This window comes from Artemia franciscana, chromosome 5 (genome assembly GCF_032884065.1).
Source record: "Artemia franciscana chromosome 5, ASM3288406v1, whole genome shotgun sequence".
NCBI lineage: Eukaryota > Metazoa > Arthropoda > Branchiopoda > Anostraca > Artemiidae > Artemia > Artemia franciscana.
The window spans coordinates 3,516,703-3,632,377 of NC_088867.1; the positions used below are offsets into that span (position 1 = coordinate 3,516,703).

The 115,675-nt window shown below is 35.4% G+C and overlaps 2 protein-coding genes and 1 long non-coding RNA gene across 3 annotated transcripts; 1 reads left to right on the top strand and 2 right to left on the bottom strand.

Moving 5' to 3' along the window:
* Positions 1-6,491: 6,491 nt before the first annotated feature.
* Positions 6,492-43,930, bottom strand: LOC136026886 (uncharacterized). Its single transcript, XM_065703693.1, has 7 exons — positions 43,791-43,930; positions 39,396-39,512; positions 35,688-35,821; positions 33,923-34,181; positions 21,147-21,331; positions 10,489-10,559; positions 6,492-7,128 (listed from the first exon to the last, which is right to left on the bottom strand). The coding sequence occupies exons 1-7, from the start codon at positions 43,855-43,857 to the stop codon at positions 6,981-6,983; spliced, it is 981 nt and encodes a 326-aa protein (XP_065559765.1). The 5' UTR covers positions 43,858-43,930; the 3' UTR covers positions 6,492-6,980.
* A 12,470-nt stretch (positions 43,931-56,400) lies between these two features.
* On the bottom strand, positions 56,401-96,701 carry LOC136026888 (uncharacterized). Its single transcript, XR_010617435.1, has 4 exons — positions 96,630-96,701; positions 70,572-70,658; positions 63,447-63,489; positions 56,401-56,679 (listed from the first exon to the last, which is right to left on the bottom strand). It is a non-coding gene; the product is annotated as an uncharacterized LOC136026888 (long non-coding RNA).
* LOC136026887 (growth/differentiation factor 6-A-like) lies at positions 62,159-72,685 on the top strand. Its single transcript, XM_065703694.1, has 5 exons — positions 62,159-62,307; positions 65,245-65,377; positions 67,096-67,205; positions 70,239-70,573; positions 71,569-72,685. Exons 1-5 carry the CDS (start codon positions 62,200-62,202, stop codon positions 71,792-71,794), a joined length of 912 nt encoding a protein of 303 aa, XP_065559766.1. The 5' UTR covers positions 62,159-62,199; the 3' UTR covers positions 71,795-72,685.
* Positions 96,702-115,675: the final 18,974 nt, after the last annotated feature.

Genomic DNA, 115,675 nt, shown 5'->3' on the forward strand with positions numbered 1-115,675 from the left:
AAACTATGAGAAAGCCATTTAGCCAAAAAATAAAAATATACAAATTTCGTTTCAATTATTCACCTGCGGAGAGCCGAAATCAAAACATGCATTGATTCAAAAACGTTCAGAAATTAAATAAAAAACAAGTTTTTTTTAACGGAAAGTAAGGAGCAATATTAAAGCTTAAAACGAACAGAAATTACTTCGTATATGAAAGGGGCTGCTTCCTCCTCAACGCCCCGCTCCTTACGCTAAAGTTTTTTACTGTTTTAACAAGAAGAGTTAAGAGAAAGAGTCAAACTTTAGCGTAAAGAGCGGGGTGTTGATGAGGAAGCAGCCCCTTTCGTATACGAAGTAATTTTAAAACTTTAAAATTACTTAGAATTTACTTAAAATTTAAAATTACTGCGACATTAAAACTTAAAACAAACAGAAATTACTCCGTCTTTGAAAGGGGCTTTTCCTCCTCAACGTCCCGCTCTTTACGCTAAAGTTTGACTCTTTCTTTTAACTCTACTTCTTAAAACAGTAAAAAACTTGAGCGTAAAGAGCGGGACGTTGAGGAGTAAAAGCCCCTTTCGTATACGAAGTAATTTCTGTTTGTTTGAAGTTTTAATATCGCTCCTTACTTTCCGTTAAAAAAGCTTGTTTTTTATTTAATTTTTAAAGGACTGGCAACCAAGTTGAAGTTTGCCAACGCCAGGAACGTGTTTTTGGTAGAGACATCGTCCCACTTTAGTTTTTTTTTAAATATATTTCAATAAGGTCAAAAAGGTCATGAAATTCGATGAAAACCAGAGTTTATCAGCAGTCTTGGTCGAAAGATAATTATCAGCTCCATTCCAATGACAAAAAAGCTTTCATTGTGTATTGGCTAAAATTCAGAGAGAATATACATCTGTCTTAACTGGTTTCTAAAAACTCAGTTTTGGATAAATAAAACCTGCCTTAATAAATTTTTTTAAGTTTACTGTTATCATAATCAGCCTTTTTATTAATTACCGTGCATTAATTCTATCGCATTGCCAATGCAATTTCAATGAAAATCATACCATCAGATTTAGTATATCAGAGAACCTTACTGTAGGGGTTTCAAGCTCCTACATACAAAATGTGGAATTATGCATTTTTTTTGCCAGAAGAATGCTCACTCATACGCGTTTATTTTTTATTTTTTTCTGAGTGGCATTCGTATATAACCAGTGATCCTAGAGGGTCGGGAGAGGGCGCTTTTTGATCTGAAATCAAAAGTCTCAGTGCCGTTTTTAAGTGACCAATAATACTAGAGGGCACCTAGCCCTCCTTCCACGCTCCTTTTTCTACAAAGTCCCCAGATTAAAATTTGAGATAGCCATTTTTTTCAGTATGGTCGAAAGATCCAGTAACTATGTCTTTGAGGATGACTCTACCCCCCCCCCCCCCCCGCGGTCCCCAGGGAAGGGCTTCAAGATCTGAAATTTGTCCAGGATATAGTAGATTATTGGTTGGAAGTATGCGATATTCTTCGGGAGGAAGGATTTTTCTTGTTGGGTGATTCCGTGGTAGGATCTTTCTATTGAGGAATTTTCGTGGGGGAAGGGAATTTTCCGTTGAGGGGGACTCAGATTTCCTGGTATTTTAAGAAAACGACCAGAAATCACATGCAGTGCAATAGCGATGCCTAAGTAAAGAGGGATGTGGGCACAATGTGTTTTTTTTTACCAGGGCACTTGTATCGAAGGAGCTGTCGTAGAAACTTCAATAAAGACTTATTCGATTGAAAATTGAAAGGACTAGTGGCGTTTTTTTGTAGTCGAAAGACATTGGAGGGCAGCTAGACCCCCAACAACACCCACCATTTCCCCAACATATTCAATCAACATTTTGAGATAGCCATTTTGTTCAACGTAATTAAAAGATTCAAAAACTAAGTCTTCGAGAATAAACCCCCCCCCCCAAGCTCTCAGGGCAAGGGTTGTAAGTTATGCCCTGGAGGAATTCAAGGTCTATATTAAAAGGGTGATCGTATAAACTTTGGAGGTGGTTCATTAGATTGCTAGTCAGAAGTTTTAGTGCCTTTTTTGAGATTCAGAGTGATCAGAGGGTGGGTCCCCCACAAACCTCCTAATTTCCCGCAATGCATCTGATCAAAATTTTGAGGTGGTCATTTGTTGTCGTAGAAACTTCGAAAAGGGCTGATTTGATTGACAATTGAAAGGTCTAATACCCATTTTAATAGTCAAAAGTGATTGGAGGGCAACTAATCCCCTCCCAAGCCCACCATTTCCCCAAACAAATCTTATCAAAATTCTTAGATATCCATTTCATTCAACGTAATTAAAAGGTCCAGAAATTAAGTCTTTGAGGATGACAACTCCTCCAAAGCCCTCAGGGTAAAGGCTATAAGTTATACCCTAGGGGCGTATAAGGTATGTATCGAAAGGGTGATCTTAGAATCTTTGGAATGGGCTCATTTGATTTCAGATGTCTTAGGGCCCTGTTTAAGATTCAGAGTTATCAGAGGGTGGACACCCCCCCCATCTCGTATTTTCCCGAAATACGTCTGATAGAAATTTTGAGATGACCATATGTTGTCGTAGAAACTTCGGAAAGAGCTAATTTGTTTGGAGATTGAAAGAGCTAGTGCTCTTTCTAAGCATCGAAAGTGATTGGATGGCAACTAACCCCCCTCCCATTCCCATAATTTCCTGCAAAACATCCAATAAATTTTTTTAGATAACCATTTTTGTTCAACATAGTTCCAGAGACAAAGGTCCGGAGATTATGTTCTTGAGGCTGAAAACCCCCTGCAGCCCTCAGGGCAAGAGCTGTAAGTAATGAACTCGGGGCATGTAAGGTATCAAACAGTTTGTGGTAACGATCGTGGTAACTAACTGTAGTAAGGAGCGACCTAGCTCAATAGGAACCGACACTCTTAAAAAACGGAATTTTAATACTAATAGTTACATCGAAAGAATTGCATTTGTATGCTGATTTCAAAAATATAAGTTTCATCAAGCTAGCTCTTACCCATCCAAAGTTACGATCCTGAGAAAATCTGCATTATTTTAGAAAATAGGAGAGAAAACCCCCTAAGAGTCATTGAACCTTAACAAAAATCCCCCCCATCAGACTCAGCGTATCAGAGAACCCTATTATAGAAGTTTCAAACTCCTATCTACAAAAACGTGGAATCTTTTATTTTTTGCCAGAAGACAAATCACGGATGTGTGTTGACTTGTTTTTTTTTTTTTTGTTATTTTTCCCCCAGGGGTGATCATATCGACCCAGTGGTCCCACAATATTGCAAGAGGGCTCATTTTAACAGAAATTAAAGGTTCTAGTATCCTTTTTAAGTGACTAAAAATATTAGAGGGCAAAAGGACCCCATCCCACGCTCATTTTTTCCCAAAGTCACCGGATCAGAATTCCTAAGAGAACCTAATAATAATGTCTTTCGAGACAAATTAATCCCTCAGAGTCCCCGGGGGAGGGGCTGTAAGTTAGAAACTTTGACCATTGGTTACATATAGTTAGGTTTAATGGAAAGTGTACAGACGTTTTCAGGGGGACGTTTTCGTTGTTTTTTGGGGGGAGGGGTTGGTGGAGGGGCTTACGTTAGAGGATCTTTTCATGGAGGAATTTATCGTGAGGGAAGAGAATTTCCGTTAAGGGGCTACAGGATTTTCTAGCATTATTTAAAAAAAATGAGAAAGTAAATAAATAAAAAAATTCAGGTTGAAGTAAGGAGCAGGATTAAAACCTAGAAAGAAAAGAAATTATTACGTAAACAATGGGGCTCATTTCCTCCACAATGCCTCTCTCTTTACACTAACGTATTTTTAGTAATTTCAAATATTTATTCTACGGGCTTTGTGATTCAGGGGTCATTCTTAAAGACATGGACAAAATTAAAGACAAAATTCAAGCTTTAGTGTAAAGAGCGAGGTATTTACGAGAGGGCAAACCCCCTCATATACGTAATAAAAATACACAAATATAGAAGTTTGCTACGTAATTTAATTCGTAAGTTACGTATATTTATTACTAATAAAAACGTTACGTGCGAGGATCTTTCCGTGGAAGAATTTATCATGAGGGAAGAGAATTTCCATGAAGGGGGCACAGGATTTTCTAGCATTATAAAAAAAATTAACTGGAAGTAATGAGCAGCATTAAAACTTAAAACGAAAATTGAATATTAAGGATATAAGGGGGTTCGTCTCCTCCACAATACCTTGCTCTTTACGCTAGTAATTTCATATATTTTTTCTACGGCCTTTGTGATTAAGGGGTCATTCTTAAAGATTTGGGACAACATTCAAACTTTGGTGTAAAGAGCGAGGTATGGAAGAGGGGGCAAACCCCCTCATATACATAATAAAAATGCACAAATATAGAAGTTCGTTACGTAAGTTAATTCGTAAGGTACGTATGTTTATTACTAACAAAAACGTCCGTAAAAAATAAAAGAAATTTAGTCGCATTTTTAAGCAACCAAAAATTGGAGGTTAACTAGGCCTCCTCCCCCATCCCTTTTTTATCAAGACCATCTGATCAAAACTATTAGAAAGCCATTTAGCAAAAAAAAATAATATGTAAATTTCGTTTTATTATTCATGTGCGGTGAGCCAAAATCAAAACATGCATTAATTCAAAAACGTTCAGAAATTAAATAATAAAAAAACAAGGTTTTTCACTGTAAGTAAGGAGCGACAATATAACTTAAAACGAACAGAAATTATTCCGTTTATGAAAGGGGCCTCCCCTCCTCAACACCTCGCTCTTTACGCTAAAGTTTTTTTTTATTCTTTGAAAAAGTAGAGTCGTGACAAAGAGTCAAACTTTAGCGTAAACAGCGGGGCGTTGAGAAGGGAACAACCCCTTTCATATTCGGAATAATTTCTGTTCGTAATAAGTTTAATGTCGCCCCTTACTTGCAGTTCAAAGAACTTGTTTTTTTATTATTTAACAGCCTTCAATAGTAGATGTTTTAATCAAAACCAAAATACCACCATAATGTCTATTATTTCTTTATACATTATGCACGATCTATATATATATATATATATATATATATATATATATATATATATATATATATATATATATATATATATATATATATATATATATATATATATATATATATATATATATATATATATATATATATATATATATATATATGTGTGTGTGTGTGTGTGTGTGTGTGTGTGTTAGTGTCTGTTTCTCTTCTTTTGAAACCTGTTCAAATTCTTTGCATTCAGCGAAGGAATCATTTTTCATTGACACAGAGTTATTGATTGGGCCGGTTATATAATTAATCTTGTCTATCTTCATATAATTCTTGGCTCAATGGTTTCCCCATTCCTGTGCAATGACGACAAAATGGATGTCACGAAAATATTAATAAGTTTGACTTTTTGATTCAACTGTCTATGCTGAACTAATAAAAGACCAATAGAAAGAGAACTTTGGAGCCAGAGAGACAAATTGAGCGAGAAACTTTTTATCTTGTTCATAAAATTGCAATATGCAGAGAAGTTTTAAATTAACACCCATAAATTACGTGTTTTCTAAATGATGTTTGTATCTAGGTGAAACTGGTATTCTACGGCTTTTTGACCTTCTGGTTACACCATTCATGGGATTGTGGGTATGTGGGTATGGGAGGTGGGTGAGGTGTAAAAAATGAGGATTTGAACAAATTGGGATGGAGGAGGAGTATAGGCAGCTGTGCTGGCCTTAGTGGTTTGGTGCTGCTAATCAGCACTAGCATTACGAATAGGCTCAAGCTCTTTTTTCAACACTGCAGGATAGGTCAGCTGGCATGGGCGTATCCAGGTATTTTTTTAAGGGGGAGGGGTATTTTTTCCGTGAGGCATTCTAGAAGCCAAATATAAGAAACATATTAAAAAATTTATATGGATTTTTGTTATGTTTTTACGAGTAGGGCCAAAATATAGAGGGCTCTGACCTGGTGACTTTTCCACCCCCTGGATACGGTCTTGCACTTTGGACATCCGTATTGCATACCTTTTAGTTGTCTGTGATTAAGACCAACTGCTTTGTATAAGAAGTACTCTTAATACTATGAGCAATGAGAAGCTGTTTAGAAAAGCTGCCGTTAAGGAGATAAATTATTCCTTCAATTTTTTTTGTCTCTTCAAAAAAAATTTCATACTACTACGAAATTATTGAAATGATATGTTACTGCAATATCAGGTCAAATAGGGGCGAAATACTTGCAAACACTCACTCCCTCTTTCATCCTGTTCAAAGCAACTACTCCTCGTACCTTAATTATTCCGCCTGATACTTCTCCAAAGTATAAATGTAACTCCACACATATGCGTTGCACAGCAATAGAAACAATGTGGAACGTGAAATAATAGATGTTAAATTCCTAAAAAAAATTTAAAAATTAAAGGTTTTAACCATAGTTTTACTTTTTCTTTCTAAGGATTTGTAACTTAAAAAGTCGTTAGAATTCAAAAATATTATTGCTGCCGTTTGAGTAAACTATACATTTTAATAATATTTTATATAATTGACACCTTTTAACAAAATAAAGAAATTAAGGCAGTATATCATTTCGTTAAATCACATTATATAACTTCGGTGATGTTTCGTCAAATTCTATGTTAAATACACTGATTGTTTCATCTGATCACATTCTTGTGATGCTGCTGAATTCTGTTCACAAATGTTTACACAATTTGTCAAATAATCTTTAGCAATGACAGCTTCTTCACAACAGCATGACAGCTTCTTCACAACAACGGCTGGCTTCAATCATATTTAAAAAGCTATATCATAAATAGCCCTTTCAAATGCAGTGCCTTGTTGTCAATAACCACTTTGGATCTGCCAGCTCAATACTTTGGAATTGCCATATTGTGGGCAGTATTTAAAAATTGAATTTTACGAAAGCAGCTATTACAAGTTACTTTTTCAAAAAAATTAACCAATTACATTGAAAAAGCAATATCACAAATCACACAATATCACAAATGTTATTTGCAACTACAGTGTCTTATTGCTAAAACACTTCTGGAATTTCCATGTTTATCCATATAATAGTGAGTTTTGAAAGATGTAGGCTGACAGCCAGTAGGTCGGTGAGTAAGGGACGATAGACATCTCTTAGGGTTCTCAGGATCCCTGTAAAAGAATATATCAATCAAACAATTTATTTAATCAATAGATTAAGTAAAAGACACTTGAACATAGTCTCCCCCGTAATGCTCTAGGGCCAGGAATAAAACAGGGTAGAAACAAAAATGAAACAAATACATAAAAAATTAAAAAAAGAAAAAAACATATAAAAAAAAGCATTGGTGGTTATCTATTAGCCTGTACACACTCGAGAATTTGGATCTACAGGTACGAGGTGGAAACAACTGAGATGTTTGAGAGATAGATAGAATATATATAATTGGGCTGTATATTTGCAAACTAGGGGGTGGTAATTGTAACGAGGTTGCATGCAAAATGTAACCTAAACTAACTAAATATTTATTAAAATATAGCTACAATATAGTTTTTCACTGAGCCGAAGCTAATTTTTTCCATATACAGAGACCAATAAACCATAAATTTGTCTGATTTTCAACAGATAAGTACCCAAAAAATTCCAAAGATTCCCAAATTTAAGAGACTCAGCAAAAGAGAAGAAAAAATGTACAATCATCTACCCCAGAAAACCCCCAAACCATATACCAGGCAAAGTATTACCGCGTGAATTAAAGTTTTTTTTTTCAAATTGCATATTTGAAACCAAACCACAAGAGATGCTGTACACAAGTCAAGCACCCCTCAAAACAAAAATCTCTAACACGGCCCAGAGTCATAAGTACTAGTACTAAAAGAAATACTACTAGTGTAGTTAGCTGTATTGTTATATTTATTTTACAATAACCCAAAATTGAAATCAGGCACGTACAACATTTGTATATAGAGGGTGGGCGATTAAGTAAAAAAAAAAGACCAACTATACAAAAAAAAAGTAAAATATCCGGATGTGTGAGGCTTGGACGAGTCCAAAATGCCCCATCCACCCTTGTAGACATGGCTGGTCAGAGCCTTATCATAGTTAGTGAATTATACTAAATTTTGCAACAACTAATGATCAACTTAAAAAAATTATAATATTTTAATAAATAAAGGAATAACGTTAAACTAAGAAAAAGCTGAAATTACCTTGTAGGCTATAGGAAGTTTGAGGAGAAACAAACCGAAATTATTTTGAATAAGAGGAAGGCTATTGGCAACCTTGACTCCGTCTCTATTGCTCAGGCAGTATGGAATTAATTTTGCTACTACAAATGACTGACTTACTGCTGCTAACTTTAAATAGTGCCGTCATTTTACTCAAAGGTTACAAAATCAACAAACAACAGTCGCAAAAACAATAATTGTAGCAATTATATTTGTGGTATTCTATTAAGTCTTACAACCTTAAACGTACCTCTGGAACATTAAATGAACTTTAAACTAGATTTTTAGCTCTTGATTTTAATCAATTTCTGATTGATTTAACCGAATTTAGAAGAAAAAGTTAAGGCTTAGTAACAAATTACGCAACGGAGACTTTACTGAATTTGCTACTGAAAGTTACTATTAGCACGAGTTACTCCTTATTTATAGTTTGTTACCACGAACTTTCTGATTATCAAAGAGTCTGATGGAATTAACCTGTTTATGTCAAAAATTTTGAAAATCCTTTTTAAATTGCTTCAAAGCTGGCGACAAAGTTGTTTTCTTCTTTTTCAGACCTGGAAATATATACTCAAGCATACACCGTACATCTCAGACAAGATTTCTGGTACCAAGTAAGGAAATTCAGCCCTTTACTTTGCCATGTAGTTGAGATCTTATTTTGGGTGGTTCCCAAAATCACCACGATCTTTTTGCCCACGAAAAATGCCAACAATTCAAAATGCCCACGACTCTGAATGCCCACGATTGGAAAAATTTTAGGTTTCGGTCCTTAATTGGGGATGAGGCGAGGGGTTGCTCACTCCCAAAACCCTCTATACCGGGTGCAAGTTTGCGTTCAAGTAAAGAAGCAATGTCGTATAAAACTGTGCCGACACAGAAAGTAACACCAGGAGATAAAAATCCAACAGTTAACTTGCATCATGAAGGTAAGAATGATTCTTTGATTAAAAATAATAGTTTTAGAATTGGTGTTTGGGATTCAACTAGTCTGTTCAGAATCCGGCAAAGTTAAAAATGTTAAAAATTTCACATTCAAATTTTATGTTTAATCTCCAGCTCACAAGTGCATTTTTTATGACACTTGCAGCTTGCGTGCCGTTTACCAATCGCTTTTCTGTCTGTCTGTTGGTCGGTCGGGAGATCCACTGTTCTCGAGTTAGGGTACTTCCAGAAGTACTGGGACGATGAAACTTGGCGGGCATATCAGGTACCCAACCAAACTACCTAGAAATAGTCACTCCCTCGATCCGACCGCCGTGGGGGAGTAGAGGGATGGGGAATCTCTACAACTTTCAAACGGCTGATCAGATCTTAATGAAATTTAATATTTGGAAAGATCTCGTGTCTCAGACGTTACATTTCAAGCCCGGAATGCATCCGACAAACTTTGGGGGGAGATTGGGGGATCCAGGAATCATGTGACATGTTGAAAGGGAACTTCCAGAAATGCTAGGACGATGAAACTTGGCAGACACATCTGGGACCTTACCAAACTAACCTAGAAATAGTGACTTCCCCAATCTGACCACCGTGGGGGGAGTGAAGGGATGGGATATTGGAATCTTGAGGCGACTAAACTTTCGAATGGGTGATTGGATCTTAATGAAACCTTATATTTGGAAAGATCTCGTGTCTCAGACGTTACACTTCAAGCCTAGAATTGATCCGATGACTTTGGGGGGATTTGGGGGACAGCCTCAAGAAAGCGCAGCACCTTAGCGGCATATAGCCGTGACGTAATAGGCCACACATGTTTCTCGTAAATCTTTAACCAGGCATTCTGGTACTCGTCTTCTACTCCTCCCATCCCTCTCATCCCGAGGGGTTGCTTACTCTCCGGCACCCGGTGTACACTCATTCCCGGTACCCTCCCGGCACCTCCCGTCACCCACCCGGTACCTCCTGGCACCTTACACTTTTGTCAGTTTTTACCCTTTCGAGGATGAAATGGCACCCTCTCGGCACCCTCCCAGCGCCTCCTGGCACCGGTACCCGGTTTACACGGTTTTGGGGAGTGAGCAACCCCTCGTTTCGTCCCCAATTAAGGACTGAAACCTAAAGTTTATCCAATCGTGGGTATTTTGAGTCGTGGGCATTTTGAGTCGTGGGCATTTTGAGCCGTGGGCATTTTGAGTTGTTGGCATTTTTCGTGGGCATTTTGTGTCGTGGGCATTGTGTCGTGGGCATTGTGATCGGGGGCATTTTGAGTGTTAGCCCTTATTTTCTTTATTTGGATATAAAATAAAACATCTCCTTTATTCCTCCTAATTAATTAACTATATTAAAGGAGATCTTGCTTACCTAAGCACACATTTCTTCACTTTGTGACTGGGTAAATTACATGGCCCAACACATATACCGATATCAATGGTCTGAAAATAGGATAATTAGTTTTTGTAAATGTTAGTCCTATGTAAACCTTCATAGAATACTTGTTTAAACAGAGCTACTTATTATAACTTGAAAAACGTCAAACTAAAGCAAAACGGAGAGGTGATTGTCCTACATTGTGTATGAAAATGTTTGAAAGCGTGCTTTGTTTCAAAAAGCTTATTTTTATGACGTGCTTTGTAAGCGAGTCACATTATCTTTTGAATGTACGTCATAAATTGAACCCAAATAGCCCCGTCTTTTTAATGCTTTGTTGTATTCAAACCGTTGTTGCTATGGTTGAGGTTTCTTTATTTACAGACCGAAAAGTAATTTTCACGAAATAAAGACACTGCACTTATGAAACAAGAGCCAAGAGCTCATATGGCACTTGTGACGGAGTCGGAACTTAAAATTAGACTCGGTATTGGAGCTATCAACTTTGCGGCTCGTCCAGAAGCACTGAACTCGCTAAAACACTGGAAATCCCCCCCTTCCCCAAAGAGATCAAATCCTGTCCGGCTATGTCAATCACGTATCTAAAACTTGTGCTTATTCTTCTCATCAGGTTTCATCCCGATCTCCTCAATCTAAGCGTTTTCCAAGATTTCCGGTTTCTAAGATTTCTGCTTCCCCCCTTCATCCCCAATATCCCCAGATCCGATCCAAATTGAAAATGGAGCGTCTAAGACATGAGATTTTTCTATATATCAAGTTTCATTAAGATCCAATCACCCATTCGTACAATAAACATGCATCAATTTTCACGATTTTCCCCATCCTCTAGCCCCCCCCCCAACAGATGGTCAAATTTGGAAACAACTTAAGGTCCCTGACACGCCTACCAATTTTCATCCTTCTAGCACGTCCAGAAACACCGAACTTGCTAAAGCATTGGGTATTCCCCCAACTCCCCAAAGAGAGCGGGAACGGGCCGGATATTTAAATCACGTATCTAGGACTCGTGCTTATTCCTCCCACCAAGTTTCATCCCAATCTCTTCACTCTAAGCTTTTGTCAAGATTTCTGGTTTCCCACTTCAATTCCCCCCAATGTCACCAGATCCGGTTGGAATTTAAAATAAGAGCTCTGAGACACGAGGTCCTTCTAAATATCAAAATTTATTAAGATTGTTTCACCTGTTCGTTTGCTAAAAATCCTCATTTTTCTAATTTTTCCGAATTGACTGTCCCTCCACTCCCCCCCAGATGGTTGAATCGGGGAAGCGACTATTTCTTATTTAATCAGATCCGGTACCTGATACGCCTGCCAACTTTCAGCAATTGCTATATTGATCAAGTATCTACTTTCAGATCTTCTTCATTGAAAAATTGAAATCGTCCAGGATTCGAACCCAGGAGCCCTCTCATGTAAAATGAGAATCATACCACTAGACTAACTAGACACACATAAGAACAACAAACATTTGTTTTATCTGAAATGAAAATTCTTCTGAACTATCATGTTTGATTCCCCCCCCCCCAGATAGTCAAATCTGGCAAGTGACTATTTCTAATTTAATCTGTTTTAGCCATGATACGCCCACCAACCTTCATCGTCCTAGCTTATTTGGAAGTGCCCGAACTAGCAAAACCAGGACCGACAGACAGACCAACAGACCGACGGAGAGAAATCGCCATCGCTATATGTCACTTGGTAAATACCAAGTGCCATAAAACTGAGAATTTCGCTAAATTGCTCCATAAGATACTAGCCAGTTTCGTCAACTCTAATATAATAACAACTAATAAAAAAAACAAGAAAAAAAAACGGAACAAAAAAGCTAAACATCAAAAAGACTTACTCGACAGTATTATTTCCACATTACAACCCTGCTACTACCCCCTATCACCCTAATTCATTCCTCTCTGCCTCCCCACTTCCTTACTCTCACCCTACCCACGCTCACCCTATCATAACATACTGTCCAAAACACCATTCAAAACTAGCCTTCTTCCAGCTTCCTACCAATAAAAAAAAATTTACCTTTCATTTAATAAATTATATTTTCTCTTTTCTTAAAAACAAAAAGATGTTCAGATTCCCTGGTGCTCACAGACACCGAATTCCATTCAGAAAAGAGAAGACGCTGTAATCAAAATCTGGTCCATGTGCTGCTCCTACGCTCAACCACCAAATTATCCCTAAACCTAGTCTCATAATCACGAGTACCACCACCCTTAGCAGGAAAAACACTCAAGGCTATATTATTTGTAAACTGCAAGGAAAAAAAACCCACGGCTTCATAATCATGTAATTCACCAACATTAAGCGAAGAACTAAAATAAGCATTTGTATCCTTCACTTCTTTAACTGATTTATCTATTATCCTTACTGCTGTGTTTTGCACGATTTGTATTCTTTTGAAGTTACCGTAAAAATTCCTGTTCCAGATGAGACAGCCATTAAAAAAAAACGGGGAATCATAGTCTCGTATGTCAAAAGTAAAATTTGTTCTTGCAAGTTTTGTTTTCATTCCAGCTCCTCTGGCAACTTTAGAAGTATCCCAATGGTGCCTCCGTGACGGATTAGAATCAGTGAAAAACCCTAAGTATCGCATTTAATTCACTGAGTGCACAGGCTTTCCAGATAGCATAACAAGACCAGCAACATCAATAAGCATTCCTGCTCTGTCGAAAATCATGAGGAAGATCCTATTCACGTCGATACAAAGTAACGTAAGGTTCAGAAGAACTTCTCAAAGCTTCATTTGCTTTTTTTACAAGCTCATCAATAGACCTTGAGTATATTATTCATATTGTTTCGTCAGCAAAGGGCAGTGACACAGACATCTTCAAGATAAGATCTCTTTGTGTCGACATAGCAAATACAGCAAAGGACCTAGAACAGACCCCTGCAAACGAAATGGAACATTTTAATGGGTACAAGGGTAAAACAAAATTAATACTACCTGCATGGATCGTCCATGAAGGTAATTTTGGAACCACTGAAATGGGATACCGCTAATTGACAAACCCTTCCATGAAGGTAACTTTCAAGCCACTGTAATGGGGGTACCGCCAATTCACAAACACTTAAGGACACTCAATACCATACATGGCATTTTGCGAGTCTCGGTGTCGAATGGCGGTCTTAAAGACAAAGGACCCATGAGTTATTTCCTCAGAATACCCAGGGAGTTTCCGAACGAACTTCGGTAAAAATTGATAGGGAAACTTAGATATCTCAACCTTCGAAAAGCTGACGAGAAGCTAGTTGAAACGCAGGAAATCTATAATCTCTTACTTATCATTTAAAAAAATGTTGTCTAGTCAATTTATGCCCAGCGTAAACTATGTGAATCCTGTGTCTGCAAGTATTTGAATCAAATCAGTTAGCACAACAGGAAAATTCTAAAGCTGTCAAATTATTCAATGATACTTCTTTGGAGCTGATTTTTTATGCTTTCCAAGCTGGTATACTAGAATGTTTTTAGGGACTACCTTTTCATGAAAGGAAGGGGTTTAGAAGAAGTAGGTTTCTTGATTGATGCTCTCACAATCAATCGGATGCTGCAAGGCCTGGGTTGTTGAGTGGTCGCTAAGGAACTCAATTGGGGCTCAGACTGTCTAATTTTAAACCAGAAAGTAGAACGAAAAATGTTCGCGTTATACTAATTTTTCACAAATTACTTGTTGTTGATGGTTTTAAGACTCGTATTAAAGAATATTAAGAGTTAAAATAAGACCTGTTTTTTTACTCTAATTAAGTGCCAGTTGTTTTGAAAAGAATGTAGAAGAACAAAAGGGATACTTGTAAAAAAAATATTCTGACTAAATACTTTTCGTTTTTAATACTGACTAAAAATTCCACACAGAAACACCAGTCTGGTGAAATTTAACTTTTTATTGTTTTTCTGGATCCTAGCACACAAAACAACCAATCAGGATTTAAAAAGGCCGGACAAGCATGACATGACAGATGTACACCAATAGAGGTAAAGCACATTTCTTACCACGGGATAATAAGAAATTTGTCTTTGGTTTTCTCTGTAAGAACATTTTTTCAGGCATTTAAGACACAGCTAAAACGATCGATGATATCAAAATCACCATCTCTCAATTATTTTGAGTGAAAAAATATACAAAATCTTTTTGGAGAAAATAATAAACTTCCCAATATCTTAAGAGTCCAACATTATAGAAGGAAATGAATTAAACGGCCGGTGCTTATTTGAGGGTTAAATAAAAAGACAAGTTTCTTAACTGCAAGTAAGGAGCGACATTAAAACTTAAAATAAACAGAAATGGTTCCGTATATGAAAGGGGTTGTCCCCTCTTCAACGCCCCGCTCTTTACGCTAAAGTTTTAAACTCTACTTTTTAAACCAAAGAAAGACTTTAGCGTAAAGAGCGAGGCGTTGAGGATGGGATAACCCCTTTCATACACGGATTAATTTCTGTTCGTTTTAAGTTTTAATATCACTCCTTACTTGCAGTTAAAAAACTTGTTTTTTTTTTATTTAATTTCTGAACGTTTGTAATTAATACATGTTTTGATTTTGGCTCACCGCACATGAATAGTTAAAACAAAATTTGTATATTAATTTTTTTCGCTAAATGGGTTTCTCATAGTTTTGATCGGACTATTTTGGTTACTAAGGGGTGGGAGAGGAGGCCTAGTTACAGTCCAATTTTTGGCTACTTAAAACGGCCAATAGTTTTTTTAATTTTTTACGAATGTTTTTATTAGTAATAAATATACGTAACTGATGAATTAACTTACGTAAGGAAGTTCTATATTTGCATATATTTATTACGTGTATGAGGGGGTTCCCCCCTCGTCAAATCTCGATCTTTACATTAAAGCTTCAATTTGGGACCAAATCTTTGAGAATGACCCCTGAATTATGAAGGCCGTGGAATAAATAGTTGAAATTGCTAAAAAATACTTTAGCGTAAAGGGTGAGGTATTATGGAGAAGACGAAACCCATTATATACGTAACAATTTTTGTTTGTTTTAGGTTCTAATGCTGTTCCTTACTTCCGTCTGAAAACACTTTTTTTTTCTCTCATTGTTTTTTTTTCAATAATGCTAGAAAATGTTGCGACCCCTTCATTGAGATTTTCTTTCCTCGTGATAAATTCCTCCGTGGAAAGATCCTCCCGCGTAACCCCCTCCCCTGACCCCCCTTTAACGTGAAAAAGTCCCCCTGAACACGTCTGTTCACGTCCCAATAACTATTACTATATGTAAAAAAAAATGGTCAAAGTCTGTAACTTGCAGCCCTTCCCCTGGGGACTGTGGGGGATTAAATCGTCCTGAAAGACATAACTATTAGTTTTTTTGACTATGCTGAACAAAATGGCGGTCTCAAAATTCTTATCCAGTGCCTTTGGGAAAAAATGAGTGTGGGGGGGAGGCCTAGGTGCCCTGCAGTTTTTTGGTCAGTTAAAAAGAGCACTAGAACTTTTAATTTCTGTTAAAATGAGCTCTCTCGCGACATTCTAGGACCACTGGGTCGATACGATTACCTCTGGGGAAAAGAAAAAAATATAAAAAAAAACAAATAAACCCGCATCCGTGATCTGTCTTCTGGGAAAAATACAAAATTCAACATTCTTGTAGATAAGAGCTTGAAAGTTCTACAATAGGGTTCTCTGATACACTGAATCTGACGGTGTTATTTTTGTTCAGATTCTTCGACTTTTATGGGGTATTTCCTCCTATTTTCTAAAATATGGAAAATTTTCTCAGGCTTGTAACTTTTGATGCATATTTAGAATCAGCGTAAAAATGCAATTCTTTTTATGTAACTATTGGTAACAAAGTTCCATCTTTTAGAGTTTCGGTTACTATTGAGCTGGGTCGGTCCTTACTACAGTTTGTTACCACGAACTGTTTGATTTGGCTTGAATTCTTTCTTTCTTCAAGGATTGTCACATAACAACTTCTGAACTGTAAAACAGGTGCTTAACATGAGCGTTAAAAAAAATGAAAATGTCCCATAGCACTATTTGAGTTGCTGCAGTTGAGATTTTGCCTAAATGCTCTTTTTTACACCAAACTAAAATAAGAACTTACACTATTTAAAATTTGTAGTCAAAAATAATTTAATTAGCAGAATTTACAAGAAAGTTAACGTAACTAGATATTTACAGCTAACAAGACATTGGCAAGTGAGATATTTACAAATAAAAAAGAGACGAAAATTTGTATATACAACAAAAAACAATGTAAACCGAAACAATGAAAAAATATAAAAAGAAGGAGATCCGGTGGCAAATAAGACAGAAATGGCATAGATTAGTAAGTTACAAAAAAAATTCAAACGACACGCAATACATTTTTATAACGAATTTCTTCCACAAAAGAATGAATCTCTTTGGTTACCTTTTTATGGCACTTGGTATTAACCAAGTGACATATAGCAATCGCAAATTCTGTCGGTCTGTCTGTCGGTTCCGGTTTTGCTACTTTACACACTTCCAGGTAAGCTAGGACGATGAAATTTGGCAGGCATATCGGGGATCAGACCAGATTAAATTAAAAATAGTCATTTTACCGATTTGACCATCTGAGGGGGGAGTGGGGGGCCGGTTAATTCGAAAAGATAGAAAAAATAAAGTATTTTAAATTACGAATGATTGAGCACATCTTCATGAAATTTTATGTTTGGAGGGATATCGTGTCTCAGAGCTGTTATCTAATTCCGACCGGATCAGGTGACATTGGAGGGGAGTTGGGAGGGGGAACCTAAAATCTTGGAAAACAGTTAGAGGGGAGGGATCGGGATGAAACATGGTGGAAAAAATAAGCACAAATCCTAGATACATGATTGACATAACCAGAACAGATCCGCTATCTTTGGGGTAGTTGGGGGGGGGGGTTAATTCTGAAAAGTTAGAATAAAATGAGGTATTTTTAACTTACGAACTGGTGATTGGATCTCAATGAAATTTGATGTTTAGAAAGACCTCGTAACTCAGATCTCTTATTTTAAATCTCAACCGGATCCAGCGTCATTGGGGGAGGGGGTAGTTGGGGGGGACCGGAAATCTTAGAAAATACTTAAAGCGGAGAGATCAGGATGAAACTAGATGGGGAGAATAAAAAATCTGTCTAACATACATGACTGACATAACCGGACCGGATTTGCTCTCTTTAGGGGAGTGGGGGAGGGGTAATTTGGAATAATGAGGTATTTGTAACTTACGAACGGGTGACCAGAAATTAATGAAATTTGATATTTAGAAGGATCTTGTGCTTTAAAGCTCTAATTTTAAATTACGACGAGATCCTGCGACATTGGGGGGAGTTGGAAGGTGAATCAGAAATTCTTGGAAAACGTGAAAATTGAGGTATTTTTATCTTACAAATAGGTGATCGGATCTTAATGAAACTTGATATATATATAGAAGAACATTATGTCTCAGATGCTCCATTTTTTACTCGTATTGGATCCGGGGACATAGGAGGCTGGAGGAGGGAAACAGAAATCTTGGAAAACGCTTAGAGTGGTGAGATCGGGGTGAAACTTGATGGGAAGAATAAGCACAAGTTCTAGATACGTAATTGAAATAATTGGAACGGATCCGTTCTCTTTGGAGGAGCTGTAGGATGTTAATTTGGAAAAATTAGAAAAATTGAGGTATTTTTAACTTAAGAACGGTTGACCGGATCTTAGTGAAATTTGACATTTAGAAGGAGTTCATGTCTCAGAGCTCTTATTTCCAATCTCGACCAGATTTGTTGACATTGGGGGGAGATGGAGGGGGAAATCGGAAATCTTGGAAAACACTTAGAGTGAAGGAATCGGGATGAAGCTTGGTGGATAGAATAAGCAAATGTCGTTGATACGTGATTGACGTAACCATACATGATTCACTCTATTTGGGGGGTTTATGGGGAGGGGTTCAGTGATTTGGCGAGTTTGGTGCTTCTGGACGTGCTAGGACGAAGAGAATTGGTAAGCGTGTCAGGGAGCTGCACACTTTGACTTGATAAAGTCGTTTTCCCAGATTCGACCGCCTGGCGGGCTAAAGGGAGGGAAAAAATTAGAAAAAAAATTAGGTATTTATAACTTACGAGTGGGTAATCGGATCTTAATGAATTATTATATTTAAAAGGACATCGTGACTCAGAGCTCTTATTTTAAATCCTGACCGGCATTAAGCCTCTGATTTCCCTTTTAAATCAATCTAATTCATTCCTAGAATTTTATTAGAGCTCATACCATATCAGCTCTTGGCTCTTAGTTCGTCTTGCCTCGTCAAAAGTGTCATATAAGCTCTAAGTTCTTGTTAGAATAGAGTAGTCTTGTTAGTATAAGGTGGAAGCTAAGCTTGCAAATTGCCACGGCGGTGGTGGCGTTGCAAGCAAGGATGCTCCCCCCTTCCGTCCCTAGGCAGTAGAGCAAACCCGCCAGCACACCTCATAGTGGTGAGAGGGTGTAAACGTCACCTAGCTTCACGTCAAGCGAAGTGATATCCAACGTGCTCCAGGTGACCCGTAGGACTGGGGCCCCTGCGGTTAATCATACCCAAGAAACATCCAGAATTATGTTGAATATGTCTAATATGAGAGCAAATTTGGCTACGGCATTTCAGGCATTAAGCGATGCGTTGAGGCTGGCGACCTCGTCGAAAAGTGAGCAAGCTACCATACTATCAAGGAGACAAGGCCTGAATATCGGCTGCTTGAACCTCTGTTCCATCAAATGTTCACTAACGCAAGTCTTCGTAGCTGAAGAATTTTATTTATATAACCTGGACATACTCTGTGTTTCAAAGACAAGATTAAATGGTTGATGTAAGGGGTAAAGTCCCATTGTGTGAAAAGCCTGGTGTACAAGTTAAATCACTGTGGCACTTTGGCTCTCATATTGATTCTAATCTTTTGTGGAAGCATTATAGCGACAAAATTTCCGCCATAATTGCACGAGGTGTTGGCATTTTCAGAGCACTCAAGGATATTTTGCCGGAACTTACTCTTTGCACGATATATTTGTAATAATCTACCCGTATATATCATACAAGTATGGGCAAATTGTACTAAATAAAGCAGCAGCAACAATTTTGAAGTACGTAAACATGTTAAAGACACCAGTGCACACTTTAAGTCTCTAAGGCTACTCAATGCTGGACAGATAAGGGACGATCATGCGGCGATGTTTGTGGTTAATTATGTGCATAACCTGGAATATATGCATATTCCCTGGAATTATGTGCATATTCCCGGAAAATTTTAAGGAGTTTTACCGTTTCGGAAGTTCTACTCATGAGCATGATACAAGAAGATGCGATAACTTGGCTGTCGATATTGAAAATAGTGTAAGATCTGGTTTTACTTTGAAGTATCTTGGCTCTTCTTCAATGTAGTCACTTCCTTTTAGTGTTAGGATGGCTGAACACCTCCCAAAGTTTAAAAAAGATTAAAAGAGCATTTATTGTGGATTTTTTTTCTTACTTTTTAGTTTTTTTGAGGAGGGTTGTGTGAGTGGCTTATAGGGATGGATAGAGGAGCAAGTTGAAGGGGTTGGGTGGATGGAATTGTATTTGGATAGTGGTTGTTACCCTGGGGGTGCTTATGAGAAGGTGATTGTCTTTTTTTCATAATCATTTTAATTAGTCTAGGGTGCTTCTAGGAATGTTTACGTAGATTGTTATTATTATTAATTTAGGATGCCATTAGGAGTTTTTGTGCAGTTAATGCCTACGGGTTAGAAAAATTTACATTTTTCCCCAGCGTAGTGATTTATACCTGTAATAGTTTATGTTTTTGTTTATTATGTAAATAAAAGTCAAGTTAAAATTGGAAAAAAAATAAATTAAAGTAAAATGGTAAACACGGGAGAATAGGATGAGCGTGATGACCCCCTCCTCTCCCACCAAAATAGAGAGGCAGACAGAAAGTGAGAGAAAAAGAGAAAGAAAGAGAGAGAGAGAGAAAAGAAGAGAGAGAGAAAAGGTATTCCTTTTCTCATTAAAGAGAATTTATTTTTATTAATTCTATTCTTTTACTCAGTTTATATGAAATCGATAAAAATAAAACCAGACTGATCAAACGATAAAAAGTACGAATATATAAAAAGCGTGCTAGCCAATTAAGAAATAGAAGAAGAAATAATACAGCTGGAATAGGAAGAAAAATAAACAAAAGTGGAATAAACGTGAAAACGTAAACAGGTGAGATTAGGGTGAACGTGACACTTTCTCACCATTAAAAAATCTACAGAAGGTGAGAGAGAGAGAGAGAGATAGAGAGAGAGAAAGAGAAAGAGAGAGAGAGAGAGAGAGAGAGAGAGAGCTGTTCTATAAAGGCTATTTAGGATACGATTAACCTTAAAGATACTGACAAGTAATTAACTTGTTAGCCCCATTCCGCTCAAATGTTCCATCCCACCCCACCTGCCCCTAAAAAATAAAAGCATTCGTAGGCCCCTAAATTTTTAGTTTGTAATTTTCTCGGTCAATTCATGTGAGCTCAAGAAACTGCAATTAAATTTTGTAATCTAATAGAAATAATTTGCCATTTTTTACTTGAAATAATAAAAATACAAAATTACTACCTCAATCTCTAATGTAGAACAAGCTTATTCTCAGTCAGCTTGGTTTAACAAAACCACATCTTTTACAAGTTTTACTTACCTGAAGTTCGGGCTTCACTTTGTCGCTTTCAATATCTACATCAGTGTAATCATATATATTCTCAAGCTTAGAAGCTCTGTAGCACGAAGGTCTACAGCCACATTCTTCGATGACCTCAACACACTGGATACCATTTGGTCCTTCTATCGAAAGGGTTGTGTTTTTTGTTGGAACACACGTAGAATCTATGAAAGAAATCTATGAAACACACTATCGAAAGGGTTATGTTTTTTGTTTTGTTTGGTGGTGGTTTTTAAATTATCTTTGCTTTTTAAATTTTATTCGAAAGTGCCCTTTTTGACTATCCTTTATTAAGAGTATAAACACAGAAAAAGTTTTTGAACAATGTAATTCTTTGAGACACAATGAGAAAAATTACTAGAATTTCTGTTCAGTGTTTAAAAATATTTTTCTAGCATTGTGCTTTATATAACTAAACTCGAATGAACTTTGCCGGTGCTTACAATCATTCCAACAATTTTGAAATTTTGTTGGATTTTCCAACTATATTGGGAAAAATGCAGTATCCAAAACAGAAGCTTGGTAAAAATTTGCTTCAAAATACTTCATTTCAATGCTGACTCAAAATTATAAAACACACTAAGTTATACAGCTACCTATCAAAATCAATGATGAAAAAGTGATGACAGTGGTCAAGTATAGCTATAGAGTGTAGGCACTCCAAGAAATGAAGGAGGATTGGACAGATGTTTTCCAGAGAAATTACCTACAGAATGTTCTGGGTACCCGACTGACTGATTGTATCTCTAACGGCAATCTGTTAGAAAAAAACACGATACAATCCCGCTTTCTAGGGCTGAAATGCTAGAAAGGATGAGATGGCTAGGACACTTTCAGCGGATGGAGGATGGAATATTGCCAAAGATTGTCCTTTTCGACAAAAAATAATCTTCAGGTTTTTTTCTTCTTCAAGATGTTTTTCAAGATATCTTTCTTGTTTTGGTTCCAAAAAGCCTTGTAGTACTGCAACAGCCCCATCCCTTTTACACTAGAAGCCAAAGATTTTTTTTTTCTTCAAGACATTTTCCGAGTCATTTTTCATTACATTTTTTAAGAGGTTTCAACATGTCTTTCAAGATTTTCATTTTCAAGACACTTTTCAGTACGTTTTTCAAGACGCTTCCAGACCTTTTTCAAAACATAAACACGCATACACAAAAGTACAGACAAACGTAGAAACATACAGACAGAAAAACAAAAGAGAAACAGACACACACAAAGGCAAAAGGACATACAGACACGCAGACAGACAAACAAACGCATACACATAGACAGAAAGACACTTAAAGACACACAAAAACACAAACACAGACAAACGTACAGACACAGAGACGCAGAGAGACAAACAGATAGACACAAGCACAGATAACCACTTATTGACACACAGACAAACACACCTACAGAGCCACGAACAAAGACAGACAGGCAAAAAACACACTGACGAACATAAACAGACACACGGAAAGACAGACAGAAAGACACCCAAAAATGCAAACATACCCCCACAAACACACGTACGGACACAAAGACAGACCGACAAAAAGATTCATAGACAAAAATACACACAGATACACACGTACATACACGTAAATAAATAGACAAAGAGACCAAAAGAACCAATGACAGACATAAGCAAGACACACAGACAGACGGACACAGAGACAAACAGACCAAAAGAAACATAGACAGATTTAAGCAAAGACACACAGACAGACAGACCCAAAGACAAACAGACACACACACACACACAACACAAACACAGACACACACACATATACACACACACACACACACACACACAGACAAATATGTACAGACACATAGAAACACAGGTAGACCGACAAAAAGACACAGAGACAAACATACAAAAGACAGACACAAACATATACAGACACACACGTACAAACACACAGATGCACAGACAGACAAAAAGACACACAGACAGACAGACAAAAGGACACACAGACAAACACACACACACACACACACACACACATACAAACCTAAAGACACACAGACAGACAGTTAAACATACACACAGACAGACAGAAACGAAGACAAACAGACGCACAAACACACAAACACACACAGACATACAGACAGAAAGACAAAAACACACACAAAACACAGAGAGACATGTAAAAAGACGCACCGACGCAGAGAAAGATAGATGAAAAGACAGAGAGACAAACAAACATAGATACACACATAGAGACAGACAGACAAAATGACACACAGACACACATATACGCACACACAAGTACAGACAGACAGACGAAAAACACACCAACAAACAGATAGACAGACAATAAGAAACACAAACCCGTAGACGGACACGTAAATAGACGCACTCACACACGCAAGCACACATACTGACACATACATAGAGACACACAGATAAACAAACAAAAAGACAGTAAGATACACTGAGAGAAAGACAAAAGGACTCACAGACATACATAAAGAGCCACGAAAACGACACATATACACGCAAGTACAGACAAACCGACAAAAAGACACACAGACAAACCTACATCCAGACAGACAGACAGATATACGGACAGATACATACACAGAGAGACAGACACCAACGTTGTCAAAGACAAACATACACAGACACAGATACACAGACAGAGAAACAGGTAAACGGACAGAAAAACACATAGAGAGCGAGAGACATGCACAAACGCACACAGAGACACACACAGACAGAGAGATAGACCCGCACAAAAGCATAGACACACGCACAAAAAAATACACATGCACTGACAGACACATACTCAGACATATAGACAGACAGAGCGATACACACATACACACTTACACAAACGCACAGACGGACGAACATATATAGAGTAATAGAGACAAGCAAATAGGCCCAGAAACACAAGCACAGATAGGCTGATACACAGACAGACAGACCGACAGGCAGATACACAAACAAACAGTAAGAACACACAGGCACAAACACACACACACACACACACACGAACAGAAAGACAGGAGGACTTTAATGATTTAGAAGCTAGGTTAGTTATGGTTAAGTTGACGTGCCAACTTAACTATAACTAGCCTTGCTGTCTAACAGTGTGTGTGTCTGTTTGTCTGTCCCTTTATTTGTTTGTGTCCGTCTGTCGGTCTGTCTGTGTATCTGCCTGTCTATGCGGGTGATTCTGTTTCTGTGTGTCTGTTTTTGTGCCTCTGTCTCAGTGTGTGTGTGTGTGTGTGTTTGTATCTATCCGTTTGTCGTTCTGTCTGTCGCTTCGTGTGTGTAAGTGTATGCATGTTTGCGTGCGTGTGTATCTCTCCATCTGTCAAACTCTCTACGTGTTTGTCTTTCCATGCGTGTGAGTCTGTATGTGTTTGTGTCTGTGTGTGTATCTGTTCGTCTCTCCCTCTCTGTGAGTCTCTGTATGTGTATCTGTCCGTCTGACTGTCTGTCTGTCTGTGCGTGTGGTTCTTGTGTGTGTTTGATTGGACATGTGTGAGTATAATAATAATAATAGTTTATTTATAACCCACAAAGTTCATTAAACTGTGGAGTAAACACACAAAAAAAGAGAAAAAAACAAGACAAAAAACATAACAACATAAATAACATAGCAGCATAACAACATGCAACATAAGTAAATTACCTCAATTTAAAAAATGGCCAAAGAGGGTGAAAAACACCAATCACTTGCCGAGATTTAAGACATATATCCTTAGATAAATGTTTCAGTCACGAGGGCGCATCAAAGATGTCAAATTTAGAAACGACTGTATGATTCCGATACCACCAAGGCAGACGCAGCAAATACTTGCAATACTTAAAATATCCTGAGCGTATTTTCTTTGTATCCTTCTTGCGAAGGAGGAAAGCAAAACCAGAAAGATAAAAAACAGCAGGGGTGCAAAAACTAGAATAAAGACGGCATAGTCCTTTTCGGTTATACCGACCACGATTAAGTGAAATTTTCGCGTATCCAACCCGCATACTTTTCAGCACGCTGGATGTAATAGCGGAGCAAGTAGACGAAATTGACATGGAAAAAGAGATACCTTACCGTTTCATACTTGCTGAACATGGTATAGTTGAAGAACCCAAGCAAAGAGGTGATGCTGATGGAGGACTCCCAAAACACAAAAACTCACATTTGGAGGCATTAACTGAAAGGCCTACTGTGGATAGTGCGGCTGAAAGCCGGTATAAGTTGGTAATTAGACTATGTTTTGTCCGGCTAGGAAGCAGAACATCATCAGCATATGCAACGTGACTAATGCCTAAATTATCATTGTAAAAAATTGACGGTTGAAGCCATTGGAGACACGAAGCTAAAACACATTTAAATATGCTCGGGGATAGCACGGCACCTTGCCTAACGCCTTTTTTGACAGGAATATACTCCCCTACAGTACCATTCCACTTCACCCTAACTGAAAAAATAGCATACCAATACTTAAGCACGGAAACAATAGAAAGGTTAACGCCTAAGGATGCTAGAGAAAACAAAGCATATGAATGAGTTACATTGTCAAAAGCACTAGATATGTCAACAGTCAAACAATACAGGGGACTTTTTTGAGAAATAGATTGTTTCATTAGCCGACCCACAATATGGTGAGCTTGAACGCAGCCCATACCTTTTCTAAAACCAAGCTGGAAGGATGTAAAATTGCATTTGGAATTAATGGCCGGTAGCAGTACATATTCAAATACCTTACTAACAAAACAAGACATAGTGTTAAGACGGTAATTTGAGCAAGCACCGGGGTCCCTACCCCTCTTAACTATGGGAGATATACAACCGGACAAAAAACTATCTGGCACAACGGACTGTGCCAAAACATCTGAAACAATAACTGCAAATGCTTCAGCAGTTCAGGAAAATCATAAGCAAAAAACTTGAAGCAAAGACCATAACTATCGAGGGACTCAGACTTATTCACTTGCTTAAGAGCTCGGAGTATAACACCAGATTCCACCGACAACACTTGAGATTGGTTGATACGAATTGGGAGGATTGAGTTGACAAGCTTTGTAAAATGATTTTGGAGATTAATATTTAATGAAAGCAAAATATTTTTATAATGAGAAACGAAGTAACATAGCCGGAGAGACGAATTAATTGGAGGTGAACACTTTACACTGTTTATAACACGATCCCAGAGTTTCTTGTCACAAGGACCATCCCAGGCATTCAGTCTCGCTCTACGCAGGGAATATTTGTACTCTCGTTTGGTTTTCTGTTTTATTTGATGTACTGAACCAGAAGAAGGACGATCACAGGCTATCCACATACGGAGCCAAAACTTAGCTTTTTGTTTAGCCATCTTCACTTTGGGATCAACTTTCCAAAAGGGATTGCGAGTACCCATTCGCACGCACTCGGAGGGAACAGCTTTTTTAGCGGCAGACATTAGACAGAACACTATTTGCTGATGATACAAGTTCATATATATCCGAGTTGAAGTTGTAGATACAGATGTTTGCAATAAGTGGAAAGGCACTTTAATAGATGATAATAACTGGGACAATATCAATACATAAAGTGGAACATTGGTATTTTCCCAATTTAACTTTGAGAACCACTTGGGAGAGTTACGGTGCACAGAGCTCGCCATGGAGCAAGATAGTTGGCACGTGATTGGTAAATGATCGTCGTCGATTTTAGAGTCGTCCACATGAACTATTGATGAAAGTAGAGTTGAATCTGACACAATTACATGATCAAGGTTGGAAGTAAGACCACCACGATTGTGAATATAAGTAAATAGAAGATCTTTATCAGCAAGATGGAATCCTCCAGGTAGTGAATCGAGAAAGATTTCAGATCGGTCAGAATTAGATAATAAGTCAGTTTTCATGTCGCCGGCGAGAACCCATTTGGTATTTTGTTTTGAAAGGTCGCTAAGTAGTGTTCATAGGCGATTACATGCTTGTGAAAAACTAGACAATAACTGCACAGTCTTTTTATTACAGGGGAAATAAATGTTTGTAAATGCGGTATCACCACATTTTATCGCTAAGATGTTAGCGTTGCTTTGCAATAATATCGGCTGAGTCTTGTGTCTGAAATAGATTGCCAGACCTCCTGATGGTCTACCACGGGTTTTCTGGGCGGCTTTCGAGAACGTATAATGGGTTCGAAAACGCTTTAGGCTATCAACATTCACATTAGAGAGAAGGTGCTCCTGTAGAAACACAATATCATTTTCAAGCAGCTCACTAATCAGTAGATCCTTGTCTTTTGTACCATTAATATTAAGGGACACAAAGCTAAACGGAATTTGAGCATTCATTTATTAGCATTGTTGAGATCCGATCGGACAACTTTGCATTACAGACTAAAACTTACGTGTTCCATAGTGCAATTTGCGCATTTTGGCGAGGCTTGGCAAGGGTATTCCTTGGAATTCACCTGAGGGCCAGAACATCTAGAACACTTGAAATGTGCTGGTGAGCGGGGACAAGCTCCAATCAGGTGATCAGTACTTTTTCAGGGAAATCATCGACGCGAAATGGATTGAAATGGCTTAGCACGAAAAATTTCGCACCCAGTACGGATTCCAGACTCCAGCACCGTGTTCAGAGCGGTTTTGTCGATAAATTAGAGGCGAAAAATGCTAGAATTGCCGATTTGATTAGCACTAATAAGTCCTTCCACTGAGGCCTCTAAATCAGCTCTTGAATAGTTATGGGGTATTTCAGGGACAACAGCTAAAGGCTTTTTATCAATTACTTTGGTTTCAACGTTTGGAATGGAGCTAGTAACAGCTGCAGCCAGCGTGTCGGCTGAGTGCTTATCACGTATCATTTCAACCCAGCTTCTGCTGTGTGGCTTAGATTTCGGATTTACGATCCCGCCTTGACCATACAACGTTTCCAGCTTCTTCATGCGAAGGATAGGGTCGCTGAGCTCCAGGGGTGGGTTTCTTACAACGACAGCGTAGGACGGTTTTTTCGTGTTTTGAGTAGGGGCTACAAGCTTAGACTGTCCCTCAGTAACCTTGGACGCAATATCACGCAGCTGTACAAGACAAGAGTTCACCTTGGCACTGACGGTACTGAAGGCATCAACAGGGATCATTGGCACTTCGCTGAGACATTTGATATCAAAGTCCGGAAGCTTTATGTTCTGGGAAGCGTGCTTTACAAGCGAAGAAATAATATCCGAAGCACAGTTTAATGCAGCATTTGCACCTACGCGCTTCGATGGGACTTCATTCGTAAAAAGCTTTAAAAAAAGCAATTTACGGGTCTCACAAAGAGAAGAAGACTCGAAGAAATAGGCCATGTAATCTTTAATCGTATCGGGCGAAACTCCTTTAGCAAGATTTTTCTGTACAAAGCACAGGATAGGATTGTAGAAAAGTTCATCTTCGCACCAATTACCAGTTCCCATTTTCTCTAGATTGAAGGTTCACTTGCGAGAGAAGTAAGTGAAGGGTTGGAGGCTGCCTACCTTGTCCCCGCAATTTAAGGGACAACCCCGGCTCTTGCAAACAGCTCTCCCCCACCCTTCTGCTTACTTTTCTCCTCTCACCTTTATCGTAACACAATCGTCTATAATATCGGAAATTATAATTATTTTCGCAACTGCTTATTCCTGACCTATATCATATATAGGTCATGAAAATATCGATAAGAGAAATCACTGCTCCCAAGGGAATTTTCACTCAAGTCTGAAAATAATCCGCTTATTTATAATTCTTTTGACACTGAATTAATTATTATGAAAATATTGGCTATATGTCAGGTAGAGACGATAATACTTTACCAAATATTAGTGATAGGTTCAATCCAAAAAGAGGTCCTCACACCTTGAACTCTGAATCAAAACTGTGTGTATGTCTGTTTGTGTGTGCCAACTTAAGCCTAAATAACCTAGCTTTTCAAGCCGTCTTTCTGTCTGTGTGCGCGTGTGTCTGTATGTGTGTGTTAATGTGCGTGTGTATTTGCAGGTGTGTATCTGTGGAGGTGTATGTGTGTGTCTATGTGTGTGAGTGTGTGTGTGCTGCGTGTGTGTGTGTTTGTGCAAATGTTTGTCTATGCTGGTGTGTCTGAGCATGTGTGTATCTGTCCTTCTGTCTGTGTGTCTTTTTTATGTCTGTCTGTGCGTCTTTGTGTCTTTTGTCTGTCTGTCTCTGTGTCCTTTTGCCTGTCTCTATGTGTGCTTAAGTGTCTCTGCTGCGTGTCTGTGTCTATGTGTTCTTTTGCCTGTCTCTCTGTGTGCTTAAGTGTCTGTACATTTGTGTCTGTCTCTGTTTTTTTGTCTACCTGGCTGTGTATCCGTGTGTCTTTTTGTCTGTCTGTCCGTGTATTCATACACGTAAGGTTGTGTGTGTGTGTGTGCGTGCGTGTGACTTTTTGTCTGTTTGTCTGCGAGTCTTTGTGTCTTTTTGTCTGTCTGAGTGTCTCTGTGTCTGCACTTGTGTGTTTCTGCGTGTGTGTTTCTTTGTACCTTTTTTCTGCCTGTGTGTGTATTTTTGTCTGTCTGTTTGGGTGTCTTTCTTCTTGTCAGTCTGTGTGTTTGTCTGTACGTGTGTTTAAGTGCTTGTGTCTGTGTCTTTTTGTATGTCTGTGTGTATGTCTTTTGGTCTGTCTGTCTGATTGTCTGTGTGCCTTTTGTCTGTCTGTCTGTGTATCTATACGTGTTTTTCTTAGTGTGTGTGGTTCTTTTTATCTTTCTTTTTGTCTATTTGTCTGTTTTTTTCTGTACCTGTTTGTTTTAGGGTATTTTCGTCTGTCTGTCTGTGGTTATTTTTGTTTATCTCTCTGAACGTCTGTATGTCTTTTTGTCTGTCTGTGTGTCTCTAGGTGTGTGTTTGTGGGTCTTTTTAAATGTATATCTGTGTGTCTGTACCTGTATTCCAGAGTGTATTTTTGTCTCTCTGTCTTTTTCATCTGTCTGTCTACTTATATTTTTGTCTGTCTATCTGTGTGTCTGTACGTGTGATTTCGGTATATGAGTGTCCGTATGTCTTTTTGTCTGTATGTCTGTTAATCAGTGTGTCTACACGTTTGCGTCTGTTTGCTTTTGTTTGTCCATCTCTGTGTCTTTTTGTATGTCTATTTTTTATTAGTGTTTTTTGTCTGTCTGTGTGTCTTAGCATTTTTCTTTTTGTGTGTATTTGTGTGTCTTTTTTTCTGTCCAATCTGGGTCTTTTGTCGGTAATCTTTGAGTGTGTGTGTCTATACTTGCGTGTCTGTGTGTCTTTTTGCCTGCCTCTCTGTATTTCTCTGTGTCTTAATATCTGTCAGGTTATGTATCCGTGGGTCTTTTTGTCTGTCTGCGTGTCTGTGAGTGTGCGTGTATCTATCTGTCTGTGTGAGCATGTGTGTCTCTCTGCCCATTTGTGTGCTTTGTGTGCATGTGTCTCTCTTTTTGTGACTGAGCTCCTATGTGTCTGTTTGTATGCCTGTGTGTCTGTTTGTTCGTCTCTTTGCCTGTGTGTTTGTGTACCTTTGCATATGTGTGCCTGTGTCCCTGTATGTGTGTCTGTGTGTCTGTATGACTGTGTGTCTGCATGCGTGTGTGTCTGTTTGTCTGTCTCTGTTATGTCTGCCTCTGTATGTGTTCCTGTGTGCCTAGATAGATAGATAGATAGATTTATTCACACGAAAAGCCCAATTGGACCATGGTGACATACACAAAACAAGTGAAAAAAAAATACAGCAACAAACATAGACTGAAAAGACATTAAAATAATTATTTAAGAAAAAATCACGATACCTCATACCTACCCGGACGAACTTTCCAATACTATTTATAGTTAAGTAACACCTACTTCTCAAAATTTTCGAAATCCAATCTCTCCCCCCAACCTCCTTACCAAACATTTCCAAACGCAAACCCTCAACTCTCTACGATCCCCTAAATAATGTTTCAAAGACTCTCCACACATGTATGTATGTATTTGTTTGTCTGTGTACCCGTGTGTATGTATGCATGTGTGTTCGTGCGCACATATGTCTGTTTGTATGTCTATTTTCCTGTCTTTGTCTGTGCGACTGTATGCATTTGTGTGTCTGTGTACCTGTGTGTCTTTTTTTGTGTCTGTATGACTGTGAGTCTGCATGCTTGTGTGTCTGTTTGTCTGTCTTTGCCTCTGTATGTGTTCCTGTGTGCCTATGTGTGTATTTGTTTGTCTGTGTACCCGTGTGTATGTATGCATGTGTGTTTCTATGTTTCTGTTTGTGCATATGATTGGACACATGTTTCTGTTTGTATGTTTATTTTCCTGTGTCTGCCTGTGTGACTGTATGCATTTTTGTGTCTGTGTGCCTCTGTGTCTTTTTTTTGTGTGTGTGCCTGTGTGTCTATGTGTTTGTGTGTGTTTTCGTTTGTCTGTGTACCCGTATGTTTGTAGGCATGTGTGTTGGTATGTATGTGGGTCTTTTTGCATGTCTATCTTCCTGTGTTCTTATGCATTTTATGTCTGTGTGATTTTATGCATTAGTGTGTCTGTGTGCCTGTGTGTCTGTTGGTGTTTGTGTTTTACGTGTGTGTATTTGTCTCGCTCTGTATGTATGTGATACGTCTATGTCTTTCTGTCGGTGTGTTTTTGTCTATCTCTCTCACTCTGTGCGTGTATTTGTGCATTGACTTTGAAAAATTCTGCTCAGACCTCTCGGGTCATAGTAGGAACCCTCTAAAAAATCCCATTGATGGATCTCTGACTTTTGGAAAAATTTAGTTCGCTCGTTTCCGACATTGGAAGAAAAAACACCTGTTCACCAGTCTCAGACTCCAGTACATCTCCCATTGAGTCCAGTAGTAGTACCTATGTCTCTGGAAATTCCTGTTACTGCTTCTCGTAATCTAGTAAAAGCCCCTTAAAATTCAAATTTGTTTGTCTCTGACTAGGAAAAAATTCAGTTCGGTCTTTTCTGACTTTGGAGGAAAATATCTTGTTCACTTATTTCATACTCTAGTATACTTCATGTGCCTATGGTTCTCAAAATTCCTCTTCGTATATCTCTGACCATTAAGAAAAACCTGTTTAATTTCTTTGAAATTCCTTAATCAAGCTATTATGAAAACCTAAGACATAGTTAAAAGGGAAAAAAGATCTATTGCAAACATAAAGAAAAAATGGTTTTATATAAGCTTCAGTAAGGACATTTTGAATTAAATTGATAAAGTGGGGTTCTTCCAAATGGACGATGAAACTTTGTCTGCTCTGTTTCTTTCATTTGAACCTTTTTTGTCATTTCTAAGAAAATGTGAAGAATTTCTGATATTGGACTCTGCTTCCTCGATCTTTTATTTTGCTATTCGATAACCCTTTCTAGTATACTGTAGCTCCTTTCCGAGAGCTTTGTTGGGAACTTATGCTTTTTTGGGGTGGTAAAGGCGGCTTATCTTCCACTTTTTTCTTACTTTGCCAATTTGAAGCTATGTTTCTCTCCATTCTTGCGTGAATTTAATTTCATTAAATATTTTTCTCCTCCTCTTCTCTAGATTCTCTTCATTTATTCCAAGATCAACCATGCTCTAGATTTGCTGCAGTGGGCACATGAGAATTGGTGAAATCATGAAGACGGCCATTACAGTTGCTACAATCGCAGTAATAAGATTTCTATTTCCATATTTTCATGAATCATAGGTTAATTTGACACTATCTGTGCGATTACTTCTAGTAAAAGGCTTACTGAAACGTTTCTCTGTCACGTCGACTCTCCAGTACCACTAGACTTCAATGACTAACCTTTTATTCATTTATAACAGAAAACTCTGGGTCTTTTGTCCAAATTCTACACCAGACATATATTTTTAAAAATTCAATGGAAAAAACTTAGAGGTAAAAAAAAACAAATCTAAAAACCATGTTCACCAAAGATTATGTAATAATACCCGTCAATGTGCATGCATTGCACAAACTATTTCCCTATCCGGTATTTTTAAGACACTCCTGAGTATCAGTGTACTCTTGCACAAACGGAAATGATAATGTCGCTGGAAAAACCCTTGTGCTCGGAAGCCTTATGAATTTTCGAGGGTTATTAAGATCATTTTTACGTGCAGGGGTTCCCCGCTGTGGGTCATTGTCTTGAAATGTCTTGACAAACATCTTGAAGAAAAAATCTTGAAAAACATCTTGAAGAAAAAATTTGAAAAACATCTTTAAAAACGTCTTGAAGCAAAAATCTTGAAAAGTCTGGAAAAATATCTTGAAGGAAAATTCTTGATGAAAAAATGCCATGAAGAAAAATATCTTGAAGAAAAAAATCTTAAAAATTTCTTGAAACGTCTTGAAAAATATCTTGAAAAATGTCTGAAAAATGTCTTGAAGAAATTTCTCTAAGGAAAAAAATTGTCTCCTAGTGCAAAAGGGATAGGGTTGTTGCAGCATTACAAGGCTTTTCGGAACCAAAAGAAGAAAACAGTCTTAAAAGATATCTTGAAGAAAAAAATCTTTAAAACATCTTGAAGAAAAAATCTTAAGAAACATCTTGAAAAATGTCTTGAAGAAAAATCTTGAAAAACGTCTGAAAAGATGTTGAAAAATGTCTTGAAGGAAAATGTCTTGAAGAAAACAAAATATCTTGAAGATATTTATATATCTTGAAGACCTTATATTTATATGAATATCTTGAAGACCTTCCCCTTCATAAGCTATACGCCTATTGGGCTAAAATTTCAACTGATCATAGATATTATTAAGGTTCTTTATAAGGGAAAAGTTAAGCTTCAGTTAAATAATGGGAAGGATGGTTTGGGGGAGGGGGTGTTGGATAACAATGAAAAGGAAAAGAAAAAAGACAATACCTTCTGAGCACATTGCGTCTGCTTGGCATGTTCCTAAATTGACAAATTGTTCGAAAGGGGTGCCGGAGAAGAAGAGAACAGGTTTATCCGCAACTCCACAGTCTGATAAGCTCTTCTTACATTGACAAGAGTCTATGATAGGGACGTCTAAAGCACCGTCAATTGTGTAGTAACGCTCAAGCTTTGCATAAGAAGGACTGCAAGTATACCCAGGGAGACAACTATTAAATACATCATTTCTTCGTAGACTCAAAAAGAGCTGAAAGTAAAATTATAAACAAAAATATTATTTTTTGGATGATTTCTAATCTTACCAGACTATAAATGTCGAAGCCTGGTCAGAATTTCCATCTATAGCGCGGAAGGGCTATTTTAGCAGTATATAATTATGTGGTAGCACCAGCACGAACCTAAGGTTGCCACCTGTAGCACAAAACTGTTATTTTAGCACTATTACAGTCAGCTTTTTCACTGTAGTGCCAAAAATAGCTGTGTAGCAGCCAAATTTTTGCAATTGTAGTACTTTAGTAACTGACCGTGGTGGCAACCCTGAGCCTAGTGTAGAAAATGGAAATATATGATCCTTCAAGTTTGACTACAACTTTAGAACTTTACGAAACTTGGAAATAAGTTTTGCTTGTCAAGTACCATAAAATGGCTTACCACCTCTCCCCCCCACACACACACAACCATAAGGATACAAAAGGCCGAAACTTCATAACACCTGGGTGTAAAATCATGATTTTCTGGTAAAAAAAAATCTTGTTAAATTTGGATTTTTCAGTTTCAGAAAAGCTATTAACTTTAAGGAAAAGCCAAAAAAAGCATTAATACCCTTTCAACATAGGTAGGACATGGATATGATTGTGTAAGTTCTTGACTGTTTTAGAAAATGGATTAAGTTCTTTTATAAGGTAAAAATAAATGTTACTCGAGGCTTAAAGAGGAAAAAAAAAGGTTTTCCTACAGCAGAAAAGCGTGAAAACAAATATGCTAAAGTTAAAATAGAAGTCAACTCAACTAAAGTTAGATTAAAATGAAAAGCTTCTGCGGAGATTATTTGGAAATATATATTCCTTGTACATCCTCAGTATCACAATATAAAAAATGGGAGAAAAGAATGAAGATAATATGTTCGAATAAAAACTATGCTGCAATCATTAAGAATTAGTAATTCCTCTAAAGAAAAAACACTAACTTTTTCAATAATCTATATATAAAGAAGAAAATGCTTTAAGATGTACAGTAGCGCAAGAACTATTTGCTTTAGAAATTACAAAACCAAATTCTTGGCATAATATATAATTATATAGTAATTCTGAGCCCTTGATGTCATGATATAAAGATATAAATAGTCAGGAACATCGGTAAAAAGAAGAACGAAAAAAGAAGAAAGAGAATGCCAAAGATGGAAAACGAGAAGAGAAAAAGAGAAAATGTACTCTAAAATTGCTCGTGATCATAGTTTCTCGGTTGTGTTCAAAACTATGAACTTATTCGTTTTATTCAAAAATGAAATGAATTTTGGTTTTCTGTGATCTTTTAATTAATCACTGTTATTGCTATTAATACTATCTAGCGCTATCTACTTACTATTACTGCTAAATACTACCTATTATGTGAAAATAAATCTAATATAAGCACGACTTGATACATGGTAGATTCAATTGGTTTTACCAAGATATTACTTCCAGTCATGTCAGTTTTTTGTATAAAAATTGACGAAAAATCGGAAGTGATACAAGTTAAGTATTTTGCTTCCTACCTCAATTGGGTTAACCCCAGGTTCAGTCTCCTTTAGAAGACGTTCGAACTCTTTTTTCTTTATCTTTGGGGCTTTTTTAGCACAGCTCTGCCGACAAACCCCGACATCCACTTCAATATCTTCTCCATCTGAGCCTAGAAGAGCAGTTACATAATATTTTAACCTAATTGTAGGGGTACAGGCAGGTACAAGAGCATTTTTTTTTTTGGGGGGGGGGGGCAACGATAAAAACCAAATTTCTCTGATAAGTTGAATAATAAATAATCAGAAACTCAGAAAATAAATTATTTGGGGGGGGGGGGGTGAGCTGTACCCAGAGATTTTATTTATCTATATATATATATATAAAGTTAGATGGCGATACTGTTTTATGAGATGCTAACAATTTTTCGGTATGTGCACTTTGAAATGGCATTTACTTAAGTTTAGTAGATTTTGAGTCACACTGTCTTTATTTAAAATCAAAACCTTATCCGAAGGTTTGAATAAAAAACTTCAATATCTTGTCCATCTCACCCTAGAAGAGCAGTTACATAATAATTTAACCTTGTATGTAGGTGTACAGGCACGTACAAGAGCATATTCTTTTTTTGGGGGGGAGGGGCAACGATAAAAACCAAATTTCTCTGATAAATTGAATAATAAATAATTAGAAACTCAGATAATAAATTATTCGGGGAGGGGGGGTGAAGGTGGTCCCAGGGAAATTTATTAATAGATATATATAAAATTAGATGGCGATACTGTTTTATGAGATGCTGCCAATTTTTCGGTGTGTGCACTTCAAAATGGCATTTACTTAATTCTAGTAGATTGTAGGTCACACTGTCTTTATTTAAAATCAAAACCTTGTTTGAACCCGTAGGTAGCTCGTAGAGCATCCACAAAACTTCGTCTCACAAACCTCACCACCTCATCTCACCTCATCAAAACACAAAACCTTTCTCAACAAAAACTATACGATTGTATGTGGAAGATTTATAAGAAAAACCTCAAAATAAATAACAAACAAGACAACATTTCCCCGATCAATTTGTGCTTAAGTTAAGATATAACTAGGCCAATCTCAACAATATTGACTCTTGAGGGACGCCTTAGCTGTGGTGGGGCAAAATATACTGTGTAAAAGTTATGTTTATAAACCAGACACGAGGCACACCCATTCAAATAAACCAGTTTGTATCGGTTGGCTCAATCCTATTTTTCCGAACTTGTACAGTTATAATTGGGGTTAGAATGTCCAATTTTACTTGAATTGCATTGTATCTCTTCATTTCACAGATGGACGCAATTAGGGAATGCATAGTTTGATGAAATGATTTTTTTCAATACTTCAGATACAAACTTCTTTGCATAAACAGGTGATCAATGATAACAATAGAAAAACCATTAAAATATTCTTCCATCTTCAAATCAACCAATTTCTGTAACTACTCTTGTCTTCAAAAATCCATCAGAGTTAGAAATTAGCCAAACTTTAGACGCTCTTAGAAATCAAACAGTTTGTGATAACGAACTGTAGTAAGGAGCAACCCGGCTCAATAGTAGCCGTACTCTAAAAACAGAATTTTGATACCAATAGTTACATCAAAATAATGGCATTTTAATATTAATTTTACTATATAAGTTTCATCAAGACCAGTTATATCCATCAAAAGTTACGAGCCTGAGAAAATTTGCCTCATTTTAGAAAATAGGAAGAAACATCCCCTAAAAGTCATACAATCTTTATGAAAATCACACTATCAGATTCAGCGTATCTGAGAACCTTATTGTAGATGTTTCAAGCGCCTATCTACAAAAATGTGGAATTTTGCATTTTTTGCCAGAAGACAAATCACGGATGCGTGTTTATTTGTTTATTGTTTTTTTCCCCAGGGGTGATCGTATCAATTGAGTGGTCCTAGAATGTCGCTAGAGGGCCCATTCTAACGGAAATTAAAAGTTGTAGTGCCCTTTATAAGTAACCAAAAAAATTGAAGGGCACCCAGACCCTCTCCCACGCTCATTTTTTCCCAAAAGTCACCGGATCAAAATTCTGAGATAGCCATTTTATTCACCATAGTCGAAAAACTTAGTAACTATGTCTTTAGGGACGACTTACTCCCCCGCAGTCCCCGTGGGAGGGACTGCAAGTTACAAACTTTGACCTGTTTACGTATAATAATGGTTACTGGGAAGTGTACAGACGTTTTCAAGGGGATTTTTTTGGTTTAGGGGGAAAGTAGAGGGGGGGGGTTACTTGGAGGATATTTCCATTGAGGAACTTCTCATAGGGGAAGAGAATTTCAGTTAAGGGGGGCAGGATTTTCTATCATTATTTGAAAAACAATGAAAAAATAAATATGAAAAGTTTTTTCTACTGAAAGTAAGGAGCAGCATTAAAACTTAAAACGAACAAAAATTATTACGCATATGAGGGGTTTACCTCCTCGTTATACTTCACTCTTTACGCTAAAGTATTTTTAGTAATTTCAACTATTTATTCTACGGCTTTTGTGATTCAGAGGTCATTCTTAAGGAATTGGGACATTTAAGCTTTAGTGTAAAGAGCGAGGTATCGACGAGGGTTGAACCTCCTCATATACGCAATAAAAACATACGAATATAGAAGTTTGTTACGTAAACTTAATTCGTAAGTTATGTATAATTTTTACCAATGAAAACGTTTGTAAAAAATTAAAAGTTTTAGTTGCCTTTTTAAGTGATCAAAAAATTGAGGAGCACTAGGCCTCCTTTCTCACTCCTTTTTTTCTCAAAATCTTCCGATTAATTGCAATTAATTAATATGCAAATTTCGTTTTAATTATTAATGTGCGGAGAGCCAGGATCAAAACTTGCATTAATTCAAAAACGTCTAGAAATTAAATAAGAAAAACAAGTTTTTTTAAATGAAAGTAAGGAGCAACATTAAAAATTAAAACGAACAGGAATTACTCCGTATATGAAATTTCTGTTCGTTTTAAGTTTTAACGTTGTTCCTTACTTTCATTTATAAAAACTTGTTTTTTTATTTAATCTTATAAAGACACATCCCTACTGTTTGTTCGGAACCTTAATATATTTAAACACCTTATGGTAAAGACTCGTAGGTGAACAATCTATCAGAAAGCTTAAGGGTCTTCTCTAGACTTTAATAATGACTGATAATTATAAATTGTTTCTTATGAACTTCTCCTTAAAATGGTAATAGCACCAGACTTTTGCCTCAAAATCATATAACAAGTAAAATGAGATAACATTGTCGTCTGATCTTTTGTTGTAGCACCACAAATAGTTACCTTGATAATTGCCTTGTCGCCTTGTTGTGATCTAAACTTATTCTGGCGATCAATTAAAACTAAAAAAAATGTTATAGCACGTTAATCAATATCTATGATTATATCTTGAAACTATCTTTATGCTTATTTAAGCGGAGTTTCGAATGTTATAAATAAAAAGATCCCAGTTTTACTGTAGATACCCAGGGTCGTATCCAGGATTGGAATGGGGGGGGGAAATTCTCATGGACATGCTTTCACGTGTAAACTTTTGTACAAGACAGACATACATTTTCAGGGGGAAGGGTGGTTCAAATCGTGCAACCCCCTCCCCTGGATGCAGCTATGGTGAGATCGCTTTCTTTTGTGCAAAACTTACAGGCTCTCATTGACCTTTAAAAATATATGACAGAAACTCAACTTTTAAAGAAAAAGGAATTCTCATTACCTTTTCCTATAAACAGGGTCTGTTTCATTTTTTTGCAGCAAACATTACGAATTTGCTCTTCATCACCATCCAATTCGTCAAGGCTTTCTGTTAGACGAGGACGTAATCGCCAAGGGGCTGAAAAGGGAAACAGCTTAAAGCCATTTACAGACTACACTCAACTTACCACGATCCGAGGCATAAACTATTATGTGGCAGATGGACAGAATAGAGGCAGCACTTTTTCCCCTTCCAAACCCACTTCCAAATCCCCTGCTTTTCGTTTGATCTCTTCAACTGTTTTAGCACAAGTAATTCTTATGATTATATTTCTTATTGTGAACAAAAACTTTTTCAATTAATTTGTAAAAAACGTAACAAAAAAAAGGTTTTTCTAAAAAATTAAAGAACCATATTAAAATTCTGGTGGCTAAGTCCCCAAGACGGAGGAAGATTATCTAAATGTTTTCTAGAGAAATTACCTACAATTGTTTTGGGCACCCGACTGACTGACTACATGTCATGGAGTAAGCTCTAAGAAAAATCTGCTTCAATCCATCTATTTAGGGTTATAATTAGAAAAATGTTTTGATGGCTAAGACACGTTCTGCGGATCAAGGATAACAGATTGTCAAAGATAGTATTGTCAAAGATAGAATATATTGGGTTACAGGAGGAGCGTATTTAGCTGTATCAGCCTTATGTGGCCTGGAGCTGCAGTGAGTTGCCAGTAGTAACAGTAGTATATTAAAATTTAGGACAAGCAAAAGTAAAGTAATACAATAATCGAAACTTCAAACAGCCAGAAATTAATATAAAAGAATAAATGACACCCAAAACTGAACAAAAATTATGATAAATAATCACATCAGATATTAAGATAACAGATACTGATATGGATGAATAAATAAATCCTAAAAAGCATAAAAATTAAATTATTACTCGAATCCAACAGTTCGTGGTAACGAACTGTAATCAAAGAGTGACTCGGCGCATTTTTGAAGGCAGAATGGTATCTATACCCTGCATAAAAAAGTAACCAAAACTCTAAAAAACAAAATTTTGGCAACGTAAGATAAATCATAAGAATTGAGTTTTTATGGTCATGCCAAATATGCAAATTTCATTAAGTTTAACGTTACCCATGAAAAAATACAAGCCTCAGAAAATTGGTCAAACTTTCAAAAAAGGGGGTAACGCGCCCAAAGAGTCAAGCGATTTCAATAAAAATTCCAGTGGTGTACATTTTTGTTTTGATTTGATGCCATTTATACGGGTTTCGGCCTATTATTTTTTTGTTTAAAATGGGTTGTGTTCGTGCTTACTAGGTTGCTGCTGCAGAATACTGCGACCATGATATATTTTACTTTTTGCTTTTTACTTTTAGTGGCCGATGTTTACTTTTTTCCCATATTTCAATAACTGTCGGAAAAACAAAAATTTTTAAAACAAAAGATAAAAAAGACAAAAAAATATATTTTTAATCCTTATGGTTTTTGTTTTATCTCTAACGGTCACTGAAAATTTAATCTAGAATAAGAATCCAATCTAAAAGACTATAAATTACGTATTTTTAAAGATACTGCGATTATAACCAAGAGATGACATTCGTGGCAGATTCTAAAGCCCAAATGAGTATCCCTCCTTCATAAAGTGGGAAAAAGATGAATACAATGCAAAAGTGTTTTATTGAAAACACAACGAAGCTAAAAAGTGTCCAAAAACTCAACGTAGGAGAAAAGTGACAATACGTCACTTTTAAGTCAATACGTCTTGCAGTCATTGCTACTTGTTGGCCACTGTCATTTCATTCCACAATCCATGTTGCTATATCCGTCTATCTCTTCAGGAAACAAGGATCAAAGAACTTAATAAACTCCTTCCATTGATTGGTTTCTTGTAACTATTAAATAAAAAAAAAAGTCTTTTGCTGTTTTAAAAAATAGAGTTAAGAGAAAGAGTCAAACTTTAGCGTAAAGAGCGGGGCGTTCTTGAGGAAGCAGCCCCTTTCATATGCGAAGTAATTTCTGCTCGTTTTAAGTTTTAATGTCGCTCCTTACTTTCAGTTAAAAGAAACTTGTTTTTTTTATTTAATTTCTGAACGTTTTTGAATCAATGCATGTTTTGATTTTGGCTCTCCGCAGAGGAATTATTAAAACAAAAATTGCATATTTTTTTTTTGTCTGAATGGCTTTCTCGTAGTTTTGATCGAATGATTTTGAGATAAAAAGGAGTGGGGGAGGAAGCCTAGTTGCCCTCCGATTTTTTGGTTGCTTAAAAAGGCAACTAGAACTTCTTATTTTTTCCAAACATTTTTATTAGTAATAAATATACGTAACTTTCAATTAAATTACGTAACGAACTTCAATATTTTTGTTTTTTATAATGTATATGAGGGGGCTCACCCCCTCGTCAACACCTCACTCTTTACACTAAAGCTTGAATTCTGTCCAAATTCTTTAAGAATAACCTTTGAATTACAAAGGCCATAGAATAAATAATTGAAATTAATAAAAATACTTTATTGTAAAGAGTGTGGTATTTTGGAGAAGACGAAACCCCTTATATACGTAATAATTTCTGTTCGTTTTAGGTTTTAATGCTGCTTCTTACTTCCAGCTGAACAATTTTTTCCCCGTTATTTGTTTAAATAATACTAGAAAATCCTGCAGCCCCTTAACGGAATTTCTTTTGCCTCGAGATAAATTCCTCCATGAAAAGATCCTCCCATGCAATTCTCTCGACTTTTCGACGGACGGTTTGAACTGGAATTATTAGGAGTTCAGAAACTTTTATCCCAGGGGCAGGAAATATGAAATGGAATCATATAGAATTTATTTACACATTGTTTGTTCTCATTGCTTACTGATTCTATATTCAAGGATGTGAAATGTTAAATATCAAGGACATTAAAACTGAAAACTTATCTTAGATCTAATATTACCAAAAATCCATAAAAATTACAAGACTGAGAAAATTGATCAAAATTTCGAAAAAGGGGGTAACACCCCCAAAGAGTCAAGCGATTTTAACAAAGCTTCCAATAGTGTACTTTTTATTTCGATCTGATGCTATTTTCCGTGGTTTTAGGATATTTATTTTGTTTGATATGGGTTGTACTCGTGCTTACTAGGTTGGTGGTACTGCTGAAACCATGATGTATTACACACAGAAAAAGCTTTTGGCTTTGTCTTAACAGGACTAGTAAACGACGAACTACCTAGGCATCATTATCCAGGGCACCCTTTAAAGTATTATATCATTCATTTTCTTGTATAAGAATATTTGGAATTTGTTTCCATAATTTGACATATTTTAGACAGTGTGTTTTGTTAATTTCAATATCGAACGAGCGAACTTAAAACGAGCAGAATCTATTCCGAATTTGAGAGGAGCTGTCCCCTCCTCAAAACTTGCTGTTTGCGGTAAAGTCTCAAAATTCTTTAAAAATACTTTTCATTGAAATTCAACCGCCCTTGCTTGACTGCCACAAAGAATTGTGACAAAAAGTCAGGGACGCCTCCTCAAAGACGGAATAATTTCTGTTCGTTTGAAGTTTTATTGTTGCTCCTTACTTTCAGTTGAAAAAATCTTGTTCGTTTTGTATTCAATCAATCAAAAATGATCAAAAATCACTATAAACAGGAGCTTACCCAATGCCAAATTCTAAAGTGTCTCTTTGTTTTAAGTTTATACTCCCTGAAAATTTCGACTTGATACACTTAGCAGTTCCATAGAAGTGTCGTTTCATATACCTTATCCCCCACCCTATCCATATGAACGTACTATAGATACCCGTATTGTCTTTTGTTTTAGTTCAACATCTTCCTCAACAATCCCTGGAAGTTACAACTGAATACCGTTTGTCGTTGTTAAGATACCCTCTCTTTCCCCCTTTACATTATAGGAAAGAGCCCCTTTTCATAATGGGCTCTTTCCATAATGGAAAGAGCCCCTCTTTCCATTATAAAACGGATATTTAAACAATTGGCAATTTGTGCTGTTCACGGCTTTTTCCCTGAGCCTTTTGTGGTTGTATTATCCTCGGAGACGGATATATTTTACATTTTGACTATTTTGAATAAAAAACTGTTATCTAAACGTTTCGATCGAACGTGTTTGAGGGGATGTGGGGCCAGCGCGAAAAAAGGGTTGTCTGCTTTCCATGATTCTCTGTTGTAGTTTCCATAATTTTGTTACTAAAGTGTTACATTTTCATCAAATGTTGCCACATTTTATTATAATTAAACTAATTTCACTTTTTGAGTGTGGTTGCTATAAAACGCAAGTACCCTTTATAAAAACGCTTAAATTAATGCTCACGACGTAATTTTGGTCAGAACTGACATCATTTGACTATTGGCAAATGCAACTTCTAACTGTGATTTTACCTAGTTAAAATAAAATTGCACTTACTATGCCGCCCAGATGAGATATCCAAGAACAGAAAAGTTATAGCTAATTTAAAAAACATACAGATCATCTTATTGGTTTAGATGCTGTAGTAAAACTAACTACTAGGCTTCTAGATCTTGTTCTAATAAACAGTTAGTGAATGGGCGTAGACTTCAAGTTACTACAACTTCATTCATAAAAATATTACCCACGATCGCTATTGAGATGTGGCAGATAATTGGCAAATGGGGTTTTTGTAAATGTCGTAAGCTGTGGGAGTTTTAGGTGGGAAGAAGATGCCCAAGCTGGTATATGAGACTTTGGCCCAATGCATTGATAGAACATGGAGCTCTTCTAAGGTTAGAAGGGCATAGATGTCGTAAGTCTGCAATTATTACTTTTATTATTGTGAGATGAGTTACAAAGTCAAGGCTCAGGCCACAAAGGTCCATGACCTCCACACCCTTAAGAATAAAACAATACAGCACCAATAGCCCAAGGGATCTTTTCACTCTTAGGTTAATAATTGATATGTACTCGGTTTTATAGATTATGAGCAAGCGGTCGGTTCAGATGATAGAAGAGCTTTAGCGAAGGTCGATCAAAGATCGACCAAGTGGACAGCTTTACCTACCTTGGTAATGTTAATAGTAAAGTTGGTGGGAGGTAGTGAAGACGTTAAAATTAGAATAGCCAAGGTTCAGGGTCTTTTTCACAGATGAAAAAAGTTTGGAAGAATAGGAAAATAAGTCTGTGAATCAAAATTAGAATATTGGATGCTACAGTAATTACAATAATATGTATACTATAACATTATTTATAATTATAGTATATACTATAAATTACAATAACAATAATAACATTACAATAATATGTGGTAACTACAATATGGTCAAATATGATTCGGAAGCATGGGCGTTCCGAAAAACGGAGGAAGATTTGCTAGATCAGCTATGGTCAGAACGTATTTTATCAACAGGCTAAAAACCCGGAATGTAACCTGATTTCATCGGTTACATTCAGCTTGTTGTCTCCTAGAACTGCTTACACCCGCAGTGGCTTAGTGAGCTAAAATTTATTTACCGATAGGCATCTGAATGCAATTAAATAAAAAAAAAACTAGTTTTTTTTAACTGAAAGTAAGGAGCGACATTAAAACTTAAAACGAACAGAAATTACTCCGTATATGAAATGGGTTGTCCCCTCCACAATCCCACGCTCTTTACTCTAAAGCTTTTAATTATTTTAAAAAGTAGAATTGTGGCAAAGAGTCAAACTTTAGTGTAAAGAGCGAGGGATTGTGGAGGGGACAACCCATTTCATATACGGAGTAATTTCTGTTCGTTTTAAGATTTAATGTCGCTCCTTACTTTCAGTTAAAAACAACTAGTTTTTTTTATTTAATTTCTGAACTTTTTGAATTAATACATGTTTGATTTTGGCTCTCCGCACATAAATTATTAAAATGAAATTTGTATATTAATTCTTTTTTGGAAAAACGGCTTTCTCTTAGTTTTGAGCAGACAATTTTGAGAAATAAGGGGTGTGGAAGGAGGCCTAGTTGCCATCCAATTTTTCGGTTACTTAAAAAGGCAACTAGAACTTTTAATTTTTAACGAACGTTTTTGTTAGTAAAAAATATACGTAACTTAAGAATTAACTTACGTAACAAACTTTTATATTCTTATATTTTTACTATGTATACGAGGGGGTTTGTCCCCTCGTTTATACCTCGCTCTTTACAATAAATCTTAAGTTTTGTCCCAATTCTTTAAGAATGACCCCTGAATCAGAAAGGCCGTAGAATAAATAGTTGAAATTACTAAAAATACTTAGCATAAAGAGCGAGGTATTTATATCCTCCTAAATACCTCGCTCTTTATGCTAAAGTATTTTTAGAACCCCTCATATGCGTAATAATCTCTGTTCGTCTTAAGTTTCAATGCTACCCCTTACTTTCAATTGAAAAAAGTTTTCATGTTTATTTTTTCATTGCTTTTTTATAGTAATGCTAGAAAATCCTGCGCCCTTTTCATTGAATTTTTCTTCCCCCATGACATATTCCTCCAAGGAAAGATCCTCCACTATAGCCCCCTCCCCTCAACCCCACCCCCCAAACCAAAAACATCCCCCTGAAAACGTCTGCACATTTCCCAATAACTATTACTGTATGTAAACACTGGTCAAAGTTTGTAACATACAGCCCCTCCCCCAGGGATTGTGGGGGAGTAAGTTATTCCCAAAGACATAGTTATTATGGTTTTCGATTATGCGGAACAAAATGGCTATCTCAAAATTTTGATCCGTTGACTTTGTGATAAAAATGAGCGTGGGAGGGGGCCAAGGTGCCCTCCAAATTTTTTTGGTCACTTAAAAAGGGCACTAGAACTTTTCATTTCTGTTAGAATGAGCCCTCTTGCGAAGTTCTAGGACCACTTGGTCGATACGATGACCCCTGGGGAAAAGAAAAGAAAAAAAAAACAAATAAACACACACCCGTGATTTGTCTTCTGGCAAAAATTACGAAATTCCACAAGCTTGAAATTTTTTCTATATGGTTCTCTGATACGCTGAATGCGATGGTGTAATTTTCGTTAAGATTCTTTGACTTTTAGGGGGTGTTTCCCCCTATTTTCCAAAATAAGCCAAATTTTCTCAGGCTCGTAACTTTTGATGACAAAGTTTAAATTTGATGAAACTTATATATTTAGAATCAGCATGAAAATCCAATCCTTGTGATGTATGTTTTAGCATCAAAATTCCGTTTTTTAGAATTTCGTTTACTATTGAGCCGGGTCGCTCCTTACTACAGTTCGTTACCACGAACTGCTTGATATTTTTAAGTATAAGGAGAAACATTTAATTGCCACAAGGTATTGAACACATTTAATGTTCATTTAGCATTTAATATACGGACACTAAATATAATATAGCATTTAATATAAGGACGCTAAAATTTTAATTCTAATTGAATAAATAAAATTGAATAAGTAAAATTTGAATAGCATGTTATGTATTTTCATTCCAATGTTGGAATAACTGAAAAAGAGAGTATTCGTAATATAATTCGCTTTCAGTGAAACGCCGATGACGCAGCAAGCTTTATTTAAGTTAGGAAAGGAGGCAGTACCTAAATTCTTATTTGTAGTGAAATTAAATTTGTCGTGAACAATCTTGGTAAGAAATAAGGTCAAACTAAATATTTGATATATAATGGTGGCAACTGCTGAAAAGCCAATCAGTTAAAAATTTGATTTTACTGGAATTTCATTTTTAATTTCAATAATGTACTGACTACGTAAGAAAATATTTTGTAATAAAGCGCCATTTTCAGTAAAGCACCAATGACGCATTGAGTTCCAGACTTTAACAGTTAGGGCATGGGCAGTACCCATGCTCTTCTTTGAATTGATTTTTGTTCGTTTCAATCTTGGTTCGCATATTTAATTAAAGCTTCGTTCGTTTTAATTTTTTGATTCATTCACGTTAATATATGTTGTATGTTTGTTTGCTATGATTGTTTTTTTAATTTCTGTTCGTTTTGGGTTTCGTTTGTGCTGCAATAGTAAATTATTTTTGTTCGTTTCAAGCTTGATTTGTATATTCAATTTTAGCTGGACTCGTTTTAAGATTTATTTATCCATTTATATTACCACAATAAAAGAATAAAAACGAAAGCAATACGAAACCAGAAGAATGGAACAACAAGAACAGTCCATGAAGGGATAAGAAAACCAGAAATGAAATTTTTGCAAAAAGAAAACCAAAAACAATTGACCTCCCTTCACCTCCCACACAAAAAAAGAAAACCAAATTTGTTTAAGCTACTCCAACCCCATCCAGGTAATAAAAAGTCCAGCCTAACGCAGGTTAGATTTTAATTAGTTTAACAAAATATTCCCTTCTTACTTTAAAACTAAAGAAAAAAAAACAAGTGTTTTAACTGCAGGTAACGAGTGAAATTAAAACTTAAAACGAACAGAAATTATTCCGTTTATGAAAGGGGTTGTCCCCTCGTCAACGCCTCACTCTTTACGCTAAAATTTGACTCTTTCTCCCAACGCTAGTCTTTAAAACAATAAAAAACTTTAGCGTAAAGAGCGAAGTGTTGAGGAGGGGATAACCCCTCCTTTAAGTTTTTAATGTCGCTCCTTACTTGCAGTTAAAAAACTTGTTTTGTTTTTATTTAATTTCTGAACGTTTTTGAATTAATGCATGTTTTGATTTGGCTCACTGCACATGAATAATTAAAACGAAATTTGCATATTTTTTTTTTTGATAAATGGCTTTCTCTTAGCTTTGATTGGACGATTTTGATAAAAAAAAAGGGTGGGGGAGGAGGCCTAGTTGTACTCCTATTTTTGGCTGGTTAGAAATGCAACTAGATTTTTTTTTTTTTACTAACGTTTTTATTAGTAATAAATATACGTAACTCACGAATTAACTTATGTAACGAAATTCTATATTTGTGTATTTTTGTTACGTATATGAGGGGTTTTTCCCCTCGTCCAAACCTCGGTCTTTGCGCTAAAGCTTCAACTTGGTCCCAATTCTATAAGAATGACCCCTGAATCTCAAACTCCGTAAAATAAATAGTTGAAATTACTAAAAATGATTTAGCGTAAAGAGTGAAGTATTGTGGAGGAGACGGACCCCCTTATATACGTAATAATTTTTTGTGCGTTTTAGGTTCTAGTGCTGCTCCTTACTTCCACCAGAAAAAAAAACGTTTTTTATTTATTTTCTCATTGTTTTTTTTTTTGATAATACTAGAAACTCCTGTGGCCTCTTTATGGAAATTTTTTTTCCTCACGATACATTCCTCCATAGAACGATCCTCGCACATAGCCCCCTCCCCTGACCCTCCTTTAACGTGAAAAAGTCGCCCTGAAATCGTCCGTACACGTCCCAATAACCATTACTATATGTAAACAATGGTAAAAGTTTGTAACTTGCAGCCCCTCCCCCAGGGACTCTGCGGGAGGGGGGGGGGGGGGTTTAGTCGTCCCCAAAGACATAATTATTAAGTTTTTGACTATGTTGAACAAAATGGCTATCTCAAAATTTTTGATCCAGTAACTTTGAAAAGAAATGAGCGTGGGAGGGGGCCTAGGTGCCCTCTAATTTTTTGGTCACTTAAAAGGGCACTAGAACTTTCAATTTCCGTTAAAATGAGCTCTCTTGTGACATTCTAGGACCATTGGGTTGATACGATCACCCCTGGAAAAAAACAACAAATAAATAAACATGCATCCGTGATCTGTCTTGTAGCACAAAACACAAAATTCCACATTTTTCTAGATAAGAGTTTGAAACTTCTACTTTAGGGTTCTCTGATACGCTGAATCTGATGGTGTGATTTTCGTTAAGATTCTATTACTTTTAGCGGGTGTTTTCTTCTATTTTCTAGAATAAGGCAAATTTTCTCAGGCTCGTAACTTATGATGGGTAAAACTGAACTTGATGAAACTTATATACTTAGAATCAGCGTAAAAATTCGATTATTTTGATGTAATCATTGGTATCAAAATTCTACAGTTCTAGAGTTCCTTATTACAGTTCGTTACCACGAACAGTTTGTTCATTAATTGTTAATAATCATTTATTTACAAGTTAATTTATTAATATCGTTTCTGTATTCATATTCTAATAATATTCACATTACATTATTATCTATTATAATAATACTATTGCATTATCATTACTTATAATATTATTTTATTTATACTAATATGTATACATCAATTATTTGCCGTACTATTTAGAGATTAAATAAAAAAAACAAGTTTTTTCAACTGAAAGTAAGGAGCAACATTAAAACTTAAAACGAACAGAAATTATTTCATATATGAAAGGAGTTGACCCCTCTTCGACGCCTCGCTCTTTCCGGAACTGTCCGGAAGGACTTTGATGGAAGAAAGGTTTACTTTACGTTGGACAAAATTTCATCAAAGGAGACTGCCACGTGGGGGAGGTTCGCCTCCTCAACATATGAAAGGTGTCTTAGTTTGAATATCAAGCTTTTTTAAAAGTGCTAACAGCCTTAGCGTAAAGAGTAAGGTAAAGAGGATCATAAAAGGAATAAATTTTCCAGAATTAATTTGCAAACTTGGTTTTTATTTTTCATGTACGGTGAGCCAAATTCAAACCTCCATTAAGTGAAAAACGATCATAAATTAAATAGAAAAAGAAAAGTTTTTTAAACTGAAAGTAAGGAGCAACATTAAACTTAAAACGAGCAGAAATATTTACGTATATGAAAAGTGTTTGTCCCCTCCTCAACGCCTCACTCTTTACCCTAAAGTTTTTACTGTTTTAAAAAGTAGATTAGTGACAAAAAGTCAAACTTCAGTGTTAAGAGCAAGGTTTTGATGAGGGAACAGCACTTTTCATATACGGAATAATTTTTGCTCGTTTTAAGTTTTAGTTCTGCGGATGAAGGAGGACAAATTAGTAAAGATTGTCCTTTTCGGCCAACACTCTAGGGCTAAACGAAAAGAACGTCGGCCACAATTGGGGCGGGTAGGGGTCGTAAAAAAAGATTTTGGGGAAATAGGAACTTCCTTGCAGGATGTAAAGAGGGAGGCTTTGAATAGATTAGGAGGAGTGTAGGTAGCTGTGTTGGCCTTTAGGTGGCTTGGTGCTGCTCTGAGTTGTTACTAGTAGTAGTAATAGAAGTGCTCTATGAAATGTGGAAGGATTTTAGGTGTGCTGTCAAACTGAAAAGTTGGGTACTAATTGGTCTAGACTCTGCATTGAATTCAGAAAATTAAGTTGAAACCATGACAAATTGCATGGATAACATCAGATCAATTTATTCTCTCTGTTTGTTTTTCTTCTGAAATCTAGTTCTTTTGTCACTTTTAGCAATAACAAAAAGGTAAAATTCGTACAGGACAGCTAAAAATTTTCTTATTTAGTTTAGCTTTGATAACTAAAAGGATTATTAGAGAAGCTGGTCTACACAGTAGCAACATCTGTTTGTCCGGGTTATTCAATTGTAAAATTAAACAATTTGTGTTCCTTTTCCAAGTAATTTACTGAGTTGGAAAAATTCAATTTTTTCAGGCAATGGAGTAATTTCTTTTGATAAAAAGCAACATCAATAGAAAATGATATAATTGTTGCATTTTTTTCTTAATAACAGAAAGATATGTGGGGCAGACAATACTGTTTGAACAGAAAGGCAATTAACATTTTATTTCTAGCTAAAATTAGAATAGGTTTTGGAACTTAAATATTTTTTGTACCTAGTTTAGCTTTAACAACTAACAAGAGTAAGAGCTCATATGGCACTTGTGATGAGGCCAGAAGAGCCAAGAGCTCATATGGTATGAGCTCTAACAACATTCTAAGAATCAATAGATTGATAAGGAAAGTCAGAGGCTTAATGCCGGTCGGGATTCTAAATAAGAGCTTTGAGTCACGATGTCCTTCTAAATATCAAATTTCATTAAAATCCGATCACCCACTCGTAACTTATGTATATGTCATTTTTTCTAATTTTTCCTCTCCCTTCAGCCCCCCAGACGTTCAAATCAGGGAAAACGACTTTGTAAAGTCCATTTGAGCAGCTCCCTGACACGCCTACCAATTTTCATCGTCCTAGCACATCCAGAAGCACCAAACTCGCCAAAGCACTGAACCCCACCCCATGACTCTCCCAAAGAGAGCGAAACCAGTACGGTCACTTCAATCACGTATCTACGACATATGCTTATCCTACCCACCAAAGTTCATCCCGATTCCTCCACTCTAAGCGTTTTCCAAGATTTCCAATTTTCCCCTCCAACTCCCCCAATGTCAATAGATCTGATCTGGATTTGAAATAAGAGCTCTAAGACATGAGTTCCTACTAAATATCGAATTTCATTAAGATCCGGACGCCGGTTTTTTAAATAAATTGTAAATTATATTGGTTAAAAATTTATCCTTTTTTTCTTTCTTTTTTTATGATGAGAGATGGCTGTTTAGAGGTTGCATAGTGTTTCGTCTGTTTTGTTTTTTTTTTCTTTCTTTGCGTATTTCTTTGATTTTGAATGAATAGTTATCATTTATTTTTTGTAGTTTTGCTGCTGAACAGGGACATTTTAGGTCCCTAAATTGAGCAGCATATTATTGATTGTAAGTGCAATTTTAGTAATTTTTCTTTGATGAAATAAACGCATGCCTACCTACCTACCTACGTACCGTTCTTACGTTAAAAATACCTCAATGTTCCAATTTTTCAAAATTAAAAACCCCCCAGCTCCACCAAAGAGAACGGATCCTTTCCAATTATGTCAATCACGTATCTGGAACTTGTGCTTATTCTTCCCATCGAGTTTCGTCCCGATCTTTCTACTCTAAGCGTTTTCCAAGATTTCTGTTTTTCCCCTTCCAAACCCCTATATCTCCCAGATCCAATTCGAGTCGGAAATGGAGCATCTGAGACATAAGATCCTTCTATATATCAAGTTTCATTAAGATCCTATCACCTATTCGTAAGATAAAGAAACCCCAATTTTTACGTTTTCCAAGAATTCTGGTTTCCCCCTCCAACTTCAACTTAAAATAAGAGCTCTAAGGCACAAGATCCTTCTAAATATCAAATTTCACTAAGATCTGATCACTCGTTGGTAAGGTGCAAATACCTCATTTTTTTTCTAATTTTTCTGAGTTCTTCCCCCCCCCCCAACTCCACCAAAGAGTCCAAATCGGACAAATCCAGTCCGGTTATGTCAGTCACGTATCTTGAACTTGTTTTTATTCTTCCCACCCAGTTTCATCCTGATCCCTTCGATTTAAGTATTTTCTAAGATTTCCGGCCCCCCAACAGCCCCCCCAATCACGTTGGATCCTGTTGGGATTTAAAATAAGACATCTGAGTTACTAGGTCCTTCTAAATATGAAGTTTCATGAAGATCCGATCACTCCTTCGTAAGTTTAAAATACGTCATTTTTCTAACTTTTTACAATTAACCCCTCCCCCACCAACTCCCCCAAATAGAGCAGATCCGTTCCGGTTATGTCAATCACGTATCTAGGACTTTTGCTTATTTTTCCCACCAAGTTTCATCTCGATCCCTCCAATCTAAGCGTTCCAAGATTTTAGGTCCCCCAAAATCCCCCCAATGTCACCAGATTCGGTTGGGATTTAAAATAAGAGCTTTGAGACACGATAATCTTCTAAATATCAATTTTCATTGAGATCTGAACACCTATTCGTAAGTTAAAAATACCTCATTTTTTCTAATTATTCAGAATTACCTCCCCCCCCCCCCCAACTACCCCAAAGAGAGCGGATCCGTTCCGGTTATGTCAATCACGTATCTATTTGTGCTTATTTTTCCGACCAAGTTTCGTCCCGATCCCTCCACTCTAAGCATTTTCCAAGATTTTAGGTTCCCCCCTCCAACTCCCCCTATGTCACCAGATCCAGTCGGGATTGAAAATAAAAGATCTGAGACACGATATCCTTCCAAACATCAAATTTCATTAAGATCTGATCATCCGTTTGTAAGCTAAAAATATCTCTTTTTTCTATTTTATCCGATTCAACCGTCCTCCCACTCCTCCCCCCAGATGGCCGAATCGGGTAATCAACTAATCTGGTCTGGTTCCTGATACGCCTGCCAAATTTCATCGTCCTAGCTTACCTGCAAGTGCCTAAAGTAGCAAAACCGGGACAGACCGACAGAACTTGCGATCGCTATATGTCACTTGGTAGATACCAAGTGCCATAAAAACGGCACTTGAGATGCTTCATCTTTCGTTCGTTTAATAGTAACTTATCGTCTACAAAGTAGCAGTTTTCGCTTGTCAAGGTAATTTAAATACCGGATTAAACAATTTTGGCTGCTTTTCCAAGCAATTTGCTCAGTTGAAAATATCAGCTGAATTTCACAGGGCCAAACTAAGTAATTTGTTTCTAACCAGTAGAAACAGCGATTTAAATTAACAGTTTTGTTTTGAACAAAAGCAAGATACATAGAAAAGACAATAGTGCATGGACATAAAGACAACTAAAATTGCTTTAAGATATACAGTAATGTAAGAACGTAATGATACAATTTCCCAAAAAAAAACTTGGGTATTCTTTTTTTCAATTTAAGGTAAAACTTAATTGATTGATGGTTGATATAATTGATTTAATTATTGAAATTAATCTAAATTTTATTCGCTTAAAACTTGACATAACAACGAGGGGTAAGACATAATTATCTGGCTTCCCTTTCTGACATACACTTAAAGACTTATGTGATTGGCTTGAAAAAAATGTCACAAAAATAAACCAATGGAGATAAGGCCTAGCAGATGTCAATACATTATACTCCCTAGTCAATTCTTTTTCATATGCAGCAAATCAGTCAAACACTCAAGGTTATCAGTTTTCACTGATAACCTTTTATATTATAATTATATTATAACATATTATAATATATTATAATATATATATATATATATATATATATATATATATATATATATATATATATATATATATATATATTATATATACATATATTATATATAATATATTATATATATATATATATATATATATATATATATATATATATATATATATATATATATATATATATATATATATATATATATTATATATATTATAGTACATTTATAACATATTATAATATTAAAATTATATATTATAGAAATAAGTTTCTGATTGTTGAATAGAAAATTTTTTGCTCTATATTTTGATACCCCGCAACAACAATGTCAAGCATAGCAATCTAGAATGCAAACCGGAAAAAGGTTTTATAATTATTTTGGGATTATAAAAAAAAAATTGTCGGCTTTAAGATTTGGTTACATCAAAATATTCACCAGATTTTTTTTTTATTTCTATTGATGTAAAACCGCCGAAATAACTAATTCAGGAGCGTCAGGCGAACTCCAAATGTTTAACATGGGAGGTATAGGAATATTCTTTTAGAGTACGTCCTGCTTTAAAGTATTTTTTTGCTACAAATTTACACTATAACAATTTTCTTTTTTCTTTTGTAGTACTGAATGAATACGGGTCACTGAAACCCTTTATTTGATTTTCAGGAAAACAACGTCATGAAAAACGGACGTTTAAAATTGGGTGATCGAGAACCTAGTATGAAAATTCTTCTTTCCTGCAGACCTTATAGGCTATTTGGATTCACAGTAAAATATAGTTCTGTAACCCTGTTTGATGGGATGTAAATATGTGTACATTTATCTTCAGCATCAAGTATGGATTATTTTTGCATTCTGAATGAACTTCTTCTCATGGCTGGATACTTCCTGTTAGTAATAAAACTAAAGAAGCTTCATACCCTGGTGAGCGGCTGTCTTGTCCAAGCAGGGAGTGTTACTTTATTACAGGAATATCTTAATCAATGAGAGCTGATTTTACAATGAGCAGGTGTGCTTACATGTGTTTAAGTTTCAATTATTAATCAGTTGCGTGCTGTGGCAGCTAAAAACAGGAGATGGCAACTACACTAAACTACTTTTAAATGTCATGATCTTGGATACATTGTATCATAGGGATTTACTACATTTTTTTGGCCGAAATAAGATCTGCAGAATTCCCTCTTGAAAAGTTATATTAAAGGTTTTCTCATTTTCTTACAATTTTTACACATTTCTGAGTTTTAAGCTCCCTCCACATCACCTTCACGGTTATATTTCATGAAACTTTCAAAATTATATTGATATCCCCTGAATGCATCAATTTCATGAAATCTCACCCTTCTTGGCTGAAAGTTAACTTTTGGTTATCGAGTTACTCAACAATAGTTTGACAACATTATCAGTTATATTAATAAGGTAAAATTATATTTTTTTATAGTATTATATATAATATTATAATATATATATATATATATATATATATATATATATATATATATATATATATATATATATAATATTATAATATATATATATATATATATATATATATATATATATATATATATATATATATATATATGAATATTCTCATTTTTTACGGTTGATTTAAATTTCTGAGCTTTAAGCTACCTCCACCTTCCCCTTCTTTGCTACAACAATTCATCCTGATAGGCTTAAAATTGAATTTTGAAGAACTAAGCTATCTAACTATAGCTTGATATTATTAGCCAATCGATCATATTAATTACAAACCATACCAATTCACCAGTTTTTACCTATCCACCTTTAAAACACAACATTCAATATTGTTTTTGGCATAACACATATGATTTTAAGCGGTAATTGCTCAAAATTTCCTTATCGAAAGTAGCACGTTGCAATTTGGTTGCCATATTACACACTAAAATTCGAAAAGATGTCAAATAATATTTACTTTTTTTTAAGAAACAAAGTTGATAATAGTCATATTACAGGGAAACAGAAAGATTTTAAACGAAATCTAAACGAAAGAACCAATTTTAAACGAAAGATGTCGTTAGCCCCTAACGAAATTTTAACCAATTTTAAGTTAGATTTTTAACGAAAGAACCAATCAGGTTTATAAAAGTGGGGTAGGCTACTTGGAGTAACACGGTTGTTTTAACAAAAATGTATTTTAAACGTAAAATCTTGAAACTAAATCTCCATTTCCTTTTTACCATGGAACTGAAGGAAAGTAATCTCTTTGTATCTCTTCTGGCATTCTTTACAAAAAGTTTGAAACCCATAATATATTGCACTTAAATAATGATGATCATAAATATATAAAATTCAAGACGCTAACAGTCTTTCACAGAATGTCTATCGCCTTTGCCTGGTCTCACACTCACAACTCCTCGGCTATAAGACGGCTAAAGTATTCAAAAAAAGGTCTGGAGCTGGATCTTATGACTTCATTCTTCTTAATTGGAACTTTTATCATTTGCATCAATTTTCACGAACACAAAATCAGTCGACTGTTGGTGATATCACTCACCTAAAATAGCAGCAGTTATTAATTATATTTATAAAGGTAAAGACAGGCACGGTTTATGAATAGATGCCTTGGTCAATACTTACCACCTGACAGATGTCTCGTTTTTGCTTCTTATGATACCGCCATGTCGTCGTCAAGACACATTTTTGTAAATATTATCAAAGTGAGTCAACTGTCTCTTGGGGACTGCCTTTGTCAATGCTTTATATTTCCTCTCCGGTGTAGTCCCATTTTCGTCAAAGTAATGGTCGCGGAGCAAAACCAGTGGTGTCAGTTCACAAAATTATGGGGGGGGGGCAGTATTCTTAAAATACAGGTAGAGAGGGGCATTTTTATTTTCTTCTATTTTTTTCAATCAGAACAGATATTTAACCAAAAACAGATATTTGCAAAATCAAAGGTGGAGGGAGATCTGCTACTCCTGCCAATTTAAAATTTAGCAAAAAAGAGACCTTGGAATAGTAAAACTGCATAACTTAAAAAATGACGAAGAACACCCAAAGAACGGAAGAAACCTCCATGAAAAACACAATGAAATTAAGCATATCGGAAAACCGAGCGTATCATTTGAGGTTTCAAGTAATTACCTAAAAATACAATGAAATAATATTTACCTCTAAAGGGATGGTAAAGGATGCGTGTTTATTTAGCTGTTGTGGTTAGTTTTTGTTTTGTTTAGTTCACGTCTTTTTGTAAGGGGTGACCACATTGAACTATCTGTCGTATAAAGTTGGGAGAGGGCATTCTTGAACAAAAACGAAATTGCTAGTGCTCTTCTTAAGCAACAAAATAGATTAAATGCATTAAAAGGAAATTTTGTACTATTTTGTGGCTAAAGACAAGAATTCTGGAGCAAAAAGGACAAACATCATATCGTATGAAAATGCTAAACTAACAATCAGCTGGAAACTATTAAAAAGCTATCTGAACATACCCCCTGTTTCAAAGACCATAGTATTGCACAGTGGCATATTCGTCCTAATATCAGTGACAATTAGCTTAAAGGGCATATCTAGAGTATGGTTTTAGGGGCACATGCCCCCACAGAAGTTGAATGTTGCACTAATTACAGTGCTGGAGGGGTGAAAAGTACCAACTTGCAAGCTGAAGTTTCGTTGCTTCCCCGTTAAAAATTTATTATTTGTTTTTTATCCACACCTGATTGCTCTCAAGGTTCATTTGTTTTAGTAAATCAAACAGCTGTAGCAAGGAGCGACCCTGCTCAAAAGTAACCAAAACTCTAAAAAAAATGGGATTTTTATACCAATAGCTAAATCAAAAGAATTGCATTTTAATGCTGATTTTAAATATATAAGTTTCATGAAGTTTAGTTTTACCCATCAAAAGTTACGAGCCTGAGAAAATTTGCCTTGTTCTAGAAAATAGGGGAAAACAACCTCTATAAGTCATAGAATCTTAACAAAAATCACACCACCAGATTCAACGTATCAGAAAACCCTTTTGTAGAAGTTTCAAGCTCCTATCTACAAAAATGTGCAATTTTGTATTTTTTGCCAGAAGGCAGATCACGGATGAGTGTTTACTTGTTTTTTTTTTGTTTTTTTTTTGTTTTTTTTTCAGGGGTGATCGTATCGACCCAATGGTCCTGTTGGGTAATTTTCGTGATCGTATCGACCAACATGGTAATCCATGTTGGGTAATTTTCTGCTGGGGGTGGTAAATTTTTGGAGGAAGGTAAATTTCCAGCTAGTGGATTATCTACGCGGAGAAGTTTCTATGGGGAGGGAATTTTCCAGGGGATAAACTTTTTAGAAGAAATTTTTCATGAGGGGGAGAACTCCTATACAAAATTCTTTTCATTTGTCTCACTTTCTCTTTACCGACTCAATTTTACATGTGGAGATGTTAGTGGTGATTGTCCAGGGTAAAATATCACCGGAATTGAATTGTCTTAGCGATCTTTCCTTGGAGGGAGAGCTAGATTCTACTGCATGTTTTAAAAGACAATCATAAATTAAATAACAAAACAAGTTTATTCAACTGAAAGTAAGAAGTAGCATTAAAACTTAAAAAGAACATAAATTATCACACACAGGAAGGGGTAGCCCCCTCCTCAATATCTCACCCTTTACGCTAAAGTTTGACTTTTTGTGCAAGTTCTTCAAGAACGATTCAAGAAAAACAAAGGTTGGATAACTAGAACAATAAGAAGCTGTTTTAAAAGTGCCATAAAATTAACAAGTAGCAAGAGGTCATGCCACATAAAAGTACACATTTCTACCATTTTGTCCCATGAAACAGTAATTTGGTGTGATGGGTGGCCGGCATTTACCTTTCCCCGCTAAAATATCCCCGGAAAACAGAAAGCATCCCCCCAATAATTACCCCCCAAGGAAAATACACTCCTGCGTAAAATACTCCCCCTCTAGAAAATAGCCTCTCCCAGATAATACCCCCAGGGATAAATAAGGCTTTCCGAATTTGAGAATTTTATTTGAGTTATGTTGTTTTTTTTTTTGTAGGAGGAAGGAATTTTGTTGCTTGTGTATTATATGACACTCACTCAAGCTTACGCTGTGTAAGAATCGAGATTAAACCAGTTTCTTCATTGGTTTCTTTCAGCTTAGCGTGAGACAAGACAAAGATAAGTGACAGAATAGATGGGAAATATATAATTTGGGCTATGTGTTTGCCCATAGGGGGGGGGGGTAAAGTATTTGGAAAGTTTAAAGTCAGAAAACAGTTCTTATTTCACAATATGCAGAATAACTTGACCTAACACACTTTGTATTCAGACTCGCTATACTTTACCCCCTCCTAATGTGCAAATATATAGCCAAAATGTGTTTCTGAAGTAACAAAGAAACCGGTTTGTTTTCGAGTTTTATAGATCGTAAACTTGAGTGAGTGGCTTGTAATACGCAAGTGTAGGAATTCTTCATGGAGAGAGAGCCGGATTTCCTGTTATTATTTAAAAACAATCAGAAATTAAGTCAAGAAAAAAATAATTTTTCAACTGAAAGTAAGGAGCAGCATCAAAACTTATAACAAACAGAAATTATTACGTTATGAAAATAGTTGGCCCTTCCACAAGACCTTGCTTTTTACACTGAAGTTTTGACTTTTTGTCCTAATTCATTAAGAACGATTTTTAAAACACATATGCCGTTTCATTAGAATAATAAGCTTTATTTTAAAATTCTATAATAAAAAACTAGCCTATAGAGCGAGGCCTTGAGGGAGGAGGCAACTCCTTTTATATACGTAATAATTTCTGTTCGTTTTAAGGCTCGATGTTTCTCCTTACTTTCAGTTGAAAAACTTGTTTTTTTTTATCTAATTATATACAGAAAGTGTTTGTTAATGGGAAACATACGGAACGAGTTTTTTGAAGAAAAGTAAAGAGCCTCATTAACCAAAAATGAGCAGAAATAAAGTCAAATAATCTTCAAAGTAAAATCTATGTAATTTAATAGAAAAAGAAAAGATATAAAAAAAAATTATGAAAAAGACTATGTCAATAAAAAATGAACAGAAATTGATTTTAAAATCTTTCCACAAAACAAGTTTGTCAAAGAATAGTAAAAAGCCTCTTTAAGCCAGAAACGAATAGAAAAAATTCAAAAAATTTTGAATGTAAAACTACCAACAAATTACCATCAATAAATTAAATGAACCCAAAACGAAGAGAAATTACAATAAATAACCGATTCAAACTCAAAACGAGCAGGATTCACATGAGTAGGGCCGACAACCCTCACGCCTCCTTAAAACCAGCACATAATTTGCACCTTACTAAAAACAAAATACATTTTAAATGTTTTCACTTTTTTGACTTTAATAAATAAAGAAGTATTAAGACTATAAGGAATAAATATCGGAATATGTATATTAAACTGACAATACACGGTTATTATTATTTTTTTTTTAGTAAAGTACAAATTATCTTTTGGTCTTGAGAAGATATAGGTGTTGTCAGCCCTCCTCCTTTTAATTTTTGCTTGTTGTGAGTTTGCCTAAGTTATCTATTGTAATTTCTGTTAGTTTTGGGTTTCATTTTTCTTATTAATAGTGATTTTTAGTAGTTTTATACTTGGAAGAAAAGAAAAACAAACTCGTAGAATTTGACAACGCTTTCGTCTGTAAAAACTTAAACAATAAGAATTTGATTAGAATAAATAAGAACAAATAAATTAGAATAAGAGAATAAATAAGAATAAGATTTGACAATAAGATTCCCAAAGCCAATCATCCTTTCAAAGGAAACCTAAGCCTTCTTAAACTTTTTGGAAAAATAAAGTATGTTTTTAGCTTAATTTTGACGATTGTTCACCTACATTTTTTTCTTCTTCTGTTTTTTTTTTTTTAATTTCTCGGCCGGTACTGCCAAAAAATGCAGAAGTTCATATGGAAATCTTTTCAACAAAAACGGATTTACAATTTTATTTCAAGCTTTTAAGTTACTTTTGGTGTGTAAATTCCTTCTTTTTTTCCCGTTCCGTAGCATTTTTCAACGAACCTAAAAAAAATCAATGAAAGCTCTCTAATTTGGAAATCTTATTTTCCAGGGGGGATTATTTTCCGTGAGGGTTATTTTCTGGGGAAGGGTTAAATTTTCTAGGGGATATTTTCCGCGGGGTACGTATTTTCTGCGAATTTTAAGTGTAAATTCAGTTTAGTCTAGAAATTATTTACTGGAATAAATGAAAATTATTTCAAACAAATAAATATTAATGAATAGTAAAGTAAACAGAAACTTGTGCGTAATTTTTATTTGGTCATTATATTTCTAACTATAAGTGTTTTATAATGCACCTCAACATAGACATGCTTTACCCCTCCACGCCTAGGGAATGGTCAGACCGATATAAAACTCATACCAAGCCATTCAGTGCCTGGAGAGATTTATATTCTACTTTGTTTCCCACTGCTTTACTGATGCTTTCTCGTAATATTTAATTCTTTTAATGAAAATTTCACATATGCTCACCAAAAGAACGCTTAAAAGGCCATTAACTTGCTATTTTTTCTCGGGTCGTCCTCTAAGCATATTTTATACTAATTAAAAATATTGTCTGAATACAACACCTTTCTTACAATGTATGACGTCGTTGTATTTATATGACCTCTTATTTGGTATTACAAAGGTCGCATAGTTAATCTATAATTAGTACAATTTGGAATTATATCAAACATATTTTTCTATTCAAGCTGTAGTCACATGGTGGCAACAATTTTTAGAACGGCTCAATTTTGTTTGATAAATTGGCATTCTATCTTTAATTATAGCCCCATATTTTTCTTTTCATATCAACATTCTTGCCGACAGTTTAAACTTCTTAGAGACAGTCCTGTCAAAAATAATTCAACGAGAAATTCCTTCATTTAAAGGATTAGTAAGCACAAGTATTTCTGTCTTAATTTCTCAACAGGAGAACTATTCCTGGAAGTCTTCAAGTCCATTGGTCAGTTCTCGACTGGCCACTCCTTTGACCTGGTATATATAGAAAAGGTATTAGTAAATTTTAATCATTTGTCTTACACTCTTCGGAAAATCAAATGTTAAGAATGCAAAAATCAATCCTTACTTTGTTCATGTTTTTATTGATTGAATTCAGTGAACTTAGAAGCATTAATGAATACACAGAAGAATCGATCCAAGAAAAGGTATTGCTTCAAGTTGACTTTAAGCTATTGCTCACTTAGAAATTCGATTTACCTCTCAATGAAATATCGATGGGTGATTGTAGGCGCACACTTTACAACTTGATGTCTAAAAAGAGTGTATAAACAAATTATGGTCACTGGCTGATCCAGGGGGTGGGGGCAACACTCCCCCTCCCTCCCCCCGCAAAAAAAAATTGCGCCCTCATTCCTTATTTTTTCGGTTTTTCACTCTTTAAAAAAGAAAATTGGTCAATTCGGTCGATCATTGGTGCCCTTGTCACATTGCCCTCCCCCCCCTAAGATTTTGCTCTAGATCCGCTCCTTATTATGGTCGACCTAAATCTGCACATTTGAATCCGGGTAAGACCTATTGGGATCTAATTTAATAATTCTGGGATATATAAATTTAATTTTAAGCATTATTGACCATAACCAGAACCAAAGGAGAAGTACCGAGACACGGTGGCGATTCAAATACGTCGTATTTAAGTGTGTGCATGTGTATGTTCACACACAGAGTAAATTTCCTTAAGATTCACCATGTGAGTAGTCGGCAGGAGTGTTTTTCAAACTTTTGACGTATATACATCCCCTTTTACAATCTTCACAAAGATGAGCACCTCTCTTGACAAATAGATATATTTCAATTACAAATAACATTTATTTATTATTAATTTGTTTGGGCATACACAAAATAATGCGAAAAGAGATACGAAATTATTCATGGAAACATATAAACAAAGCTACATTAAGTCTCATATTTACTTGAAACAACTAGAAAGATATCATTGTTTATGCTGAGATCATAAATCATAGTAATTTGATTTGCTTGTTGTTAATTACGGTTCCGCATCCAATAGCCTGTTTCTTGCTAGGTGAGGGTGTATATTAAAAAAAAAAAAAAAAACAGGGCATCGCGTATCCTACCAAACTGCCTCCACGCCGAAATTTGGAAAACACTGTATTAAGGCATTCTCAATAAAAAAAAAAAAAAAAAAAAAAAAAAAAAAAAAAGAAAAAAAAAAAAAAAAAAAAAAAAAACATATCGGCACAAAACTTAATTTCTGGGTTTCTGGTTAACTTTCCATAAAAAAAAAACCTTTTCATACCCCCTGAAAAATAGAGTCGTGTATACTTACTTGTACATATGTAGGCTGCATGTTTGGTTTGTAATTAATCTCCCTAAAAAAAAGAAAAAAAGATGAAATAAAATCCAAATAATCTAAAATTAGTTTATATTTCAAGCCATGTTTGGCTTGTAGTTGATCTTACTTAAAAGAAAAAATGAGAGAAAAAACAGTAAATCGGGCATAACATATCAATAACTTAAAATCCAGTGCATATTTCTACAGTGACTAAACGTCCCCAAAAACATCCCAAAATCTGCTTATGGTTCCCAAGAAAAATGTTCCAAAAATCAGAGTCTAACACAATAAGAAACCAATTAGGAATGCTAAAATAATTAGAATTTAGCATTAGAAATAAAAGGCTTTGGTGCTGAAGAATTTAATTTTACAACCTCTCGTTTCAAAAGGTGATTCCGAAGCATAGTGCTTATTCAGTCAATTTATAGAAAATGAATTACTATATGCTCCTCAGTTTTCCTAATTTTCTTTATCTTATTTTTTTTCTTTTTATAATTATGAATCTAACAATCGATAAGTACTTTTAGTTTGTTTTTATTACCTAATTGAGTGTCAATTTTCCATTTTATTAAACTTCCATTTCATTAAGTCGGCTAATTTCCATTTTCATTGTTTTGGCTAAAAATTTATATTTGATCAAGTCGGCTAGGATGAAATATTTTTGGCCTTGGCTTAGGTAGAAAATTAGTAGTTCAAGAAAAACGTGTATAAGCTAACAAAAAATTCATCATTTGGTTAAATCTTTGGATTTTTTTTTTTTTTTCGCTGAACTAGTAAAGAACAAATCACAGGTTACAGGGTAACCTAGCAACTAAAATAATACATTATGCATAAGAAAAGCAGCTTTTCAAAAGATACGTGTGTTAGGCTATAGCATAATCTTTTCAAAAGATTTGTGTTACAGCTTGCATCATTAGTGGCGACTAAAAAAAAACTAACAAAATATACATTTCTGATTCAAGGAGGTATCTAGGCCCTCATCATCTTTTTGTTAAGCCTCTGGGTTTCTTTTTTTAGCATAACTAATAAAGACCTAGTAACTAAAATATTACATCATACCTTAGAAAAGCAGCTTTTCAAAAGGTACGTGTCTTATATCATACCCTTTTCAAAAGATTTGTGTATTATAGCTCGCCTCATTAGCTGCAAGGAAAAAAAATGAGACATCATGCATACCATTTGGAAAAGTGGCTTTTCTTTGCTCAAGATGGGGGACTGTAATTTTCTAAAATCAGATTTCCTGCTATGGTGATTCTGATGGTGTAGTTTACATTTTGGTCTGATCCTTTTTGTGGTGATACGGGCTATGATATGGAAATCACACAAAATGCATTTTCGCAATAAACTTTCATCATTGAGATCAATTGAAATAATAGTTATTATTCTTAAATCGGCTTGAAATTGCGATTCTTCCTCACTTGATTGTCTTGTTTTCAGATCGTGTCTTTAAATCTTTGGTTACTATGGGCTAGGGCTCGTTCTTTTCAAGACTCCATATAAGACTGCCACCGTAAAAAGGAGTATCCTTATTGAAATTTTCTAAATTATAAAGACACACCTAGGGATCAGTGAAGCAGACATTTTATTCCTCCAAATAAAGCAGTAGAGGCAAACGAGCAAGCTACAGCTTATGTTGAAGCTGCCAATATCTCAAGCCCTTATAGTGTCACCGATTTCCGCATTGTAGTGCCACCGTATTCTGTATTCCGGTATTCCGTATTCTAGACCACGCCTGTAGTCGGAAATGAATATTCCTATTGAAATTGTTTAAAAGTTTAACAATGTATTTCAGGTTGATGGAAGAAGACGTCCAGATCCTCCGCATTTTATGGTGGAGCTCTACGAGCAAGCAGCAAATGGTGGTGACGATACCACCCTCTCAACCCCTTATAATGCCTCTTTAATCCGCAGTATTCAAGGCAAAGGTAATTAAGCATATTTATGTCCAAGCCAGGGGAGTTGCTACAGTGTTTTATTGGGGGGTAAGAGGGGTCTACATCTGGAGAGTCAAAGGACAAGGGCATAAAATAATTTTTCTTCAAATTATTAGGGGTAAATGCCCCTTGCTCCTCCACCCCCCAAAAAAAACGACAAAACTGGTCGAAGCCTTGGTACCGTCACGCTGAATGATTGAAAAATTAAGACTTACGACTGAACCAGGTTTCTTTTGATGTTACATTAGAACTTGTATGCCAAAAGCGGAAAAATAAAATCAAAAAATTTGGTAAATCCAAGTCTTATATTGTCATTAATATTTATCCAAGTATTGTTCGCTATTACTTCGTCTTTATTTTTTACATATTCCTTAAAAAGATGACAAAAAATAATATCTAATGATTCCATCTTCTCTCATTTCAAAAATTCGTTCTTTAAATTCTCACTTTGGCTGGTCAATCAAAGAATGTTCCCGGAAAGATACACTTGAATCAACTCGCCAAACTCAGCCCTAAATACCCTCTGTAGTTGTGCCTCTGCAGTTTTCGCGTTTATTTTCATTTGGGACTATAATATGGCTCAGATACTACTCTGCTATTGGTACTTAGTCAAATTCAAAGCATATACCGGTTCTATAAAAAGAAAGATTAAAATTACATACATACCATCAAATTCCTAGAAGTAATATCCAAAAGAAATTTAATTGAGATAAGATTTGCTATGGTATATCATCAAATTATGCTATTTAAATTTTATCTTCATAAAATTATGAAATCGAATTTTTTTTTGTGAAATATATTAGCTGAAACCTGTCGGTCGCCAAAAATAAACTATAACTGGCACTTTTTGCTCTTAATTATATTTAACGAAAACATCAAGTTTTTCAATTGAAAACAAGGAGCAACATTGACACTTCAAGTGAACACTACTTATTCCGTATATGAGGGGGACTGCCCCATTCTTAATCCTTCTCAAAAGCTTTTAGTGATTTAAACAAAGGTTGTTTTTTTTCAATTCAACGGCCGTTGTTTTTCAGCAGTCACTAATAAAGAATTGGGACACAAAGCTAAAAAATTTTTTACAAAAAATAGGAAAATACTAACCCAGAAATGTTTTTTTTACAAAGTGTCAAAACCAACTCTTGGCCACGGTTCAAAGTCTTTTTTACTTAAAAAAATTATCTTTAAAAAAAATTTATCCCAGATAAATGATTCCTCTTTTCATTTTTAACAGCCATTGTCTCGATAGAATCATCCCTGAAATAAAATACGCAGTATAAACTCAAGGAAATTTCTAAGGAACTCATGCTTCAATATTCAGAGGAATAAAACTTAGGTTTTGAGAGTTCGGGATATTGTGAATCTTTGAAAGCGTAATCTTTTCTGCGCCCTTTTCATTTTTGAAAGTTGGTCAATTTTTCTATGCTAACAGATCTGATTGGTAGATTTGTACTCGAAAACCCAACGCAATTAGGATCAGTCCAGGGGTTGCCCACGCTCCACTACCTAATACCTAGACCGGATAGCATCTTGTCCGTCATCTACTGCCAGACGATTAGATATTTTAATATTGCTGCTCGCTTATAGATGAAATAAAAGCTTTTTTTAAACTTTATTAGGATTATGAACAATTTGGTACACTGACAAAACAACTGATCTTAATGACATTTGACATTACTTTTAATTATTATTATTTTTCACTTTTTTAGGTTATTCTACTGGAAAAGTTAGTTTTGACTTGAGTTCACTGAAAGATGAGGTCCTCCTTGGTGCAGAACTTTACATTCAAAATGAAGGCAACCATAGGAACCAAGACCAGGTACTATATTGAGATTACCATAAATTCCAGGAAATGTGAATGCACTGAGTCAGCTGAATGGCACTAACACGAAATTTATATTTTCCTACCTAGTATTATCATTCAAAAAAGATGTTTGACCCCCTTATAAGACTCAATTTTCAAAATTAATTTGCATACTTCCAAATTTGGACTTAGGCCGACAACACTGCATAGGGTATGAATCGATTGTACAACCAGCCTCCATGTTAACACTAGATCAGAATCCAAAGTCTGGGCAGAAGAACAGGGAAACCGCTTTTTTTAAGTCAATTACGAAGTTTATATTTCATTCATAACTTCATATAGGTCAGTTACAGCCCCCCTTCACTGCAAAAGGGTCAAGCTAACTGTCTGGGGCTGCACGGAAAGCTGGTCGTCCTTGTCTGGGTTGGGAGAATGTCATAAATAAAGATTTAAAGGAAATGGGAGCTTCCTGGGAGGGTTTAAAGAGGGAAGCCTTGAATAGATTAGGTTGGAGGAGGAGCGTGCGTAGCTGTGTTGCCCTCAGACGGCTTGGTGCTGCAGTGAGCTATTAGTAGTAGTAGTAGTAGTAGTAGTATTTCCTGAACTCTGAAACACTTTTCTCATTGTAATGATTTTTTTTAGATAAATGCAACATCAAGCTAAAAGTCATAAATTAAAGTATTGGAGATAGTTTAGGTTATCAACCATCATCTACAATGAGTTTATTCTATCTACATGGTTTTAGTCTTCCTTTTTAATATATAAAAGAAAAGTACATTTGTTTCACTGTTCAGGACTTCCTTTTTATGAGCTACTGAGCACATACAGAACTCCAACTATTTGTCCAATTGTTCGGTAAAAGATGAGCAGCTTTTCTACAATAATATTTGAATTGTCCTCACTATAATAGTCCTGTATCAAAATCTGTTGTAAAGTGAAATTTCATAACTGTAGACTAATTCATTTTTTTTGTATTGTTATTTTCCATGGCCCTTTGCAAAGCCGGAGTGGTCTAGAACTTGGGAGAGGGATAATTCAATCGGAAATAAAAGTTACAATGCTCTTTTTAAAGGTTAAAAATTATTAAAGGGTACCGCCTCATCTCCTATGCCCCTTTTTGTCTCCAGCCACCCCTGTGTCAACTGATTGAAACTGATTGAAACTGATTGAATGATTCAAAATTATGCCTCCTAATGCCTCCTATGGTCCTAAATATAAACACAAAAACATAAATAAAATTACAAACAAATATTAGTATATAATTTGGACATGTCACTTTTTCTTAAGCCAGAAGTTGCAGTCATCGTCTTTCAAGGGTTTCAAATCTGTATTTCTACCATATACATGAACATATTATTTTTTTATTAATGTAAGGAATTTATTTCTTATAATCTAGTGAAGCATTTGAATCTTAAGTTGTGTTTGAAATCATTCAACGATTGTTGAAAGTTAAATGTTATAAAAATGTTTTAATGCTAAGATTCTGACCGAAAGCTCACAGAATAGTCCAGCATCAGAGTCAAATCATTAACGTCGACTCAGTATTTTAATGATACTTTGCCTCCAAAGCACTAGCCCATTATCTTAAAGACAGAACGAGAAATCATATGCCCCGATGATGAAAGACTCTGATTTCAGAATACCTGTGGCATTTAGGACAGGACCCTTCAAAATCGATCTCTGATGTTTATTCATCAGGATTGAGTTAGGCACAGTCTTGCAACCAAGGGTTAAATTTGATTGTTTCATTATACACCCCCACCCCCTCAACATAAAGAGTCATATAGCTATTGAAAAAGGGTAACTTCTTTACGAATGATAAACCTCAAAAAAGGTAGGCTAGTTGGCTGACTGAGGCTGAGGGTGGCACTTTTGAGCACAAAAATAGTAAGAAAAAGAAGGAAAAAAGAAATATATTTGTGCGTTATCCTTGTGAGTATTCGCTTATTTTCATTATATAATTAAAGTTGTATTTCAAAATAAGACATTTGTTTTATTTCTATTTCTGATTTGTTTTATGTCTTTTACTCATTCTATTCCTTTTTTTAACCTTTTTTCTTTTGTCTGCGTCTATTTCTTGGTCTGTTTTTTGGTTGATAAAAATTTTAGCAGTTAAAAATCAGTAATGAGACACAAAAGATATTCAGTTTTTAATTCTCGTCTATTATTCAATTTTAGAAAAAAATTCTTAACTTATTCAGATAGAAATAGGTACATTAAAGCTAAAAAAACGGAAATTATTCTATTGTGTGGGGAAGCTGGGCCCCTCATCTTGGATCTTGTAATAAAACCTCTACAAAATCTTTCTGCCACTTGGTTTTATAGCCCGTACAAGTGACAAAAAAAATACAAATTCGAAAATGTTCACAATTAGGTTTTAGGGTATCCTTTGGTGTCGAGAACGTGGCGGTAATATTTACATCTAAAGCAAGCTATCTGTATGGGTGTTTTACCCTTTTCCTTACATCATAAGTATTTGCTTCTACTAATAGATTTTGATGCTTACCGTTATGATAAATGTATATGAACCGTTGTACATAAATGTATATGAACCGTTGTACGTTGATAAATGTATATGAACCGTTGTATATAAATGTACCGTTATGATATGATAACCTACGAGTAATTACTGTAAAATATAAGGTTATAAAGAAAAGGAAGACTAGAAACTTGCAACAGGGTTTATTCAATCGGAAACTGAAAACTTCAGGGCTCTTTCAATGGCTAAAATTAATCAGAGGATAACCACCCAATCCCCGTCCCCTGTTTGTTTCGAGTCACCCCCATGTTCACCCATGATATCACATAAAATTCTTAGGTATCTATTTCATTTCATAATACCTATATACTCGAATTATGTATTTGGAATCAGCGTCAAATACATTTTTTTATTTACGTTGTGTTTCCAAACTTCTGTTATTTAGAAAATGGGCAACTATTGGCAACAGTGACTCTTTACTTACAGTGTTTTTCAAAGAACAGTTTAAGAAAAACTATTTTATAATATGCATTTAATTAATTAATTGAACTAATTTAATTCTGTTACAGATATTTATAAAAGCAGAGACACCAACTGGCTGGAGAAAAGTCAACTGCACACCTATTGCATCTATTGGAGGATGGAGAGTTCTTGACGTCAAAGAATTAATAAATATGATAAACGGAAAGCTCGTTATCAAAGGTTATAAGCCGAACATACGAAGTCAGTCGTATTTGGTGACTTATTCGGCACATCAGAAGAAAATGAAAAATGTTGAAAAAAGACCAAAAAGAAGTATTTATTCATCCAGTAATGGATGTAAGAAAATTGATATGAAAGTTGCATTCGAAAAAATAGGATGGGATTCTTGGATAATCTTTCCGAAAGAATATAATGCTTACAGGTAATCCATTTTGATCTTCAAGTTTTTTTCTGTCTTCTTTTAATCTTGACGATACCGTCTGAGCAGGCAACTACCTTTTTGGTACCTGAAATAGAATGTAATTAGAGAGAGCTATAGTGTGAGAGAAAGAGATTTAAATAGGAAGAGAAAGAGAGATAGAGACAGAGACAGAGATAGAGCAAAAGAGAAAGAGTGAAATAACATGGAAGAGGGATATATATATATACATATAAATATATATATATATATATATATATATATATATATATATATATATATATATATATATATATATATATATATATATATATATATATATATATATATATATACATATATATATATATATATATATATAGAAAGACAGAGAAAGAGAAAGAGAGAGTTGAAAGGAAAGAGAAAAAGTCAGAAAAAGAAAGTGGAGGAGAGAAAGGAGGGGGAGAGAGAGACAGGGGATGAAAAGAGAAAGAACAATGAATGGAAAGAGGGAGATGGAGAGAGAGACAGAAAGAAAGAGCGAGAAGGAGAGAGAGAGAGAGAGAGAGAGAGAGAGAGAGAGAGAGAGAGAGAGAGAGAGAGAGAGAGAGAGAGAGAGAGAGAGAGAGAGAGAGAGAGAGAGAGAGAGAGAGAGAGAGAGAGAGAGAGAGAGACAGAGAGATTCCTTGTTTGAGAATGTCGGTTTGATCTTTCCTAATTGGGCTGTGTTGACTACAGAGCCAGCTATGTTTTCAAACAGAAAAAATTAACACTGATGATAGAACATTCCTAGCGTTAGTTTTAATTTTTTTGAAAGATTTTGCTTAAGCAGCTCTTCGTCTTTTTTCTTTTCAAAACTTAATGTCGTACCTTGATTGTACGTTGTGGGCAGCCTGAAATATTTAGATAACCTTCAACAATATCCCAAGAATATCTTTAGAAAACTCTGTTGGCAATCGAAGATAAGAGACTCAAATGAGCCTTAGTACAAAGTTTTCTTCACGTGAAATTTTTTTTAGGTGTGCAGGGGCATGTGAATTTCCAATTGCCGAGGAGTTTCATCCGACTAACCATGCAACAATCCAAAGTGTGCTAACTCAGCTTTCTGACACAGATAAGATGCCAGCTCCATGTTGTAGTCCGTTTAAGCTGTTGCCGCTCACAGTGTTGTTTTACGACAGTAATGACAACGTTGTCTTAAAGCAGTATGATGATATGATAGTTGAAGAGTGCGGTTGTCAATAAAGATAAAGTTTCAATCGGTGTAATAATACTGGACCTCTAGTGGAAAAAAAACTTGGATGAATTCAGCTGAAGTTGTCCATCTATCCGATTCTACAAATTTTTATCGCAGCCACTGTATTGCTCCATATATGATTTTTTTTTCTCCTCTATATTTAGATTCAGGCTTTAATTTTTCTAAGGTAGGGTACTTATTTCGGGAGGGAGGGTGTTAGTGTGCACAAAATTTCAAAAGGAAATCTGGGTTTTGAGTTGCACATTTTGCCAAAAGTAAAAATAAAAGTCACTGTTCTTTATATTTTTGTCTTCCTTGGAGGGAGGGGGTGATGAATTCTAAATATATACTCCCCCCAGGTGTATCTACGTAAACCACTTACTGAGTTATGCTCAACATATGCGTCGAAAAACTTGATAGGAAACTAGGTATCCAAAATTAAAACAGTGATATGGCGTCAGTTGAAAAAATTGTTGTTTGAGTAGGTATCTATATAGTGCTTTGACTGAGTCAATAAGTCTAAGTAAATAAATATACTTACAAATTGACAGGAATAGATGCTTGAGATTTATTGATCAATTTTAATTTCATTTCTAATCACTATGGGCTATGAGAATAAGCAGCTTCATTTAACGTTCAATAAGTCATAGATTTTAGCTTATTTCCTTTCACTTTCTGCTTTTTTCTTAGATTTTTTATTGGTCAATTTACATTTAAAAAGTGAGAATTTTTCAGTCACTAGTGTAACTACATCTTTTACAATTATATATAAATTCTCTAATATGTTTATAGTGATTTTTAAGGGCTAAAGGGCTTTTATTGAAGTAGCGATATTTGTAGATATCATATCCTTTTTAACCCGAAGTGATTTTCTGTAATAAACATTCCATTTTTCAGAAGTCTTTTTGAAACTATTTATTGCTTCATAGATAGGTCACATCATTCGTGGATAGTATAGAGTTCAAAGAAGCCCTGCCAAAAAGTAAAGATGTTCTTATAGTTAGTATTTGTCTTATATATTTTGTGCTTGGATCAGAATGGCACCCTTTCGAGACATATATCTCCACCAACTTGGAAAAGTAATTCGGCTGTGATTTTACACAAGACAGCAATCAAGCCAAACATATCCAAATCATCTTGGCCACAGTAGAGGTAATATACAGTAGCGAAAAGTCCTATACTCGCCATTGGAAATTTTTGACACACATATAGAACGACACAAGCTTCATGACCCCGCCTTCGCACACGCACAATGACAATTTTTTCCGGTGGAAAACCAAGTAGCAATTGAAACAGGCTTTGACGGTCTGGGAAATTTGCCATATTTCGCGTTATGAAATGGGTGCCACTGTTGGAGAAACATTTTGCTACTGTATATTACATCTACTGTGATCTGAGCAAATTTTCTTTGAGTAAAAAGACCGAGCATACTACAAGCATGCTACTAGCCATTGCCTTTCACGCTTTTGTTTAAGTACCATTCAATTTTTAGTCATCATACTTTGGACCAATCAGGACTGATGGTAAGAACAATGCATAGTTTCCAGTCCGTGAACATAGAAAAAAGCTTCCCCTAGGAATGTTCCTCTCTTGAAAATATCCCCGAAAAATTCTCCACTTAAAAATTCCCCTTTGCAAAAACTACCCTTTAAATTCTCCCCATTTATCCCAAATGCATTCGATCAAAATTATGAAGCTATCATTTTGTTCAAAACGGTTCAAAGGCCAAAACAAACCCCCCCTTCCAGCCCCTGTGGCAAGGGGCTTAAGCTATGCATGTTGCCCATTATTAAGATATAAGGTTTCTAAGGAAATGTTGTGGTATAAACTTTGAAAAGGGGCTGATAACTCAAAGGGTGAATTTAATGCCAAAACATCCTAACTCTCATTTAGCCTTCAAGTAAATACAGAAACAAATAGTTCGTGGTAACGAACTGTAGTAAGGAGCGACCCGGCTCAATAGTAACCAAAACTCTACAAAATAGAGTTTTGATAGCAATATATATAATAAATATATAAGTTTTATTTTCGCAATATATTTTATGTATATAATAAAATATATAAGTTTCATCAAGATTAGTTTTACCCATCAAAACTTACGAGCCTGAGAAAATTTGCCTCATTTTCGAAAATAGGGGGAAACACCCCCTAAAGGTCATACAATCTTAACGAAAATCACACCATCAGATTAGCGTATCAGAGAACCTTAAAGTTTCAAGCTCCTATCTATAAAATTGCGGAATTTCGCATTTTTTGCCAGAATACAGAACACGGATGCGTGTTTCATTTGTTTTTTTGTTTGTTTTTTTGTTTGTTTTTTCCCCCAGGGGTGATCGTATCGACCCAGTGGTCCAAGAATCTTGCGAGAGGGATCATTCTAGCGGAAATGAAAAGTTCTAGTGCCCATTATAAGTGACCCAAAAAATTGGAGGGCACCTAGGCCCCCTCCCACGACAATTATTTTCCCAAAGTCACCGGTTCAAAATTCTGAGATAGCCATTTTATTCACCGTAGTTGAAAAATCTTATAACTATGTCTTTGGGGGCGACTTACTCCCCCACAGTCCCCGTGGGAGGGGCTACAAGTTACAAACTTTGACCAGTGCTTACATAGAGTAATGGTTATTTGGAAGTGATACAGACATTTTCAGGGGGATTTTTAGAATAGGGGGGGGGGGTTGAGAAGAGGGAGATATGTTGGGGGAACTTTCCTTGGAAGTAAGGAGCGGCACCAAAACTTAAAACGAACAGAAATTACTTCGTATATGAAAGGGGCTGCTTCCTCATCAACGCCCCGCTCTTTACGCTAAAGTTTTTTACTATTTAAAAAGTAGAGTTAAGACAAAGAGTCAAACTTTAGCGTAAAGAGCGGGACGTTGATGAGGAAGCAGCCCCTTTCATATACGAAGTAATTTCTGTCCGTTTTAAGTTTTAATGTCGCTCCTTACTTTCAGTTAAAAAAAAAACTCTTTTTTTTACTTAATAAGTTCTAAGGAAGGGGCGGGTGTAGATGTAGAAATTAATATCTAATTTTTCTTGATTTCTGAGAATATTTATAGTCTACGTTGTTATTTTTAAAGTAGAGAATAACATTATACCCTAAGATTAGTAATTGTTTATTTCGTATAGGTGGAGGGTTGCCCGTCTTCATCTCCAACCAGCCTTTTGTGGTTATGGAAACTTCAGTGGATGCTCATTTGATCAGAAATTGAGAGTTCTAGTCCTTTTTGCAAATCGAAAGTAATTGGAGACCAACCAGCCCTTCACTTAGAACTAGAAGCTTAGAGAACTTAGAAGCTTTTGATATCTTATACTTTTGTAATCCCTTAGGACAACTGATCAAGAGTATGAGGTACCTTCTTGTAATTTTTCAGTGGCTGCTCTATTTTGCGTGTGAGGGCATTTTCAGGGGGGTGGGGGAGTTTTGGGGAGAAATTTTCCACGGGGTTAATTTTCTGGGGGAGAATTTTTCGTGGGCAAGAATATCCCGTGGGGAGATTTTCTTGGATGAGTTTTCCATGGGGAAACTTCGTGGGGGGAAAGGGGAATTCGGCCACCTCAAAATTCGACAAAAATAATAAAGACGTGAGAACGATGCATTATTCTCAGCCAGTGAACATAGTAGAAAAAAAAAACAACGAACGGGAACAGTTCGCCCGAATTTAAAAGACAGTATAATAAGCAAAGTGGAAAAAATAAATCAGTACCATCAAATGACAAAATCTGAAGTAAAATAAAGTGCTATGAGGAAAAGTACTATAACAATTATTGGAGAGTTTTCCGCTGCCAAAATAGCATACGTAACAAAATATCATTAAATTTTTGTAAAATAGTAACATTAGAAATGATTTATCTTGCAAAAGTCTAATTTTGTAACTTAAAGATTCCACACCATTCTTCATCAGCATTACAAAAATAAAAGCAACTACAGAGGCTACGGTGTACTATTTTGATACCAGAAAGCTGTCTATTTTGCTTGAACTTTCCACAAAATGGAAACAAAAAAACAAAACCCAAAATCCAGCAAAGGCGTCAAAGAGTTTCTTCCAGCCGATAAATTGCAGAGACCCTATGTAAGTGTTTTCCAGAAAAGATGATATATTTGGTTTCATCAATAGGACAGTAAGAAGAAGAACAAGGTTTTCGTAAAATAACGTGTCTATGGAATATTATTGGAAAGGTGGCCAAGCCGCATGATGCCTTACACTTTTTTGCAAATTTTTGCAATAACAGTTAAAATAGAACAGACACCATATTAGAAAACGACGTTTACAGAGTTATCTTCTCAGGTAGAATTTATGGAAAGGGTGGGTTACACTAACATTTTTGGGAAAGCCTGGTCGTGTAACAATCATTGATCCATAACGCCATGATGCCACAGCATAGACATGAATATTCTAAATCCTCTTCAACCCTAAGAGCTCTAATCATTGTCCTCTAAATGGGAGCTACAGGGATGACCAATGACCAAAAATATTACCCTTTTATACGACCTTTCTGAGGGGAAATGCATAGGAGACAAATTACCTTTTATTTAGTGAATTGTGCTAATTATGATTACCGCAACTGAATTGTTTCCGATAAAATGATTGACCGTTTCCTAAGTTTGGTTCTCCTGCTCTTTGAGTTCTATGGTTCATATAACCTTTGGGTCTTTCGTGCCATGAAAGGAATAGTGTCCTGCCTGAAAGAAAAATAGCACGGAGGGGGAGGAGCTAGCTATCCTCTAATTATTTTACAATTAAAAAAGAAAGTTCCTATTAAATTTGCATCTTTATTCATTTCTAAGACCATCTGTTTTAAGCAAAGTGTTTGCAAAAAATACAAGGATTAATACATTTTGACTGTTCCTATTCTCATGTTTTGTTCATAATTTGTTATGGTTAATGTTTGCAAACTGTTCGCTAGTTGATGCTACTAGTTGAAGGCAGTTAGGCGGTCATTGCTGGTATATCTACTCTTAAAAATATATGTTTCGCTTGATATTTTTCGTTCGATAGAGAATTTGGTCCCGAATACCAAAAGAAAAATTTTAAATGAAAGACTAAAAGAAACCTTATTTCTACAACCAAAAATATTTATAGTTCTAATGCGCATTTAAGCTTTTTTTACAAGTAGATATCACTATTCAAAACATAACAAGTAGAATAGATTCTAAAATTTTAAGATCATGCTCTTTAACAAGAAAAAATTACTCCGGAAACCCATGGGATGGGCTGTGACACCAGTAGTGAGATCATGTACCGTATGGTTAGCTTTAGAATCATTAAATGAATCTGTAACCGCTCAATCAATTCATAAGTTGGACGTTTGGTCATTTATTAGCGCTCAGGAGTGGTTCCTATACACCTGGTCGTTTAGGTTTGAAAATTAAAATTACTTCACTGCATAACTTTTAGAATGCTTTACATGCATGGTTACAACTGTTTACCTTCTTGTTACAGCATATTATGGTTGCGCTCTTAGGGTCAATAGGTTGCACCTTAGTAACTAACGAACTCTAAATCAAATTAAATTTAATTCAATTAAATTTAATTAAGTAACTAAAAATTTACTATATTTTTTGAAAAAAAGCTGCCAAGTGAAGAAGAATTGCCATTGGCAGCTGATTCAAGAATAGTAACGATTATTTTAATTAACCTTAATGGTAAATGTTCGTTGCAAAATCAAACCTATGGGAATTTCAAAAAAAATAGTCTGAAACCCCAGAAATTGGTACCAAGTTGAAACGAAGCTCTTGCTTATCTTATCGCCACTAGTGGGGCACTGAGACGATATGTTTTAGGGGTTGCTTGAAAGCAAGTTGCTGTATTTAGTAACTAGCATAATTATTAAAAGCGTAATAGTATCATATTAATAAAATTGGATAATATTTTTGACAAAAAAAAATCTTCATATTATTAAAAGCGTAATAGTATCATATTAATAAAATTGGATAATATTTTTGACAAAAAAAAATCTTCATATACAAGATGATGTAGCTCTCTGAGGTATGATGTCTTATTTGAGTGACTTCACCACCTGATTCCACAGGGTTTGTTCTCTACGAAATTAAATTAAAAAAACAAGTTTTTTTATCTGCACGTAAGGAGTGACAATAAAGCTTAAAACGAACAGATATTACGCCGTATATGATAGGGTTGTCCCTCCGCAACGCCCCGCTCTTTACACTAAAGTTTGACTCTTTGTCTCAACTCTACTTTTTAAAACAATAGAAAATGTAGTTGAATTTTTATTTTTTTAATTTTGATTTCTAAACATCCCTGATTTCTTACATTCAAGTTAAATGTTCATAAGACAGTACTCCGGAAATGATCATCATCCCAAATTTACTTCAAAAAGTATGTGAATGGCGGTCTTTGATGCCAAAACATAAATTAAAAGTGAGTTTCAACAAGAGAAAGTAAAAGAACATCCATATCAGAGACAACGCTCAAGCTTTACCCATAATTTTATCCAATCAAAAGCGATTTTGAGATAGCGATTTTGCTACAAGATTCAGTAAGTCTAAATATTCAATAATTGCTCCTTTGTAGTCACTGGGGTAAGGGCTCTAACGTCTGAAAGTTGCATATTGTTTTTAACACATAGGGGTTAGGGTTTAAGCAAATTGGAGCATGATTAAACCCGGGTCTCCAAAAGGCTAAGGTTATTAAGAGGAAATTTTCAAGAAAGGTTAAGGGGAATGTTGAAAAAATCAAAATACTTTAAGCAGATCCTGGTTGTCAAAAGGGCGCATCAGTAATATTTCAGGCAGAACCGTGTCCAGGATTTTTGTTCGGGAGTTGTGTGAATTCTTTCTGAAAGGGGGAACACAACCAGACACACTACCCCATTACCAGTCACTACCTATTCCCCTAAACCTTGATCCTATAGCCCTATATATCATTCTTATCCAGTGTTGTATCAACATTTATTCCCCAAGACTGTCATGTGCGTTAAGACCAAGATTATGTTACTTCACGATTCCTTGAAATGTCCATTCTTTTCTGTGATGATTCCTACCTTTTACCCAGAGTAATTTTGGACAACGCCATATGGTAAGCTCTGTTTTAATTTAGGTGTGGATTTTATTTCACTGATGGAGGTTAAGAGGCCAGTGGAGCTAGTCCTTCTTGACGCCAGTTATTGTCTTATATGCGAAAATGCTATTTTTCACTTCTCTAAAATTTTATATGTGAGACCGCATCTTTGTTCTTCAATTTCGTTTTTGACGCGTTGCAATTGTCGTTTGCAACTACCTATTTTACAACTCGTTGCAACTACACATTTCTTTGTACTTCATATTCGTCTATTTATTACTTCAAACATTTTTTGGTCTCTTCCGAGACTGGTCTCCATTCTAATGAGGACGAGAATTACGTGGATTATGTTTCTAAGGTCGTCCTCTTAAACTTGTCTCATTTGATTGTCGAGTTTGAACATTTGAGCAACTGTTAATTTACTTTTTCGTCTTCTAGGTATTATGAAACTGCTTAAAACACCTTCTTTGTTCTACACTTCATTTTGATTCGCTCTGACTCTCGCTGTCTTATGTCTTGTAACTACATATTTCTTTGTTTTTCCCTTTCGTTTTCGACTTGTTTTAATGTTCGCTTCTGCTTATCTTTCAACCGAATATTTTTTGTCTGTTCTTCATTTTTGTTTATCGTTGCTTCAAATATTCTTCAATGCCTTTTGCCTTAGCTGCTTGGATTGGTCCTGTCCCATTCGATGGTTTATGATGTCCATTTTCACCTGTTTTGAATTAACATTTCCCAAGTTGTCCTCTTGATTTTTTCTCATTTGATGGTCAAGTTTTTTCATTTTGACGAATTGTTAATTTATGATATTTTTCTTTCGGTGTTATGAAATTGCTAAAAATACCTTTTGTAAATAGACTCATTACGCTTAGTATTCCATACTTAGCTATGATCCTTGTATAATTTTGTGTGTCAAAGATACTAAAAAGGATACGACCACTCTTTAGGCAGAAATGGTGTATTTGTGCTCTTGAAATGTGCTCATAAAAATGACGTTACTCGTATGAATTTTATCCTCCAAAATTAAGGCTCGAAACAAATTTTCACCAACTGATGGCCTATATAGGTTCTTTTTTAAGAACAGAAAGTCCTAGGCTGCCAATTTTCTCTAAAAAAATAAGGAACCGTTTATAAAAAATGTTTATGCAGACATAAATAAATAAATATAAGATTATTTCTCGTTTAAATATATATATATATATATATATATATATATATATATATATATATATATATATATATATATATATATATATATATATATATATATATATATATATATATATATATATATATATATATCGAAAACAACATATAAATATCATTTTGACACTCTGTCCGTATCTTAAGTTAGTTAGAAAATGACAAAATCGGAAATATATACATTGCAATACACTAAAGGAACCAAATCTAGGCAAACTGTAAAACAAAAATCAAAAGGCTTTTCAAACCTTAGTACAAAATTGAAACTGACCAAAAAACTTCGACAAAGGAAATTTTAAATCTGGGTTTTAAATCGACAAAATCGGATATGATCAAAAAATTTACCATCTAAAAACGAAATATTTTAAAACTTTAACCTTCTAAAATGATTAAAAAAAATTAAAAAGGATGTAATGGAGGGCTGCTACTTCCTCCTACGACGTTCTTTTTTTCTATATCCAAATTTATTATTCCTAAAACAATGTTTTAAGAATTATATAAACCCCTAAAAGAAATTGTATCTCGCGAATAACTATTTAGGGAAAGGGGGCTGGAAAGTGAAATTTTTTCTTATAGGTATCATTTCCAGGGTATAAAGGCAAGTTCTTATCAGAGACTGTTTTAAAGGAATATTCCTCATTGACGTCAGTAGAAAGTAATTCTCCCTGGAAATCAAGAGGACATTCAACAGTATATATAAATAGTCTATGTGAAGTGCTTCTCCTTAAACTCTGCGTAATCAAAGCTCCTAGTAGAACTTTCCCATTCACCCAACTCAAAAAAATTTCCTGATGAGGCTGATGGTACACCATACCACTTGTCCACCTCTGTGTCAGTGAGCATGTGAATATAAGGTTTTAGGCTAAATAAGAAAAGTATCGCAATGGGAAGGGTCACATTTGTTATAGACAAGACCAAAACGTTCCCGAAAATCAAGATAGATTTGAGACTGATTTATGTTACGATTGCACCGGCGATTATGTTACGATTGCTACGATTGCAAAATCAATATTTCAATTTTATCTACTACTACTATTGCTAACAACTCACTGGAGCACCAAGCCACCTGAGGCCAACACAGCTACGCACACTCCTCCTCCATCCCAATCTATTCAAAGCGTCCCATTTTAAACCCTCCAAGGAAGCTCCCATTTCATTTAAATATTTTTATGACATCCTCCCACCAAAGACGAGAATGACTTTTTCCTGTTCAGCCCCAGACAGATGACCGAAAAGGAGAATCTTCAGCACTATGTCATCCTTCATCCGCACAAAGTGTCCTAGCCATCTCAACCTTTCTTTAACTATAGCCCTAGGAAGCAAGATTGAATCGCATTGTTCATGCAGCCTACTGTTTGAAATACGATCAGTCAGCCGGGTTTCGAGAACAAACCATAGGCAATTTCTCTGGAAAACATCTTGTAAACCTTCATTAGCTTTTAGAGCCATATTTGACCCCCTGTCATCACTATAGATTCTAATATTCTAATTTCGCTTTGCCAACTAATCTTCCTATTCTTCCAAACTTTTTTTGACTGTGAAAAAACACCCTGAGCCTTATCCATTCTGCTATTAACATCTTCACTGCTACCACCATTTTTACTAATAATACTACTAAGGTAAGTGAAGCTGTCCACCTGATCAATCTTTTTGCTACTGTATGTCACCTTTCCATCTTACTAATTCCTAGCCTTAGTGACTTAATCACTAAGGCTCACTAATTTCAAAACCTATTCTAGCACAGTGAACTCACAAAACCTCTAAAAATTCATTCGTTTTGCTCACATTTTCATCAATAATGCTTAAATCATCAGCATAATCTAAGTCCAGGAGAGTTTTTCCTCGCCATTTGATTCCGTGGTCTCCCATTACCTTTTCTGTGCTCTTTCTGTAAAAAACTAAAAAAAGGTAAAAACTAAAAACTAAAAAAGAAAAAAACTAAAAAAAAGGTAAAAACTACAAAAATAACTAAAAAGAAAAAAAACTAAAAACTAATAAAAAACTACAAAAAAACTAAAAGCTGAAAAAGAAAAAAACAAAAAAAGGAAAAAAGCTGAAAAATAAAGGAGAAAAAGAAATTAAAAAAAAAATAAAAATAAAAATTAAAAAAAACTAAAACAGGTAAATGTATTCAAGCCGAAGTAGCTGAGTTGGTAAAGCGTTATGTTCCAGGTTCTAGGGCCGAGAGGTTCCAGGTTCGAACCTTGGCCTTAGCATTAATACAAAAGCAGAAAAAAAAATAAAAAAGATAAAAACTACAAAAAAAACTAAAAAGAAAATACTAAAAATATTAAAAAAGCTAAAAAACTAAAAAAAACTAAAAAAAGGTAAAAAACTAAAAACTAAAAAAGAAAAAAACTAAAAAAAAACAAAAAAAGGTAAAAACTACAAAAAAACTAAAAAGAAAAAAAATAATAACTAATAAAAAAAATAAAAAAATAAAAAAACTAAAAACTGAAAAAGAAAAAAAAACTAAAAAAGGAAAAAACTGAAAAATAAAGGAGAAAACTAAAAAATAAAAATAAAAAAAAATAAAAAAGGCAAAATATTACAAAAAAACTAAAAAAAAGGAAAAAAACTAAAAAAGCTAAAAAAAGGTAAAAACAAAAAAAAACTAAAAAGAAAAAAGGAATAAAACTAAAAATTCATTTCATCATATACCAATTCAAAAACAAATGTATATACAGACCGGGACACAGGGAATATAAATGACGACCGGGACACTCAAAGAGAAATTACAGACTGGGACCCCGGGACACAAATGACGACTGGGACGCGTGTGTCGACTGACGTCATGTTTGTGTGTCGACTGACGTCATGTTTGTCGACTATAAATGATGACTGGGACACAGGGACGCAACTACAACGGGGACACCGGGGGCACAGGGGGGATATATAAATGACGATGGGGACACAAGGAATGTTTGATTAGCAATCACCATCAACAAAGCTCAATGCCAATCATTAGAATAATGAGGTATAGATCTGAATACGGATTTTTTTTCACATGGACAATTATATATTGCATGTTCAAGAGTCGGAAAACCTGACAATCTATTTATATGTAAAGACAATGGGACAGCGAAGAATATTGTATATTCGCAAGTTTTACGTAGTTAAAAACATATATATATATATATATATATATATATATATATATATATATATATATATATTATATATATATATATATATATATATATATATATATATATATATATATATATATATATATATATATATATATATATCTATATATATATAAAAATAAGTTGTCTGTGGATCTGTGGATCTGTGGATCTGTGGATCAGGTTGACGTCATGACGTCAAAAACTACAAAAAAACTAAAAACTAATAAAAAAAATAAAAAAGCTAAAAAACTAAAAAAACTAAAAAACTAAAAACTAAAAAACTAAAAAAACTAAAAACTAAAAAAAAAACTTAAAAAAAAGGAAAAAACTGAAAAATAGAAGAGAAAAAGAAAACTAATAAAATTAAGAATAAAAATAAAAAAAATAAAAATGATAAAAACTAAAAAAAGAAAAAGAAAACTGAAAAAAGAAAAAATGTAAAAAACTAAAAAATACTAAAAAGAAAAAACACTCAAAGAGAAATTACAGACCGGGACACTCAAAGAGAAATTACAGACTGGGATACCGGGACACAAATGACGACCGGGACACAGGGAATATATCTTCTATCTATCTATATATATAAAAATAAGTTGTCTGTCTGTCTGTGGATCTGTGGATCTGTGGATCAGGTTGACGTCATGACGTCAAAAACTACAAAAAAACTAAAAACTAATAAAAAAAATAAAAAAGCTAAAAAACTAAAAAAACTAAAAAACTAAAAAACTAAAATAACTAAAAACTAAAAAAAAAACTTAAAAAAAAAGAAAAAACTGAAAAATAGAAGAGAAAAAGAAAACTAATAAAATTAAGAATAAAAATAAAAAAAAATAAAAAAGATAAAAACTAAAAAAAAAAGTAAGAAGAAAAAACGAAAAAAAATTAAAAAAGCTAAAAAAAAAGGTAAGAACCAATAAAAAACTAAAAAGAAAAAAAGGAAAAACCGCGCAGTTAGATGAAGATCCACCTGGACAGCGAGAGTCAAAACATATCAAAACTGAAAATAATAGCGATGATGATTGGATTTGGGATTTTGACTTGGATAAGGTCATCAATGCCTACCAGATTTTAGTTAAAAAAAACAAAGGTTCGGCGATATGTATTTCATAGTGAAGCTGAAAAATAAAAAAGAAAAAGAAAACTGAAAAAAGAAAAAATGTAAAAAACATGACGACAGGGACACAGGGAATATAAATGACGACCAGGACACGCTGAAAAATAAAAAAGAAAAAGAAAACTGAAAAAAGAAAAAATGTAAAAAACTAAAAAATACTAAAAAGAAAAAACACTCAAAGAGAAATTACAGACCGGGACACTCAAAGAGAAATTACAGACTCGGATACCGGGACACAAATGACGACCGGGACACAGGGAATATAAATGACGACCAGGACACAGGTATTTAAGAATATCGTTCAAACACAAATTTTTAATTATAAAAAGACCGTTGAAAGAGAAATTTCTAATTTTAAAATGACTGAAGAACCTACAATGGCAACACCTGAGGAAGCTGCTCAAAACGAATGTATTCAAGCCGAAGTAGCTGAGTTGGTAAAGCGTTATGTTTCAGGTTCTAGGTCCGAGAGGCTCCAGGTTTGAACCTTGGCTTTAGCATTAATACAAAAGAAGAAAAAAACTAAAAAAGGTAAAAACTACAAAAAAACTAAAAAGAAAATATATATATATTTATATTTTATATATATATTTTCTATATATTGTCTGTCTGTGTAACGATGACTCTGGTCAAACATTTTCAGATCAATTGCTGGCAATTGGAAACGAAAAGCTCCCAGTAGTGGGAAAGCCAAGAATGTTGTATATTCGCAATTTTTACGTAGTTTGAAACACATATATAAATCTATCTATATTCACAGGTGGGACACAGGGACACAACTACAATGGCGCGTAACTAATATGGCGCGTAATGACTTACGCGCGCGGGGGGGCTTGGGGGGGCGCGAAGCGCCCCTCCAACTAGGTGTTGGGGTGGCGCGAAGCGCCACCCTAACAGCTAGTATATATATATATATAGTATATATATATATATAGTATATATAGTATATATATATATATATATATATATATATATCACAGGTGGGACACAGGGACACAACTACAATGGCGCGTAACTAATATGGCACATAACGACTTACGCGCGTGGGGGGGGCTTGGAGGGCACGAAGCGCCCCCACCAACTAGGTGTTGGGGTGGCGCGAAGCTCCACCCCAACAGCTAGTAATAAATAAACATGAAGCCCAATCTTTTCTTTTAAGTAAAAAAAAGCCATAACATAAAACCCCATCTTTCCTTAAGGAAAAAAATAAGTTTTTTCAACTAAAAGTATGGAGCAATATTACAACTCAAAACGAACAGATTTTATTACGTATATGAGGGGGATTACTCTTTTTCAATACCTCTGTCTTTACGCCAAAGTTCGAATTCTATCGGAGTTCTTTATGAAAGACTCCTAAAACATTATGTTTGTTTAATGAGAACAATAAGAGGCTTTTTTTAAGTACTTAAAAACTTTAGCGTAAAGTGCGAGGTGTGGAAGAAGGACAGCCCCCTTATATCGGCAATTAATCTCTTTTTTTAAGTTTTAATGTTGCTCCTTACTTTAAGTTGAAAAAAACTAGTTTTCTTTATTTAATCCAGATTGGGAACTGAAATATTCTCCGTTGTTTTTCATGGTTTTTCATGATTGTGTGTGTAGTTGCAGTTTATGCAGTTGCTATTGTAAGCTATAAGTTGCTTATTGTATTATTATGCAGTTGCTATTGTAACCATGATTATTGAATGCTATACTAGTTACAATATGTTCTATGATAAAGAGAAACTGAATATAAGTGTTTAAGATGATTTCTCTATATTAACCTATCTCAGAATTGGAAGAAAAGTCAAAAGTAAGAATCCAGAAAAGAAAAACAAATATGAGAATCAGAATGACTCATATATCGGCTCCAAATAGTTGCTAGTTCTATCCAGGAATGTCTTGTATAGTAGACAGATGTGATTTCTCCCTGGAGTAAACTTCTTTGACAATTTATCACCTTTCTTTATAGCCTTGGTCTTACTAAAAGACATGTTTAGTTTAGAAGTATGATGTCACTAAAAGCCAATTAAATCCGTTGCGTGATATTTTGTAAATCCAATTAAAAATGATGAAATCATCAGTTTCATTTTCATAAGTCTCATTTTCAAATCTTTCTAAACTATTTAACATTGTTTTATAATTGCATTCTGTTAGATACAGGATCTAAGCATTAGCTAAACAACCATTGGAAAATATTGATTGATAGCAGGACTTCCACTCTCGAATCTCAAAATTCGGGACAAATTTTAAAATTCGGGGAGTTTTTCGGGACAACTCTTCAAGATTCGGGGAATTTTCGGTGGCAAGTTCAGAATAGAATTTCGTTACAAAAATTTGGGAGCCAAAATAGGTTCTAGCTTCGTTTTCAGGCTCAAGTAGGGCTTGGGTCCGAGTAATAAGTCAAGTTTTTAACAGAGTAGGTTTTACAGCCAGAATGTGTGATTGGAACCCATAGCTAAGAACGACCATTTTTGATATTGCGGACAAAACTTCAAAACAGTTTTCAAATTTAAAAAAAAAAAGGCTGAATTACACTCTGAAGCTTTGTTGCTTTAGGTTTTATATTATCTTTGCTGCTTTCTTCTCTTACCCCGAAAACGAGACTTTTATGTCATTTATTTTCAGAAAGACGGCAAAAATACAGTATAGGAAGGCAATAATCGCATACAGAGCAATAACATGTGCAATGATTTCTCCAAATTAATGAATATTCTTTGGCAAGCAAACATGAACTTACACCAGGAATTTAATAAACAAAAAAATCACCTGAAAGCAAGGAGCAGCATTAAAAATTAAAGCGAATAGAAACGATAACATAAGGGGATTGTCCCCTCTAAACACCCGACTATTCACGCTGATGGTTTTTAGCACTTAAGCTTCTCATTGTTCTATTTAAACTACAATTATGTTTCAGGAGTCGTTCTTACAGAATCGGGACTAAATTCAGACTTAAGCGTAAAGAAAGAGGGGGCAATCTCCTTCATATATTTAATATTTTTTGTTCGTTTCAATGTTGCTCCTTAGGCGTACCTTCAGACGGGAAAAAGACTTTTATTTTATTTGAAATGATCGTTTAAAAATGCCAGGAAATCCAGCTCTACCTCCACGGAAAAATTATTCCTCTCCCAGGAAAAATCGTCTAGACAATTCAATAGCGTTAAAAATTTATCCCAGACAATTAATGTCTCCACGATGTACAATAACATAACCTTTCCAGACAATTACAAACCTTTAACATCTCCACGGGTAAGATTGGGTTCACAAAGAGAAACTTAAAATAAACAAATAAAAAAAAATTGTTTAGGAATTCTGTCCAATCCCCCCAGTGTAAAATTTCCCCTCAAAACCTTATTCCCCAGAAATGTATGTTCGTTCCAATGAATTGTCCTCCCTGCGGAAAATCCTCCTGCAGAAAATTTAATCCTTTACCCGAAAAAAGAATGCATACTTCCAAATAACAGATATTATACGTAAACAATGGGCAAATTATATATTTTCAAGACCTTTCCCCAGGGGCTGAGGGAGGTCAAATTAACTCCAAAGGCAAAGTTAATGGGCCGCTCAACTATGCTGAACAACATGGCTACGGTATCTCTAAATTTTGATCAAACCATTTTACGGGGAAAGGGCGAAGAAGGGGGGCATAGTTACCATCCTCATGGAAAAAATACATCTTCTGGGAAAGTCCTCATTTTTGCAGATAGGAGCTTTAACCCTATAGAGTTACGTTCTCTGATGCGCTGAATCTGATGGTGTTAATTTGTTAAGGCTCTTTGAGATTTTTAGGGAGTGTTTTCCCCCTTTTGCAAAAATTAAGCAAATTTTCTCAGGATCACAGTCTTTGAAATGTAACACTGAACATTAAATATTTTATGTATTTGGTACCAGCATAATAAGCCAATTCTTTTAATATATCCGTTGTTTTTTAGAGTTTCGGTTACTATTGAGTTGCGTTGCTCCGTATTTACAGTTTGTTACCATGAATTATCTGATGATTGCCATACTTACATAGAACATTAAGTGCTGAATAGAGATAGAATCATTAGATATTTGTTCTATTACCTCATAAAATAAAGCAATGAAAATCACTTCAAAACATTTTGTTTTTGGTGTGCCGAAACCAAAATAGGAATGAGCGATTTAAAAACGATAAACAGCTAGAAAAGTTAGAAGAGTGGGACAAAATTGGCTTACTATTAATTTGGAAGTCTAAAGATAATCGTAGCTTCTTCTTCTGCAGTCGCATTTGCCTTAACACATGACAACATTTTTGCCATTTCTATATTCACAATAAGAGAGGAAGAATCAAATCGTTTCATTCCCATTTTGGTTTTGCAAAATGGAGTTTCCAATATTATACGTTCGCCAGCGTACCATAGTATAAAGATGCAAAACTTATGGGACGAGCAGTGAGCCTTCCACTAACTCTATTTTCCGGGAGATCAAGGGAAAAGAAAGATTTTCGCGGAGTTTTCGGCGAAAGGAAAAGAGAGTTTTCTGCGGAGGGAAAAGAAAGAAAGATATTCGCGGAGTTTTCCATGATTCGGGGAACGTCAATTTTTTTCGGATATTTTCTTTGTCTTTTCGGGGAAATCCCCGAAATCTGGGGAAAGTGGAACCACTGATTATTAGCTATATTTTGCGACCAGAGATAGATTTTGATTTTTACCTGGAGTTAAGGGGGCTTTACTTTCTAAATTGTGTTGTACCTCTGGTTAAAGATTATTTTGTACCATAGTTGCGAGAAAGTTTCTTTCAGACTTGTGTTTGTTGATTCTAGATCCAGCCTTTTAAGTATTAATCTAACCACTTTTCTGAAAAATATTATTAAAAAGTAAAAAAACGATATTAAAATCTATAAAAAATAAATATAAGGAAAATATAATAATAAAAAGAATAAAAACAGAAAATATAAAATCTACAGAATAGATTTTTCAACGTTTAAACTCTACTTAATTATTATGTATAGAATTTATTTATAAAAAATATAAAATATTAAACTATTCGTGGTGACGGACTGTAAATAAAGAGCGATGATGCTCAATAGCAACCAAAAACCTAAAAAAAAGAGTTTCTTAACAGAAACAGAGTTGTCTTGTAAGAAACAGAGTTGGTCTTCGTCATTATTTATTTAAACTGAGTTTTGATAACAATGGATACATCAAAAGAACCGAATTTCGATGCATATTCAGAGTTATAGAATTCATGAAGTTTAGTGTAACACATCAAATATTACCAGCCTGAAAAAATTTGCCAACTTTCAGCACATCAACGAATATTTCAGTAGAGGTTTTAAAATCCTATCAAACAGTTCGTGGGAACGAACCCGGCTCAATAGTAACCGAAACTCTAAAAACGGACTTTTTATAACAATAGTTACATCAAAAGAATCACATTTTGATGCTGATTTTTAATATATAAGTTTCGTTAAGTTTAGATTTACCCATCAAAAGTTACGAGCCTGAGAAAATTTGCCTTATTTTAGAAAATAGGGGGAAGCACCCCTTAAAGTCATTGCATCTTAACAAAATCACACCATCAGATTCAGCGCATCAGAGAACACTACAGTAGAAGTTTCAAGCATCTATCTACAAAAATGTGGAATTTTCCATTTTTTTGCCACAAGACAGATCACGGATGCGTGTTTATTTGTTTGTTTTTTGTTGTTGTTTATTTCCCCAGGGGTGATCGTGAGGGCTCATTCTAACGGAAATGAAAAATTTTAATGCCCTTTTTAAGTGACCGAAAAAACTGGAGGGTACCTTGGCCCCCTCCCATGCTCATTTTTTCCCACAGTCACCGGATCAAAATTCTGAGATAACCATTTTATTCAACATAATCAAAAACGTAATAACTATGTCTTTGGGGACGACTTACTCCCCGTGAGAGGGGCTGCAAGTTACAAACTTTGACCAGTGTTTACACAAAGTAATAGTTATTGGGAAGTGTACAAACGCTTTCAGGGGGATTTTTTTGATTGGCGGGAGGTGTACAGGGGAACGGTTTATGCGGGAGGATCTTTCCACGGAGGAATTTGTTATGGGGGGAGAAAATTTCCATTAAGGGAGCGCAGGATCTTTTAGCATTTTTTTAAAGAAAAGTGAAAAAATAAATATGAAAATGTTTTTTCAACTGAAAGTAAGGAATAGCATTAAAACTTAAATCAAACGGAAATTATTACGCATATGAGGGGTTCACCTCGTTCTAATACGTCTCTCTTTACGCTAAAGTAACTTTATTAATTTCAACTATTTATTCTGCGGCCTTTGTGATTCAGGGGTCATTCTTAAGGAATTGGGACAACATTTAAGCTTTAAAAGAGCGAGGTATTGACGAGGTGGCATAAAAATAAATTAATATGCAAATTTCGTTATAATTATTCATGTGCGGAGAGCCAAAATCAAAACATGCCTTAATTTAAAAACGTTCAGAAATTAAATAAAAAAACAAGTTTTTTAACTGAAAGTAAGGAGCGATATTAGAACTTAAAACGAACAGAAATTACTCCGTATATAAGAGGGGCTGTTCCCCTCCTCAACGTCCCGCTCTTTACGCTAAGGCTTTTTACTGTTTAATAAAGTAGAATTGAGAGAAAGAGTCAAACTTTAGCGTAAAGAGCGGGGCATTGAGGAGGGAACAGTCCCCTTTATATATGGAGTAATTTCTGTTCGTTTTAAGTTTTAATATCGCTCCTTACTTTCAGTTTTAAAAAACTTATTTTTTTATTTAATATACAAAAAACGTGGAATTTTGAATTTTTGGCAAAAGCAAGATCAAGAATGCATTTTTTTTTATGGTGTGGTCGTAACGAGCCAATAATCCTAGAATATCAGAAGAGGGCTCATTCGATCGGAAATTGAAAGTTCTAGGGCCCTTTTAAATGACCAAAAATATTGGAGGGCAGCGAGCCCTCCTCCAACACCCCATGTTTACCAAAATTGTCCGTTAAAAATTTCGAGATAGCCATTTTGTTCTGCCTAGTCGAAAAATTTGACAACTATGTATTTAATGATGGATTGACCTCCCCCCCCCCATGACCCGAGAGAAGGACTGCAAGCTATGAACTTTGCCCATTGTTTACGTATAGCATTGGCTTTCGGGAAGCACACATATATTCTTAGGAAGAGGGGGCTACGTTAGAGAGTATTAAAATGGAACATTTCTTCGTGAGAGAAGGGAGTTTCCCTTAGAGGGGGAACTTCATTTCATGGCATATTTTAAAAAGCAATCAGAAATTAAATTTTGAAAACGGACTTTTTCAACTAAAATTAATGAGCAGCATTAAAGCCTAAAACGGCATTAAAAACTACCTCCTCTGTACCTCATTCTTTACGATAAAGTTTATCTCAGAAATTCTACAAAAGCTTATTAATTAAACGGTCCTTGTGTTTCAGGAGTCATTCTTAAATCATTTGCACGAAAAGCCAAACTTCAAGGCAAAGAACAAGGTATTAATGATGGGACAAACGCCCTCAAATACATAATTATTTCTATTCATTTCAAATTTTGATTTTGGTCCTTACTTTCAGTTAAAAAAACTTGTTTTTTTCTTTAATCATGCAGTTCGTGGTAAAGAACTGTATGAAGGAGCAACCCAACATAACGAAAATCACATCATCAGATTCAGCGTATTCGACAGCCCTACTGTAGAAGTTTCAAGCTCCTATCTACAAAAATGTGGAATTTTGTTATTTTTTGCCAGAAGACAGGTCACACGGATACGTGTTTATTTGTTTTTTGTTTTTGTTTTTTCCAGGAGTAATAGTATCGACCCAGTAGTACTAGAATGTCACAAGAGGCCTAATTCTAACGGAAATTAAAAGTTCTAGTGCCCTTTTTAAGTGACCAAAAAATCGAAGGGCACCTAGGCACCCTCCCACGCTCATTTTTTCCCAAATTCACCGGATAAAAATTCTGAGATATCCATTTTATTCACCATAGTCAAAAAGCCTAATAACTATGTCTTTGGGGACGACTTAATCCCCCACAGTCCCCGGGGGAGGTGCTGCAAGTTACAAACTTTGACCATTGCTTACATATAGTAATGGCTATTGGGAAGTGTAGAGATGTTTTAGGGAGAATTTTTCGACTTGGGGTTGGGATGGGTTGGGAGGGGGGTTGCATTGGAGGATCTTTCCATGCAGGAATTTATAATGAGGGAAGAGAATTTCCATGAAAGGGGTGCAGTATTTTCTTTGGGGTCCCAGCAAGCTATTCCAATGGGGCCCTAGCTTCCAATTTAATCGGACCCCTGACCTAACAACCTGGGGCCCCCAAAAACCAATTCCAAAGGTCACACTAGCATCCAAATTCATCGGGGCCCTAGCATCCAATTCAACCGGGGGCCAAAGCATCCAATTCCAATGGGGTCCTAACACCCAATTTTAGCGTGCCCCTAACCTAGCCACTGGGGACCCCCCAGCAGCCAATTCTAATAGGGGCCCTAGCAGTCATTTCAATGGGGGACATAGCATCCAAGTTAGCTGGTACTCCCCAACCTAGCCACCAGGGCCCCTATCATCGAATTCAACCGGGGCCCTAGAGAGCAATTCCAACGGGGCCCTAGCAACCAATTTCACCGACAAGACTTTTTTAATATGTTTCAAGATTTCTCTGGATGTCATGCAATAGGAGAATGTTTACTTAATGATGACGCAATCTTGCGTAATATGCTAGACTTTAGGGCCCATGGGGGATCCCCGCTTGTAACTGTGGAGGGAGCACACGTGGGACGTTACGTAATGAAAAAGCCCACATGAGTGTTCTATAATACTTTAAGAGATTTCATTTTCTGTCAAGACGTATTTCTCGGTAACCACCGGCCACCTCATATACTGAATAAATTCTTTTCATTTTAAGTTTAGTTTTGCTCCTTACTTTCAGCTGAAAAACAACTTTCCTTTTATTCAATTACCTTCAAAAGGAGATACTCTAAACTGAGTAATCGAAGAACAGCTTTGTAAGAGGGTGCATACCCATATAGAATGTCTTCCATGAGGTCTTATTATAAAGCTATCGTAAATAAATTACGTCCATAAAACGGCTTAAAGTTAAGGTGGGAGGTATGAAAGGAATTTTTCCGGTGGGGGGACTGAAATCTAACACCCAGTAAGCTATCGTGAATCAACAACTGACATAAGACATTTAAAGTTCAGGTGGGAGATGTTACAGGAATTTTCTAGCGGGTGGGACTGAAATCTAACACCCGATAAGCTATCTTAAATAAACAGCTTCCATAAAGCAGCTTAAAATAAAGGTGAGAGATGTTATGGGAACTTTTCCGGGGGATAGGGGTACTAAAACATAACATACAATAAGCGATCGTAAATAAATAACTTCCATAAAAGATCTTGAATTTGAGGTGAGATGTGTTAAATGAATTTTTCAGTGGTGGGGAGGACTGAAATCTAACATTCAATCAATGAAATGAGGAATTTTTCATTAAAAGCCCTCGAATATAGCCCTTAATAAGGTTTAAATTTATCTCTAATAACAATCCTCCCCCTCTTGAATCACTTATTAAGGTGGGCTAGCCACAGATTGTCACGGTAGCGTGAAATATGCATAGCCTTGGCTCAATGAAACGTGGCACTTCCAATAAAACCTCTGAGAAACACCTCTTAATATGGGTTAAATTTACCCCGAACAACAAGCCCCCACCCCCATCTCTAATTGGTTGTTACAACCCCCGTCTTTCTTTGATTCACGTTTGTTTTTGCTTATATTTTATCCTATATCAGGTTTTTTTCACGTTTTGTTTTTTCCATTTGTTAAGATTTAACTACTTTTTGCGTGATTTCATGCTTTGTTTTGCTTATATTTTATCCTTTATAAGCTTTATCACGTTTTTTTTTCCATTGTTGAGTTTTAACTGTTACTTCTGAGATTTAATAAAGCCTTGTAAATTTGTTTTTATTAATAAAACTTTAATTACAATAAAAAGCCTTACAATGTGTCTTTTTACATTTTTTGTTCCAGGACTAGTTTTCAAAACGTGATCATTTACGCAATGAAATATCTAAAGCCAATGTTATGTAACATCTGCTATGTATCTTAACCTGTCTAAATCACATTAGAAAGCTAATAATGCTGTAACATGCAGCTGTATCTAATATAGCAAAAATCCATAGGTTTGGGATGATTTTGCGCTCTCATTTGGAAAGGGTTGGGAGAATGTGATCAATTTAATCATTCTAGTATGTGCGAACAAGGGAGTTGTCCGTGTATGGAAATGTTTATTTCGTAAAATCTATTTCCCGGATCAAAATATTAGACGGGTTTTCATAGTCTACCTGATTAACGCTCCATTCCACTGGAAGAAAAACTCTCTATCGAATCCTAATGGGGGAAAAAATCAGTGGAATATAAAGGTTTCCAAGAAACATCTTGAAAGAAAATGAAATCTCTTAACGTATTACGTAGCACTCATGTGTGCATTTCCATTAGGTAACATCCCACGTGTGCTCCCTCCATAGTTACAAGCGGGGATCCCCCGTGGGCCCTGAAGTCTAGCTTATCACGCGAGGTTGCGTCATCCTTAGGTAAACATTCCCCTATTACAAGACACCCAAAGAAATCTTGAAACATCTTGAAAAGTTTTGTCGGTGAAATTGGTTGCTAGGGCCCTGGTTAGGGGTTAGGTTGGGGAGTACTGGTGAAATTGGATGCCAGAGACCCGTTGGAATCGACTGTTGTGGCCCCCACTGGAATTGGCTGCTGGGCGTTCCCCAGTGGTTGAGTTAGGGGCCAAACGAAATAGGATGTTAGGGCCCCATTGGAATTGGATGCTTCAGCCCACCGGTGGGTAGATTAGGAGACTCCAGTGACATAGGACGCTAGGGCCCCAATGGAATTGGATGCTAAGGGGCTGGTGGAATTGCTCACTAAGGGTTTTGGCATCTTGAAAGTCCACCACTAGTTAGAAATCACAATCTTACAAATCCTGATGATTTTCTACCTGGTCCTCGTAGGTTTCTTTTAAGAATCAGAGAAATTATGACATAACAATCTTAGAAATCCTGATTTGGCAGGGTGTCATAGGTTTTTTAAAGACTCCTCATTAGGCAAAATCCAAAGAAATCCTGGAATAAGGAAGCTCCTGAAGGTTTCCCCCGCACCCCTAGGTCTTTTAAGCATCATTTCCTATGACGTAACAGACACCTGCACCTCTTAGAAAACACTCCCTATGAATTAACTTTCAGGGGGACACTATAGTACACCCAGGCTTGCGTAATAACGTCTTAAGGGGCGTCTAACATCTTTTAAGATTTCTTTCATCATTTATATTATTACCTATTCTATGTTTGTTTGTAATGGTTGTTTATTTAATTTTGGTTCGTTTTGGGTTTCATTTATACTTCATTAGCAGAATATTTTTGTTTGTCTTAGGCTTGAATTACATATTCAAATTAAGCTTTACTCGTTTTGAGATTTATTTATTCATTTATATTAGTACCGGTTATATTTTTTTTTTGCTATGATTGTTTATTTTCTGCTCGTTTTGGGTTTCATTTATTCTTTAGTAGTAATTTCTGGTTGTTTTGAGTTTGAGTTATTGTAGGTTTCTATTTCTTCTCATATTAAGTTTAATCAAATGAAACAAAAAATAGTTTTTTCAACTGAAAGTAAGCAGCAAAATTAAAACTTAAATCGAAAAGAAAGTATTACGTACATAAAGGGGTTTTGCCCTCTTCAACGCCCCACTCTTTACTCTAAAGTTTTTTTTAGTACTTTTATAAAGCTTCATGTTGTTTTAATTAAGTGTTTCAGGAGTCGTTCTTGAGGAACTGGGACAAGAATCAAACTTTTGCATAAAGAGCGAGATGTTAAGAAGGGGGCTTCCCTTTTCATATATGTAATAATTTCTGTTTTATTTTAAGTTTTAATATTGCTCTTTACTTTCGGTTGAAAAAACTTGTTTTATTATTTAATTTCAGATTGTTTTCAAATATGGCCGGGAAATCTGGCTCCACCTTCACGGAGAAATCCCGTCCTCACAGAAATATCCTCTAGACAATTGAATCCCGGTGAAAATTTACCCCGGACAATTACGCTTAACAACTCCACGTGTGAAATTGAAATGGAAAACAGAGAGCAATGCATACGAAAAGAATTTTGTGTTGGATTTCTGGCGAATTCCTATATGTTAATTTTTTTTTACAATTTCACCCCTTGGAAACTCCCCATCCCATAGGAGATTTTTCTGTGTAAAAACCCCAGCAGAAAGTTCGTCCCACCCCCACCCAAAAATGTGTGCATACTTTCACAAACACCAAAAACAAGAAGAACAATAGGGAATTTCTCAAGACAGTGGGAAACAAATTAAAATGAATATTTCGGACCTATGTCCAAGGGCCGTCCTCAGCAATACAGATATATAGTACAAAACCACTTACAAGAGGATAAAATCAATAAAACTAAAATGAACCGTTTTTCAAATTAGTCCCAGCATCCTTACCTCAGCGAAGTTCAGCCAGGACTGATAAATAGATTGTGATGAAACGAGTCAATTCATTGAAATGAAAGAAAATGATTTAAAAACACGTTTTTAATGTCGGCCTAGCTTTTTTCCGCTGCTGATCTCATAGGTCTATTTGTGACAGGTTCGGTGTTAATATCTATTGGTTTCTTATAATATTTAATAAAAAAAAACTATTTTTTTTTAACTGAAAGTAAGGAGCGACATTATAACTTAAAACGAACAGAAATTACTCCGTGTATGAAAGGGGCTTGTCCCTTCTCAACGCCCTGCTTTTTACGCTAAAGTTTGACTCTTTCTCTTAATTCTACTTTATTAAACAGTAAAAAACTTTGTTGTAAAGAGCAGGGCGTTGAGAAGGGAAAAGCCCCTTTCATACACGGAGTAATTTCTGTTCGTTTTAAGTTTTAATGTCGCTCCTTACTTTCAGTTAAAATAACTAGTTTTTTTTATTTAATTTCTGAACGTTTTTGAATTAATGCATGTTTGATTTTGGCTCTCCGCACATAAATTATTAAAATGAAATTTGCATATTAATTCTTTTTTTGGCTAAATGACTTTCTCTTAGTTTTGATCAGAAGATTTTGAGAAATAAGGGGTGGGGAAGGAAGCCTAGTTGCCCTCCAAATTTTCGGTTACTTAAAAAGGCAACTAGAACTTTTAAGTTTTAACGAACGTTTTTATTAGTAAAAAATATACATAACTTAAGAATTAACTTACGTGACAAACTTCTATATTCTTCTATTTTTATTATGTAAATGAGGGGGTTTGTCCCCTCGTTATTGCCTCGCTCTTTACACTAAAGTTTAAGTTTTGTCCCAATTCTTTAAGAATTAAATAAAAAAACAAGTTTTTTTTAACTGAAAATTGAAAACTTGTTTTCAATTTTGAAAACTTGCTGATCTCAAGCGAAATATTATAAAAAAAAAAAACAATAGATATTAACATAGAACCTGTCATAAATAGACCTATGAGATCAGCAGCTAAAAAAGCTAGGCCGACATTAAAAACGTGTTTTTAAATCATTTTCTTTCATTTCAATGAATTGACTCGTTTCATCAAAAATTTATTTATCAGTCCTGGTTGAACCTCGCTGAGGTAAAGATGCTGGGACTGTTTTGAAAAACGGTTCATTTTAGTTTTATTGATTTTATTCTCTTGTAAGTTGTTTTTTATTATATAGCTGTATATCTGAGGATGGCCCTTGGACATAGGGCCGAAATATTCCTTCTAATTTGTTTCCACTGTCTTGAGAAACTCCCTATTGTTCTTCTTGTTTTTGGTGTTTGTGATGGAAAGGCAGTGTGGTCTTCCTCGTTATTTATGCATACTTTCCAAGAAAATATAGCATACTCAAACAATTGGTCAATTTTAAAACTTAAAGACCTTTCCCCTGGGGCTTTCGGAGCATGGGGGGTCATCTTATATTGAAAGGTATATTTATTGGGCCTTTCCACTATGATGAATAAAATGGCTATGTCAAAATTTTGATTGGACGATTTTGGGAAAAGGGGTGGAGAGGGGTTTAGTTACCCTCAAATCTTTTTGGTCACTCAAAAAGGGCACTAAAACGTTTACTTTCCGTTTGATTAAGCCCTCTTCCAATATTCTACAACCACTTGGTAAATACGATCATCCCTGGGGAAAAAAAATAAACACGCATCAGTGGTCTTTCTTCCGGCAAAAAAAAAGAGAAAATTCCACATTTTTGTAGATAGGAGATTGAAACCTCTGAAATAAGGGTTCTCTGATGTGCTGAATCCAATTATTTGACTTTCATTAATATTTTATCACTTTTAGGGGGTACTTTTCCCCTTTTTGGAAAATCAGGCAAATTTTCTCAGGCTCATAGCCTTTGATGTGTAACACTAAACTTAATAAATATATATTTGGATTCAACGTAATAAGCCAATTTTTTTGTATACTATCAAAAAATAAATTAAACCCAAAACAAACAGAAATTACAATAAATATCTCAGTCAAACTCGAAACGAGTAAAAACTAAGAAGAGTGAGACTGAGCCCCCCCCCCCCCATGCTTTCTGAAGATCAAAACACAATTCGCACTTTACTAAAAACAAGATACATTTCAAATTATTAAAAAAATTTTAGCTTTAGTAAATCCAAAATTATTATGAATTTAAGGAATAATTATCAGTAGGGTATACGAATATTAAACTTTCCACATTCATTTGTTGTTATTTTTTCCCATTAATTTTGGTTATAATGACGTTTTTTATATTATGAGAAACAGAAACATTCAGCTTGAAATACAGATTGTTTTCAGTAAAGTACAGGAGGAAGTGGAGAGAGGAGCATGAAAACAGCTTCCTGAGACGTTATTGAGGCACTTAATTTATTTCTCTAAGACTTATTCTTCTAATGTGACAGCAAAAAGACATTTTTCTACAATTTTTCTAGAATTATTAATACTGTATAGAGCCTGATATATAATTTTTGAATATTTCCTGGCTATATTATCAACGATTGAAAACAGTAAATGTAAATTAAAATAGAAATTCATTTTAAGTCTGGTCACCTTCGATGGATCTATTAATAACAATCAGTTGACGTCATTAGGACTAAATTTTTCAGTTGAGCGTGCACTCAAACCAAGCGTTGAATCTAAATGAGATTTCGAATGCCAAGATAGACCTGCTAACAACTGATGATCGATTACTTCAATTTAAGTTGGTTTCGAACTGATCTAAAATATGACCTAATGCTTGCATAATACATGGTAGTTGTAACTTGTCAATCGATAATAAGTCTTTATTATATACCTATGATTACTCCAAGCAAGAAAAAGCTTACGAAGGGTTAATTGTTTAGTTGTATTGCTTTTTTTAGTGTTTTCTTTATGTATTTTGTTCTGTATTTTCTTGACTAAACCCTGTTACAAAACTGAAAAATAGAAATTAAAACAATTAGAATCGGAGTATTTTGTTATGCTATTAATTAAGTAAATTAAGAGTTTTTTCAGCTGAAACTAAGAAGCAATATTAAAACCTAACACGAACGGAAGTTGTTCCATATATGAGCCACCTCCTCGGTCTTTTACTCGTTACACTAAAATTTTCTTTTGCTTTAACAAGGTTTCTTATTCCACAGGTAAAACGGCTCTTGTTTTTCGGGCGTCGTCCTTAAACAATTGGGCCAAAAAAGTCAAACTTTACCGTGAAGAGGTGAGGACTGACGATAGTACAGTCCGCCTAAAAACAAAAAAAGTTTTTTTCGTCTTGATCTTTAATGTTGCTCCTTACTTTCAGTTGATAAAACTTGTTTTCTTATTTAATTTATTATCATTTTTCAAAACGTGCCAGGAACTCCACCTCAACTCTCCGTGAAAGATTTCTCCCGGTAAATCTTTCCCCCGGAAAACAACCTCTCACACAAAATTCCATGGACAATTAAACCCTTTTAAATTCCCTCCGCTCGGGAAATTCTCGCCAGACCATATCCTCTTCGCTGATAATTCCCTGGACGATTCTCTCTAGAAAATCCTCCTCACATTCATTTTAATTTTTTCTATTTGTACTTTATTTCTCATCGTTTTTCGAATCATGCTGAAAAATCCCCTCCCTCAACCCTCCACGGAAAATTTTTCTGGATAATCCTCCCTATCCGTGGAAAATTTTCCTAGGAAAATTCTCGCATGGAAACTTAAGGCTCTTTTCCTCCCCTCGGTATAAAGTTTCCCCCGGAACTTTCCATCTTAGTATTTTCCTCCCCACAAAATTCTTCCCGTGGGAAATCCCCAACCAAAATGTAAAAGGTCCCACCCCCAAATAAAAAAAAATTATGTATATTTTCCAATAAAACATACTATGTATAAACAATTTGGCTGTTGAAATACGGAAGGTGCTATGTGACATATTAGTCAGAAATGAGTTATATATCGATTCTACTAAATCAGGAACGTCTGATCGATTGCTTTAATAAAAATGCACGTATTGTTTTTATTATTAAGCTAAAAGGTAATTGAGGCATGGAAATATGCTTCCAATATTCAAAAGAGTTTCAGATTCCTATTAAAGAATTGAAAAGCTTTCTAAATTTAAGGTATCATAGTGGCTTTTTAATTAAAAGAAAAATTGAATATTCTGGTCTTATTAAGAAGTTCATATTTTAGTTAATATTTAAGTATAAGAACACACAAAAGTCATACTAACTCAAAAGAAACATATTATTGGTTGTAATCATGGTAGTGGAATGCGTCATTGTAACAGTAATGACGTCTGTAACAATAGTAGCCACGGAAATACTAATGATAAAAAATGACGAATTAGGAAAAAGTATGAACGCTGACAGTCTTGCATCGAACTTCTAAGACGTTAATTCTCTGGTTTTTCAACTTACCTGACTAGGCTATTTTAATATTTACTAACAACAAAATTGACAAAAAACAACGCGTCAAAAAACATTCAAGTCACGTTCACTAGCAATCTTTTAATCCTAACATATATATTAGCCTAAATAAATTATCAACTAAAAATAAGCGTATATCATTCAGAGTGGCATCACATGCTAATATCCAGCATTCTTGGACGCAGATCAAATTGATGAAATGTGCTCCTAATTCAATTAAAATATAAAGTTTTCTTCGGTATGTTTTAATAGCCAATCTGACACCTTCAAATTCTTTGTTGACAGCTCTATCAAAACAGTTGGACAACTAAACTCTTCATAAAATCAGATTTATGGTCTGATTTTTGGTGTAAGGTTTTCCATGGACATGTCTGAGGGGAAACACAGGAAGTGTCGGATGATTTACCCCCAACCACGTGTTTGCCTCCTAGAAGAGGCAGAGAATGAGGTATGTGCATAGGCTATGCAGGAAATTGGTCAACATGTGAGAAATTTTTTTCTATACAAATTATGGTATTTCTTTAACAAGGAGGCAGGAAAAAACAAGCCCCTAGGGCCCTAGCTGTATCCCTGATGTCTATTGATAAAAGTCAAATCCTGCACAGTAGTGTGCTGCCGTTTTCTAGAAGTATAGACGTTATCAAACACTTCGTGGTAACGAACTGCAGTAGGCCTAAGGAGCGACACGGCTCAATAGTAACCGAAACTCTAAAAATGGATTTTGATGCATATAGTTGCATCAAGAGAATTTTTTTTATGATGATCCTAAATATATAAGTTTCATCAAGTTTAGCCTTACCATCAAAAGTTAGGAGCCTGAGAAAATTTGCCATATTTTAGAAAATATGAGGAAACAACCCCTAAAAGTCACGTAATCTTAACAAAAATCGCACCATAAGGTTTATCGTATCAGAGAACCCTACTTATTTGTTTCTTTTTGTTTTTTGTTTGATTTGTTGTTGTTTTTTTTCAGGGGTGATCGTATCGACCCAGTGGCCATAGAATGTCGAGAGAGGGCTCATTCCAACCAAAATTTAAAGTTCCAGTGCCCTTTTTAAGTGACAAAAAAACTGGTGGGACCTGGACCACGCTAATTTTTTTCCCAAAGTCACCAGATGAAAACTTTGAGATGGCCATTTTGTTCAGTATTAAATAAAAAAAAAATAGTTTTTTTAACTGAAAGTAAGGAGCGACATTAAAACTTAAGACGAACAGAAATTACTCCGTATATGAAATGGGTTGTCCCCTCCGCAATCCCTCGCTCTTTACGCTAAAGCTTTTAATTGTATTAAAAAGCAGAATTGTGGCAAAGAGTCAAACTTTAGCGTAAAGAGCGAGGGATTGCGGAGGGGACAACCCATTTCATATACGGAGTAATTTCTGTTCGTTTTAAGTTTTAATGTCGCTCCTTACTTTCAGTTAAAAAAACTATTTTTTTTTATTTAATTTCTGAACGTTTTTGAATTAATGCATGTTTGATTTTGGCTCTCCACACATAAATTATTAAAATGAAATTTGCATATTAATTCCTTTTTTGGCTAAATGGCTTTCTCTTAGTTTTGATCAGACGATTTTGAGAAATAAGGGATGGGAAAGGAGGCCTAGTTGCCATGCAATTTTTCGGTTACATAAAAAGGCAACTATAAATTTTTATTTTTAACGAATTTTTCTATTAGTAAAAAATATACGTAACTTAAGAATTATCTTACGTAACAAACTTTTATATTCTTTAATTTTTATTATGTATATGAGAGGGTTTGTACCCTCGTTAATACCTCGTTCTTTACACTAAATCGCAAGTTTTGTCCCAATTCTTTAAGAATGACCCCTGAATCAGAAAGGCCGTAGAATGAATAGTTGAAATTACTAAAAATACTATAGCATAAAGAGCGAGGTATTTATCTCCTCCTAAATACCTCGCTCTTTATGCTAAAGTATTTTTAGAATCCCTCACATGCGTAATAATCTCTGTTCGTTTTAATTTTCAATGCTACTCTTTACTTTCAATTGAAAAAAAAAATTCCATGTTTATTTTTTCATTGTTTTTTATAGTAATTTTAGAAAATCCTGCGACCTTTTCATTGAATTTCTGTTCCCCCATGACACATTTCTCCATGGAAAGATCCTCCCACATAGACCCCTCCCCTCAACCCCACCCCCAAAACCAAAAAAAAATCCCCTGAAACCGACTGTACACTTCCCAATAACCATTATTATATGTAAACACTGGTCGAAGTTTGTAAGTTGCAGCCCCACCCCCAGGGACTTTGGGGGAGTAAGTCATTCCCAAAGACATAGTAATTATGGTTTTTGAATATGCAGAACAAAATGGCTATCTCAAAATTTTGATCTGTTGACTTTGGACAAACAATGAGCGTGGGAGGGGGCCTAGGTGCCCTCCAATTTTTTTGGTCACTTAAAAAGGGCACTAGAACTTTTCATTTCCGTTAGAATGAGCCCTCTTGCGACATTCTAGGACCACTTGGTCGATACGATGACCCCTGGGGAAAAGAAAAAAAAAACAAACAAACAAACAAACAAATAAACACGCACCCGTGATTTGTCTTCTGGCAAAAAATTCAAAATTCCACATTTTTGTAGATAGGAGCTTGAAATTTCTACAGGGGGGTTCTCTGATACACTGAATCTGGTGGTGTCATTTTCGTTAAGATCCTACGACTTTTAGGGGGTGTTTCCCCTATTTTCCTAAATAAGGCAAATTTTCTCAGGCTCGTAACTTTTGATGGGTAAGACTAAACTTGATGAAACTTATATATTTAAAATCAGCATTGAAATGCGATTCTTTTGATGTAGCTATTGATATCAAAATTCAATTTTTTAGAGTTTTGGTTACTATTGAGCCGGATCGCTCCTTACTACAGTTCGTTACCACGAACTGTTTGATAGTAGAGAAATCTAATAATTATGTCTTTTGGGACAACTTCATCCCCCACAGTCCCAGGGAGAGGAGCTGCAAGTTACAAACTTTGACCATTGTTTACATATAGTAATGGTTATTGGGAAGTTTACAGACGTTTTAAGGGGACTTTTCGCTATGTGGCAGAGGGTCGGGGGGTACGTGGGAGGATCTTTCCGTGGAGGAGTTTATCATGAGGGAAGAGAATTTCCATGAAGGGGTCGCAGGATTTAATAGCCTCATTAAAAAAAAAGAATGAGAAAATACATAAAAAAGAGTTTTTTCAGCTGGAAGTAAAGAGCAGCATTAACATCTAAAACAGACAGAAATTATTACGTATATAAGGGGGTTCGTCTCCTCCACAGTACCTTACTCTTTACGCTACAGTATTTTTAGTAATTTCAACTATTTATTCTACGGCCTTTGTTATTCAGGGGTCATTCTTAAGAAATTGAGACAAAATTCAAGCTTTAGTGTAAAGAGTGAGGTAATGACAAGGGGGCGAACCCCCTCATATGCGTAATAAAAACATACAAATATAGAAGTTCGTTACATAAGTTAATTCGTAAGTTACGTGTATTTATTACTAATAAAAAAGTTCGTAAAAAATTTATAGTCTCTAGTTATCTTTTTAAGTAACCAAAAATTGGAGGGCAACTTGGCCTCTTCCCCTAACCCTTTTTTTATTAAAATTGTCCGATCAAAACTATAAGAAAGCCATTTAGAAAAAAAAACTAATGTGCAAATTTTGTTTTAATTATTCATTAGCGGTGAGTCAAAATCAAAACATGCATTAATTAAAAACGTTTAGAAATGAAATAAAAAACAAGTTTTTTTTAACTGCAAGTAAGCAGGAGCATTAAAACTATAAACGAACAGAAATTATTCAGTATATAAAAGGGGTTGTCCCCTCCTTAACGCTTCGCTGTTTAGGCTAAAGTTTTATTGTTTTAAAAAGTAGAGTCTCGAGAAAGAGACAAACTTTAGCGTAAGGAGTGGGGTGATGAGGAGTAGCGGGATGTTGATACCCTTATTTTGAATAAATATATAAGCATAGATGCTAAATAGGAAAACAAATTCTAGGAAAAGGGAATTCAAGCTGATTACTCAATTTCTTCTTTGGAAACTTCATTTCTCACTCATTGGTCTCTACAGAAAGAGTAAAGAGCAACATCAAACCAAATACGAACATAAATAAAGTCAAATAATGATTCAAGCTCAGGGCGAACATAAATCACTATCAATAAATAAATGAAACCCGGAACAACAAGAAATTATAAGTACAAGAAACAACAAAAATAACTTCAAACGAACAGAAACCACCACACAAAGGATAAATACTCATACACCCTAAGCCTTTTAAAGATTAGAACGTTATTTACACTTTACTGAAAACAATTTTCATCCCAAGCCGTATGTTTTTATTTATCATAATTATCAAATTGTCACCCTGTAACCTTCTGACAGTGTAGTGGATAAAATCACTCCTAGAAGCAACTGGGTTCAATTTCGCCTGTCGCAAGGAAGTTGGTTCATGATTTGATACATTTTTCCCCTTCCTGAGGCGTACTGCTGACACTAGTTGGGAGCAAGGGGTAAGCTAAACCTGAATATTTCTGCGGTGATTGTAGAGCTCTAGAAAGTGCAGCTTGACCCTCTGTTTCTAGGTAGTACAGGGAATCTGTCAGCACACCTCAAAGTGTCGATGGCAATAAAACACTACTAAGCTTGACGCCTCAGTAACGTGAGTAACGTGAATAAGCATCAGTAACGTGAATAAGCATCAGTAACGTGAGTAAGCATCAGTAACGTGATTGCTAACGCACTGCAGGATGACCTTGAGGATTGATGCCCCTCGAGGCAATTAAGACCTAGTAAACGATTACAGTATATGCACTGGATTCTGATTAATGGACAATTCTTCTGGGTTCAGTCTGTTTCAGTGAGCTTTTTTGGGTAGAGCTACCTCTTCCTGGCTAATTTATCTACTATTTGTAGCATCCCCGTAGGAATACAATATTAGTAGGCATGAATATATAATGAGTCAGCGGTAACAGGTTTGAGATCGTCGGTGCCGGATAGAATACAGCCTACACACAAAGCTCAGGAATAAAATACAATTTTAGACAGTTTAAATAAAAAAGAAAAAAATAACAACAAAAAGACAAAAAAACACACCAAGGCTCAACATTTTAACCAACAAACACTAATTATAATAAGATTCAAAACCTAAAAGCCGTAACGTACTAGCCTCTCAAACATGATTCCCTATGTTTAATCCGTAAACGAAGAAACTTACACAACTGTGTAATAGGACATGCATCCCTCTTAGTCATCCGCTCATATAAACACCATTCAGTCCCAAACATTCGTCCAAAATATTAATTCCGCAACTCAGACAGCTCTTCACACTCGGATACAAATTGAAACAAATTCTCATTCACACATCCACAAATAGGACAAAAGTAGGGGCATCAACATCCTAAACTTTCAGAAAATTTTCTTTTCTCACCTAAATCCAAACCATCCTCTCTCGCCAACAACAAATTCTTCAAGTCCTCTTTATTCAATACAATTTTTAATCCTCCTCCCGCCAACACTCTTAAGCTTGGGAGTAAAACCTAAGACATAGATTAGTCCTTATGAGCTTGCCATTCTTGTATTTCTTGGTCATTTAGCGTTCAGTGGACTTCCTTCTATACTAACATGCTTTCATCCATTGAGCCTTTTCCTTATATTCTACATCTCCGAAAGGCCACAAAGGTCCAGTATTTTCTTCCCCTGATTCGGCCATCAATCACGTCTACCGTCCTTCAAGCTCTCCAAATAAGCTGACTTGAGAAGTTGAACTCTAGGTAGCCTAATTAATTTCTTCCAAAATTTCACCAGTCTAACCAATCTAACACTCCTTAAAGTGAAAAGCTCCAAATCTAATTTCTGAACAGCTGAAGTAAATAAATCCTTTAAGACTATAATTCTCTTGAAACATCTGATCTGAACTACTTCTAATTTAGCTTCTTTAGCAAAACCTCAAACCTCAGAACCCCAATGTAGACTAGAAGCTACTTTTGTCAGGAACACTCTTCCATCATTCATTCCATTATTTCAGCTAGCTGGCCTAAATTACTTCTCAAAAACATATTTATTAACCTATTACCCATTAAATTACAATCTTCTACATGCTTAGACATCCCCTTTAAGGCAAACTTAACACCCAAATGACAACTTCTTGTTCATTCGCTAACATCATTCCTCCAAAATTAAAATCAACATCGGAACCAACATTTCCTTTTCTCCTGAATGCTAACACTACTGAATTTTTAGCGTTCAATACTAAATCCATCTTTTCTCAATATTTTTTTATTCTATGTACTTGCTTCTGAATACTATCTCTACTATCCACGACTAGAGCTATGTCATCCGCGTATAACATACATTATTGCCTAAACCAGTCCAAAGATATATAAGGGGCTCCATTACTTTTCAAGAAACTATCTAGCATATTTCCTCTATGAAAACTCTATAGAAATCTCTATAGAAACTCTAGCATATTTCCTTCTCAGTATATCCAAAGTGAAAATATGGTCAACAGTGCTAAACGTTGATCTCTTAGCCAAACGACCAATATCTTGGCCTAAATTGCAAAACCTTACAAAATAATTTACTTTCAATATCAAACAGCTCGTGGTAACGAACTGTAGTAAGGAGCGACCCGGCTCAATAGTAAACGAAACTGTAAAAAACGGAATTTTGATACTAATGATACATCAAAAGAATCAGATTTTTATGCTGATTTTAAATATATATGTTTCATTAAATTTAGTCTTACTCGTCAAAAGTTATGAGTCTGGGAAAATTTGCCTTGTTTTGGAAAATAGGGGAAACACCCCCTAAAAGCTACAGGATCTTGACAAAAAACCCACCATCGCGTTCAGCGTATCAGAGAACTCTACTGTAGGAGTTTCAAGCTCCTATCTAAAAAAATGTGGAACTTAGTTTTTTTTGCCAGAAGATCGATCACGGGTGCATGTTTATTTGTTTGTTTGTATATTTGTTTTTTTGTTGTTTTCCTTCCCAGGGGTGATCGTACCAAGTGGTCCTAGAATGCCGTGTGAGGGCTCATTCTAACGGAAATTGAAAGTTCTAGTGCCCTTTTTAAGTGACCAAAAAATTGGAGGGCACCTGGGCCTTCTCCCACGTTCATTTTTTCCCAAAGTCAATGGATTATAATTTTGAGATAGCCATTTTGTTCAGCATAGTCGAAAAACATAATAACTATGTCTTTGGGGCTGACTTACTCCCCCACAGTCCCCCGGGGAGGAGCTGTAAGTTACAAACTTTGACCAGCGTTTACATACAGTAATGGTTATTTGGAAGTTTACAGACCTTCTCTGGGGGATTTTTTGGTTGGGGAGGGAGGGTTGAGGGGAGGGGGCTACGTAGGAGGATCATCCCTTGGAGAAATTACATAAAAAAAACTAGTTTTTTTAACTGAAAGTAAGGAGCGACATTAAAACTTAAAACGAAAAGAAATTACTCCGTATATGAAATGGATTGTCCCCTCCGCAATCCCTCGCTCTTTACACTAAAGCTTTTAATTGTTTTAAAAAGCAGAATTGTGGCAAAGAGTCAAACTTTAGCGTAAAGAGCGAGGGATTGCGGAGGGAACAATCCATTTCATATACGGAGTACTTTCTGTTCGTTTTAAGTTTTAATGTCGCTCCTTTCTTTCAGTTAAAAAAACTAGTTTTTTTTTATGTAATTTCTGAACGTTTTTGAATTAATGCATGATTGATTTTGACTCTCCACACGTAAAATATTCAAATGAAATTTGCATATTAATTCCTCTTTTGGCTAAATGGCTTTCTCTTAGTTTTGATCATAAGATTTTGAGAAATATGGGATGGGGAAGGAGGCCTAGTTGCCATGCAATTTTTCGGTTACATAAAAAGGCAACTATTAATTTTAATTTTAACGAATTTTTTTATTAGCAAAAAATATACGTAACTTTAGAATTAACTTACGTAACAAACTTTTATATTCTTTAATTTTTATTATGTATATGAGGGGGTTTGTACCCTCGTTAATACCCCCTTCTTTACACTAAATCGTAAGTTTTGTCCCAATTCTTTAAGAATGACCCCTGAATCAGAAATGCCGTAGAATAAATAGTTGAAATTACTAAAGATACTTTTGCATAAAGAGCAAGGTATTTATCTCCTCCTAAATACCTCGCTCTTTATGCTAAAGTATTTTTAGAACCCCTCATATGCGTAATAATCTCTGTTCGTTTTAAGTTTCAATGCTACTTCTTCCTTTCATTTGAAAAAACGTTCTCATGTTTATTTTTCATTGTTTTCTTATAGTAACGCTAGAGAATCCTGCGCCTTTTTCATTGAATTTTTCTTCCCCCATGACAGATTCCTCCAAGGAGAGATCCTCCAACCTAGCCCCCTCTCCTCAGCCCCACCCCCAAACAAAATAAAATCCCCCTGAAAACGTCTGTACACTTCCCAATAACCATTACTATATGTAAACACTGGTCAAAGTTTGTAACTTGCAGCCCCTCCCCCAGGGATTGTGGGCGAGTAAGTCATCCCCAAAGATATAGTTATTATGGTTTTCGACTATGTTGAACAAAATGGCTATCTCAAAATTTTGATCTGTTGACTTTGGGAAAAACATGAGCGTGGGAGGGGGCCTAGATGCCCTCCAATTTTTTTGGTCACTTAAAAAGGGCACTAGAACTTTTCATTTTCGTTAGAATGAGCCCTCTTGCGACATTCTAGGATCACTTGGTCGATACGATGACCCCTGGGGAAAAAAAGCAAAAACAAATAAAGACGCACCCGTGATTTGTCTTCTGGCAAAAAATACAAAATTCCACATTTTTGTAGATAGGAGTTTGAAACTTCTACAGTAGGGTTCTCTGATATGCTGAATCGGATGGTGTCATTTTCGCTAAGATCCTATGACTTATAGGGGGAGTTTCCCCCTATTTTCCTAAATAAGGCAAATTTTCTCAGGTTCGTAACTTTTGATGGGTAAGACTAAACTTGATAAAACTTATATATTTAAAATCAGCATTAAAATGCAATTCTTTTGATGTAGCTATTGATATTAAAATTCAATTTTTTAGAGTTTGGTTACTATTGAGCCGGGTCACTCCTTACTACAGTTCGTCACCACGAACTGTTTGATTCGTCATGAGAGAAGAAAAATTTCATGAAAGGGGCAGAGGATCTTCTAGCATTATTTAAAAAAAAAAACAATGACAAAATAAATATGAAAAGTTTTTTCCACTGAAAGAAAGGACCAGCATTAAATCTTAAAACGAACATAGATTACTACGTATATGTTAACCCCGTTTTAACACCGAGATTATAGCCAATATTGATCAACAATTTCATTATAAGAACCTTATTGAGTTACATTTCGGTATAACTGCTTTTTTGTTCATAAATAATTTATAATTGTTGTTTGCTTGTTTTTGTTATTCCTTCACAGTTTCTGTAGGGTTCCTTAAGTAATATTCATACTCTCATACCTTATACAGATACGCCCTTGTGACAATCTAATGCACACAGTATTTTAATATTTAGTTCAATATCCCTTTCAACTGTCCCTGAAAGTTTAAATTTACTACCCTTAGCCGATCCAGGGATACTGTAAATGAGCCTTTTTAAAACCTTGATGCACATGGTGTCTTTTGATTTTCTTCAGCACTCTCCTCACCTTCCCTGAAAGTTTCAATTTAATATCCTTAAAAATTTCGAAAACCTATATACATATAGATAGTGTCTTATGATTAAGTTCAATTAGCCCCTCAATGTTTCCTGAACGTTTCAACTCGGTGTCCTTGAAAATTCTGGAAATATTGCAGATGTGCCCTTTTGACAGTTTGGAAGCGCATAGTGTATTTTGATTTGTCTCAACATGCATTGAAATTTTCAAATTAATACCCCTAGCTGCTCCTGAGTTATTATTTGTATACCATTTTGACAAACATGATGTATTAATTGTCATATGAATTAATTTTAAATGCCTCTGGATACTCCTTGAAAACTTCATCTGAGAGCCTTTAGCCTAAATGACATTTTAACAACCATGAAGCGCTTAATGTCTTGTGATTTTGTTCAATATTTTCCCCAGTATTCACTAACAGTTTCATTGCAAATGCACTTATCAGTTCATAACATATTGCAGATACGTCATTTTGACAAGCTGGATTCACATAGCAATCGATGACTTAGTCCAACATTTCCTAAACTTTCCGTGAAAGTTTCAAACTGATATCTTTAAAATGCAGTCAATGTATGGTTTAACCTCGAACAAATTGCAATATTTTTTTATTTTGGTGCCAGTAGAACCGTGAACAAGAATTCTTTACGACATGTAAAAAATCAGCCAAAATCGGACGGGGATAAATTAACGTTTTTTTTTTTTTCTTCTAAAATAGCGTCTTCTTAAAAACAGCTTAATTTGCGAACAAATTTTCGAATGGGGATACGTCGAAAAAACTTAATTTGCATGTATAGAAAGCTGGTAATAGGTATATCTAGTACGTAGATCACGAATAGGCACTTTGTTTCTGTTTTGAAAGCTCATGTTCAGTCCACATCCAAGTGTCAATGTAGGTCTGATAACAAAAATACACGACGTCGAATTCATACAGGAAATTTTTTTACTCCTAACGCATAAAATAAGTCGTGTCCACGTCAATTTATCCCTCCCTCCAGACAAACACACCCTCCACCCTAAACATGATAACCCCGAATTCTTAGAATCCAATAAGCAACTTACCACAACTAGCTAAATCATTAATTGTAATTTGAGCAAAAAAATCACAGATAATTAGAAATTCCATAAGGATTGGAGATACGACGTATTTATTTAATTAATCACATGCCTTCTTCATCTTCAATTTGGACCTGAGCATTAGAGCAAAGGCTCCCTTACAAAATTTTAATCTGTGTTGCATTCGACGCCATTTCGAAGACATCTGCATCGGTCACTAAAAAAAGTATCCCTTACAACCACTCTTCACGATGGTTGGAATTTTCTTTGGTGCTACTGGAAGATCCACAGGGATTGGGTACAGCATGGCGTTCTTAAGTCTCCATCCCTAGTTCTCAGGGTCAAAGGCAGGGTGTTGAAGCCCAATTCAATCTTATACTTGAATATAGGTTCAGAAACAGTGAAATTTCGCGGTTGTTGAAGTAAGAAGTAGATCTTGGACACAGACGAAAGTTTTAAACGTTGCTACTCTTTGCTGAAAGGCTTGGTGTCGGTAACTGTTAAAATTGTCAGTAGATTTCCACCGCACAATATAGAAAGCGCACCCTCTCCCGCTATTTAAATCTCTTAATTCAAAGCATTAGTTCAAGAAAACGCTAAAACATTGTCCCTAAACTGTTAATTGTTTCTCAGGCGTTCAAGCACAATCCCTTGGCCAAGTCCACGCAGACGAGAAGTTGTGTCGCAGCCAAGATCTGCCTGAGCAAAAGAAAGCAGTTTGCAGGTTTCAGTCCCAATCTTCTTAACAATGGCTTGGCTTCAATGTCCCAAGTTGTCCCTGAAGTAGTTGGCTTAGGCTTACTGTGCCGGTGCACCTTGTGGTGCTAAGGAATGCAATAATAAGTAACAACACTAACTAACACCAAAAATTCGGTATCGTCACCGATAAGTACAGTGTCCCTAGTCATGGAAAACTCAAACGTTGTAAACGCAATAGTAAGTCAGCATTAGCCTTAGCTTGGATGGTTCTCAGACCTTCGCCTCAAAAATAATCAGGAAGTACATTGGACAGAGCGGGTTTTATTCTTTTTGCATGAAAGAAATTCCTTTTATTCGGTGGTCAGTCTCATTTCTGGGCTAAATAGTACTTCCCATCCAGTGACACGGTTTCGCATAAGATGAGTCATATCTTTTGTTGAAGCAGCAATCTCTTAGCGATCAAAGAAAATAATGGTGTCTGGATATTTGGCCGAAACATAGTTCCATCATCGGTCTAAGATCTACAAATAAGTTTTTTTTCGCCCAGGGAATCATGTCAGGATATAAGTATATTTTATATTTAAATTAAGATTCTTTGTCCATATTCAGTCTTTCGGATATAGCTAGAAGACTCCGAAACAGCAATGAAGGGTCTAAACGGTGGATGTCTCCCTAACTTTTTACTTTGCCGTCTTAAGGACTGCCTGACCATTCAGTTTGAACGAGGGATCATTCAGAGATTTCCGTGCAATTCTGTCAAGAATCGTCTTTCCGAATTCCATTGCTCGTTCATGTTTTCTGAAGCAGTCATGCCAGTATCAAGGCTTTGAAGTGACAGCGGATCACCTTCGAAAGGAGACGACTGCTCGATAATGTTAAAAAGTATTTGTGTGTCTTTGCAGTCACTCTGCTGCTTTAAAACACCAGACTCTTTGTGCTGGTCGTTTGTGTGATACGAAACATCTGTCGGCCCTTGCATCAGAAGATGGATGTGAACACAGGCTGGATATCCCATTACCCACTAAAGTCTGTATACTTCCGTCATCTCTCTACCGCCAGTCATTCCGGTGGCTGTTTTCATACTTCTCGTCAGTTCTTATTCTAAGACCAAATCTGTAGACGAATTGGCCCAAAATCTGTCCGATCTTCTCACAACGTGTAAGGCTTTTTTGAAGGACTAGAAAAGTGTTTTCTAGTCCTGTATGTTCAAGTCTGTTCATCAGCTGTAGGTACAGCCTCGCAGACTTCGTAGAGTTGTTATGACCGGCTGCCGTGAGGTAAGGAAGCATGTCAGAAATTGTTTGCAGATGAGGTTTCCAAACACCAATGTTCAAGGTGCCAGAAAAAAATTGACTTACCTAAAACAGTTTTTGCAATTTAACTTTGAAAGGATCAATCGACCCAACTAGGAATTCTTCTCTGAGACATGAAGGCTAGACGGCGCTCATGCTACTTTTGTAAAATTTTTCACCAAATGATGTCTGAGTAATTGAGAGTGTCCAGTTCAACCCATTTCCAGTTTTTCCACAAACTCCCCTATGTAACGGATTTCACATAGGGTCTCACGTGCATTAGAAGCTGATCGCTTTAGAGTATGAATAACATGATCTGTTCAGATACTTTTAGCAGCTTCACAAGACATTCTGGTCATGCCGTACTTATAATTATAAAGTTGCGGTTATCCCCGGTACATTTTAGTCATTCTAGTAGAGAAGCAATATTCATTTAAAATAAAATGTATGCTTACTTTTGATAGCTCATAGTAAAACATAAGCATCACTTCCTTCACTATTTAACTATACTCCGAGTTTAGCTTGGCAAAGCCTTCCTTGGATCTTGAATATAACTAGATCCAAGGTAACTGTAACTGTACTACAGTTACAAGGTAATTGTAAATATAAAAGATGACTAGAAGCCAAAATTGAACAATAGACGTACTACTGTTTACTGTTTTCTTTTTAGAATTTTTGATTTAAAAGATATCACTTTACATTCAATATATTAAAAATTCTCCCCGATCGAGCCCCATTCTTTTTACGTGACAATTGGGTATGCCTACCATTGCACCATCGGAAATTTGTGAAATATAAGTTACATAGAAGACATAATAATAAATTCATTAGTACACAAAAAAAAATTATATAAGGAATCGGTCTGATCGAGTATAAATGGAGATTATGTAAGTTTTATCAGTATCATAGCTGTAGAGATGGCTAAAATCTAGTAAAGGACAAATTATGGCACATATTGGGCTTAGTTTGATTCCTCATTCCCTAAATATCGTTTATCACATTTCTAAATAAATTTACCATAGGGTCATCAATAGCTGCGACCTGTGTTCGTGGCATTCTGTCCAGTATTTTCAAAGAAAAGAAAAATTCCAATTATCTGAACGCATTGCAATAATTCAGATAATCTGTTTTGTGGAAAAGCTGTCAATATAAACGAGTAAAGCTATACCTTTTTTCCGTTTTTTCAAAAGAAAATAAAAGTTTTGACGGCCTTTTCTCTTTTCTTTTTTCGTTCCTTTTTTCGTGCTATGAGCAGGGACTACTCAAAAGAAAATCATAAGAAAATACTCAGTGGGACAAATTGACATTTATACAGTAAGTGCCATTTGCATTTTAACGGGTTTTAAAAGGGGTGGGGAGGTGATGGAAGGTTGACAAAAGTGGAAGTTCTGCGCAAAGCGGAGAATCAGAACCTCCAATGTAAAATTATTATTACTTTTTTACTGTGTATAGGTGGGAGGAGAGCTGACTTTTTATGCTGGAAAATTTTAAGATGTGGAGGTAATCCCAAGCGGATTGGACACTATTTTCTGGCTCATTAATACATTAAGGGAATCCATGCGCAAATCCATCCGTATGGTTGTGTACGATGGCCTAGAAAATGCTACGTTTTAATGTAAAGTTTTCAAAAAACTGCATCAGCGTGACCTAATTTTTCAAGATGAGGGCAAGCTATAAAAAAAAATACTGGCTAATTTGCAGAAAAGTGATTAGTACTCTGAAAGCTCTTGAGCAATAAAAAGCCAAATGACATCATAATTTTTGGTTTCCTTATAGGCTGGTTCAGTAGTATCAAACAAGCTGGGATAACCTTGAACCAATGTTAAAAGATCATGAAGTTTTTGATGATACATAGTCATGGTTTTATTCATTTAAAAACTTGCCAGGAATC

Coding starts and splice junctions, on each gene's coding strand:
- LOC136026887 (XM_065703694.1), top strand. CDS start 62,200: ATGTTAAGAATGCAAAAATCAATCCTTACTTTGTTCATGTTTTTATTG. Junction 62,308..65,244: donor AAGAATCGATCCAAGAAAAG/GTATTGCTTCAA, acceptor AATGTATTTCAG/GTTGATGGAAGAAGACGTCC. Junction 70,574..71,568: donor AAAGAATATAATGCTTACAG/GTAATCCATTTT, acceptor AATTTTTTTTAG/GTGTGCAGGGGCATGTGAAT.
- LOC136026886 (XM_065703693.1), bottom strand. CDS start 43,857: ATGATCTGTATGTTTTTTAAATTAGCTATAACTTTTCTGTTCTTGGAT. Junction 34,182..35,687: donor CTGGGGTTAACCCAATTGAG/GTAGGAAGCAAA, acceptor TTTTACTTTCAG/CTCTTTTTGAGTCTACGAAG. Junction 7,129..10,488: donor GTGAAGAAATGTGTGCTTAG/GTAAGCAAGATC, acceptor ATTCTTTTACAG/GGATCCTGAGAACCCTAAGA.